This window comes from Haliotis asinina, chromosome 13, assembly GCF_037392515.1.
Source record: "Haliotis asinina isolate JCU_RB_2024 chromosome 13, JCU_Hal_asi_v2, whole genome shotgun sequence".
In the NCBI taxonomy this organism is placed as follows: Eukaryota; Metazoa; Mollusca; class Gastropoda; order Lepetellida; family Haliotidae; genus Haliotis; species Haliotis asinina.
This window is the reverse complement of record NC_090292.1, coordinates 23251108-23380509: the sequence shown is the minus strand read 5'-3', so window position 1 is coordinate 23380509 and position 129402 is coordinate 23251108. Positions and strand designations below refer to the sequence as shown.

General features: G+C 38.7%; 4 protein-coding genes and 1 pseudogene across 4 annotated transcripts; 4 read left to right on the top strand and 1 right to left on the bottom strand.

Moving 5' to 3' along the window:
- The first annotated feature begins 8627 nt into the window (after positions 1–8627).
- Positions 8628–76174, top strand: LOC137259440 (ankyrin-1-like). Its single transcript, XM_067797096.1, has 3 exons — positions 8628–10594; positions 74435–74666; positions 76109–76174. Exons 1-3 carry the CDS (start codon positions 8628–8630, stop codon positions 76172–76174), a joined length of 2265 nt encoding a protein of 754 aa, XP_067653197.1.
- An 83-nt stretch (positions 76175–76257) lies between these two features.
- Positions 76258–79125, top strand: LOC137259438 (serine/threonine-protein phosphatase 6 regulatory ankyrin repeat subunit A-like). Its single transcript, XM_067797095.1, has one exon. The coding sequence runs from the start codon at positions 76258–76260 to the stop codon at positions 79123–79125; it is 2868 nt and encodes a 955-aa protein (XP_067653196.1).
- A 5007-nt stretch (positions 79126–84132) lies between these two features.
- LOC137259437 (uncharacterized) lies at positions 84133–86735 on the top strand. The gene is made up of 6 exons (XM_067797094.1): positions 84133–84383; positions 84633–84778; positions 85741–85852; positions 86114–86191; positions 86466–86672; positions 86705–86735. Exons 1-6 carry the CDS (start codon positions 84187–84189, stop codon positions 86733–86735), a joined length of 771 nt encoding a protein of 256 aa, XP_067653195.1. The 5' UTR covers positions 84133–84186.
- Positions 86736–86762: 27 nt separating this feature from the next.
- On the top strand, positions 86763–89565 carry LOC137260138 (uncharacterized; annotated as a pseudogene).
- Positions 89566–90673: 1108 nt separating this feature from the next.
- Positions 90674–93742, bottom strand: LOC137259436 (P2X purinoceptor 7-like). The gene is made up of 2 exons (XM_067797093.1): positions 93737–93742; positions 90674–91165 (listed from the first exon to the last, which is right to left on the bottom strand). Exons 1-2 carry the CDS (start codon positions 93740–93742, stop codon positions 90674–90676), a joined length of 498 nt encoding a protein of 165 aa, XP_067653194.1.
- Between the last annotated feature and the right edge of the window lie 35660 nt (positions 93743–129402).

The following is a 129402-nucleotide window of genomic DNA, read 5'->3' as shown; positions in this document are numbered from 1 at the left end:
AAGAAAAGAAAACTATTAATTTCAAATCAGTTAATGGGGAAGATTATAATGAAACTTTTTCTATTCATGAGCTCCATACTGCCCTTGATCAAGCTCATGATACAGCTACAGGAGATGATAACATACATTATCAACTCCTGAGGCACTTACCAGAATCCTGCCTAGAAACTCTTCTAAATATTTTTGATGAGATTTGGACATCGGGTAACTTTCCTCCCTCATGGCGGGACGCCATAGTAGTACCAATAACTAAATCTGGACGTGATCATACGGATCCGTCCAATTATCGACCTATTTCACTAACAAGCTGTGTTTGCAAGACCATGGAACGCATGATAAATAATCGACTTGTTCGGTACTTGGAAACAAATAACCTTATCGCAGACATACTATGTGGTTTCCGAAAGAAACAGAAGTACAGTCGATCACTTAGTGCGTTTAGAATCATTTGTGAAAAATGCGCTGATTAATCAACAACATGCTGTGTCCATCTTTTTTGATCTTGAGAAGGCATATGACACTACTTGGAAATATGGCATTTTGAGAGATTTACATGATTTCGGTTTGCGAGGTCGTTTGCCTGAATTCATAGCCAACTTTTTAAATAACAGACAATTTCAAGTCCGAGTGGGTTCTACAATGTCTGATCATTACAATCAGGATCAGGGTGTTCCACAAGGCAGTATTTTGTTCGACTCTGTGAGAGTTAGATCAAGTGCAGAATACGTTCCAGTGGCTGGATGCAAGTAAGTATTGGAATCAGCATTAAAAACACATAAATTATTATCGGAAATAAAATCTTCAATAACTTCCCCTTTATTGTTTGTAGTTGTACTACCCCATACAGGGTTGTGCCCATTTAAGTCGCCCATAATGATGCAGGGCTTTGGTAGCTGGTCATACAAACTTTGAAGGTCAGTTTGACGAAGAACAGTGAGCACAAAGTAAGAGCAATGTGCAAGGTCAGCTGGATAGCAACAGCTTGAAGATTAGTATTCAGTGGAACGGCACTATGAATCATGTCCTGTCTGACCAGGATACTAGATCCTCCTGTAGCTTTGTCCCCCATGGGGAGAAAGTGAATGGTAGCCACTATATTGTCTTACGTTAAAAACATCAGTATGTTTCAGATACGTCTCCTGTAGACACAATGCTGAAGGTTTAAAGTCCTGTAACAATAGAAGAATCTCATTATAATTCTTCCTCTTCTAATTATTTACCTAAATTCCAGCAGTATCAAAAACAACAAGAAAAGAAAACTATTAATTTCAACTCAGTTAATGGGGAAGATTATAATGAAACTTTTTCTATTCATGAGCTCCATACTGCCCTTGATCAAGCTCATGATACAGCTACAGGAGATGATAACATACATTATCAACTCCTGAGGCACTTACCAGAATCCTGCCTAGAAACTCTTCTAAATATTTTTGATGAGATTTGGACATCGGGTAACTTTCCTCCCTCATGGCGGGACGCCATAGTAGTACCAATAACTAAATCTGGACGTGATCATACGGATCCGTCCAATTATCGACCTATTTCACTAACAAGCTGTGTTTGCAAGACCATGGAACGCATGATAAATAATCGACTTGTTTGGTACTTGGAACCAAATAACCTTATCGCAGACATACTATGTGGTTTCCGAAAAAACAGAAGTACAGTCGATCACTTAGTGCGTTTAGAATCATTTGTGAAAAATGCGCTGATTAATCAACAACATGCTGTGTCCATCTTTTTTGATCTTGAGAAGGCATATGACACTACTTGGAAATATGGCATTTTGAGAGATTTACATGATTTCGGTTTGCGAGGTCGTTTGCCTGAATTCATAGCCAACTTTTTAAATAACAGACAATTTCAAGTCCGAGTGGGTTCTACAATGTCTGATCATTACAATCAGAATCAGGGTGTTCCACAAGGCAGTATTTTGTTCGACTCTGTGAGAGTTAGATCAAGTGCAGAATACGTTCCAGTGGCTGGATGCAAGTAAGTATTGGAATCAGCATTAAAAACACATAAATTATTATCGGAAATAAAATCTTCAATAACTTCCCCTTTATTGTTTGTAGTTGTACTACCCCATAGAGGGTTGTGCCCATTTAAGTCGCCCATAATGATGCAGGGCTTTGGTAGCTGGTCATACAAACTTTGAAGGTCAGTTTGACGAAGAACAGTGAGCACAAAGTAAGAGCAATGTGCAAGGTCAGCTGGATAGCAACAGCTTGAAGATTAGTATTCAGTGGAACGGCACTATGAATCATGTCCTGTCTGACCAGGATACTAGATCCTCCTGTAGCTTTGTCCCCCATGGGGAGAAAGTGAATGGTAGCCACTATATTGTCTTACGTTAAAAACATCAGTATGTTTCAGATACGTCTCCTGTAGACACAATGCTGAAGGTTTAAAGTCCTGTAACAATAGAAGAATCTCATTATAATTCTTCCTCTTCTAATTATTTACCTAAATTCCAGCAGTATCAAAAACAACAAGAAAAGAAAACTATTAATTTCAAATCAGTTAATGGGGAAGATTATAATGAAACTTTTTCTATTCATGAGCTCCATACTGCCCTTGATCAAGCTCATGATACAGCTACAGGAGATGATAACATACATTATCAACTCCTGAGGCACTTACCAGAATCCTGCCTAGAAACTCTTCTAAATATTTTTGATGAGATTTGGACATCGGGTAACTTTCCTCCCTCATGGCGGGACGCCATAGTAGTACCAATAACTAAATCTGGACGTGATCATACGGATCCGTCCAATTATCGACCTATTTCACTAACAAGCTGTGTTTGCAAGACCATGGAACGCATGATAAATAATCGACTTGTTTGGTACTTGGAAACAAATAACCTTATCGCAGACATACTATGTGATTTCCGAAAAAACAGAAGTACAGTCGATCACTTAGTGCGTTTAGAATCATTTGTGAAAAATGCGCTGATTAATCAACAACATGCTGTGTCCATCTTTTTTGATCTTGAGAAGGCATATGGCACTACTTGGAAATATGGCATTTTGAGAGATTTACATGATTTCGGTTTGCGAGGTCGTTTGCCTCAATTCATAGCCAACATTTTAAATAACAGACAATTTCAAGTCCGAGTGGGTTCTACAATGTCTGATCATTACAATCAGGATCAGGGTGTTCCACAAGGCAGTATTTTGTCAGTCACTCTTTTTAGCATCAAGATCAACAGTCTATCTAAAGTTTTAAATGATTTAATAGATGGATCGTTATTTGTGGATGATTTTAATATTTCTTGTCGTGGTAAAAATATGCATACCATTGAACGGCAATTGCAGCTGTGTCGTAAATACAAACCCCATAAAGACCCAGAACTATATCTCAGTGGTACGCCAATCAAAGTGGTCAAGGAGGCCAAGTTCTTGGGAATTATTTTCGACTCACATTTGACCTTTATGCCGCATATTAAATCCCTTAAAGCCAAATGCCTGAAGGCACTCGATTTATTAAAGGTTGTTTCAAATTCAAAATGGGGAGGGGATGAAACTACCCTCCTTCACTTATATACATCACTGATCAGATCTAAACTTCATTACGGTTCCATTGTATTTGGTGGCACTTGTCAAAGCAACCTAAAACTACTTGATCCTGTGCTCCACCGAGGCCTAAGACTTTGTCTCGGTTCTTTTAGAACCTCTCCTATCGACAGTCTATACGTCGAAGCTGATGAGCCTTCTCTCAACTTACGTTGTATCACACTATCTTTACAATACATAACAAAATTAGCTTCTAATGAGTCTAACCCCGCATCTAATTGTGTTTTTAATCCTCTCTATGAGGATTTGTATAACAAAAAGTCTTCCCTGAGCCTCTTTGGCTCAGAATTAAGCAATTTCTTGCTGCTTCTAGCATTGAGCTGGAAAGTATAGCTCCTTCCCGTCTTCTTTCTTCTCCTCGTTGGCAGTTGGTTAGGCCACAAGTTGATCTAACATTAAGTACATTTAAAAAATCAGAAACCAATCAATTACAGTATAAAGATGAATATAACCAATTCAAAACATAAATATAGCAATTATAAATCCTTATTTATAGATGGGTCCAAGGACCATGGCGCAGTTGCTTGTGCCACTGTCATTGGATCCAGAACAGTATCTTCTAGATTACCCGATAATAGTTCTATTTTTACAGCTGAAGCTAACGCCATATTAACAGCTCTTAAATATGTTCAAAGACACCCTAAACGTAAACAATATATAATTTATTCAGACTCTCTTTCTTGTCTTCAGACTATTAAAAATATTTCTTGTAAACATCCACTTTTAATAGAAATTATTGAATTGTATAATGTTCTTGCTACTGGCCAATACGACATCGTCTTCTGTTGGTTACCCAGCTATGTAGGCATTTCTGGTAACACACTGGCTGACCTTGCTGCTAAAGCAGCACTCAACAATTCTGTGACGTCTCTTCTTATTCCATACACTGTTTACAAAGCTGCATTAGAACGTATATCCGTGATCAGATACAGAAGAAGTGGAACACCCAAGTAGGTATAAATAAATTACATGAAATAAAACCGTACATTGGTTACACCTACTTGGGTTTTCAGTCCAGATTTGAGGAGGTCATCATGCGACGATATCGCATTGGCCACACAAGATATACACATGGATATCTGCTTAAAGGTGAGGATCCTCCTTTTTGTGTCCCTTGTGATGAAAGAATCACGGTCAAGCATGTCTTGCTTGACTGTGTTGAATATTCCATCACAAGGGACACACATTTCAAATCCCGAACTATGAAGGATCTTTTTAATAATGTCAGTTATCATTTAATTATTGCGTTTTTAAAAGAAATAGATTTATTAAGTGACTAAATAAATAATTAGTAAATAATTATATATTTTATTATTGATAGTGTAGATTAGTAACTGATATTGTTAGTGGCAGTACCCTCAAAGGGGGTTGAAGTATTGCAAAATTATTCTCCTCCTAAGAGGGTACGTAAGTCCGAAACATTCAAAGTGAATTTAAGGTTACCAGGAGTTTTAAATGTACATTCTGTTTCTTTATTAGCCAAAACTAAAATTTCTGTTATTTTAGTTTTGGCTAAGATTTCCTACAATCGTCAGCAGCTGAAGGGGTGGTGTAAATCCAGCTAGGGTCCATGCAGGTAGCAAAGGCACTGTAAGTTCCCATGGTCCCTAGTGTGGTGATCTACCTTCAGCAGTTGGCGATCTATAGCCTGTTTTATACTGTGTTGTCCCTTCTGGGTAAACTGTTTTATATATAATTACTACTTTTGCATGTGTATCTGTTATATTCTAGTTATTTTACTGTCCTTTGACGACAGATTCTTTAACATATGCATATATTCCATTTAAATGTGAAATGTTCCCGTCACGATATGGCTGAGATATTGCCGATATGACGTTAAATATTAACTCACTCACTCCGACATATCATCAAGCAATCGGTCTCGATCTCGAACGATACCTTTGCTTGACTTCAAGGTTTTGTGTGGAGAGACCATGACCGGAATGCCAACGAAAGATTTGATGTTCAGCAAATTAGCTGCTTGCTGCTTCTTCCCGCACTAGCAGGGCACCCGAACGTAAGCGTCTTATGTTCTTCACATCCCCAGCAATACCTGGAATACTATTGGATACAGCAAAGGGGTTCAGTTTTAACGGTGTCTTGTCTCAATCACAATGAAACGCTGCCAATATTCAATCGATGCAGACGGTGTATGGTCAGTATCAACAGGATCAGTATCAAGTGGACGTTTTGGGTTTTCTTCGTTGGGTTTTCATAAGCCATAGTTAGTGTAAATTGTTCATCATCCGAGCTCCCCACCCACCACGGAGTATCACAAGGACAATGCTAAAGGAAGCGGGCCTCCAGCTTGCAGCACCCAGGATACCCGGATGATATACTCCAGCAGAAGAGTTATAAATAATTAATCTAACAGATTGGCCCATGAGCCACCACGCTCTGGGCATAAGACTGTAGGTAAAAGTTCAGAACTTCACCAATGCAATCTAAAATCAGAAAAAGCTCAATGAACAAACAGACCTATAAAATTTGTGCAATGACATATATATATATATATACTCCCTTGGCATGACCAACCGATTGCTCGAACCGGGCCCATTCAACCACCCGTCTGGGCGAAGTCAGGGCCAAAGTGGTGTATTGAGCAACAGGAACACAGAACACCACCAGGATCCCCTCCTCCACCCACACAGGGCCGCAACCCACGGCAAACGGGTTGTTGAACCAAATATCCCCCCGAGTTCACTACGGGGGTGTTGGCGAGCTCTTAGCATTACCCAGCACCCACCACAAGGAGGTGGTTCGGTTTCCGATGGTTAGTGGAGTTGAGCACCTCTGAAGATTAAACCTTTTGTTGTGTCCAAGGCTGATGAAAGGGTTCGTGGAGATGTCAAGAATGTAACGCGTCTCAGAAATGGATCTCTGCTTGTCGACTGTTCACTACATCAACAGCCAATTAATCTCCACAAAGCAGATCATTTTGAAACTACTGAAATCGGAGTCTCTGTTCACAAATATCTAACTTCGTGTAAGGGTGTCATCCGTGATCGTGCGTTTGTACTTCCCAAAGTACCATCATCAATTAAGGCTAGTTATTTCAACATCGGAGTGGATGTATATACACCAAATCCACTATGATGTTATAATTCTAAAAAGTTTGGGCATGGGGCCAGGTCGTGTACTAAGTCCCCAACTTGCTCCCGTTGCAGTAAAGATCACGAAGGCACTACCTGTACAGATGCCATTAGGTCTGCTAACTGCCACGGCGAGTACTTCTCCTCATCAAAATCCTGTCCTGTCTATCAGAAACAATCACGAATACAGAAACTCATGTATACCAATAATATTTTTTACACAGGAAGCGAACGCCCTAAACATAAACAATGTATAATCTATTCTAGACATCAATAAATTACATGCTATAAAACCCTATATTGGCTACACCTACTTGGGTTGTCAGACAAGATTTGAAGAGATCATCATGCAACGATGTCGCATTTGCCACTGAAGATATACACATAAATATGTGCTTAAAGGAGAGGATTATCCGTTTTGTACCCCTTGTGATGAAAGAATCACAGTCAAGCATATCCTGCTTGACTGTGTTGAATATTCCATCACAAGATATCAATATTCACGAACGATGAAGGATCTTTTTAGCAATATTAGTCCTCTTTTAATTTTTGTATTTTGAAAGGAATTAGATTTGTTAACTGAACTGTAAATAGATAAATATTTTAAAATTGGAATATTTTATCAGTAAGTCAAATCGTTAGTGGCTGTACCCTCAAAGAGGGTTGAAGTACCGTAAAATAATTGTCCTCCTGAGAGGGTACATAAGTCCAAAAACATTTGATGTAAATTTAAGTTTTACATCAGTTGATGGGATAATGTAAATCCAGCTAGGGTCCATGCAGGAAGTAAATGTTCCGTAAGTCCCAATGGTTCTTAGTATGGTGATCTGCCTTCCGTTCTGGCAAAGTATAGCTCATTTTTATATTGTATTGTCCTTTATACATACACTGATTTAGGTCTAATCACTAGTTTTACACTACATTACTCAGTGATGTTCTAGTTAGTTTTCTGTCCTTCGTTGACAGTTTTTAGGTGCTATTAATTTATTTGCAATTTTTATAATGAATAGTTCTCGTCACGATATGGCTGCAATATTCTCGGTATGACGTTGAATATTAACTTACTCACTCACTCACTCAAATAACTATTGAATCCCTGTATACCTCTGTTTCAGCTCTGTAGATGTACAGCATTTTGGGGTGCGTGGAGCGTAATGGGTTAAATTAACATGGGTCTAAAACTGAAAACTGTGTCATGTTTTCATCGTTTCTTTCAGATGAACATCATCAAACACATAACCGGGCCTTCGTTAACACTACTCTTATTGATGCCTGCAGAATAGGAGACTTGCATCAAGTTAAATACTTATTGTCTCATGATCCTGCCAACGTCAACTCGAGAGGACAAGCTGGTAGGACGCCAGCAATGATAGCGGCAGTAGCAGGACACAGGACATTGCTGGAATTACTTGTGGAGAAAGGCGCAAATTTGACCGTATTAGATGATGCGAATAATAATATCTTACACGTCGCCTGTATGGAGGGAAATCTGGGGATAGTGAAGTACATCCACTCACTGAAGATCATAGACATTGAAAGTAGGGGAGGAAACGGGACAACGGCTTTGATGTCAGCAGCACTGTTTGGGAAGAAGGACGTGTTTTGTTTCCTTATGAAAATAGGAGCTGATATATCAAAAGAGAACGATCATTGTGAAAATATCCTCCATGTATCCTGTCAGGGAGGAAATGTAGATATAGTGAAATATGTCCTAAAACATAACGTTCTGTATATAAACAGTACAGATGACAAGGGCATTGCACCATTGTTGTTGGCAGCTGGTTATGGGATTAAAGTTGTGTTTCACTTTCTGATAGAGAGAGGAGCTGACACCTTAACAAAGGATAGTACAAACAGAAATATTCTTCACTGGGCCTGTCAAGGAGGAAGTGTGAATATTGTGAAATATATCCTGACACAAAACATTGTTGACATTAACGGCAACGATGAAAATAACATGACTCCATTGTTGTTAGCCGCATATCATGGGAAAAAAGATGTGTTTGGGTTATTGATAGAAAAAGGTGCGAATACTTTAGCAGTGAACCAGAAAAGTAGAAACAGTCTCCATCTTGCCTGCATTGGAGGACATGTGGACACAGTGAAGTATGTTCTGAACCAAACCAGTGTGGACATAAATAGTAAAGATTGTGAAGAAATGACTCCAGTGCTACTTGCAGCATATCATGGGAAAAGAGAACTATTTGATATTCTTGTCAAAAAGGGAGCTGATCTGTCAGTAACTGACGAGGATGGCGACAACATCCTTCATTGGGCTTGTCGAGGAGGAAATCTAAAGATAGTGACTTACATCCTGATGCAAAACATTGTGGAAATAAATGGTAAAGGGGATGAAGAAATGACACCAGTGATGCTTGCAGCATATCATGGGAAAACCGAAGCATTTGATATCCTTGTCCAAAAAGGAGCTGATCTGTCAGAAATTAACGACGATGGTGACAACATCCTTCATTCGGCTTGTCGAGGAGGAAATGTTAAGATAGTGACTTATATCCTGATGCAAAACATTGTGGATATAAACTCTAAAGGGGATGAAGAAATGACACCAGTAATGATTGCGGCATGTCTTGCAAAAAACGAAGCATTTGATATTCTCGTGAAAAAAGAAGCTGATCTGTCAGTAATTGACGGGGATGGAGACAATATCCTTCATTTGGCTTCTCGAGGAGGACATGTTAAGATAGTCAATTATATCCTGATGCAAAATATTGTGGATATAAATGCAAAAAACAATGATGGAGTGACACCAGTGATGATTGCAGCATGGTGTGCGAAAAGAGAAGTATTTGATAATCTGGTGAGGAAAGGAGCTGATCTGTCAGGATTTGAAAATGATGGTAAGAACATCCTTCATTTGGCCTGTGAGGGAGAAGATGTGGAGATAGTCAAGCGTATCCTCAGGTTACACATTGTGGATATAAACTGTAGATTTAATGATATGACACCACTACTGTTAGCGGTAAAATATCAGTCACGCAATGTGTTTCAGTTGCTACTGGAAAGCGGAGCGGATCCTTCTTTAGTAAATAGAGATGGTGACAACGCCCTTCATTTGGCCTGTATGCGAGGGGATGAGGAGATAGTGAAGCATGTCCTGAAGCTACACACTCTGGACATAAACTGTAGAGGATCGAAAGGGAGGACACCACTGCTGTTAGCAGCAAAGTGCAGCACATATGGCGTGTTTAAATTGCTACTAGAGGGTGGAGCGAATCTTTCAGCAGTAGATAATGATGGTAACAGCATCCTTCATTTCGCCTCTATGGGAGAAAATGAGGAAATAGTGAAGCATATCCTCAAGCTACACACTCTGGACACAAACTGTAGAGGATTTAAAGGGAAAACACCACTGCTGGTAGCAGCAGAGTACAGTACATATGGCGTGTTTAAATTGCTACTAGAGGGTGGAGCGAATTTTTCAGCAGTAGATAATGATGGTAACAGCATCCTTCATTTCGCCTGTATGGGAGAAGATGAGGAGATAGTGAAGCATATCCTCAAGTTACAGGTTGTTGATATAAACTGTAGAGGGTCGAAAGGGATGACACCACTGCTTTTAGCAGCAAGACAAAGTACATTCGGTGTGTTTGAATTGCTACTAGAGAGTGGAGCGAATCTTTCAGTAGTAGATAGTGATGGTAACAGCATCCTTCATTTCGCCTGTATGGGAGAAGATGAGGAGATAGTGAAGCATATCCTCAAGTTACAGGTTGTTGATATAAACTGTAGAGGGTCGAAAGGGATGACACCACTGCTGTTAGCAGCAAGACAAAGTACATTCAGTGTGTTTGAATTGCTACTAGAAGGTGAAGCGAATCTTTCAGTAGTAGATAGTGATGGTAACAGCATCCTTCATTTCGCCTGTATGGGGGAAGATGAGGAGATAGTGGAGCATATCCTCAAGTTACACGTTGTTGATATAAACTGTAGAGGGTCGAAAGGGATGACACCACTGCTTTTAGCAGCAAGACAAAGTACATTCGGTGTGTTTGAATTGCTACTAGAGAGTAGAGCCGATCCTTCAGTAGTGAATAGTGATGGTGAAAATGTCCTTCATATCGCCTGTACACACGGAGATGAAGACATGGTGAATTATGTACTGTCAAAGCGAATTGTAGATTTAACCACGAGGAATAATCATGGCTTAAATGCTAGCGAGGTAGCGAGTAAATGTGGGTACGTGTCTATAACAAAGCTACTATTACAAGCCTGCCAGTCAGAGCGTGAGTGAGGGACTACGAATGCCATATCAGTCATATCGTGCATATAAAAGCTATATAAAAACGCATAAAATGTTTGCCTGCATCAAGAACTTTTAGAAAAAAACATCGAAATGGATAGAATATCATAGGTGTATATTTAAACTTGTCCAGTAAAAAAAACAACTGATAGTTATTACAGTGGGAGTCAACCAGTGACGCAGAACGATATATTCTGCCGTGATGCATAAAAGAATGTTTCCGATAACAGGCAACAATACGTTCTATAAAAAAGTTGATGATTGCCAACAGTCTTCATATCACATTTAATACCGAAACTTCTTTCAAAACAGTGTGCCCAACAGTGTGTCTGTATAAGAAGAGCTTTGTTCAGTGTTTATGTCCAAATAACCAAGAACTGATTTCAGTCACCGAAATATTACACATGAACAGGTGAACAATTTGAAATCTATACAGGTAAATATAGTTTAAGGTAAATGGCAATAATTTAGGCGTCTTTCATTCTTCGATAGTTATTTGGTTCATGACAGCTTCCTTTGTTAGAGTAGAATGCCAACAGTAAAACTGCCAGGGAAAATGCCGCAATCTAGAATAGCTTTAAACAAGTTTACTATGAGCACGTTTGTATAAATCGGGTGGTGTTCCATCAATATATATGGATTTATCAGATTTCAACATTTTGATTGTATTTTCTATGTCCGTTCTTGAAACTGACGCAGACAAAAAGTCAGTATTGTCACAGTCCGTAATGTGTTTCCACTCCATGACTCAAGAAGCAGCAACAGCCTATTCTTCCCTTCGTGTTTGGCTATAGTAAACTTTTTGCATACGTAGACTCCTTCCAGGACGTCGGCAGCTTTTCGATGTTCACTGCATGGTGGTGCTGCTACTTCCAACCCCTTTGGCCCACCGTAGTTCCGTAATTGGCGCGGTATAATTTCCAAATTAAACCCTTGAGCGGGTTCTGATTCTCCTGATAGTAGCCGGTAAATACATTGATCATTCCTACACATGCTGTTCTTTGCTAAATTTCTAACGAGTTTTGTATATCGTAGGGCCCATCCAACACAGGCCTGATCATATAAATTTCCAATATTTTGGAGAAACTCGTGTATGATTAGGCATTCTGCAACCTCAAGTGGGAGGCGGCCCTGATGTTTGTAGTCTACGTCTATATTTTTTAATAAAACACATTGCTTTCTTCCAACGGGGTGATCAGTTGCACTAACATGTTAAGTTGTCTCAGGCTCCGAGCAGTTTGAGAGCATAACTAGCAGTTTTCCATTAAATGCGTGAAATTGGTTTTTTGGAAGAGGTGAACGAAATCAATTGTTTTGAAATTTGGTATCGTTCGTAGAATATGTATCCTGATCGCTCAAGGATTTGCTTCTCGCGGTCAGAGAGAAATACATGTGAAACACCTACATTTTTTCCACTTTAGAAGCGGCCCTTATTGGGGGTAGTGAGTGAGTGAGTTAATATTTAACGTCACATCGGCAGTATTGCAGCCATATCGTGACGAGAGCATTCTTAAAAAAGAATCTATGTATATGATAAAAAGCTGTCGACGAAGGACAGTAAAACAACTAGAATATCACAATACAAAATAAAACTCAGCGTGAAAAGTTAAAACTAATGTCCCTATTCAGACAATATAATATAAAAATAGGCTATATAGATCACCATCAACTGAAGGTAGATCACCATACTAGGGGCGATGGGGGCTTACAGCACTTCTACTACCTTTCATGGTCCTTAGCTGGATTTACACCATCCCCTCAGCTGCTGGTGATTGTATGTAAGATTAGCCACACATTGAAATGACAGAAATACTACGAATAAAAGAAATGGCAGATCAAATTTGACTTCAAATGTTTTTGGACTTACGTACCCTCTGAGGAGGACAATAATTATACAGTCTTTTAACCTCCCTCAAGGATACAGCCACTAACATACTAAGTTCCTAATTCAAACTTCCAAGCATAAAATATTTATCTATTTACAATTCATTCAGCAAATCTAATTCTTTTAAAACTGCAATAATTAAATGAGAGTTAACATTATGGCATGCTTGACTGTGGTTCTTTCATCACAAGGGATACAAAACGGAGGATCTTTTAATAGATAATCGTGAGTATACCTCGTATGGTCAATGCGATATCGTCGCATATTGACCTCCTCAAATCTGGACTGACAACCCAAGTAAGTATAACCGATATAATGTTTTACTGCATGTAATTTATTTATACCTACCTGGGTGTCCCACTTCTTCTGCATCAGATCACGGATAGAAGATCTTACTGTAGCTTTATAATCTGAGTATGGAAAAAGAAGTGGTGTCATAGATTGTTGAGTGCTGCCTTGGCAGCAAGATCGGCCGTTGTGTTACCAGACATGCCAACGTGACTATGTAACCAACAAAGGACGATGTCGCACTGACCAGTAGCAAGATTATTGCACAATTCAATAATTTCAATTAAAAGCGGATGTTTACAAGAAATATTTCTAATAGTCTGAAGGCAAGAGTGAGTGAGTTAATATTTAACGTCACATCGGCAATATCTCAGCCATATTGTGACGAGAACATTCAACAATGAAAAAGAGCATATATACATTATAAAAACCCGTCAACGAAGGATAGTAAAAAAACTAGAATATCACAATTTCAATTAAAACTAGCATGGAAAGTTAAAACTAACATCACTATTCGGACAATACAACATAAAATCAGGCGAGCGATTGACAACAACTGAAGGTAGATGACCATACTAGGGGCCATGGGGACTTACAGTACCTTTGCTACCTGCATGGACCCTAGATGGATTTACATCATCCACTCAGCTGTTAGCAATTTAGTCACATCTAGCCAAGAATTAAAAATACACATATACTACCATTAAAAACAGTTGAAGACTAAACCTACAGGAAATGTTTTGGGACTTACGTACCCTCTCAGGAGTACAATTATTGAACAATATTTTAACCCCCTTTGACTGTACAGCCACTAACAATTCACGTTACTAATCTAAACTACCATGAATTAAAATGCAACTACCTACAGAACATAATAATCAAAACTCAATGATGAAGTCAATTTCTTTTAAAAATCCAAGAATTAAATGAGAACGAACGGTGTTAGAAAAGCCCTTAATTGTCTTGACATTGAAATATTTATCCCTTGTGATGGATGATTCAACACAGTCAAGCAGAATATACTTGTCCGTGGTTCTCTCATCACAAGGGATGCAAAACGGAGGATCCTCACCTTTCAATAGGTATGAATGAGTATATCTAGTAAGGCCAATACGACATCGCCGTATGATCACCTCTTCAAATCTGGACTGACAACCCAAGTAGGAATAACCAATATACGATTTTATTACATGTAATTTATTGATGCCTACCTGGGTGTCCCACTTCTTCGGCATCAGATCACGGATATGAGATCTAATGTTAGCTTTATAATCAGTGTATGGAATAAGAAGTGGTGTTACAGATTTGTTGAGTGCTGCTTTGGCAGCAAGATCGGCCATTGCGTTACCAGAAATGCCCACATGGCTTGATAACCAACAAAAGACGATATCATATTGGCCTGTAGATTATTGTATAATTCAATAATTTCAATTAAAAGTGGATGTTTTCAAGAAATATGTTTAATAACCTGAAGGGAAGAAAGAGATTCGGAATATATTATATACTGTTTATGTGTAGGGTTTCTTTATATGTATTTGAGAGACGTTAGTGTGGCGTTAGCTTCTGCTGTAAAAGTAGAACTATAATCTGGTAATCTAGAAGATATTGTTCTGGATCCAATGACAGTGGCACAAGCCACTGCGCCCCATCCTTGGACCCATCTGTAAATAAGGATTTATGATTGCTATATTTCAATTAATGCTATGTTTCAATTAATGATATTCTTGTTACACTGTAATTCATCCGTTTCTGATTTTTTAAAATGTAGTTAATGTAGTTAATGTAAGGTCTACTTGGGGCCTAACCAACTGCCAAGGAGGAGAAAAAAGAACACGGGATGGAGCTATGTTTTGCAACTCAATGCCGGGCGAAGAAAAAAAGGGTTTCATTCTGCGCCCTAGAGGTGGTACAAGAGAAGACTTCTTGTCGTACAAATCCTCATACAGTGGATTGAACACACAGTTATATGCAGGGTTAGATTCATTAGAGTATAATTTAAAAATGTAGTGTAAGGATAATTTAATACGACGTTGTGTAAGAGATAGTTCAACATAGAGACTGTCAACAGGTGAAGTTCTGAAGGAACCAAGACAAAGTCTTAGACCTTGGTGATGGACAGAATCTAATAGTTTCAGGCTCCTTTTGCATATACGATGGAGCCATAATCAAGTTTAGAGGGGACCAGTGATCTATATAAGTGAAGGAGGATAGTCTGATAACCTCACCGCTTTGAATTAGAAATATCCTTTAATAAATCGAGTGTGTTCAAGCATTTGATTTTAGGGATTTAATACGGGGCAAAGAGGTCAAATGTGAATCGAAAATAAGTCCCAGGAACTTGGCCTTCTTGACCACTTTGATTGGAGTATCACGTAGAAATAGTTCTGGGTCTTTATGGGCTTTGTATTTACAACAGAAGTGTATGCAATTGGTTTTTGAGTTAGAAAATCTGAAGCCGTTTTCAAGACACCATTTATCTATTTTATCTAAACACAACTCAAGTCTTTGAAGGGCATTTAGAAGTGAAATGCATAAGAATGAAGATTTTATGGATATCAACTTCTTTATATGAGAACACAACGTTTCGGAGTTAATGCTTACTCCTTCATCGCTAAGGCATTTCAAAATCAAATTTAACACAAATATATTTTAAAAACTAAATTGATTGTTTATTTCTTTGTAAATGTTTGTAACGTTCTCAGGCAAGATATTCTTATACGATGCTGTATTAGCAGTATTCGACTTTATTGAAGACTTTAGTTGTAATACCTGCTAGTCATGTTTTTAGGTTAGGTTTTTCAAAATGCTAATTGCATTTTTCCCATGAATTTACTTTCACATACAACTGTGAGGCAGACTCTACGGAATGATGAGTCTGTAAGAGGAATGACCCTAAATCCACAACAGACGTAAGAATATGCTTTAATATGATTTAAATACAGTAACTGCAAGAGTTTCAATGCATTAAACCATTCAACAAGTAAAACTTCAGGTGTTTCTACAATAACCTCGACATGAATTTTTCTTCATTGTGCTGACAATAGTTTAGAATTGTATTTTTTCTGGTTGGAAACAGGACAGAATATGAGGACGCTAAGGCAGCTCTCCCTGTTATTCCGCACGCTGAGTTTCAAGGTATTGCAGTTCTGCTTAATGCTCTGTCGTATACGCATCAGTGTACAACAAAAAATGAGCACAACCCACTGTCATTTAATTAAGAATGCTCATTTCTTGAGCTCCAAACGTGACTTTTGTTGCACAGAAAAATTATGCACCTAAATGTGATGTTCATAGGCGATTTTGTTCAACCGCTTGAATCGTGTGCATGTGTTTGGTAACGACTTCTTGTTATAATTTTGTAATCACCCTATAATATACGTCAGTTTTGTTGAAACATAAAGTTTCTGTCAGGGTATTGTATTTTGTTTGTTGCAGTGGCTACGACAAGATTTTTCCAGACAAAAAAGGAAACCGTCTCAAGAAAGTGAGTGAGTGAGTTAACATTTAATGTCACATCGGCAGTATTGCAGCCATATCGTGACGAGAGCATTCTTAAAAAGGAATCTATGTATATCATAAAAACCTGTCAACGAAGGACAGTAAAACAACTAGAATATCACAATAAGAAATAAAACTAATATTCCTGTTGAGACAAAACAATATAAAAACAGGCTATATAGATCACCAGCAACTGAAGGTAGATCATACTAGGGGCCAGGGGGACTTACAGTACTTCTGCTACCTGCATGGTCCGTAGCTGGATCCCCTCATCCCCTCAGCTGCTGGTGATTGTATGCAAGATTAGCCACAAAATAAAACGACACATATTCTACGGCTAAGACAAAATGGAAGATCAAATTTGACTTCAAATGTTTTGGGACTTACGTACCCTCTCAGGAGGACAATAATGTTACAGTGCTTTAACCCCCCTCGAGGATACAGCCACTAACACTCTAAGTTACTAATTCAAACTTCCAAGCATAAAATATTTTTCTATTTACAATTCATTTAGCAAATCTAATTCTTTTAAAAATGCAATAATTAAATGAGAGCTAACAGAATTAAAAATATCGTTCAAAGGTCGTGAATTAAAATATTTATCCCTTGTGATGGAATATTCAACACAGTCAAGCAGGACATGCTTGACTGTGATTCTTTCATCACAAGGGATACAAAACGGAGGATCTTCACCTTTTAATAGTATACCTCGTATGGCCAATGCGACATCGTCGCATAATGACCTCCTCAAATCTGGACTGACAACCCAAGTAAGTATAACCGATATAAGGTTTTATTTCATGTAATTTATTTATACCTACACTTGAGTGTCCCACCTCTTCTGCATCAGATCACGGATATACGTTCTAATGCAAGCTTTGTAATCTGAATATGGAATAAGAAGTGGTGTTACAGATTTGTTGAGTGCTGCCTTGGCAGCAAGATCGGCCATCACATTCCCAGAAATACCTACGTGACTGGGTAACCAACAAAAGACGATGTCGTATTGGCCAGTAGCAAGAGTATTATACAGGTCCATAATTTCTATTAAAAGTGGATGTTTACCGGAAATATTTTTAATAGCTTGAAGGCAAGAAAGAGAGTCTGCATATATTATATACTATTTACCTTTCGGGTGTCTATATTTGTGGCCATTGTGTTCCCTGAAATGCCTACATGGCTGGGTAACCAACAGAAGACGATGTCGTATTGGCCAGTAGCAAGATTATTATACAATTCAATAATGTCAATTAAAAGTGGATGTGTACATGATAAATTTTTAATCACCTGAAGACAAGAAAGAGAGTCTGAATAGATTATATATTGTTTACGTTTTGGTGCCTTTGAATATATTTTAGAGCTGTTAATATGGCGTTAGCTTCTGCTGTAAAAATAGAACTATTATCTGGTAATCTAGAAGATATTGTTCTGGATCCAATGACAGTAGCACAAGCAACTGCACCACCGTCTTTGGACCCATCTGTAAATAAGGATTTGTAATTGTTATATTTATGTTTCAATTGATTATATTCTTGTTTATACTGTAATTCATTGGTTTCTGATTTTTTAAATGTAGTTAATGTTAGGTCAACCTGTGGCCTGACCAACTGCCAAGGGGGAGAGGAAAGAAGACGGAAAGGAGCTATATTGTTCAGCTCACTGCCAGCAGCAGCAATAAACGGCTTTATTCTGAGCCCAAGAGATGGAACAAGAGAAGACTTTTTGCTATACAATTCCTCATAAAGAGGATTGAAGACACAGTTATATGCAGGGTTAGATTCGTTAGAGTATAGTTTTGTGATATCTTGTAAAAATAATTTGACACGGCGTTGTGCAAGAGATGCTTCATCGGCCTCAACGCAAAGACTGTCAATAGGTGAAGTTCTGAAGGACCCAAGACAAAGTCTTAGACCTTGGTGATGGACAGGATCAAGAAGTTTAAGATTGCTTTTGCAGGCTCCACCATATACGATGGAGCCATAATCAAGTTTAGAACGAACGAGTGATCGATACAGGTGGAGAAGAGTAGCTTGATCCCCTCCCCATTTTGAATTTGAAACTACGTTCAACAAGTCAAGAGCTTTGAGGCATTCAGTTTTAAGTGATTTAATATGTTATAAAAACGTTAACTGTGAATCAAAGATTAGACCCAAGAATTTGGCTGCCTTCACAACTTTAATGGGCATCCCATCTAGAGACAGTTCAGGGTCTTTATGTGGTTTGTATTTACGACAAAAATGTATGCAGTTAGTTTTCGATTTAGAAAATTTAAAACCGTTTTCAAGACACCATTTATTAATCTTCTTTAAACACAACTACAATTGCCGTTCAATAGTATGCATATTTTTACCACGAGAAGAAATATCAAAATCATCCAGAAATAAGGATCCATCAATTGAATCGTTTAAAACTTTTGATAAACTGTTGATCTTGATGCTAAAAAGTGTGACTGACAAAATACTGCCTTGTGGAACACCCTGATCCTGACTGTAATGATCAGACAGGGTAGAACCCACACGGACCTGGAATTGTCTGTTATTTAAAAACTTGGCAATAAATTGAGGCAAACGACCTCGTAAACCGAAGTCATGTAAATCTCGTAAAATGCCATATTTCCAAGTAGTGTCATATGCTTTTTCAACATCAAAAAAGATAGACACAGCGTGTTGTTTGTTAATTAGTGCGTTTTTTACAAATAATTCTAAACGCACTAAGTCATCGACAGGACTTCTATTTTTCCGGAAACCACATTGTATCTCTGTGATAAGGTTATTAGTTTCCAAATACCAAACAAGTCGATTATTTATCATGCGTTCCATGGTCTTGCAAACACAGCTAGTTAACGAAATCGGCCGATAATTGGACGGATCCGTATGATCACGTCCAGGTTTAGGTATTGGTACTACTATGGCATCACGCCATGAAGAAGGAAATTTCCCGGAAGTGCAAATGTCATCAAATATATACAAGAGCGTCTCTAAACAGGATTCTGGTAAGTGCTTCAGGAGTTGATAATGTATGTTATCATCTCCTGTAGCGGTATCATGAGCTTGATCAAGAGCAGTATGGAGCTCATAAATAGAAAAAGTTTCATTGTAATCTTCCCCATTATCTGAGTTGAAATTAATAGTTTCCTTTTCTTGTTGTTTTTGATATTGCTGGAATTTAGGTAAATAATTTGAAGAGGAAGAGTGTTTAGCGAGGGTGTCGCCCAGTTTATTTGCGATATCTGATATATCAGTAAGTAACTGATCTCCATGTTTAAGATGATGGACAGTAGACTTAGTACCTTTGCCTTTAATTTTTTGGACCATGTTCCATACCTTGGACATGGGTGTCCGAGAATTTATTTTGGATACATAATTTTGCCAAGATTGGAGTTTGTTCTGTTTAAAGGTACGCCGTGCTTTAGCATTTAAAATTTTAGATTTATTTGAATTATGCACCATAGGATGGCGACGGAAGTAATGTTCTGCTTTTTTCCTTGCCTTCCTAGCTTGTTTACACTCATCGTTGAACCATGGTTTTCTTATGTGTGGAACTGCAGCGGACTTTGGTATACACTCATCAGCTATGGAATTCAGTTGATCAGAAAAGCATTTAATAGCATCGGGAACGTCAATAAAACCTCCAGGTTTAAGTTTTTCAGCACACAGTGTTTCATATAAAATCCAGTTAGCTTTTTTTAATTTTCGTCTTGATGATGGAGGAACATCGGATGGTGTTACAGCTTTTAATACAGTAGGAAAATGGTCACTTCCACAGAGGCCATCATGGACTGACCATTCGAATTCATTAAGTAGTTCTGAATTTGTCAATGGCAAGTCAAGAGCAGAATAGGTCCCTGCCCCAGGATGTAAATATGTGCTGGAACCATCATTATAAATACATAAATCATTGTCAGAACAAAAGTCCTCCAACAACTTACCTTTAGTGTTTGTAGTTACACTACCCCAGAGTGGGTTGTGCCCATTTAAATCTCCCATTATAATACAGGGCTTCGGGAGCTAATCATATAGAGCTTGAAGATCAGTTCTGGCAAACGTCGAAGACGGAGAAATATAAAGAGAGCATAGCGTAAACGCTACATGTAACGTAATTCTCACGGCAACAGCCTGCATATTAGTATTAAGTGAAACAAGGCTTTGAATAAAGTTTTGTTTGACTAGAATGGATGATCCTCCAGTGGCCCGATCACCCGGAGGTGAAAAACAATGATATGCATTAAACTGACGAAGTTTAAATGTATCTGTTTGTTTTAAATATGTCTCTTGGAGACATATCGCTGAAGGTATAAAATCTTGGACTAATAGCTGTAATTCATGTAAATTAGTCCTTAATCCTCTGCAGTTCCACTGTACAATATTACTGGAATAAACTATCTTTTGGGGGGATTTATTGGGGATCTACCCCGCACTCTTTTGGAGGGCGACAAGCCATGTGCCCTAGAATGGACGTTTTCAGAAACGTCCATGTCTTCAAGAGACCCGTATTTATTGAACATTTGAATTTTGTTCTGTGACCCTTTAGGAGCTCTGCCACTTTGTTGTTTTGAAGCATCGATTTTGGCTTCGATTTATTTTTCACCGTTTGTTGACTATGAGCTGTGGATTGAGACTTTGAGTGTGACTGAGATGATGATTTGTGATCAGAAGAAGACTGTGAGGTACTAGGAAGTGATTCATCAGTCTGTGATGATATAGCTGGTTACAAAAGCTGTGGAGAATCGCAATTTACCCAAGTCAAGGTAGTTTGGCAGCCTGTGGTTGATGTAGTGTTAGATTTAGATCCCGATGATGTTTTTGCTACTGTAGCATAAGTTTGTGGAAGATCAGATCTCTTTTTATCATTTTTTTGGCCTCGGAAAAAGAGATATTTTGAGTAAATTTGATTTTATTGATTTCCATTTGCTCTTTCTAAATAGGACATTGCTTACAAAATGAAGAATGGTCGCCTGAGCAATTGGTGCATTTTTTATAATCACTGTCACAATCTTCTGTTGTGTGTGTCTTCTCGCCACAGTGAGCACACACAACAGACAATGTGCAAGTATTCACGCCATGTCCATATTTCTGGCATTTAAAACACCTGAGCAGGTTGGGGATGTAGGTATCAACTTGTATGTTACAATAGCCTGCCTTCACTGATTTAGGAGCATTTGGACATGAAAAAGTGAGTGAGTGAGTGAGTTAATACTTAACGTCACATTGGCAATATTTCAGCCATATCGTGACGAGAACATTTTGATACTGAAATGAAATATGTATACATTATAAAATCCTGTCGTCAAAGGACAGTAAAACTACTAGAGCATCACATTTACAATTAAAACTAGTTTGGAGAGTTAAAACAATTACCACTATTCGGACAATACAACATAAAATACGGGCTGCAGATCGCCAACGACTGAAGGTAGATCACCATACTAGGGGCTATGGGGACTTACAGTACCTTTGCTACCTGCGTGGACCCCAGATGGATTTACACCATCCCCTCAGCCGTTGGCGATTATACTGAAAGTTAGCCATTATTAAAAACAACAAATATACTACGATTAAAAGTTTGGTCGTACTAAATTTACATAGAATGTTTTGGACTTACGTACCCTCTCAGGAGGACAATAATTTTACAATACTTCAACCCCCCCCCCCCCCCCCCTCGAGGGCACAGCCACTAACAATCTCAGTTATTAATCTAGACTACCAATAATAATTTTTTTTATCTATTTACAATTCTGATAACAAATCTAATTCTTTTAAGAAGGCAATAATTAAATGAGAGCTGGTATGAGTAAAAATATCCTGCATAGTTCGTGAGTTAAAATACTGATCCCTTGTGATGGAATACTCTACACAGTCAAGCAGGATATGCTTGACTGTGATTCTTTCATCACAAGGGATGCAGAACGGAGGATCCTCACCTTTCAAAAGGTATTCATGAGTATATCGTGTATGGCCAATACGACATCGCCTCATAATGACCTCCTCAAATCTGGACTGACAACTCAAGTGGGTATAACCAATATAAGGTTTTATTGCATGTAATTTATTCATACCCACTTGGGTGTCCCACCTCTTTTGCATCAGGTCTCGGATGTACGATCTGATTGTAGCTTTATAATCAGAGTATGGGATAAGAAGTGGAGTCACGGGTTTCTTGAGTGCTGCCTTGGCAGCAAGATCAGCCATTGTATTGCCAGAAATGCCTACATGGCTTGGTAACCAACAAATGACGATGTCGTATTGGCCAGTAGCAAGATTATTAATTAATTCAATTATTTCTATTAAAAGTGGATGTTTACAAGAAATATTTTTGATGGCCTGAAGGCAAGAAAGAGAGTCGGAAAAGATAATATATTGGTTATGTTTAGGGTGTCTTTGAATATATTTGAGAGCTGTTAATATGGCGTTCGCTTCTGCAGTAAAAATAGAGCTGTTATTTGGAATTCGAGAAGATATTGTTCTTGATCCAATGACAGTGGCACAAGCTACTGCACCACCGTCTTTGGAACCATCTGTAAATAAGGGTTTGTAATTGCTATAATTAATTTTTAATTGATTATATTCTTGTTTATATTGTAATTCATTAGTTTCTGATTTTTTAAATGAAGTTAATGTTAGGTCGACTTGAGGTCTAACCAACTGCCAAGGAGGAGAAGAAAGAAGACGGGATGGAGCTATGTTTTCCAGCTCAATGCCGGCCGAAGAAAGAAATGGTTTAATTCTATGTCCTAGGGGCGGGACAAGAAAAGACTTTTTGTTGTATAAATCCTCATAAAGGGGATTGAAAACACAGTTATAGGCAGGGTTAGATTCGTTAGAGTATAATTTAGTAATGTACTGTAAAGCTAACTTTATACGGCGCTGCTCAAGAGATGGTTCATCAGGCTCAACGTAGAGACTTTCAACGGGAGAAGTTCTAAAGGACCCAAGACAAAGTCTTAGACCTTGGTGGTGGATAGAGTCTAGAAGTGTTAAGTTGCTTTCACAAGCTCCACCTTATATGATGGATCCGTAATCTAGTTTCGAACGGATAAGTGATCTATATAAGTTAAGCAGGGTAGTTTGATCTCCTCTCCATTTAGAATTTGAAACAACCTTTAACAAATCTAGTGCCTCCAGACAGTTGGCCTTAAGGGATTTAATATGCGTCAAAAACGTCAAGTGGGAGTCGAAAATAAGACCCAAAAACTTGGCCTCCTTTACAACTTTGATAAGTGTATTGTTTAAATACAGTTCAGGGTCTTTATGCGGTTTGTATTTGCGGCAAAAATGTATGCAGTTAGTTTTGGACTTTGAAAATTTAAAGCCATTTTCTAAACACCATTTATTTATTTTGTTTAAACATAACTGCAGTTGCCGTTCAATGGTATGCATATTTTTACCACGACAAGAAATATTAAAATCATCCACAAAAAGTGATCCATCAACTGAATCGTTTAAAACCTTGGATAAACTATTGATCTTAATGCTAAACAATGTGACAGACAATATACTACCCTGCGGAACACCTTGATCCTGACTATAATGGTCAGACAGGGTAGAACCCACTCGAACTTGAAACTGTCTGTCATTTAAAAAGTTCGATATAAACTGAGGCAAACGGCCTCGTAATCCAAAATCATGTAAATCTTTTAAAATCCCATGTTTCCATGTTGTGTCATATGCTTTTTCTAAATCGAAAAAGATTGACACTGCGTGTTGTTTATTAATTATGGCATTCTTAACAAAAGACTCCAAACGCACCAAATGATCGATAGTACTTCTGTTTTTACGGAAACCACACTGTATATCTGTTATTAGGTTATTGGTTTCCAAGTACCAAACAAGTCGATTATTTATCATGTGCTCCATGGTCTTGCAAACGCAGCTAGTTAGTGAAATGGGCCTATAATTGGAAGGATCAGTATGATCACGTCCAGGTTTGGGAATGGGAACAAATATAGCATCTCGCCAAGACGAGGGAAAGTTTCCAGACGTCCAAATATCATCAAAAATGTTTAAGAGCGTTTCTAAACATGATTCTGGTAAGTGCTTCAGGAGTTGATAATGCACGTTATCAGCTCCTGTAGCAGTATCATGAGCCTGGTCAAGAGCAGTACGAAGCTCATGGATCGAAAATACTTCATTGTAATCTTCCCCATTATCTGAAGTGAAATTGATAGGTGTCCTTTCTTGTTGGTTTTTATACTTTTGAAACCGGGGTACATAATTCGACGAGGAAGAGTGTCTGGCCAAAGTTTCTCCAAGTTTATTTGCAATGTCAGATTTACTAGTTAATATTTGGTCTCCGTCTTTAAGATGTTTAATGCTAGATTGTGAGCCCTTGCCCTTGATTCTCTGGATCATGTTCCATACTTTTGATATCGGCGTACGCGAATTGATTTTCAACACATAGTTTCGCCAAGATTGACGTTTATTTTGTTTGAAGATACCTCGTGCTTTTGCATTTAATATTTTGAATTTGTTCAAATTATGGACCATAGGGTGGCGACGGAAATAATGCTCAGCCTTTTTCCGTGCCTTCCTAGCCTGTTTGCAGTCGTTGTTGAACCATGGTTTTCGTATGTGTGGAATCGTAGAGGACTTTGGAATGCAGTCATCGGCTAATTTGTTCAGTTCATCAGAAAAGAGTTGGACGGGGTCAGGAACTCCCATAAACAGTTCAGGCTTCAATCTGTTGGATGAAAGTGATTCAAACAAAAGCCAGTCAGCTTTGGTAAAGTTCCTTCGTGACAAAGGAGGGACGTCAGATGGACATATAGCTTTAAGAATAGTTGGAAAATGGTCACTTCCACACAAGTCATCATGGACTGACCATTCAAACTCACCCAGCAGAGTAGAGTCAGTAATTGATAAGTCAAGGGAAGAATATGTTCCTGTACCAGGATGTAAATAAGTGTTGGAATCATCATTAAAGAGACAGATATTGTTGGCAGAAAGAAAATGTTCTAGTATGTTACCTTTGCTGTTTGTATGTGTACCTCCCCACAAGGGATTGTGTCCATTCATATCGCCCATGATGATACAGGGCTTAGGAAGTTGGTCATAAAGTGCCTGCAGATCGCCAGGCTGCACAGAAAAGGAAGGAGGAAGATAGAGAGAGCACAATGTAAAAACAATGTGCATCGTTACACGGACAGCAACGGCTTGAAGATGGGTATTTAGAGGAACAGGACTGTGAATGGTGGCCTGTCTCACTAATATTGAAGAACCTCCAGTTGCTTTCGGCCCAGGAGGAGAAAAGCAGTGATATGGAGTATACTGTCGTATATCGATGTGATCGTTTTCTTTAAAATATGTTTCTTGTAAACAAAATGCCGATGGCTTAAAATCTTGTATAAGTAAATGTATATCATTAAAATTGTTCTTCAGTCCCCTACAATTCCATTGAATAATAGTATTGGAAGTGTTCATGGAGGCTTAACTGGAGATCGTGATTGGGAGGAGTGTTCACTCCTATGAATTGGTTGTGAAGGAGGAACGTCTATCTCCAGAGGTTCATTCGAGTTATGAACCTCAACAGATGCAAGAACTTGAGTGGGCGTCTCCACGTTAGTGAGCGCCTTTCGTCTTTTCTGTACTTTCTTTTTCTCTTTTCTAGTTAAAGTTGCATCATCGGTATGTGTACTTTCCATGGAGTGAGATGGTACATCACGAGTAGGATTGTCTGTTTGTGAAGTGGTTGATTTCATATTACTTTTCTGAGATATGTCAGAGGGTTGGTGCAGTACAGTCTGGTCATCCTTGACCCAGGAGATGTCGGTCTGACATGACACGGAGACTGTCTTACAAACTCGAGTGGAGGATGCAATTGCTGCGGAATATGTTTTTACATATGTTTGAGCAGGAGATGGTACTAGTTTTTTTTTTTGCTTCTTGGTAGGTTATGTTGTTTGTGTGCTTAATTCTTAAGATTTGGGCTTCAAATTCAAACGATGGACAGGATTTAGAAGACGCCATGTGATCACCATTGCAGTTAGCACATTTGAGGTCATTTGTGCACTCAGAGCTATCATGGGCTCCAGTGCAACGGCAGCATACTACCATCTTGCTACGGCAGAACTTAGCACCATGACCACACTTTTGACACTTAAAACATCGGAGTGGATTTGGTACATAAACCTCCAACCCGATGTTGAAATATCCAGCCTTTAGTGATTTAGGTATTACAGGTTGAGAAAAAGTGAAAAGATAGGTGTTGGTTCTAACAAAGACACCATCTTGTGCTTTTCTGGAAAAACGTTTTACATGTGTGACTCCTTGAGATTTTAATTCAACAGCAATTTCCTCCTCGCTCATATCAGAAAGACAGCGAGCAACATCTCTCGCAATGCCTCTGCTCGTGTTCAGTGTCTTGTGCACTGAAACAACAACGGGAGTATTAACAAATTGTTGTAAACCCAACAGATTGACTGATTGTTGTTTCCTCAAACACTCCACTAGTAAGGCACCAGTCCGTAGTCGTGTGACATTCTTAACATCTCCACAGACACCTCTAATGCCCAGTGAGATAGCAAACGGGTTTAGTTTTAAAGGACTTCTGTCAACTGATGCAATTGTGATAAACCGTGGCCAAGAATCAGAAATATCTGGAGCTACCTCCTCATCAGACGAGAGCACATCTACATGTCTGCGTTTAGTTGCTTTGCAGGAACCAGGTGAATTGTATTGAGACATGGTATAACATACGAATTCAGCACCCCTGCTCCCCACCCACCATGGAGTGTCAACAAGGACGGTGTCAATTTGCACCGGATCTCCAGGATGCTAACACCAGGGATACAGGGGTGGTATACTCCAGTAAATATGACATGAATAGCTATATTTGTCCAAAAGATTAGTTGTCAGGCTGGTTCGGCCCATAACAATAATCCAAAGACATATAGAATTCAGCAGTCAACATCACCAGATTGGCCCATGAGCCACCGCCTTCTGGCATAAAATCTGACTTTGAACAAGACCCAAGACCCAACAGTACAGTGAAAATGTGCAAAAATAATCCCCATGCACAGGGCCTGGCGTGACCAGCCAATTGATAGAACCGGGCCCATTCTACCACCCGTCTAGGTGAAGTCAGGGCCAAAGTGGTGTGTTGAGCAATAGGAACACTGGTCCTGCTCCTATGCCCTCAACCACCAGGATCCCCTTCTCCACCGACACAGGGCCGCAACCCACGGCAAACGGGTTGGTGGACCAAATATGCCCCGGGTCCACAACGGGGGGTTGGCGAGCACTTAGCGTTACCCAGCACCCACCACAAGGAGGTGGCTCGCCACGGGTGCCGACATGAAAAAGTAAACAGATAGGTATTAGTTTGAAATGTTTCATTGTTTTTTTCGGGTTGAAAAGCGCTTCATATACAGTACACCTTGATCTTTCATTTCTGATCCTATGTCAATTTCGGACATATCAGCAAACAATCGATCACGATCTCTGATGATACCTTTACTAGTATTCAAGGTCTTGTGAGCAGAGACCGTGACCGGAATGCCCACGAAAGATTTCATGTTCATCAGGTTCGTTGCTTATTGCTTTTTCCCGCATTCGACTAGCAGGGCACCCGAACGCAAGCGTCTAATGTTTTTCACCTCTCCAGCAACACCTTGAATACCCTTGGATACAGCAAAGGGGTTCAACTTTAACGGTGTCTTGTCAGGAGTCTCAATAACAACGAAACGCGGCCAATATTCAATCGATGCAGACGGTCTATGGTCAGTATCAACAGGGTCAATATCAAGTGGACGTTTTGTTTTTTTGGTTGGGGTTTCATACGCCATAGTTAGTGTAATATGGTTCATCATCCGAGCTCCCCACCCACCACGGAGTATCACAAGGACAATGCTAAAGCAAGCTTGCCTCCAGCTTGCAGCACCAAGGATACCCGGATGATATACTCCAGTAGAAGAATTACGAAGAATTAATCCACCAGATTGGCCCATGAGCCACCGCCTTCTGGGATAAGACTCTAGGCAAAATTCAGAACTTCAAATACATTCCAAAACCCGAAAAGTCGATGAATAATTCGGCCAAGACCGAAATTAAAAGTACAAATAAAATTTGTGCAACGACATACATATATAATCCATACACAGGGCTTGGCATGACCAGCCAATTGGTTGAATCGGGCCAATTCAACCACCCGTCTAGGTGAAGTAAGGGCCAAAGTGGTGTGTCGGGCAAATGGAAAGCAGTTAAAAAGCCCAAATGCCCTCAACCACCAGGTTCCCGTCCACCACCGACACGGGACGCAACCCACGGCAAACAGGTTGCCCAATTAAGTCGCCTAGCAATGCGGTGCTGTGGACACATTCTGTCCCGGGTCCACACGGGAGAAGAGCACTTAGCATTACCCAGCACCCACCACCAGGAGGTGGCTCTTCATGGGTGCCTCTCAAGAAAGAACAAACAACCAAAACAAACACAATGATGTCATGAGAAAATAGTCCAGAAAAACTACAGTAAGTAAGCATGAAAACCAATTTAACTAGCTTTCGGGAATCAAGAATTAGATGAAACTAAGACAACACCTGTGTTCTAATGCACTAAATACACAAGTATCAATTGTATTTTGTTTGTAGCAGTGGCTATGACAAGATGTTTGCAGACAAAAAAGGAAACCGTCTCAAGAAAGAAAAACAACCAAAACATGAGAAAATGTTCCAGAAAAACTGCAGTAAGTAAACATGAAAACCAATTTAACTAGCTTTCGGGAATCAAGAATTCGATGAATCTGTTTTAAGAGGATGCATTATGTAACTTGGTTTACCACCAACAAGGAAGAAGGCATGTTAATTGATGAATCTTAACTGAGATTAGGCCTTTAGTGAATCACTCACGTTTTTTTTCTTTATAGGTTGAATTGGCATTTCTATTTTTTATGTGTGTTCTAATTCAAGCTTTGTAATCTGAATATGGAATAAGAAGTGGTGTCACAGATTTGTTGAGTGCTGCTTTTGCAGCAAGATCGGCCATCACATTTCCAGAAATACCTGGACACCCGTGGCGAGCCACCTCCTCGTGATGGGTGCTGGGTAATGCTAAGAGCTCGCCAACACCCCCGTTGTGGACCCGGGGGGATATTTGGTCCACCAACCCGTTTGCCGTGGGTTGCGGCCCTGTGTCGGTGGGGGACGGGAGTCTGGGGGTTGAGGGCACTGGGGGCCTGTAATTGTGTTCCCTTTGCTCAACACACCCCTTCGACCCTTACTTCACCTAGACGGGAGGTTGAATGGGCCCGGTTCAACCAACCGGCTGGTCATGCCAAGCCCTGTGCATAGACTATAAGTTTATTTATCATTGCACAAGTATGATTTGGAACTGATTTTGATTGATTTTGGTCTTGGCTTTAATATCTAAAACATGTTTGATGTTGAATTATGTTGCTTTGAACTTTGCCTAGAGTCTTATGCCAGAAGGCGATTGCTCATGGGCCAATCTGCTAGACTAATTATTTCTAATTCTTCTACTGGAATATATCATCCGGGTATCCTTGGTGCTGCAAGTTGGAGACACACTTGTTTATAGCATTGTCCTTGTGATACTCCGTGGTGGATGGGGAGCTCGGATGATGAACCTTCTACACTAACTATGGAATACAAAACCCCCCAAAAACGAAGCAAACGTCAACTGGACAGTGATGATGATGACCAACGACCTTCTAACTCAACTGAATACTGGTCACGATTTTTAGTTCTTGAGACACTTGACAAGTCATCTTTAAAATTAAACCCGTTTGCAGTGTCAAAAGGTATACACGGTATTGCAGGTGAAGTCCCAAACATCAAACGACTGCGATCAGGCTCTTTGCTCATCGAATGCAGCAGGAAACAACAAACAACAAATTTGATGTAAACACAGCTTTTGGTTGGAATACCGATTTCGGTATCTCCACATAGAACTTTGAACACTAGCAAAGGAATTGTCAGAGACCGGGATCAACTATTTGCCGATATGAGTGAATTAGATATAGCCACAGAAATGAAAGAACAAGGAGTGATTTTTGTGAAACGATTCACAACCCGAAAAAACTCAGAAACTAAACCAACAAACACCTACCTATTCCATTTTTCTTCTCCAACTGCTCCAAAAGCAATTAAAGCAGGATATTGTCATCTCAATGTCGATACTTATATTCCTAACCCGTTGAGATGTTTCAAATGCCAAAGGTATGGTCATGGTGTTACGAACTGCACAAATGCTATTACATGCGCTCACTGCAGCGAAAAAACTCATGTTACTGAAGACTGTGACAGCAACTTTTAAAAATGCACCAACTGCTCTGGAACACATTCATCTTTTTCAAAAGAATGTCCGATCTGGAAACAACAAATGGAAATTAATAAAATCAAATTCACAAGGAATCTTAGTTTTGCTGATGCAAAGAAAATTGTTGTTCACACATCAGAACCAAACGAGTCCTATGCTTCAGTTGCGGGAACATCAACAAATCAAACTGTAACTTTAACAGTGTCCACTTCATCAACGAAATGCCAAACTGATTTCACATGGGTTGACACTGTTGCACCCGAAATCTACAGTCCTGACCTGTCAACGCAAACTGTTGTATCTACATCAACAACTGTTAGAGAAGAAGTTCAGTCTCGGCCATCTTCCCAGGAACAATCATCATCACAGTCCATTTCCAAGCCTTCAACTGGGAATAATGGGAAGCAACTACCAAAACAAAAAATCAAACCAATAAATGAGTACCATTAGGTCAGAACCTCAAACCGGCAGAAGATACAATCCAAATGTGTAATAAGTTTGGATCTCTTGAAGATATGGATGTTTCTGACAACATCCTGTGTAGAGCTCGTAGCTTGTCACCCACAAAAAGAGAAGGGGTAGATCCCCAATCACTCCCCCATAGAAACAGTTTCTCCATGTATTGTCCAGTGGAATTGTAGAGGACTAAAAACCAACTTGAATGAATTACAGCTGTTGACTCAGGATTTACAGCCATCAGCTTTCTGCTTAGAGGAAACTTACCTGAAGCAGGCAGACAATTTTAACTTACGTCAGTTCATTGGGTATCATTCTCTTTCTCCTCCAGGTGATAGGGCCACAGGAGGATCTTCAATCCTTGTAAATCAGAATGTTATACCTTTTTCAACACTTCAACTGTCTGATTTGCAAGCTCTCTATGACCAACTTCCAAAACCCTGTATAATAATGGGTGATCTCAATGGTCATAATCCACTGTGGGGTGGTACAAATATAAACACTAAAGGTAAAACACTGGAAGATTTTATTTTCAATACTGATTTGTGTATATGTAATGATGATTCGATCACATATCTGCATCCTGCAACCGGCACCTACTCTTCTCTGGATCTGTCTCTTGCAGACTCTAATCTATTTAATGAATCTGAATGGTCAGTCCACGATGACCTTTATGTGACCATTGTCCTACTATACTAAAATCTGTCACTCCATCTGCTGTTCCTTCATCATCAAGGCGCAATTTTAAGAAAGCTAACTGGGCTTTATATGAAACACTGTGTGATGAAAAACTTAAACCTGAACGTTTTATTGACGTTCCCGATGTTATTAAGTGCTTTTCTGTTGAATTGAACTCCGTAGCTGATGAGTGTATTCCAAAGTCCTCTGCAGTTCCACATATTCGAAAACCATGGTTCAACGATGAATGCAAACAAGCTAGGAAGGCAAGGAAAAAAACAGAACATTATTTCCGTCGCCATCCTATGGTGCATAATTTAAATAAATTTAAACTTTTACTTTTACTTTTAAACAGAACAAACGCCAATCTTGGCAAAATTATGTATCTAAAATAAATTCTCGGACACCCATGTCCAAGGTATGGAATATGGTCCAGAAAATTAAAGGTAAAGGTACTAAATCTACTATCCATCATCTTAAACATGGAGATCAATTATTTACTGATAAATCAGATATTGCAATACACTGGGCGAAACTCTCGCTATACATTCTTCCTCTTCTAATTATATACCGAAAATTTCAGCAGTATCAAAAGCAACAAGTAAACAAAACTATTAATTTCAATTCAGATAATGGGGAAGATTATAATGAAACGTTTTCCATTCATGAACTCCATACTGCTCTTGATCAAGCTCATGACACTGCTACTGGAGCTGATAACATACATCATCAACTCCTGAAGCATTTACCAGAATCCTGTTTAGAGACGTTCTTGTCAATTTTTGATGATATTTGGACTTCCGGGAAATTTCATAGTAGTACCAATACCTAAACCTGGACCTGATCACACGGATCCGTCCAATTATCGTCCGATTTCACTAACTAGCTGTGTTTGCAAGACCATGGAACGCATGATAAATAATCGACTTGTTTGGTACTTGGAAACAAATAACCTTATCACAGATATACAATGTGGTTTCCGTAAAAATAGAAGTACTGTCGATGACTTAGTGCGTTTAGAATCATTTGTTAAAAACGCACTAATTATTAAACAACATGCTGTGTCTATTTTTTTTTATCTTGTAAAGGCTTATGAAACAACCTGGAAGTATGGCATTTTGAGAGATTTACATGATTTCGGTTTGCGAGGTCGTTTGCCGCAATTCATAGCCAACTGACAGACAATTTCAAGTCCGCGTGGGTTCTACCCTGTCTGATCATTACAATCAGGATCAGGGTGTTCCACAAGGCAGTATTTTGTCAGTCACACTTTTTAGTATCAAGATAAATAGTTTGTCAAAAGTTTTAAGCGATTCATTTGATGGATCTTTATTTGTGGATGATTTTAATATTTCTTGTCGTGGTAAAAATATGCATACTATTGAACGGCAACTTTTTGACTTGCATTTAACGTTTCTACCACACATCAAATCCCTCAAAACTAAATGCCTGAAGGCACTTGACTTGTTGAAAGTCGTTTCGAATTCTAAGTGGGGAGGGGATCAAGTTGCCCTCCTGCAGCTCTATCGATCACTGATCCGGTCAAAACGTGATTATGGCTCCATTGTATATGGTGGAGCCTGTAAAAGCAACCTAAAACTTTTAGATTCTGTTCACCACCAAGGTCTAAGACTTTGTCTTGGCTCATTTCGAACTGCACCTGTTGACAGCCTGTACGTTGAGGCTGATGAGCCATCTCTTGAGCAGCGACGTGTAAAACTAGCTTTACAGTATGTAACAAAATTATATTCCAGTGAGTCAAACCCTGCATATTACTGTGTTTTCAGTTCTCTGTATGAGGATGTATACAAGAAGAAATCTTCTCTTGTTCCGCCTCTTGGTTTAAGAATTAAACCCTTTCTTTCTTCAGCCGGCATTGAGCTGGAATATATAGCTCATTCCCGTCTTCTTTCTTCTCCTCCTTGGCAATTGGTTCGACCACAGGTTGACCTAACATTAAGTACATTTAGAAAATCAGAAACGAATGAATTACAGTATAAACAAGAATAGAATCAATTGAAACATAAATATAACAACTATAAATCCTTATTTACAGATGGGTCCAAGGACGGTGGCACAGTTGCTTGTGCTACTGTCATTGGATCCAGAGCAATATCGTCTAGATTACCAGATAACAGTTCTATTTTTACAGCAGAAGCTAACGCCATATTAACAGCTCTAAAATATATTCAAAGGCACCAAAACGTAAACAATATATAATCTATTCAGACTCTCTTTCTTGTCTTCAGGTGATTAAAAATTTATCATCCACTTTTAATTGACATTATTGAATTGTATAATAATCTTGCTACTGGCCAATACGACATCGTCTTCTGTTGGTTACCCAGCCATGCAGGCATTTCAGGGAACACAACGGCCGATCTTGCTGCCAAGGCAGCACTCAACAAATCTGTGACACCACTTCTTATTCCATACTCAGATTACAAAGCGAACATTAGAACTTATATACGTGATCTCATGCAAAAGAAGTGGGACACCCAAGTAGGTATCAATAAATTACATGAAATAAAACCGTATATTGGTTACACCTACTTGGGCTGTCAGTCCAGATTTGAAGAGGTCATTATGCGACGATGTCGTATTGGTCACACCAGATATACGCATAAATACCTTTTGAAAGGTGAGGATCCTCCGTTTTGTATCCCTTCTGATGAAAGAATCACGGTCAAGCATGTCTTGCTTGACTGCGTGGAATATTCCATCACAAGGGATACCTATTTTAAATCACGTAGTATGAAGGACCTTTTTACTAATATCAGTTCTCATTTAATTATTAGATTTTTAAAAGAATTAGATTTATTAAATGAATTGTAAATAGATAAGTTTTTATTATCGGAAGTTTAAATTGGTAACTGTGCTCAAAGGGGATTGAAGTACTGTAAAACTATTGTCCTCCTGAGAGGGTACGTAAGTCCACAAACATTCAAAGTAGATTCAAAATTTCCATGTTTTTAATCGTAGAATAAGTGTCTTTTTACTGAATGGCTAGATTTCCCGAATTGCTGACGCCTGAGGGGATGATGTAAATCCAGCTAGGGTCCATGCAGGTAGCCACGGTACTGTAAGTCCCCATGGTCCCTAGTATGGTGATCTACCTTCAGTTGTTAGCAATCTATAGCCCATTTTTATCTTGTATTGTCCTCTATAGATAAATTGTTTTAGGTATAGGTACTAGTTTTATATTTTACTCTGTGATATTCTAGTTGTTTTACCGTCCTTCGTTGACAGGTTTTATAATACGCATATATTTCGTTTGAGAATTAAATGTTCTTGTCACGATATGGCTGAGATACTGCCGATGTGACGTTAAATGTTAACTCACTCACTCACTCACCAGAAATACCTACGTGACTGGGTAACCAACAAAAGACGATGTCGTATTGGCCAGTCGCAAGATAGTTATAAAGTTCAATAATTTCTATTAAAAGTGGATGTTTACATGTTATGTTTTTAATAGATTGAAGGCAAGAAAGAGAGTCTGAATAGATTATGTATTGTTTATGTTTAGGATGTCTTTGGATATATTTAAGAGCTGTTAATATGGCGTTAGCTTCTGCTGTAAAAATAGAACTATTATCTGGTAGTCTAGAAGATATTGTTCTGGATCCAATGACAGTGGCACAAGCCACTGCGCCACCATCCTTAGACCCATCTGTAAATAAGGATTTATAATTGCTATATTTATGTTTCAATTGATTATATTCTTGTTTGTATTGTAATTCATTAGTTTCTGATTTTTTAAATGTAGTTAATGTTAGGTCGACTTGTGGCCTAACCAACTGCCAAGGAGGAGAAGAAAGAAGACGGGAAGGAGCTATGTTTTCCAGCTCAATGCCAGCCGAAGAAAGAAAGGGTTTAATTCTGTGCCCGAGAGGGGGAACAAGAGAAGACTTTTTGTTGTACAAGTCCTCGTAGAGAGGATTGAAAACACAGTTATACGCAGGGTTAGATTCGTTAGAGTATAGCTTTGTTATATATTGTAAAGATAATTTTATACAGCGTTGTGTAAGAGATGGTTCATCGGCTTCAACATACAGACTGTCAACAAGAGAGGTTCTAAAGGACCCAAGACAAAGTCTTAGACCTTGATGATGAACAGAATCTAATAATTTTAAGTTGCTGTTGCAGGCTCCACCATATACGATGGAGCCATAATCAAGTTTAGAACGGAGAAGTGATCGATATAGATGGAGGAGGGTAGCTTGATCACCTCCCCATTTAGAATTTGATACCACTTTCAACAAATCAAGTGCTTTCAGGCATTTAGTTTTCAGAGATTTAATATGAGGCAGAAACGTTAGGTGTGAGTCAAAAATTAATCCCAAGAACTTGACCTCCTTGACAACTTTAATGGGAGTGCCATCTAGAGATAGTTCAGGGTCTTTGTGTGGTTTATATTTACAACAAAAATGTATGCAATTAGTTTTGGATTTAGAAAATTTAAAGCCGTTTTCAAGACACCATTTATTTATCTTGTTTAAACACAACTGCAACTGCCGCTCTATGGTATTCATGTTTTTACCACGACAAGAAATATTAAAATCATCCAGAAATAAGGATCCATCAATTGAATCGTTTAAAACTTTTGATAAACTGTTGATCTTAATGCTAAAAAGTGTGACTGACAAAATACTTACTTGTGGAACACCCTGATCCTGATTGTAATGATCAGACAGGGTAGAACCTAAGCGCACTTGGAATTGTCTGTCATTTAAAAAGTTGGCTATGAATTGCGGCAAATGACCTCGCAAACCGAAGTCATGTAAGTCTCTTAAAATACCATATTTGCAGGTTGTGTCATATGCTTTTTCTAAATCAAAAAATATAGACACAGCGTGTTGTTTTTTAATGAGTGCGTTTTTAACAAATGATTCTAAACGCACTAGGTGATCGACAGTACTTCTATTTTTGCGGAAACCACATTGTATATCAGTGATAAGGTTATTAGTTTCCAAGTACCAAACAAGTCGATTATTTATCATACGTTCCATGGTCTTGCAAACACAGCTAGTTAGTGAAATAGGTCGATAATTGGACGGATCAGTATGATCACGTCCAGGTTTAGGTATTGGTACCACTATAGCGTCACACCATGAAGACGGAAATTTACCTGAGGTCCAAATATCATCAAAAATAGATAAGAGTGCCTCCAAACAGGACACTGGTAAGTGCTTCAGGAGCTGATAATGGATGCTATCAGCTCCAGTAGCAGTGTCATGAGCTTGATCAAGAGCAGTATGGAGTTCATGAATAGAAAAAGTTTCATTGTAATCTTCCTCATTATCTGAGTTGAAATTAATACTTGTTTTTTCTTGTTGTCTTTGATACTGTTGGAATTTAGGTACATAATTAGAAGAGGAAGAGTGTTTAGCGAGGGTTTCACCCGGTTTAATAGGAATATCTGATTTATCAGTAAGCAATTTTGTTTCCATGTCTAAGATGATGGACACTAGATTTAGTACCTTTACCCTTAATTTTCTGGACCATGTTCCATAACTTGGACATGGGTGTCCGAGAATTTATATTGGATACATAATTTTGCCAAGATTGGCATTTGTTCTGTTTAATAGTACGCCGTGCTTTTGCATTTAAAATTTTAAATTTATTTAAGTTATGAACCATAGGATGACGACGGAAATAATGTTCTGCTTTTTCCCTTGCCTTCCTAGCTTGTTTGCATTCATCACTGAACCATGGTTTCCGGATACGTGGAACTGCTGAAGACTTTGGTATATATTCATCAGCTATGGAGTTCAGGTCATCAGAAAACCATGTAATAGCATCGGGAACGTCAATAAAAAGTTCAGGTTTAAGTTTTTCAGGACACAGTGTTTCATATAAAAAACCCAGTTAGCCTTCTAAAACAAATTCCGCCTTGATGATGGATGAACATCAGATGGAGTTACAGATTTTAGTATAGTAGGGAAATGGTCACTTCCACAGAGGTCAACGTGGGGGACTGACCATTCGAATTCATTTAGTAGTTCTGATTTTGTGACTGACAAGTCGAGAGCAGAATAAGTTCCTGTACCAGGATGTAAATATGTATTGGAGCCATCATTATAAATACATAAATCACTATCTGAACAAAATTCCTCCAGTACTTTACCTTTACCATTTATTGTTGCACTACCCCAGAGTGGGTTGTGTCCATTTAAATCTCCCATAATAATGCGGGGGTTTGGGAGTTGATCATATAAAGTTTGAAGATCGAGTTTGTGAAAAGTTGAAGACGGAGAAACATACAGAGAACATAATGTAAACGCAACGTGCAAAGTTAGTCGCACTGCAACAGCCTGAAGATTAGTAGTAAGTGTAACTGGGCTATGGATAACCATCCGTTTTACTAGAATGGAAGACCCTCCAGTGGCCCTGTCACCCATAGGCGAAAAACAATGGTATGCACTGAACGAACGTAGGTTAAGAACATCTGTCTCTTTCAAATATGTCTCCTGCAGACAGAACGCTGAGGGTGATAAATCTTGGATTAAAAGTTGTAATTCATGGAAATTTTTCCTTAGTCCCCTACCGTTCCATTGTATAATAGGATTATGATAATCTGTCGTTTGGAAGGATTTCTTGGGGATCTTCCCCGTACCTTTTTGGATGGCGACAAGCTGTGTGCCCTGGAGCGGACGTTTTCAGTCACGTCCATGTCCTCAAGGGATCCATATTTTTTGAATAAATTGATTTTATTGTCTGACCCTTTGGGGGCTCTACCACTAAGTTTTTTCAAAGAATCTGGCTTTGCCTTTAGAGAGTTGTTTAGACTTTGTAGGCTGAGATGATGCGTTAAGATCAGAGGATGTTTCACATAGGCTTTGAGATGTACTAGGAACTGATTCTGTTGTTTGGGTAGATATTGCAGGTGAGAATATCAGAGGAGATTCCGTTTTAACCCAGGTCAGGTTTGTCTGACAGCATACAGATGTCGTTGTTGTTTTAGCGGTTACTGCTTCTGACCGTGTTCTGGTGATAGAAACATAGGTCTCCTTATGTTCTGAGCTTTGAAATAGCTTTTTAGCTTCCGCAAAACTAACGTTTTGAGTGAATTTTATCCTATTTATATCGATTTGATGTTTCCAAACAGGACAACTTTTAGAGTAGGAGGAGTGGTCACCCGCACAGTTTGTACATTTTTTAACATTACTGTCACAATCTTCTGTTGTATGTGTCTTTTCGCCACAGTGAGCACATACAACAGACAATGTGCAAGTATTGACGCCATGACCGAACTTTTGACATTTAAAACACTGCAAAGGGTTTGGAATGTACGGTTCCACATTGATGTTTCAATAATCTGCTTTAAGAGATTTTGGAGCAGTTGGTGAGGAAAAGGAGAACAGGTAAGTATTGGTGTTAGTTACAACATCATTCTTCCGGATTGTGAAACGTTTTACATTGAGTACACCCTGATCTTTCATCTCAGTGATAATGTCAAGCTCTGTCATATCCGCAAACAATCGTTCACGATCTCTGATGATTCCCTTGCTCGTATTGAGTGTTTTATGAGCCGTAACCGTGACTGGAACGCCGACAAACAATTCTGTGCTCATAAGGTTTGTGGCTTCTTGCCTTTTCCCACATTCAACCAACAAAGCACCGGAACGCAAACGTCTAATATTCTTGACATCACCTGCAAGGCCCTGTATACCCTTGGATATGGCAAAAGGGTTCAACTTTAATGGAGTCTTGTCAGCAGTTTCAATTACAAGAAATCGTGGCCAGTATTCAATTGACGTGGGCAGTCTTTGATCAGTATCAATTGCATCAGTGTCTAGTTGTCGTTTGTTTTTGTTTTTTTTCAAAAGCCATGGTTAATTTCCAATAGTTCGTCATCCGAGCTCCCCACCCACCACTGAGTATCACAAGGACACACAATGCTAAAAAGAAGTGGGTCTTCAACTTGCAGCCCCCATTATACTAGGATGATATACTCCAGCAGAAGAGTTATTAATAACACATCTACCAGATTGGCCCATGAGCCACCGCCTTCTGGCATAAGACTCTAGGCAAAGTGCAAAACATCAAACATCAAAATCATAACCATGTTTAGAGAACAATTCTGCCAAGACCACAAGTAACACATTTTCCAAACAGATTAGTGTATTGAGAAAAATTGAAGTCCATACACAGGGCTTGGCGTGACCAGCCGATTGATAGAATCGAGCCAATTCTACCACCCGTCTAGGTGAAGTAAGGGCCAAAGTGGTGTGTTTGGCAAATGGACGCAGTTTAAAGCCCATCTGCCCTCAACCACCAGGATCCCGTCCTCCACCGACACGGGACGGAACCCACGGCAAACAGGTTGCCCAATTTAGTCGCCTCTTACGACAAGCAATGGGGTGCTGTGGCCACATTCTGTCCCGGGTCCACACGGGAATCGTTCCATGAGATAACCTATCAAAATACTACAACATATCAATAATGCCCTTTGTTCCAGGGTGGGCAGTTCTCTCTGGAGGTCTTGATATTTCTTTTTCTTTGGGAGCAGTGTCTGGCCAGCACTATGTTGCACCATGTTCAGTTTATTAATTTGCGTCTCCAGTCCAACATGAAATTTATCATCTCGAAAACGTTGGGATGGGCTTTTCCAACAAGTTACTTTAACCTCCCATGCCAACCTCCAACCTGTTATTTGTCCAGGGCACATTTCTGTCATGGGGTTCCATTACTGAAGGTTATTGTTTAGTTATGTTAAATATAGCAGTATGTGGTAACTGCAACTAGCCCGTGTACAAAAGGTGTAGTCCCACGAAGCCTAAAATTATTCAGTTAGGTACAGTTCATTCGGCTTATGGAACTTCATGCCTCAATGATTTTATGGGATTATGGTGGAGTGAGTGAGTTAATATTTAACGTCACATCGGACCCGTGAAGGTCCCGGGGTAGAATAGGCCTTCAGCAACCCATGCTTGCCATAAAAGGCGACTCAGCTTGTCGTAAGAGGCGACTAACGGGATCGGGTGGTCAGGCTCGCTGACTTGGTTGACGCATGTCATCGGTTCCCAATTGCGCAGATCGATGCTCATGTTGTTGATCACTGGATTGTCTGGTCCAGACTCGATTATTTACAGACCGCCGCCATATAGCTGGAATATTGCTGAGTGCGGCGTAAAACTAAACTCACTCACTCACTCACTCACTCACTTAACGTCACATCGGCAATATCTCAGCCATATCGTGACGAGAACATTTATTACTGAAATGAAATATATGTATAGTAAAAACCAGTCAACGACGGACAGTAAAACAACTAGAAGATCACAAATGGGATTAAGACTAGTGTGGAAAGTTAAAAGTTATATCACTATTCGGACAATGCAATATACAATCAGACTATAGATTGCCAACAACTGAAGGTAGATCACCATACTAGGGACCATGGGGACTTGCAGTGCCTTTGCTACCTGCATGGACCCTAGTTGGATTTACATCGTCCTCTTAGCTGTTAGCAATTTAGACACATCTAGCCACAAATTAAAAATACACATATGCTACGACTAAAAACAGTGGAAAGTGTAAATTTAGTGTAATGTTTATGGACTTATATACCCTCTCAGGAGGACAATAATTTTACTTTACTTCAACCCCCTTCGAGGATACAGCCACTAACAAGCAGTTACGAAATTAAACTTCCAATAATTAAAATACATCTATCTACAGAAGACATCATTCAAACCTCAACCACAAAATCAACTTCTTTAAAAAAAACCAATAATTAAATAAGAACTGACGTTTGTAAAAAGATACTAAACGGTTTTGACATTGAAATATTGATTACTGATTATGGTGGATTGTTGCTTGGCTGACCACAGAAATCAACAGAAACAACAAAAATCAAATATGATTGTGAAATATTCAAAAGGTGACCTATCCCATCTGTATCACTAGTACTATTGGTAAAAGTTGGATCGACCACATGATTCATAACAACATATACTGTCATGTGTTATGTTATCACAACACAATCTGTACCATTTAGCATATTATCAGAGGTGACAAGGTGATATTGTTTGTGGATATTGTTATTCACTGTTCCCAAACACAAAATAAGTGGGACACTGAGTCGGAATTCTTTTCTAAACAGCTTGCGCATAGTGAAAGAAACACCCATCTTCACTTCACCGAACACTGTAGTAAGAGCATCAGCATCCTACCCCTAACAGAGTGATCCCTGTCCACTGAACAGTGGTCTGTCCCACTCTTATTTCACGTCCCAGTTGCCTCATTAATTATGTCGAGGGGTCAAACTGTAATTAGCCTTTGGGATTTATTAGGTGTGAATTTCAGGCCTTGCAGACCGTTTTACTATCACCCACCAGTTATTTCTCCTTGTGTATCTTTCCTAATTGTAAATGTCTTGTAAACATCATCTTTCTAAAATTGTAAATGTCTTGAAAACATCATCTTTACAAAAGATTTACAAGCTTATAAAGGTGAACTATTTTCCAGTGACCCACGCGGACTTGAAATTATCTGTTATTCAAAAAGTTGGCGATGAATTCAGGCAAACAACCTCGCAAACCGAATCATGTAAATCTCTCAGAATGCCATATTTCCAGGTTGTGTCACATGCCTTCTCCAGATCAAAAAAGATAGACACAGCGTGTTGTTTATTAATCAGCGCATTTTTCATAAATGATTCTAGGTGATGGACAGTATTTCTGTTTTTACGGAAACCACATTGTATATCTGTTATGAGGTCATTTGTTTCCAAGTACAAAACAAGTCGATTATGTATCATGCTTTCCATGGTCTTGCAAACACAGCTAGTTAATGAAATCGGACGATAATTGGATGGATCCGTATGATCACGTCCAGGTTTAGGTATGGGTACTACTACGGCTTCCCGCCATGAAGAAGGAAATTTCCCGGAAGTTCAAATATCATCAAAAATTTATTCTGGTAAGTGCTTCAGGAGTTGATAATGTATGTTATCAGCTCCAGTAGCAGTGTCATGAGCCTGATCAAGAGCAGTATGGAGTTCATGAATACAAAACGATTCATTATAGTCTTCCCCATTATCAGAATTGAAATTAATAGTTTTCTTTTCTTGTTATTTTTGATATTGCTGAAATTTAGGTTCATAATTAGAAGAGGAAGAATGTTTAGCGAGAGTTTCTCCCAGTGTATTCGCAATATCTGATTTATCAGTAAGTAATTGATCTCCATGTTTAAGATGATGGACAGTAGTTTTAGTACCTTTACCTTTAATTTTCTGGACCATGTTCCATACCTTGGACGTGGGTTTCCGAGAATTTATTTTGGATACATAATTTTGCCAAGATTGGCGTTTGTTCTGTTTAAAAGTACGCCGTGTTTTAGCATTTAAAAGTTTAAATTTATTTAAATTATGCACCATAGGATGGCGACGGAAATAATGTTCTGCTATTTTCCTTGCCTTCCTAGCTTCTTTACATTCATCGTTTAACCATGGTTTTCGAATATGTGAAACTGCAGAAGACTTTGGTATACACTCATCAGCTATGAAATTCAGTTCATCAGGAAAGCATTTAATAGCATCAGGAGCGTCAAAAAAAAGCTCAGGTTTAAGTTTTTCAGGACACAGTGTTTCATATAAAGCCCAGTTAGCCATCCGCCTTGATGATGGAGGAACATCAGATGGAGTTAGAGTTTTAATATAGTAGGAAAATGGTCACTTCCACAGAGATCATCGTGGACTGACCATTCGAATTATTTTAGTAGTTCTGAATTTGTGAGTGACAAGTCGAGAGCAGAATATGTCCCTGTACCAGTGTGTAAATATGTATTGGCACCATCATTATAAATACATAAATCATTGTCAGAACAAAAGTCCTCCAACAATTTCCCTTTAGTGTTTGTAGTTACACTACCCCAAAGTGCGTTGTGCCCATTTAAATCATTATAATACAGGGCTTCGGCAGTTGGTCATACAGGACTTGAAGATCAGTTTTGGCAAATGTCGAAGACGGTGAAATATAAATAGAGCAGAGCGTAAACGCTACATGTGAAGTAATTCTCACGGCAACAGCCTGCATGTTAGTATTAAGTGAAACAGGGCTTTGAATAACGTTTTGTCTGACTAGACTGGATGACCCGCCAGTGGCCCTATCACACGGAGATGCAAAACAATGATATGCATTAAATTGACGAAGGTCAAATGTATCTGTTTTAAATATGTCTCTTGGAAACATATCGCTGAAGGTGTAAAATCTTGGACTAACCGTTTGTTGACTATGACCTGTCGTTTGAGACTTTGAGTGTGACTGAGATGATGATTTGTAATCAGAAGAAGACTTTGAGGTACTAGGAAGTGATTCCTCAGTTTGTGGTGATATAGCAGGGTACAAAACCTGTGGAGAATCACAATTTACCCAAGTCAAGGTAGTTTGGCAGCTTGTGGTTGATGTTGTTTTAGAGCTAGACCCCGATGATGTTTTTGCCACTGAAGCATAACGTCTTTACAATCACTGTCCCAATTTTCTGTTGTGTGTGTTTTCTCACCAAAGTGAGTACACACAACAGACAATGTGCAAATATTTACACCGTGTCCATATTTCTGGAATTTAAAACACCTGAGCGGGTTGGGAATGGAGGTATCAACTGGAATGTTACAGTAGCCTGCCGTCACTGATTTCGGAGCATTTGGACACGAAAAAGTAAAAGGATACGTGCTCGTTTTGATGGTTTCATTGTTTTTGCGAGTTGAAAATCGCTTGAAGTAGAGTACGCCTTGACCCTTCATTTCAGATCCTATATCAAGTTCCGACATATCATCAAACAATCGGTCTAGATCTCTAACAATACCTTTGCTTGAGTTCAAGGTTTTGTGTGCAGAGACTGAGACCGGAATGCCCACAAAAGAATTGATGTTCAGCAAATTAGTTGCTTACTGCTTTTTCACGCACTCTACTAACAGGGCACCTGAACGTAAGCATCTTATGTTCTTCACATCCCCTGCAATTCCCTGAAAACCCTTGGGTACAGCAAAGGGGTTCAACTTCAACGGTGTCTTGTCACAATGAAACGCGGCCAATACTCAGTCGATGCAGACGGTCTATGGCCAGTATCAACAGGGTCAATATCAAGTGGACGCTTTGTGTTTTTGGTTGGGTTTTCATAATCCATGGTTAGTTTAAATGGTTCATCATCCGAGCTCCCCACCCACCGCGGAGCATCACAACGACAATGCAAAAGTAAGCGGGCCTCCAGCTTACAGCACCAAGGATACTCGGATGACATACTCCAGCAGAACAATAAAATCATTAATAATTCCACCAGATTGGCCCATGAGCCACCGCCTTCTGGGCATAGGACTCTAGGTAAAAACATGAATTAGTAAAATTTTAAATTCAGAAGATCCAAAACTCGGCCTAGACCTAATTGTATACATATTACAATTCTCAAAATTTTGTGCAACATTACACATAGTAATTCTCAGGGTTTCACGTGACCAGCCGATTGGTTGAACCGGGCCCATTCAACCTCCCGTGTAGGTAAAGTCAGGGCCAAAGTGGTGTGTCCTGCTCCAATTGCCCTCAACCACCAGGATCCCCTCCTCCACCGACACAGGGCCGCAACCCACAGTAAACTGGTTGGTGGACCAAATATCCCCCCGGGTCCACAACGGGGGTGTCGGCGAGCTCTTGGCGTTACCCAGCACCCACCACGAGGAGGTGGCTCGCCACGGGTGCCTAAAAATAAATAAAAATAAACAAATAAAATGATCTTTCCACTGGTCAATACGATATTGTCTTTTGCTGGTTACCCAGCCAAATAGGCATTTCTGGGAAAGCGATGGTCGATCCTGCTGCAAAGCAGCAGTCAAGAAATCTATGATACTATTTCTTACTCCATAAATTTGTTGTAAAGCTCTGATTAGATCATACATCTGAAGCCAAACTGGGACACTCAAATAGGTATTAATAAATTTCATGAAATAGAACGTATGATACCATTTCTTACTCCATACATTTGTTGTAAAGCTCTGATTAGATCATACATCTGAAGCCAAACTGGGACACTCAAATAGGTATTAATAAATTTCATGAAATAGAACGTATGATACCATTTCTTACTCCATACATTTGTTGTAAAGCTCTGATTAGATCATACATCTGAAGCCAAACTGGGACACTCAAATAGGTATTAATAAATTTCATGAAATAGAACGTATGATACCATTTCTTACTCCATACATTTGTTGTAAAGCTCTGATTAGATCATACATCTGAAGCCAAACTGGGACACTCAAATAGGTATTAATAAATTTCATGAAATAGAACGTAATAGTGTTCTTCGGTTGTCAGTGCTGCTTTCAAAATGTCGTCATGTGACATGTCGTACTGAGAGCGCAAGATATACTCATGAATGTCTATTGAAACAGTCCGGATCCTCCATTTTGTATTCCATGGTGATGAATGAGTCACGGTCAAGCTTTACTTGTTATCTTCTTATTCCATTACAAAGGAAAACCATTTTAAGTCATATACTATGAACAATCTTTTTAATAATATCAGGTTTCCTGTATTTATTACTTTTTAAAGGAAACAGATTAGGATGGTGAAAATTCAGCAAATGGTCCAGTAAAGAAAGTCTCCATGTACCCTAATATGGTGATGTATCTTCAATAGTTAATGCATTATCCAAAATAGTTAACTCACTAAGATACATGTTAACTAGTTTTAACTCCTCAAGTGGTAATCTAATAACTTTACTGTCCTTCATTGACAGGTTTTTACAAATATTGTGTGTTTATCCTGAACGTGTGTTTTAGACACGCTACTGATGGAAGAGAGTCGAGTGAGATATTGAAACTGCCTCAAATGGATTTTAGTGATGCACAAACCTCGTTGACGTTATATTCCTGAAATACTGCCTATGTTCTACGTGAAATTTAACTTTCTCTCCCGCTTGAAACACTTCCATCACAAGTAATAAATATTTCAATGTCAAAACTATCAAGGATCTTTTTACCAGCGTTAGTTCTCATTTAATCATTGTTTTTTTAAAAGAAATTGATTTTTTGGTTGAATTTTGAATAATATGTTCTGTATATAGATGTGTTTTAATTATTGGTAGTTTCGATTTGTAACTGGAATTGTTAGTGGCTGTACCCTCAAAGGAGGTTGAAGTATTGTAAAATTATTGTCCTTCGGAGAGGGTACGTAAGTCCAAAAACACGCATAGTAAATTTCCACTGTCCTTAATCATAGCATATTTGTTTCTTTATTTGTTTCTTTAATAACGTTTAAATTGCTAACAGGTGAAGGGATGATGTAAATCCAACTAGGGTCCATGGAGGTAGCAAAGGTACTGTAAGTCCCCATGGTTCCTTGTTTGGTCATCTACCTTCAGTTGTTGGCAATATATAACCTGTTTTTATATTGTCTTGTCCGAATAGTGCTATTAGTTTTAACTTTCCACGCTAGTTTTAATTCCATTTGTGATATTCTAGTTGTTTTATTGTCCTTCGCTGACAGGTTTTTTATAATGTGCATATGATCCTTTTTCATTGTTGAATGTTCTCGTCACGATATGGCTGAGATATTGCCGATGTGACGTAAAATATTAACTCACTCACTCTAACATTTTGAACTCTGTGTAATAGCATCAGCTGGATACTATGACAATTACTATCGGTCGTTACTGTTTCATTAATTCATTTAAACACTCTTGATAACATGCCTGCTAAAGGTGAGAGAAGACTTATCAAACTTTGGATGCAAACATGGTTCCTTTTGGTTTCTGAGAAAGATTTTATCACCAAAGATAACTCAGATCAGTGGGGTTTGGTTCACAATACACTCTATGCTCATATATAGCTTTCTTTATGTTAGGTCTGGTCGAATTTGCCTCCCGATACTGAATATACAAAAAATGTGGTCTGTCATGAATCTCATGTACACACATTGCAATGTATTTTAAGATGTGGCTCACACTCCAACACCTAACAGTCTGCTTGATATTAATAGTGTCAATATACCAACTGCAGTTTGTCGACTCTGTAAGCTTCACGAACACTGGCGTCAAACTATGCCAATACAAGTGTGTACAGTATGGCTGTAACTGTTGTGGATACACTATTGAGACTCTAACTTGCCATCTATCAGCAATGGATTCGGATCAACTCAAGGAAGGAACTGGACACTTCGTTGGACTTTTGCAACTTTCAAATGTAAGATTTCCTAGCCGTGACGGACTTTGATACAATAGGTTGATTGATTGGTTGACTGATACAAGAGGTTGATTGATACACTATCAGTATTATGTAACAACAGTATGTTGTTTCTACTCATGGACGTAGGTTGACCATGTAAGAAAGCCATCACTATAGTCAAAACTTCAATGTAAAGCAGTTAAGGGTAATTTTGGCAACATTAACTATCATTTAGTAACTGTTGTTGAACTTTTAGAGTAAATGGAACTGTTTCATACATTGTGATGCATAAGTCGTATACATGTACGTAATTTGCATTTTATTATATGCTTTACGCTAAATTATCAACGTAAATTATTAGTGTTTCCTCAAGGAAGCTGACATACCATGGAATTATTGTCAGGATGTGGAAATCGCACAACGTTTGAAGCAAAATACAAACTTACACATATTTCCTCATGCTATCATTGTTATTTTAATGTGGGCTATTTGTTTTCAATTAGCGGTTTTATATTTACATCAGTGACATTCTTACCGTTTTACTGTCCTAACTGACAAGTGTTTATAATTTGCCTTTAATTATCATGACATAGTAACTTGGTTTCGTCACGATACGGCTGAAATACTGTCGATGTGACTTAATATTGTTTCCTCAGTCACTATCTACTCACTATTCATCAGCACATTCAAATAAAGGTAACAGGATATCTTTATCCAGGATTGGCATTTATCTATTTCTGCCTCACGTTTTCTGTCGTTATACTCGAGATTTAAAACTGATTTTAACACAGAAAGATATATCACTTGTCTTCAAGACAAGTTTTTGCTATGTGTATTTTGTAAATTTAGAATAGCATTGAACAATCCGATGGTAAATACATAAAGGAAGGAGAAACATCTGCTGCTATAACATCTGTTGTGAATATTGTGCGAATCTCTATATCGAAGATGAAGTCCACATACTATTTAGCTGTCCAAAATTTTCTGCACTCCGAACGAAATATTTACCATGGTTAGCTTCTTTTGTGCCAAACAAATGTAACTTAATCAAACTTATTTGTTTACTATCATTATATTTAAAGCATATAATTGAAGCATGCCGTTCTTAATTGTTAGTTTATTCTTCATATCAATTCCACGTGGCAAAATAATATGCTGTTGTGTAATTGTACCCTAGGTCACATTGCATGCAGTATTGAAAAAAACAAGTCTGTCTGTCAAAACTACATGACACCATTAGTGCACTGGCAGATTGAGGTTGTGTACTTGTATATGCACTGTTGTCATGTCAGTCAAGTTACTGAAGTTGATGAACTTATGCTGTATTGCATAATTATACTGTCTTCACCGTCAGTTTAATGTTGTATCGTGTCATCATCTTCAGTAAGCAAAAAACCTTGGATAAAGTCACAAACTCACCCATTTAGCACGACCGGGTCTGGTGGAAATCTGTGCATAGTGACACCATCACTGAGCAGCAATTGCCGGCAACACAACAATTCGGGATGTCTTTGTGTACGTCGAGAAATCAGCAAAATGACGAGCTACCTACACATTTTCTATGCAACTAAATGACAATCGTCATCATCAAATACCGTCACTGCAGGGCACGGGCGACAGAGTTAGTAAACTATCTGTTGTTTCTTTGCGGGTAAGAGTGAAGCAGACGGGTTTTTTTGGTTGCTTTTAAGCGCTTGTTATGAATTAACCCCACAAGTGTTTTATTTTTTTTTTTTAAAGAATGAGTCTGGTGTTCTGCTTAAGACTAACCACAGTGCCGCCTGACACTCCATGGTGGGTTGGGAGTCAGGAGGACGAAACACTAATCTATTACCATGGCAAATCCAAACCCCAAGAAGCAAAAACGTTATCATTGATACTGATTATGAGACCAGACTTTGTTACTTTGAACGTACCACATGGCCTGGATTCATTGTCACTGAATCAAGTGAGAAAAAGTTAACTTCTAGTTCTCCCTTTCTACTAGAGAAATCAATTCAAGGAATTACTGTGACTGTCAAGAATGTTAACAAAACTAGATCTGGTTCAATGTTCTTAGAATGTCTAAAGAGAGAGCAAGCAGCTAATCTTCGGGAAGCAAAATCATTCACAAATATTTCTGTAAAATGCAATGCACACAAGTCTTTAAATTTCACTAAAGAAATCAACCGTGACGGAACTAAGAGTCGTGCTGATCTCTCCATTGCTAAAATTTTACGTCAGGGATGTATGTAAGGAGTGGTCGAGGCTTAGCGGTTCACTTTTAAGAAGGATGGAATATATTCACCCTCGAATACTTACTTGCTTATGTTTGGTGTAGCCAGTTTACCTCACTCAATTAGAGTAGGATGCTTCTCTTTGAGAATTGACATGTATGTTGCAAATCCACTGAGGTGTTTTCACTGTCAGAAGTTTGTAAAAAAAATCATGCTTCCCGTTCTTGCTGTGCTGCCGAAGATCACGACAGCAACACATGTTCGTCTGAAATCAAACGTATAACTTGTTCTGGCTCTCACATGTCATCTTTTAAAGAGTGTCCAGTATGACATTTTGAAATGAGTGTCCAACGTAATCAAACTGAAAAAAATGCAAGCTTTCCAGAAGGAAGCTGGCAACTTCAGGTACACCCTCTGGTAACACTTTATTGAGAGGTAAGTCAGCATATGCAGAGGTGACGAGACCTTCCACTAAATCTATTGACTGCCAAATAGACTTGACCTGGCTGACAGCTCGGACACCTATGAGTATTCAGGACCCTCTTTCTGTTTCTTCCTGTTGAAAAACATCATAATTCTCTGAAACTCAAACAGCACCTACACCAGTTAACAAAAAGAAGAATGTACACAAATTACATGAATTAAAACCGTGTATTCGTTACACCTACTTGGGTTGTCAGTCCAGATTTGAAGAGGTTATTTTACGACGATATCGTATTGGCCATACACGATATACTCACGCATAACTATTGAAAGGCGAGGATCCCCCTTTTGATGAAAGAATCACAGTCAAGCATATCCTACTTGACTGTGTTGAGTATTCCATCACAAGGGATCCGTATTTTGATTCACGAACTATGAAGGATCCTTTTAATAACACAAGTTCTCATTTAATCATTCCATTTTACAGGAATTAGATTTATTAACTGAATTGTAAACAGATACATATTTTATTATTGGAAGTTTAAGTTCATATCTGTGCCTGTTTGTGGCTGTATCCTCAAGGGGGGTTGAAGTAATGTAAAACTAGTGTCCTCCTAAGAAGGTACGTAAGTTCTAAATTTCCAGGATTTTAATCGTAGAATAAGTGTATGGCTAGATTTCAAAAATTGCTGACGGCTGAGGGGACGATATAAATCCAGCTAGGGTCCATGCAGGTAGCAAAAGTACTGTAAGTCCCCATGGTCCCTAGTATGGTGATCTACCTTCAATTGTTAGTTCCCGTGTGGACTCGGGACAGAATGTGTCCGCAGCACCCCGTTGCTTGTCGTAAGAAGCGACTAATTTGGGCAACCTGTTTGCCGTTGGTTGCTTCCCGTGTCGGTTGAGGACGGGATCCTGGTGAGGGCAGTTCTTCTTTTAACTGCGTTCCATTTGCCTAACACACCACTTTGGCCCTTACTTCGCCTAGACGGGTTGTAGAATCCGCCAGTTTCTATCAATCGCCTGGTCACGCCAAGCCCTTTGTACGGACTTAAATTTTTGTCACTACACTCATCTGTTTGGAAAATGTTGTTACTTGTGGTCTTGGCCGAATTGTTCTCTGAACATGTTTATGTTTTGATGTTTGATGTTTGCACTTTGCCTAGAGTCTTATGCCAGAAGGCGGTGGCTCATGGGCCAATCTGGTAGATGTGTTATTAATAACTCTTCTGCTGGAGTATATCATCCTAGTATCCTAGGTGCTGCAAGTTGAAGACCCACTTCTTTTTAGCATTGTGTGTCCTTGTGATACTCAGTGGTGGGTGGGGAGCTCGGATGACGAACTATTGGAAATTAACCATGGCTTTTGAAAAAAAACAAAAACAAACGACAACTAGACACTGATGCAATTGATACTGATCAAAGACTGCCCACGTCAATTGAATACTGGCCACGATTTCTTGTAACTGACTCCATTAACGTTGAACCCTTTTGCCATATCCAAGGGTATACAGGGCCTTGCAGGTGATGTTATGAATAGACGTTTGCGTTCCGGTGCTTTGTTGGTTAAATGTGGGAAAAGGCAACAAGCCACAAATCGAATGAGCACAGAATTGTTTGTAGGCGTTGCAGTAAAAACACTCATAAAACACTCAATACGAGCAAGGGGATCATAAGAGATCGTGACCGATTGTTTGCGGATATGACAGAGCTTGATATCATCTCTGAGATGAAAGATCAGGGCGTATTCAACGTAAAACGTTTCACAATCTGGAAGAATGATGTTGTTACAAACACAAATACTTACCTGTTCTCCTTTTCCTAACCAACTGCTCCAAAATCTCTTAAAGCAGGCTATTGTAACATCGATGTGGAACCGTACATTCCAAACCCTCTGAGGTGTTTTAAATGTCAAAAGTTCGGTCATGGCGTCAATACTTGCACATTGTCTGTTGTATGTGCTCATTGTGGCGAAAAGACACATAAAACAGATTGTGACAGTAATGTTAAAAAATGTACAAACTGTGCTGGTGACCACTCCTCCTACTCTAAAAGTTGTTTGAAAACATCAAATGGAGATAAACAGAATACAATTCATTCAAAACGTTAGTTTTGCGGAAGCTAAAAAGCTAGTTCAAAGCTCAGAACATAAGGAGACCTATGCTTCTATCACCAGAACACGGTCAGAAGCAGTAACCGCTAAAACAACAACGTCATCTGTATGCTGTCAGACAAACCTGACCTGGGTTAAAACGGAATCTCCTCTGATATTCTCACCTGCAAATATCGACCCAAACAGCAGAATCAGTTCCTAGTACATCTCAAAGCCAATGTGAAACAACCTCTGATCTTAACGCATCATCTCAGCCTACAAAGTCTAAACAACTCTCTAAAGGCAAAGGTACAAAGCCAGATTCTTTGTAAAAACTTAGTGGCAGAGCCCCCAAAGGGTCAGACAATAAAATCAATTTATACAACAAATATGGATCCCTTGAGGACATGGACGTGACTGAAAACGTCCGCTCCAGGGCACACAGCTTGTCGCCATCCACAAAAGTACGGGGAAGATTCCCAATAAATCCTCCCAAACGATAGCTTATCATAATCCTATTGTACAGTCGAAATGTAGGGGACTAAGGACTAATTTCCATGAATTACAACTTTTAATCCAAGATTTATCACCCTCTGCGTTCTGTCTGCAGGAGACATATTTGAAAGAGACAGATGTTCTTAACTTACGTCCGTTCAGTGCATACTATTGTTTTTCGCCTATGGGTGACAGGGCCACTGGAGGGTCTTCCATTCTAGTTAAACGGATGGTTATCCACAGCCCAGTTACACTTACTACTAATCTTCAGGCTGTTGCAGTGCGACTCACTTTGCACGTTGCGTTTACATTATGTTCTCTCTATGTTTCTCCGTCTTCAACGATTCACAACTCGATCTTCAAGCTCTATATGATCAACTCCCAAAGCCCCGCATTATTATGGGAGATTTAAATGGACACAACCCGCACTGGGGTAGTACAACGAAACATAAATTAAGCTGAAATACTGGAGGAGTGAGTGAGTGAGTTAACGTCACATCGACAATATTTCAGGCATATCTTGACGAGAACATTTAATACTGAAACGGAAGATATGTATGTCATAAATAAACCTGTCGTCAAAGGACAGTAAAACAACTAGAACATCACAGTTACAATTTTATCTGGACAAAACAATATACAAACAGACCACAGATCTCCAACGACTGGAACCTTGGCTACCTGCATGGACCCTAGTTGGATTTACATCATCCCTTCAGCCGCTGGAGAGTGTATGAAATGCTAGTCAAGATTAAAATAACACGAATACTACGATTAAAAGCCTGGTAGACTTATGTTTACATCAAATGTTTGTGGACTTGCGTACCCTCTCAGGAGGACAATAATTTTACAATGTTTCAACCTCCTTTGAGGGTACAGCTACTAACAATTCAAGTTACTAATCTAAACTACCAATCATTAAAATATATCTATCTACAGAAACATATTGCTCGAAACTCGACCATGAAATCAATTTCCCTTAAAAAAACAATGATTAAATGACAACTAACAGTGGTAAATAGGTCCTTGATAGTTTTGACATTGAAAAATTTATCCCTTGTGACGGAGAATTCAACACAGTCAAGCAAGATATGCCTGACCGTGACTCCTTCATCACAAGGGATAAAGAACGGAGGATCCACACCTTTTAGTATATATTCTTGTGTGGCCAATGCGACATCGTCGCATGATGTCCTCTTCAAATCTGGACTGACAACCCAAGTAGGTATAACCAATACAGGGTTTTATCGCATGTTATTTATTTTTGCCTACTTGGGTGTCCCACTTCTTTTGCATCAGATCACGGATATAAGAGTGGGTGAGTGAGTGAGTTAGTATTTAACGTCACATCGGCAGTATTGCAGCCATATCGTGACGAGAACGATTAATTATAAAAATACAAATGAATTACTAGCACGGACATTGATAAACCCTGTCAACGAAGGACAGTAAAACTGACTAACTAGAATATCACAGAATAGAATATAAAACTAGTCAATAGACCTAAAACAATGTATCTATAGAGGACAGTACAATATAAAAATGAGCTATAGCTTGCCAACAACTGAAGGTAGATCACCATACTAAGGACCATGGGGACTTACAGTACATTTGCTTCCTGCATGGACCGTAGCTGGATTTACATCATCCCTTCAGCTCTTAGGAATTTAGACACATCTAGCCATAAAGTAAAAACACACTTATTCTACGATTAAAAAGCTGGAAAACTGAAATTTACTTCAAATGTTTTTGGACTTACGTACCCTCTCAGGAGGACAATTATTTTACGGTACTTCAACCCCCTTTGAGGGTACAGCCACTAACGATTTGAGTTACTAATTTAATCTTCCAATTTTAAAATATTTATCTATTTACAGTTCGGTTAACAAATTTAATTCCTTTAAAAATGCAATACTTAAATGAGGACTAACACTGTTAAAAAGATCCTTCATAGTATGTGAATTAAAATACTGATCCCTTGTGATGGAATACTCAACACAGTCAAGCAAGAGAGTATGTAATTTATTTATGCCCACTTGTGTGTCCCACTTCTTCTGCATCAGATCACGGATGTAAGTTCTAATGCTAGCTTTATAATCAGTGTATGGAATAAGAAGTGGTGTCACAGATTTGTTGAGTGCTGCCTTAGCAGCAAGGTCACCCAATGTGTTACCAGAGACCCCCACATGGCTGGGTAACCAACAGAAGACGATGTCGTATTGGCCAGTTGCAAGATCATGATACAATTCAATCATTTCTATTAAAAGTGGATTTTTGCTAGAAATATTTTTGATAGCCTGAAGGCAAGAAAGAGAATCGGAATAGACTATATATTGTTTACGTTTAGGGTGTCGTTAGCTTCAGCTGTAAAAATAGAACTATTATCTGGTAATCTAGAAGATATTGTTCTGGATCCAATGACAGTAGCACAAGCAACTGCGCCACCGTCCTTGGATCCATCTGTAAATAAAGGTTTGTAATTGCTATATTTATGTTTTAATTGATGATATTCTTGGTTATATTGTAAATCATTTGTTTCTGATTTTTTAAATGATGTTAATGGTAGGTCAACTTGTGGCCTAACCAATTGCCAAGGAGGTGAAGAAAGAAGACGGGAAGGCGATATACGTTCCAGCTCAATACCGGCAGAAGAAATAAATAGTTTAATTCTGTGACCAAGAGAAGCCTTTTTGTGATACAAATCCTGATAAAGCGGATTGAACACACAGTTATACGCAGGATTATATTCATCAGAATATAATTTAGTAATGTATTGTAAAGACAGTTTTATACGACGTTGTGTAAGAGTTGGTTCATCGGCCTCAAGGTATAGACTTTCAATGGGTGAAGTTCTGAAAGTCCTCAGACAAAGTCTTAGGCCTTGTACTTACTGATAAATCAGATATCGCAAATAAACTGGGCGAAACCCTCGCTAAACACTCTTCCTCTTCTAATTATTTACCTAAATTCCAGCAATATCAAAAACAACAAGAAAAGAAAACTATTAATTTCAACTCAGATAATGGGGAAGATTACAATGAAACTTTTTCTATTTATGAACTCCATACTGCTCTTGATCAAGCTCATGATACTGCTACAGGAGCTGATAACATACATTATCAACTCCTGAAGCACTTACCAGAATCCTGTTTAGAGACGCTCTTGTATATATTTGATGATATTTGGACTTCCGGGAAATTTCCTTCTTCGTGGCGTGATGCTATAGTAGTACCAATACCTAAACCTGGACGTGATCATACGGATCCGTCCAATTATCGGCCGATTTCGTTAACTAGCTGTGTTTGCAAGACCATGGAACGCATGATAAATAATCGACTTGTTTGGTATTTGGAAACAAATAACCTTATCACAGATATACAATGTGGTTTCCGGAAAAATAGAAGTACTGTCGATCACTTAGTGCGTTTAGAATCATTTGTAAAAAACGCACTAATTAACAAACAACACGCTGTGTCTATCTTTTTTGATCTTGAAAAAGCATATGACACTACCTGGAAATATGGCATTTTACGAGATTTACATGACTTCGGTTTGCGAGGTCGTTTGCCTGAATTTATTGCCAAGTTTTTAAATAACAGACAATTCCAGGTCCGTGTGGGTTCTACCCTGTCTGATCATTACAATCAGGATCAGGGTGTTCCACAAGGCAGTATTTTGTCAGTCACTCTTTTTATCATCAAGATCAACAGTTTATCAAAAGTTTTAAACGATTCAATTGATGGATCCTTATTTGTGGATGATTTTAATATTTCTTGTTGTGGTAAAAATATGCATACCATTGAACGGCAATTGCAGTTGTGTTTAAACAAGATTAATAAATGGTGTCTTGAAAACGGCTTTAAATTTTCTAAATCGAAAACTAACTGCATACATTTTTGTCGTAAATACAAACCACATAAAGACCCTGAACTGTCTCTAGATGGGACGCCCATTAAGGTTGTGAAGGAAGCCAAATTCTTGGGTCTAATCTTTGATTCACATTTAACGTTTTTACCACATATTAAATCACTTAAAACTAAATGCCTGAAAGCTCTTGACTTGTTGAAAGTAGTTTCAAATTCAAAATGGGGAGGGGATCAAGCTACTCTTCTCTACCTGTATCGATCACTCGTTCGTTCTAAACTTGATTATGGCTCCATCGTCTATGGTGGAGCCTGCAAAAGTAATCTTAAACTTCTTGATCCTGTCCATCACCAAGGTCTAAGACTATGTCTTGGGTCCTTCAGAACTTCACCTATTGACAGTCTTTACGTTGAGGCCGATGAACCATCTCTTGCACAACGCCGTATCAAATTATCTTTACAATATATCACAAAACTATACTCTAACGAATCTAACCCTGCATATAACTGTGTCTTCAATCCTCTTTATGAGGATTTGTATAGCAAAAGGTCTTCTCTTGTTCCACCTCTTGGGCTCAGAATAAAGCCGTTTATTGCTGCTGCTGGTATTGAGCTGAACAATATAGCTCCTTTCCGTCTTCTTTCCTCTCCCCCTTGGCAGTTGGTCAGGCCACAGGTTGACCTAACATTAACTACATTTAAAAAATCAGAAACCAATGAATTACAGTATAAACAAGAATATAATAAATTGAAACATACATGTAACAATTACAAATCATTATTTACAGATGGGTCCAAAGACGGTGGTGCAGCTGCTTGTGTTACTGTCATTGGATCCAGAACAATATCTTCTAGATTACCAGATAATAGTTCTATTTTTACAGCAGAAGCTAACGCCATATTAACAGCTCTTAAATATATCCAAAGACACCCGAAACGTAAACATTATATGATATATTCCGACTCTCTTTCTTGCCTTCAAGCTATTAAAAATATTTCCGGTAAACATCCACTTTTAATAGAAATCATGGAACTGTATAATACTCTTGCTACTGGCCAATACGACATCGTCTTTTGTTGGTTACCCAGTCACGTAGGTATTTCTGGGAATGTGATGGCCGATCTTGCTGCCAAGGCAGCACTCAACAAATCTGTGACACCACTTCTTCTTCCATATTCAGATTACAAAGCTTGCATTAGAACGTGTATCCGTGATCTGATGCAGAAGAGGTGGGGCACTCAAGTAGGTATAAATAAATTACATGAAATAAAACCTTATATCGGTTATACTTACCTGGGTTGTCAGTCCAGATTTGAGGAAGTCATTATACGCCGATGTCGCATTGGCCATACGAGGTATACTCACGAGTATCTATTAAAAAGTGAAGATCCTCCGTTTTGTATCCCTTGTGATGAAAGAATCACAGTCAAGCATGTCCTGCTTGACTGTGTTGAATATTCCATCACAAGGGATAAATATTTTAATTCACAAACTTTGAAGGATCTTTTTAATTCTGTTAGCTCTCATTTAATTATTGCATTTTTAAAAGAATTAGATTTGCTAAATGAATTGTAAATAGAAAAATATTTTATGCTTGGAAGTTTGAATTAGTAACTTAGAGTGTTAGTGGCTGTATCCTCGAAGGGGGTTAAAGCACCGTAAAATTATTGTCCTCTTGAGAGGGTACGTAAGTCCCAAAACATTTGAAGTCAAATTTGATCTTCCGTTTTGTCTTAGCCGTAGAATATGTGTCATTTTAATTTGTGGCTAATCTTGCATGCAATCACCAGCAGCTGAGGGGATGATGTAAATCCAGCTAGGGACCATGCAGGTAGCAGAAGTACTGTAAGTACCCATGGCCCCTAGTATGGTGATCTACCTTCAGTTGTTGGTGATCTATATAGCCTGTTTTTATATTGTTTTGTCTCAATAGGAATATTAGTTTTAACTTTTCACGCTAGTTTTATTTCTTATTGTGATATTCTAGTTGTTTTACTGTCCTTCGTTGACAGGTTTTTATGATATACATAGATTCCTTTTTAAGAATGCTCTCGTCACGATATGGCTGTAATACTGCCGATGTGACGTTAAATGTTAACTCACTCACTCACTCACTCTTAGGCCTTGATGGTGGACAGAATCAAGAAGTTTAAGGTTGTTTTTGCAGGCTGCACCATATACGATTCAGCCATAGTCGAGTTTTGAACGGACCAGTGATCGATATATGTGTAAGAGGGTAGTTTGATCCCCTCCCCACTTGGAGTTGGAAACAATTTTCAACAAATCAAGTGCCTTCAGACATTTAGCTCTGAGGGATTTAAAGTGCGGTAAGAAGGTTAAATGAGAATCGAAAATTAAACCCAAGAACTTGGCCTCCTTGACAACTTTGATGGGAGAGCCATTTATAGATAATTCGGGGTCCTTATGCGGCTTATATTTTCTACAAAAATGTATACAATTAGTTTTGGATTTAGAAAATTTAAATCCGTTTTCAAGACACCATTTGTTTATTTTATTTAGACACAACTGTAGTTGTCGTTCAATAGTATGCATATTTTTACCTCGACAAGAAATATTAAAATCATCCACAAAAAGTGATCCATCAATGGAATCGTTTAAAACCTTCGACAAACTGTTGATCTTAATACTAAATAATGTAACAGACAAAATGCTGATTATAATGATCAGACAGGGTTGAACCTACTCGGACTTGAAATTGCATGTCTTTTAAAAACTCTGATATAAAAAGAGGCAGAGGGCCTCTCAAGCCAAAGTCATGTAAATCCTTCAAAATACCATGCTTCCAGGTCGTATCATAAGCTTTTTCGAGATCAAAGAAAATCGATACTACGTGTTGTTTATTGACCATAGCATTTTTCACGAAGGATTCTAAACGGACCAAATGATCAATGGTACTTCGATTTTTTCTGAAACCACATTGAATATTTGTGATCAGGTTATTGGTTTCAAGATACCACGTTAGTCTATTATTAACCATACGTTCCATGGTTTTACAGACACAGCTAGTGAGAGATATCGGTCTATAAATTGATGGATCTGTATGATCCCTGCCAGGTATGGGTATCGGGACTACAATGGCATTACGCCATGAAGGAGGAAATTTTCCAGACGTCCATATTTTATCAAATATGTCTAAACGTGTGACCAGGCATGGCTCAGGTAAGTGTTTCAGTAACTGGTAATGTATATTATCATCACCCGTTGCAGTGTCATGAGCTTGCTCAAGAGCAGTATGTAGCTCATGTAATGAAAACACTTCATTATAATCTTCACTGTTATTTGATTCTAAATTAAGTTTTGTCTTTTTCTGTTGTTTCTGATATCTCTGAAACTGAGGAACATAATTTGCTGATGAAGAATTTTTGGCAAGAGTTTCGCCAATTTTATTTGCAATTTTACATTTATCCGTAATTAAATTTTCACCATCTTTAAGATGGTGAACAGCCGATTTTGTGCATTTGCCTTTTATTCTCTGAATCATGTTCCATACTTTGGACATAGGCTTTCGTGAATTAATTTTGGAAATATAGTTCCTCCAGGATTGCCGTTTGCTTTGCTTGAAGGTACGACGTGCCTTTGCATCTATTATTTTAAATTTATTTAAGTTATGGACAGTTGGGTGTTGACGAAAATATTTCTCTGCCTTTTTCCTTGCTTTCCTAGCATTTTTGCAGTCTGCATTAAACCATGGCTTCCGTACATGTGGAGCTGTAGAGGACCTTGGTATACACTCATCAGCAATTTTATTTAAGGCATCAGAAAACACCTGAATAGGATCAGCAATATCCAAGAAACATTCGGGTCTTAGTCTAGATGTGCATAAGGTTTGAAATAAGGACCAATCTGCTTTGGAAAAATTCCATCGTGTGTGAGATGCAGAATCAGTTGGAGAAGTTCCTGATAGTATCGTAGGAAAGTGATCACTTCCACAAAGGTCATTGTGGACTGACCATTCAAATCCATTAAGTACAGTAGAGTATGCAAGAGACAAATCCAGAGAAGAGTAGGTGCCGGTTGCAGGATGCAGGTAAGTACTCGAACCATCGTTGTATATACACAAATCGTTATTGGAGATAAAATCTTCCAGTGTTTTACCTTTAGTGTTGGTATTTGTATCACCCCAGAGTGGATTATGGCCATTAAGATCACCCATTATAATGCAGGGTTTCGGAAGTTGATCATAAAGAGCTTGAAGATCGGACAAATGAAGTGTGGAAGAAGGCGGAATATACAGTGAGCATATTGTAAAAGCAATATGAAGAGTTAGTCTCACTGCAACGGCTTGAAAGTTAGTTTTTAGTGTTACTGGGCTGTGAATAACATTCTGCTTAACAAGGATCGATGATCCACCGGTGGTTCGATCACCCGGAGGTGAGAAAGAATGATATGCATCAAACTGACGTAAAGTAAAAGTATCTGTCTGTTTGAGGTACGTCTCCTGTAGGCAGACAGCTGATGGTGCAAAGTCTTGGACTAGTAGCTGTAATTCATTAAAATTAGTCCTTAATCGTCAACAATTCCACTGTACAATATTGTTGGAAGACATTATCTTTTAGGTGGGTTGATCAGGGATCTACCCCGAACTTTTTTGAGGGCGACAAACTGTGGGCCCTAGAATGGACGTTTTCGGAGACGTCCATCACTACAAAAATGACTTGGTTTCCAGAAACCTGGAAACCATCCGTAATGTGGGTAATTGCGGAATCCAGTTCGTTTCCATTCCCTGAAACTCACTAACTGAGTTTCCAACTAGATTCCATTTTGGAAATGTGATTTTGGTATTTCTGTAAATGGAAACCAAAATGAAACTAAGTTCAGGGGTTTCATGTTGGTTTCCATACCTGCAATTTGCAACTCTCAGATCTCACTAAGTGGAAATCAACATAAAAGTAGAAAATGTAGTTTCATGTTGGTTTCCATTGCGCTGTTTTGAACTAAGTAACATAAAATGTGTAATTGTTTACCATCCTGACATCCTGACATCCTGACGTCCAGTTGGTATCCATTCAGTAAAACTGGGTGACCTAGTTTCCAAATAGAATCCATAATGTATACTCTAAGCTCCGGTGATGGAAACTGACACGAAGCTATGGTCATGTGTTGGTTTCCATTCCTGACTGAAACTTAGCTTTCACGAGGTATTATAATTCAATCTGAATGTGCCTGGGGAAGGAATAGTAGATTCGTATCATTGCTTAGATGACAAGACAACAAAAGTAAATTGTTGACGCATCATTCTGTGGATATCACAATGTTAAATGTGGCTTCAAACTGATGATACAAGAACAAACTATACACTTTTTTCCTTCACATTCTTGTTTATTCGTAATGTAATGATTAAATGCTAAAGCAAGGCGTACTTTTAAACAAAATAAACGCCAGTCATGGCAAAATTACGTTTCAAAAATAAATTCACGTACGCCAGTTTCAAAGGTATGGAACATGATCCAGAAAATAAAAGGTAAGGGCTCTAAATCTAGTATTCACCATCTTAAAGATGGGAATCAGTTATTGACTCATAAATCAGATATTGCTAATAAACTTGGTGAGACTTTGGCGAAAAATTCTTCCTCGTCAAATTATGTACCTGAATTCCAAAAATATCAAAAACAGCAGGAAAAGAAATATATTAATTTTACTTCGGAGAATGGGGAAGATTACAATGAAACCTTTTCAATACATGAACTTCATACTGCTCTTGACCAAGCTCACGATACTGCTTCTGGAGCTGATGGTATACACTATCAACTTCTGAAGCACTTGCCAGAATCCTGTTTAGAGACACTTTTACAAATGTTTGATGACATTTGGACAACTGCAAAATTTCCTCCTTCGTGGCGAGATGCCATAATTGTACCCATCCCTAAACCTGGACGTGATCATACTGATCCATCGAATTATAGACCAATTTCGCTAACCAGCTGCGTTTGCAAAACCATGGAACGCATGATAAATAATCGACTTGTTTGGTACTTGGAGACTCGTAACCTAATAACAGATATACAATGTGGTTTCCGTAAAAACAGAAGTACCATGATCATCTCGTGCGTTTAGAATCTTTTGTTAAGAATGCCATAATTAATAAACAACATATTGTGTCAATTTTTTTCGATCTAGAAAAAGCATACGATACGACATGGAAACATGGGATTTTAAAAGATTTACACGACTTTGGATTACGAGGCCGCTTGCCTCAATTTATATCCAACTTTTTAAATGACAGGCAATTTCAAGTCCGAGTGGGTTCAACCCTGTCTGACCATTATACTCAGGATCAGGGCGTCCCACAAGGCAGTATTTTGTCTGTCACTCTGTTTAGTATTAAGATCAACAGCCTATCAAAGGTTTTAACTGATTCAATCGATGGATCACTATTTGTGGATGATTTTAATATTTCTTGTCGTTGTAAAAATATGCGCACCATTGAACGGCAATTACAGTTGTGTTTAAATAAAATAAATAAATGGTGCCTTGAAAACGGCTTTAAATTTTCTCAAACAAAAACTAATTGTATACACTTTTGTAGAAAATATAAACCGCATAAGGACCCAGAGCTATCTTTAAATGGCACTCCCATCAAAGTTGTAAAGGAGGCTAAATTCTTGGGTATAATTTTCGATTCTCATTTAACCTTCTTACTACACATTAAATCTCTTAAAGTTAAATGCCTGAAGGCAACCTTCAACAGATCGAGAGCCTTCAGGCATTTAGTATTAAGGGACTTCTTATGAGGCAGAAATGTTAAATGGGAGTCAATGATTAGGCCCAAGAACTTGGTCTCCTTTACAACTTTGATGGGAGTGCCATCTAGAGATAGTTCTGGGTCCGTATGTGGCTTATATTTTCTGCAAAAATGTATACAATTAGTTTTGGATTGAGAGAATTTGAAGCCGTTTTCAAGACACCATTTATTTATTTTCTTTAAACACAACTGCAGTTGCCGTTCAATAGTATGCATATTTTTCCCACGACAAAAAATATTAAAATCATCCACAAATAACGGTCCATCGATTGAATCGTTTAAAACTTTCGATAAACTATTTATCTTGATGCTAAAAAGTGTGACAGACAAAATACTGCCTTGTGGAACACCCTGATCCTGATTGTAATGATCAGACAGGGTAGAACCCACTCGAACTTGAAACTGTCTGTTATTTAAAAAGTTGCCTATAAATTGAGGCAAACGACCTCGCAAGCCGAAGTCATGTAAGTCTCTTAAGATACCATATTTCCTGGTTGTGTCATATGCTTTTTCGAGATCAAAGAGATCACAACATGTTGTTTATTAATTAGTGCATTTTTAACAAATGATTCTAAACGCACTAAGTGATAGACACAGTACTTCTGTTTTTTTCCGGAAACCAGACTGTATATCAGTTATAAGGTTATTTGTTTCCAAGTACCAAACAAGTCGATTATTTATCATGCGTTCCATGGTCTTGCAAACACAGCTAATTAACGAAATCGGCCGATAATTGGATGAATCGGTATGATCACGTCCAGGTTTAGGTGTGGGTACTACAATGGCATCGCGCCATGATGGAGAAAAGTTACCCGATGTCCAAATATCATCAAAAATATTGAGAAGAGTTTCTAGGCAGGATTCTGTAAGTGCTTCAGGAGGTGATAATGTATGTTATCAGCTCCTGTAGCAGTATGATGAGCTTGATCAAGAGCAGTATGGAGTTCATGAATAGAAAAAATTTCATTATAATCTTCCCCGTTATCTGAGATGAAATTAATAATTTTGTTTTCTTCTTGTTTTTGATACAGCTGGAATTTAGGTAAATAATTAGAAGAGGAAGAGTATTTAGCAAGGGTTTCACCCAGTTTATTTGCGATATCTGATTTATCGGTAAGTACTTTATCTCCATGTTTAACATGATGAACACTAGATTTAGCACCTTTACCTTTAATTTTCTGGACCATATTCCATATTTTGGACATGGGTGTCCGAAAATGTATTTTAGATACATAGTTTTGCCAAGATTGGCGTTTGTTCTGTTTAAAAGGTACGCCGTGCTTTAGCATTTAAAATTTTAAATTTATTTAAATTATGCTCCATAGGATGGCGACGGAAATAATGTTCTGCTTTTTTCCTTGCCTTCCTAGCTTGCTTGCATTCATCGTTGAACCATGGTTTTCTTATGTGTGGAACTGCAGCGGACTTTGGTATACACTCGTCAGCTATGGACGTCAGTTCATCAGAAAAGCATTTAATAGCATCAGGAACGTCAATAAAACGTTCAGGTTTAAGTTTGTCAGCACACAATGTTTCATGCAAAGCCCAGTTTACCTTTTTAAAACTTTGCCTTGATGATGGAGGAACATCGGATGGAGTTACAGCTTTGAATACAGTAGGAAAATGGTCACGTCCACAGAGGGCATCGTGGACTCACCATTCAAATTCATTTAGTAGTTCTGAATTTGTCAATGACAAGTCACAGCAGAATAAGTCCTTGTACCAGGATGTGAATATGTGTTGGAACCATCATTATAAATACATAAATCATTGTCAGATCAAAAGTCCTCCAACAATTTACCTTTAGTGTTTGTAGTTACACTACCCCAGAGTGGGTTGTGCCCATTTAAATCTCCCATTATAATACAGGGCTTCGGGACTTGGTCATATAGAGCTTGAAGATCAGTTTTGGCAAACGTCGAAGACGGCGAAATATAAAGAGTGCATAGCGTAAATGCTACATGTAAAATAATTCTGACTGCAACAGCCCGCATATTAGTATTAAGTGAAACAGGGCTTTAAATAACGTTTTGTCTGACTAGAATGGATGATCCGCCCGTGGCCCTATCACACCGAGGTGAAAAACAATGATATGCATTAAACTGACGAAGGTCAAATGTATCTGTTTGCTTTAAATATGTCTCTTGGAGACATAACGCTGAAGGTGTAAAATCGTGGACTAATAGCTGTAATTCATGTAATTTAGTCCTCAATCCTCTGCAGTTCCACTGTACAATATTATTGGAATAAACTATCTTTTGGGGGAATTTATTGGGGATCTACCCCGCACTCTTTTGGAGGGCAACAAGCTTTGTGCCCTAGAATGGACGTTTTCAGAAAAGTCCATGTCTTCAAGAGACCCATATTTATTGAACAGTTGAATTTTGTTCTGTGACCCTTTAGGAGGTCTGCCACTTTGTTGTTTTGAAGCATCAGGGTTTGACTTCGGTTTACTTTTCACCGTTTGTTGACTATGAGCTGTCGATTGAGACTTCGAGTGTGACTGAGGTGAATATTTGTGATCAGAGGAAGACTTTCAGTTACTAGGTAGTGATTCCTCAGTCTGTAATGATACAGCAGAGTACAAAAGCTGTGGAGAATCGCAACTTACCCAAGTCAAGGTAGTTTGGCAGGCTGTGGTTGATGTTGTTTTGGAGTGAGATCTCGATGATGTTTTTGCTACTCTAGCATAACTGTCTGGAAGATCAGATCTCTTTACCAGTTTTTGGGTCTCGGAAAAAGAGATATTTTGAGTAAATTTGATTTATTGATCTCCATTTGCTCTTTCCAAATAGGACATTGGTTAGAAAATGAGGAATGGTCGCCTGAGCAATTGGTGCATTATTATAATCACTGTCACAATCTTCTGTTGTGCGTGTTTTCTCACCACAGTGAGCACACACAACAGACAATGTGCAAGTATTTACACCGTGTCCACATTTCTGGCATTTAAAACAGCTGAGCGGGTTGGGGATGTAGGTATCAACTTGTATGTTGCAGTAGCCTGCCTTCACTGATTTCGGAGCGTTTGGACATGAGAAAGTGAACAGATACGTATTTGTTTTGATGGTTTCGTTGTTTCTGCGAGTTGAAAAGCGCTTGACATATAGTACACCTTGATCCTTCATTTCAGATCCTATATCAATTTCCGACATGTCATCAACCAATCGATCTCAATCTCTCACGATACCTTTACTTGTATTCAAGGTTTTGTGTGCAGAAACTGTGACGGGAATGCCCACGAAAGATTTAATCATCAGATTTGTTGCTTGCTGCTTTTTCCCGCATTCGACTAGTAGGACACCCGAACGTGAGCGTCTGATGTTCTTCACATCACCAGCAATGCCTTGAATACCTTTGGATACTGCAAAGGGGTTCAACTTTTAAGGTGTCTTGTCAGGAGTCTCGACAACAAGGAAACGTGGCCAATACAATAATCGATGTAGACGGTCTATGGACAGTATCAACAAGATCAATATCAAGTGGACGTTTTTGGGTTTTTTGTTGGAGTTTCATAAGCCATGGTTAGTGTAATATGGTTCATCATCCGAGCTCACCAAACACCACTGAGTATCACAAGGACAATGCTAAAGCAACCGGGCCTCCAGCTTGCAGCACCAAGGATACCCTGATGATATACTCCAGCAGAAGAACTGCAGAGGACTGAGGACTAATTTACATGAATTACAGCTATTGGTCCAAGATTTTACACCTTCAGCGATATGTCTCCAAGAGACATATTTAAAACAAACAGATACATTTGACCTTCGTCAATTTAATACATATCATTCTTTTTCACCTCCGGGTGATAGGGCCACTGGAGGATCATCCATTCTAGTCAGACAAAACGTTATTCAAAGCCCTGTTCCACTTATTACTAATATGCAGGCTGTTGCAGTGAGAATTACTTTACATGTAGCGTTTACGCTATGCTCTCTTTATATTTCTCCGTCTTCGACATTCACTAAAACTGATCTTCAAGCTCTATATGACCAACTCCCGAAGCCCTGTATTATAATGGGAGATTTAAATGGACACAACCCACTCTGGGGTAGTGTAACTACAAACACTAAAGGTAAATTGTTGGAGGAATTTTGTTCTGACAATGATTTATGTATTTATAATGATGGTTCCAACACATATTTACACCCTGGGACAGGGACCTATTCTGCTCTTGACTTGTCATTGACAAATTCAGAACTACTAAATGAATTTGAATGGTCAGTCCACGATGACCTCTGTGGAAGTGACCATTTTCCTACTGTATTAAAATCTGTAACTCCATCCGATGTTCCTCCATCATCAAGACGAAATTTTAAAAAGGGTAACTGGGCTTTATATGAAACACTGTGTGCTGAAAAACTTAAACCTGAACGTTTTATTTACGTTCCTGATGCTATTAAATGCTTTTCTGAAGAACTTAACTCCATTGCTGATGAGTGTATACCAAAGTGCTCTGCAGTTCCACACATAAGAAAACCATGGTTCAACGATGAGTGCAAACAAGCTAGGAAGGCAAGGAAAAAAGCAGAACATTATTTCCGTCGCAATCCTATGGTGCATAATTTCAATAAATTTAAGATTTTAAATGCTAAAGCACGGCGTACTTTTAAACAGAACAAACGCCAATCTTGGCAACATTATGTATCCAAAATAAATTCTCGGACACCCATGTCCAAGGTATGGAACATGGTCCAGAAAATCAAAGGTACAGGTACTAAATCTACTGTCCATCATCTTAAACATGGAGATCAATTGCTTACTGATAAATCAGATATTGCTAATACACTAGGCGAAACTCTTGCTTAACACTCTTCCTCTTCCTCACTCTTCCTCAGCAATATCAAAAACAACAAGAAAAGAAAACTATTAATTTCAATTCTGATAATGGGGAAGATTATAATGAAACTTTTTCGATTCATGAACTCCATACTGCTCTTGATCAAGCTCATGACACTGCTACTGGAGCTTATATCATACATTATCAACTCCTGAAGCACTTACCAGAATCCTGCCTAGAAACTCTTCTCAATATTTTTCATGATATTTGGACATCGGGTAACTTTCCTCCCTCATGGCGTGACGCCATAGTAGTACCAGTACCTAAACCTGGACGTGATCATACGGATCCGTCCAATTATCGACCTATTTCACTAACTAGCTGTGTTTGCAAGACCATGGAACGCATGATAAATAATCGGCTTGTTTGGTACTTGGAAACCAATAACCTTATTGCAGATATACAATGTGGTTTCCGTAAAAACAGAAGTACTGTCGATCACTTAGTGCGACTGGAATCATTTGTTAAAAACGCACTAATTAATAAACAACATGCTGTGTCTATCTTTTTTGATCTTGAAAAAGCATATGACACAACCTGGAAACATGGTATTTTGAGGGATTTACATGACTTTGGTTTGCGATGTCGTTTGCCTCAATTTATTGCCAACTTTTTAAATGACAGACAATTCCAGGTCCGTGTCGGTTCTACCCTGTCTGATCATTACAATCAGGATCAGGGTGTTCCACAAGGCAGTATTTTATCTGTCACTCTTTTTAGCATCAAGATCAACAGTTCATCAAAAGTGTTAAACGATTCAATTGATGGATCACTTTTCGTGGATGATTTTAATATTTCTTGCCGAGGTAAAAATATGCATACTATTGAACGGCAACTGCAGTTGTGTTTAAACAAAATAAATAAATGGTGTCTGGAAAACGGCTTCAAATTTTCGAAGTCCAAAATTAATTGTATACATTTTTGCAGAACATATAAGCCACATAAGGACCCAGAACTATCTCTAGATGGCACTCCCATCAAAATTGTAAAGGAGGCCAAGTTCTTGGGATTAATTTTTGACTCACATTTAACGTTTCTACCACATATCAAATCCCTCAAAACTAAATGCCTGAAGGCACTTCACTTGTTGAAAGTCGTTTCAAATTCTAAATGGGGAGGGGACCAAGCTACCCTCCTGCAACTTTATCGATCACTGATCCGGTCAAAACTTGATTATGGCTCCATTGTATATGGTGGAGCCTGTAAAAGCAACCTTAAACTTTTAATTTCTGTTCACCATCAAGGTATAAGACTTTGTCTTGGATCATTCCGAACTTCTCCTGTTGACAGTCTATACCTTGAAGAAGACGAACCTTCTCTTGGCCACCGTCGTATTAAATTATCTTTACAGTATCTCACTAAACTGTATTCAAATAAGTCCAATCCTGCATATAACTGTGTCTTCAATCCCCCGTATGGGGATTTGTACAATAAGATGTCTTCTCTTGTTCCGACTCTTGGACTGAGAGTTAAACCTTTTCTTTCTGCTGCTGGCATTGAGCTGGATAATATAGCTCCTTCTCGCTTGTTTTCTTCTCCTCCTTGGCAACTGGTTAAACCACAAGTTGACCTTACATTAAGTAAATATAAAAAATCAGAAACTAATGACTTACAATACAAACAGGAATACAATCAATTAAAAAGTAAGTATAGTACATATAAATCCTTATTTACAGATGGGTCCAAGGATGGTGGCGCAGTTGCTTGTGCTACTGTCATTGGATCCAGAACAATATCTTCTAGATTACCAAATAGCAGTTCCATTTTTACAGCAGAAGCACATGCCATATTAACAGCTCTAAACTATATTAAAAAACACTTTAAATATAAACAATATATCATTTATTCAGACTCTCTTTCATGCCTCCAGGCTATTAAAAATGTATCTTCTCAGCATCCACTTTTAGCTGACATTGTTGAATTGTATAATGAACTTGCTACTGGCCAATATGACATCGTCTTCTGTTGGTTACCCAGCCATGTTGGAATCTCTGGTAACACAATGGCCGATCGTGCTGCCAAGGTAGCACTCAACAAATCTGTGACACCACTTCTCATACCCTATTCAGATTATTCAGATCATATATCCGTGATCTAATGCAAAAGAAGTGGGACACTCAAGTAGGTATCAATAAATTACATGAAATAAAGCCCTATATCGGTTATACCCACTTGGGTTGTCAGTCCAGATTTGAAGAGGTTGTTATACGACGATGTCGCATTGGTCATACGCGATATACTCACGAACACTTGTTAAAAGGTGAGGATCCTCCGTTTTGTATCCCTTGTGATGAGAGAATCACTGTCAAGCATATCCTGCTCGATTGTGTTGATTTTGCCATCACAAGGGATAAATATTTCAATGAGAAAACTGTAAAGGATCTTTTTTATAACGTTAATCATCATTTAATAATTGAATTTTTAAAGGAAATAGAATTGCTACATAAATTCTGAATATGTTTTGTACATAGATAATATATCTTTTACGCATGGTATTGTAAATTAGCAACTGCAATCGTTAGTGGCTGTGCCCTCGAGGGAGGTTGAAGTAGCGTAAAATTATTGTCCCAAAAACTTTCAAAGTCGATTTTGCTCAACCATACTTTTTAGTCGTAGTGTGTTTGTTGTTTTAAATTCTGGCTAAATCGTCCTATCATCGCCAGTGTCTGAAGCGCTGGTGTAAATCCAGCCAGGGTCCATGCAGGTAGGAAAGGTACTGTAAGTCCCCATGGACCCTGGCATGGTGATCTACCTTCAGCTGCTGGTGATGTGTATAGCCCGTGTTTTATCTTGTCTTGTCCAAATAGTTCTATCAGTTTTACCGTTCCACACTAGTTTTATCCGTAGCTGTGATATTCTAGTTGTTTTACTGTCCTTTAACGACAGTTTTTTTTTTATAGTATGCACATTTCCCATTTCAATTCTCAATCTGTTCTCGTCACGATATGGCTGAAATATTGCCGATGTGACGTTAAATATTAATAGAAAACGTTACGCTATACTTTTCCCCGTTATCAGAATTGACATTAATAGTTTTCTTTTCTTGTTGTTTTTGATATTGCTGAAATTTAGGTATATAATTAGAAGAGGGAGAATGTTTAGCGTGAGTTTCGCGAAGTTTCTTCGCAATATCTGATTTATCAGTAAGTAATTGATCTCTATGCTTAAGATGATGGACAGTAGATTTAGTACCTTTACCTTTAATTTTCTGGACCATGTTCCATACCTTGAACATGGTGTCCAAGTCCAAGAATTTATTTTGGAAACATAATTTTGCCAAGATTGGCGTCTGTTCTGCTTAAAAGAACGCCACGTTTTATCATTTAAAATTTTAAATTTATTTAAATTGTGCACCATAGGATGTCAACGGAATTAAGGTCCTGCTTTTTGTCTTGCCTTCCTAGCTTGTTTGCGTTCATCACTGATCCATGGTTTACGAATATGTGGAACTGCAGAGGACTTTGGTATACACTCATCAGCTATGGAATTCAGTTCATCAGAAAAACATTTAATAGCATCAGGAACGTCAATAGAACGTTCAGGTTTAAGATTTTCACCACACAGTGTTTCATATAAAGCCCAGTTAGCCTTTTTAAAATTCCACCTTGATGATAGAGGAACATCAGATGGAGTTACAGGTTTTAATATAGTAGGAAAATGCTCACTTCCATAGAGGTCATCGTGGACTGTCCATTCGAATTCATTTAGTTGTTCTGAATTTGTCAGTGGCAAGTCGAAAGCAGAATAAGTCCCTGTACCAGGATGTAAATATGTGTTGGAACCATCATTATAAATACATAACTCATTTCAGAACAAAAGTCCTCCAACAATTTACCTTTAGTGTTTGTAGTTACACTACACCAGAGAGCGTAGCGTAAACACTACATGTAAAGTAATTCTCACTGCAACAGCCTGCAGATTAGTATTCAGTGAAACAGGGCTTTGAAGAACGTCTTGTCTGACTAGAATGGATGATCGGCCAGTGGCCCAATCACCCGGGGGTGCAAGCTAATGATATGCATTAAACTGATGAAGTGTCAAATGCATCTGTTTGTTTTAAATATGTCTCTTGGAGACATATCTCCGAAGGTGTACAATCTTGGACTAATGGTTGTAATTCATGTAAATTAGTCCTCAATCCTCTGTAGTTCCACTGTACAATATTATTGGAATAAACTATCTTTTGGGGGAATTTATTGGGAATCTACCCCGCACTCTTTTGGAGGGCGACAAGCTATGTGCCCTAGAATGGGTGAGTGAGTGAGTGAGTTCATGTTTAACGTCACATCGGCAATATCTCAGCCATATCGTGACGAGAACATTTAAATTAAATATATGCATATGGAAAAATCTGTCAACGGAGGACAGTAAAACAACTAGCATATCACAATTTTAAGTAAAACTAGTATGGAAAGTTAAAACTAATAGCCCTATTTAGACAATACATAATAAAAACAGACTATAGATCGCCAACAAGTGAAGGTAGATCACCACACTAGAATGGACGTTTTCAGAAATGTCCATGTCTTCAAGAGACCCGTATTTATTGAACAATTGCATTTTGTTCTGTGACCCTTTAGGAGCTCTGCCACTTTTCACCGTTTGTTGACTGTCAGCTGTCGATTGACACTTTGACTGTGGCTGAGATGATGATTTGTGATCAGAAGAAGACTAGAAAGTGATTCCTCACTCTGTGATGATATAGCAGGACACAAAAGCTGTGGAGAATCGCAATTTACCAAATTAGTTTGGCAGCCTGTGGTTGATGTTGTTTAAGAGTTAGACCCCGATGATGTTTTTGCCACTGTAGCATAACTTTCTGAAAGTTCAGATCTCTTCACCAGTTTTTTGGTCTCGGAAAAAGAAATATTTTGAGTAAATTTTATTTTATTTATCTCCATTTGCTCTTTCCAAAATTGGAGACTGTTTCGAAAATGAAGAATGGTCGCCTGAGCAATTGGTGCATTTTTTATAATCACTGTCACAATCTTCTTTTGTATGTGTCTTCTCACCACAGTGAGCACACACAAGAGACAATGTGCAGGTATTTACACCGTGTCCATATTTCTGGCATTTAAAACACCTTAGAGGGTTGGGGATGTAGGTATCAACTGGAATGTTACAGTACCTGCCTTCACTGATTTGGGAGCATTAGGACATGAAACAGTAAACAGATACGAGTTCGTTTAGATGGTTTCACTGTTTCTCCGAGTTGAAAAGTGCTTGACACAGACTACACCTTGATCCTTCTTTTCAGATCTGATGTCAAGTTCCGACATATCATCAAGCAATCGGTCTCGATCTCGAATGATACCTTTGCTTGAGTTCAAGGTTTTGTTGTGCAGAGACCATGACCAGAATACCAACTAAGATTTGATTTTGAAAGACCTAAAAAGTTTGTGCAATGACATATATATATATATATATATATACTCCATGCACAGGGCTTGGCATGACCAGCCGATTGGTCGAACCGGGCCCATTCGACCACCCGTCTAGGCGAAGTTAGGGCCAAAGTGGTGTATTGAGCAAGAGGAACACGATTGCAGGCCCTTATTGCCCTCAACCACCAGGATCCCTTCCTTCACCGACACAGGGCTGCAACCCACGGCAAACGGGTTGGTGGACCAAATATCCCCCCGAGTTCACTACGGGGGTGATGGCGAGCTCTTGGCATTACCCAGCACCCACCACGAGGTGGTGGCTCGGTTTCCGGTGGTTAATGGAGTTGATGGAGCACCTCTGAAGATTAAACCTTTTGTTGTGTCCAAGGCTGATGAAGGGGTTCGTGGAGATGTCAAGAATGTAACGCGTCTCAGAAATGGATCTCTACTTGTAGAATGTTCACTACATCAACAGTCAATTAATCTCCACAAAGCAGATCATTTTGCATTACTGAAATACTGTCTCTGTTCACAAATATCTAACTTCGTGTAAAGGTGTCATCCGTGATCGCACGTTTATACTTCCCAAAGTACCATCATCAATTAAGGCTAGTTATTTCAACATCGGAGTGGATGTGTATACTGTCAAAGGTTTGGGCATGGAGCCAGGTCGTGTACTAAGTCCCCAACTTGCTCCCGTTGCAGTAAAGATCATGAAGGCACTACCTGTACAGATGCCATTAGGTCTGCTAACTGCCACGGCGAGTACTTCTCCTCATCAAAATTCTGTCCTGTCTATCAGAAAAAATCACGAATACAGAAACTCATGTATACCAATAATATTGTTTTACACAGGAAGAGAACGCCCTAAACATAAACAATGAATAATCTATTCTAGACATCAATAAATTACATGCTATAAAACCCTATATTGGCTAAACCTACTTGGGTTGTCAGACAAGATTTGAAGAGATCATCATGCGACGATGTCGCATTTGCCACTGAAGATATACACATAAATATTTGCTTAAAGGAGAGGATTCTCCGTTTTGCATCCCTTGAGATGAAAGAATCACAGTCAAGCATATCCTGCCTGACTGTGTTGAATATTCCATCACAAGGGATCAATATTCACGAACGATGAAGGATCTTTTTAGCAATATTAGTCCTCTTTTAATTCTTGTATTTTTTAAGGAATTACATTTGTTAACTCAACTGTAAATAGATAAATATTTTAAAATCGGAATATTTCATTAGTAACTCAATTCGTTAGTGGCTGTACCCTCAAAGAAGGCGGAAGTACCGTAAAATAATTGTTCTCCTGACAGGGTACATAAGTCCCAAAACATTTGATGTAAATATAAGTTTTACATTAGTTGAGGGGATGAGGTAAATCCAGTTAGGGTCCATGCGGGAAGTAAATGTTCTGTAAGTCCCAATGGTTCTTAGTATGGTGATCTACCTTCCGTTCTGGCAACGTATAGCTCATTTTTATATTGCATTGTCCTTTATACATCCACTGATTTAGGTCTAATCACTAGTTTTACATTACATTACTCAGTGATATTCTAGTTAGTTTTCTGTCCTTCGTTGACAGTTTTTACAATATAGGTGCTATTAATTCATTTGTATTTTTATAATGAATCGTTCTCGTCACGATATGGTTGCAATATTCCCGATATGACGTTGAATATTAACTTACTCACTCACTCACTCAAATAACTATTGAATCCCTGTATAACTCTGTTTCAGCTCAGCAAACTCTATAGATGTACAGCACTTTTGGGTGCGTGGAGGGTAATGGGTTAAATTAACATGGGTCTAAAAATGAAAACTGTGTCATGTTTTCATCGTTACTTTCAGATGAACATCATCAAACACATAACCGGGCCTACGTTAACACTACACTTATTGATGCCTGCAGAATAGGAGACTTGCATCAAGTTAAATACTTGTTGTCTCATGATCCTGCCAACGTCAACTCGAGAGGACAAGCTGGCAGGACGCCAGCGATGATAGCGGCAGTAGCAGGACACAGGGCATTGCTGGAATTACTTGTGGAGAAAGGGGCAAATTTGACCCTATTAGACGATGAGGATAACAATATCTTACACGTCGCCTGTATGGAGGGAAATCTGGGGATAGTGAAGTACATCCACTCGCAGAAAATCATAGACATTGAAAGTAGGGGAAGAACCGGGACAACACCTTTGATGTCAGCAGCGATGTTTGGGAAGAAGGACGTGTTTTCTTTCCTTATGAAAATAGGAGCTGATATATCAAAAGAGGATGATGATGGTGAAAATATCCTTCATGTATCCTGTCAGGGAGGAAATGTAGATATAGTGAAATATGTCCTAAAGCATAATGTTCTGTATATAAACAGTACAGATGACAAGGGCACTGCACCATTGTTGTTGGCAGCTGGTTATGGGAACAAACTTGTGTTTCACTTTCTGATAGAGAGAGGAGCTGACACCTTCACAAAGGATAGTACAAACAGAAATGTTCTTCATTGGGCCTGTCGAGGAGGAAGTGTGAAGATTGTGAACTATATCATCACACAAAACATTGTTGACATTAATGGCAGCGATGAAAATAACATGACACCATTGTTGTTAGCCGCATATCATGGGAAAATAGATGTGTTTCGGTTATTGATAGAAAAAGGTGCTAATACTTTAGCAGTGAATCAGAAAAGTAGAAACAGTCTCCATCTTTCCTGCATTGGAGGACATGTGGAAACAGTGAAGTATGTTCTGAACCAAACCAGTGTGGACTTAAATAGTAAAGATTGTGAAAAAATGACTCCAGTTCTACTTGCAGCATATCATGGGAAAAGAGAACTATTTGATGTTCTTGTCAAAAACGGAGCTGATCTGTCAGTAATTGACGAGGATGGTGACAACATCCTTCATTGGGCTTGTCGAGGAGGAAATGTTAATATAGTGACTTATATCCTGATGCGAAACATTGTGGATATAAATTGCAAAGGGGATGAAGAAATGACACCAGTACTGATTGCGGCAGATCATGGAAAAAAAGAAGCATTTGATATTCTCGTGAAAAGAGGAGGTGATCTGTCAGTAATTGACGAGGATGGAGACAATATCCTTCATTTGGCTTGTCGAGGAGGACATGTTAAGATAGTCAATTATATCCTGATGCAAAACATTGTGGATATAAATGCAAAAAACAGTGGTGGAGAGACACCAGTGATGCTTGCAGCAAATAGTGGGGAAAGAGAAGTATTTGACATTCTGGTGAGGAAAGGAGCTGATCTGTCAGTAATTGACAATAATGATGACAATATCCTTCATTCGGCTTGTGGAGGAGGAAATCCTAAGATAGTGACTTATATCCTGATGCAAAACATTGTGGATATAAATTGTAAAGGGGATGAAGAAATGACACCAGTACTGATTGCGGCATATTATGCAAAACACGAAGCATTTGATATTCTCGTGAAAAAAGAAGCTGATCTGTCAGTAACTGACGGAGATGGAGACAATATCCTTCATTTGGCTTGTCGAGGAGGACATGTTAAGATAGTCAATTATATCCTGATGCAAAACATTGTGGATATAAATGCAAAAAACAGTGGTGGAGAGACACCAGTGATGCTTGCAGCATGGTGTGCGAAAGGAGAAGTATTTGATGGTCTGGTGAGGAAAGGAGCTGATCTGTCAGTAATTGACGAGGATGGTGACAACATCCTTCATTGGGCTTGTCGAGGAGGAAATGTTAAGATAGTGAATTATATCCTGATGCGAAACAGTGTGAATATAAATAGAAAAGGCCGTGGTGGATTGACACCAGTGATGCTGGCAGCATGGCGTGCGAAAAGAAAAGTATTTGATAGTCTGGTGAAAAAAAGTGCTGACCTGTCAGGATTTGGAAATTGTGGTAAGAACATCCTTCATTTGGCCTGTGAGGGAACAAATGTGGAGATAGTCAAGCGTATCCTCAGGTTACACATTGTGGATATAAACTGTAGATTTAATGAGATGACACCACTACTGTTAGCAGTAAAATATCAGCCACGCAATGTGTTTCAGTTGCTACTGGAAAGCGGAGCAGATCCTTCTTTAGTAAATAGAGATGGTGACAACGCCCTTCATTTGGCCTGTATGAGAGGGGATGAGGAGATAGTGAAGCAGGTCCTGAAGCTACACTCTCTGAACATAAACTGTAGAGGATCGAAAGGGAGGACACCACTGCTGTTAGCAGCAGAATACGATTCATACAATGTGTTTGAATTGTTAATGGAGAGTGGAGCTGATCCTTCAGCAGTTAATAGAAATGGTGACAATATCCTTCATGTGGCCTGTAAGGGAGACCGTGAGGAGATAGTGAAGCATGTCCTCAAGTTACACACTCTGGACATAAACTGTAGAGGAGATAAAGGGAAAACACCACTGCTGGTATCAGTAGAGTACAGTACATATGGCGTGTTTAAATTGCTACTAGAGGGTGGAGCGAATCTTTCAGCAGTAGATAATGATGGTAACAGCATCCTTCATTTCGCCTCTATGGGAGAAAATCAGGAAATAGTGAAGCATATCCTCAAGCTACACGTTGTCGATATAAACTGTAGAGGGTCGAAAGGGATGACACCCCTGCTTTTAGCAGCAAGGCAAAGTACATTCGGTGTGTTTGAATTGCTACTAGACAGTGGAGCAGATCCTTCAGTAGTAAATAGTGATGGTGACAATGTCCTTCATTTGGCCTGTGTACAAGGAGATGAAGACATTGTGAAATATGTACTGTCACGGTGTATGGTAGATTTAACTACAAGGAATAATCAGGGCTTTGATGCAACGGAGATAGCGAGGGAACGTGATTTCTTATCAATAACAAAGTTACTGTTACAATACTGAATATAGGCCATGTCGTGCATATGACGACTATATAGTAATGGATACATTAACCTATACCAAGACCTGTTAACAAGGATATACAGAACATTACAGATGTAGATTTAAATTGATCCAGTAAAAAAACAAAACAAATGATAGTTATTATAATAGACGCAGAACAACATGTTTGTGACATTTCCTGCCGTGATGCACAAACGTGTCCTTCGGATAACAGGCAACATCAACACATTCTTTGAAAAGATGATAACATCAAAGAGACTTCGTATCGCATTCGCTAGGGTCCATGTAGGTAGCAAAAGTTATGTAAGTCCCCGTGGTCGTTAGTGTGGTGATCTACCTTCAGTTGTTGGCAATCTATAGCCCATTTTCATATTGTATTGTCCTCTATAGTTGAACTGTTTTAGATCTGAACACTAGTTTTACATTTTATGTGATATTCTAGTTGGTTTTACTGTCCTTCGTTGACAGGCTGATGGAAAGTGGACTGAAACTTAAGTTTCCACTTAGAATCCAGTGAGTTTCTGTTCGTTTACACTGAGCTTTCACAATAACGGAAACTTCCAATTACCCACTTTCTAAGGGTTTCCGTACGGTATCCGTTACCCTCTTTCCAACAGGTTTCCCTTGAGTTACAAAAGATATAGCACTAATTAACAGATCAACATGTATAACAAAAATGTTTCCAAAAACATGCGATGGCTAACATTCACTTGCATCCATTTACAGTCATCCTCACACTGACAGAGACAAACACACCAAAGTCAGTCACTACTATTGCTAACCATATAATAACACACAGCTTGCAATACAATACAATAAGAAAATGTAATAAAGAACTCTGAAAACAAATAAAAGTGTATTTCAAAATAAATATAGGTCTATTTGAAAATAAACACAAATTAAGCCCACTCAGGGGCATCGTTGGGCGGATATCCCTCTGTCATTATGGTTTGGGTGCCTCATCCTGGCCTTCATGATGGCCTTGTAAATTGTGGATGAGTCCTGTGCAGACCTGTACGTCCTCACTTTACTGGATTCCCAGGTAAATGGGATCGAGAGCAATAAATTGGTATCTTCTTCATCACTCACAAATGGTGAAGTCTATTCCAAGGTGAGTATAGTTGAAACCTGGGGTTTTCATGCTTTTTGCACGTGTCTGAAAATCTGTATGACACAAAAATCAATCAACATATAAACCTTAATGCCAAGAAGGATTATTATAATGCAAATTATTAAAAAGGAAGTTGTCATCAATTTCTTACTTGAATAATCACCCCCAACACAAATTCAGCAGTTCACACTTATCCTATTTCCTTATGAACAAGCAATCTGTTGCTCTGAAGTGACATGTAGTCACTGAAGTGTAGTAAGATGTTTATATGTTACATATCATTGACTGACATGTCTACTAATTATGGCTCACATTAATATTGTTCGCTCAATCATCTCCATCTAATTTTGTGTATAGAGACTGTAGGGATTGTGCAAATACGATGATTCTTATGTTACGATCTATGAAATAATCATCCAAATCATGCGTTACATGTCTTACAAATGTCAAAACAACAAATCCATAAATGTTTAAATGTATATGTTTGGAACATAGTATCTGTCATCAGACGTTGTGATGAGTGAGTGAGTGAGTTAATATTTAACGTCACATCGGCAATATTGCCGCCATATCGTGACGACAATGACTAATTATGAAAATACAAATGCATTGATAGCGCATATATTGCAAAACCCTATCAACGAACGACACTAAAACTAACTAGAATATCACAGAGTAGAAGGTAAAACTAGTGAAGAGACCTAAAACAATGTATCTATAGAGGAGAGTACAATATAAAAATGAGCTATAGGTTGCCAACAACTGAAGGTAGATCACCATACTAAGGACCATGGGGACTTATAGTACATTTGCTTCCTTCATGGACCCTAGTTGGATTTACATCGTCCCTTCAGCTGTTCGCAATTGAGTCAAATCTAGCCATAAAGTGAAAACACATGATTAAAAAGTTGGAAAACTGAAATTTACTTCAAATGTTTTGGGACTTATGTACCCTCTCAGGAGGACAATTATTTTACGGTGGTTCAACCCCCTTTGAGGGTACAGCCACCAACAATTCAAGTTACTAATTCAAATTTCCAGTCATTAAAATACATCTATTCACAGAAACATATTATTCAAAATTCAACCAAAAACTCAAGTTCTTTTAAAAAGCCTATAATTAAATGAGAATTAACGCTGGTAAAAAGATCCTTCATTGATTTAACTGTGAAATACTTACTCCTTGTGATGGAGAATTCAACACAGTCAAGCAGAATATGCTTGACCGTGACTCTCTCATCATAAGGGATACAAAATGGAGGATCCTCACCTTTTAACAGGTACGCATGCGTATATCTAGTGTGGCCAATACGACATCGTCGTAAAAAAACCTCTTCAAATCTGGACTGACAACCCAAGTGGGTATAACCAATATAAGGTTTGTAATTTATTGAAACCCACTTGGGTGTCCCACGTCCTTTGCATCAGATCACGGATATAAGATCTAATGGTGGCTTTGTAATCACTATAAGGAACAAGAAGTGGTGAGAGAACGTGCCAGCTATGTACTTCTAAAAACATTGGGGACGAGTATCGTTATATTTTCCATTGTAAAGTATTAGATACTTTGGGGAAGCAATATCAACCAACCCATCTAATCATTTTTCCTAATGAAATAAAGTTTTCGAAAATACTTTCTGTCAAAACTTCGCAAGATATAATGAATCTATCAGAATATAATGTAAACCTATCATCCCTTGTCAAAAAATATGTTAATGTGTTTACATGTTGTTTTCCTGCCATCTTTGATCTGAGCTGATTTTGTATTTGTATATGTGTCTAGATTATATGCTCTTGTACCACCAAGGTGGTTTTTGGAGAATAAAAAAATTGAAATTGAGATATAAACTACAGGGTCTCACCGGCGCAGATCTGGGTTAAGTTGTATGCAAGGTGATTAAGGAATGGTGTGGTCAGGTCCGCTGCTCTTAATCACTGGTGTGTCTGGTCTAGTGTTGATTATTTTACAGACCGTGTTATATAACTGGAGTAGGGCTTGGCGCGGCCGTAAACAATAACCTGGTAACAAACTAGAAGGTCACGACTTCATGTTTTGTTGGGACAGCCAGTTTCCCTTCACGGGAGACATCTATTGCGATATGCAGATTTACTGACCCGTCAAGACCTGGGTTAGAATTGATTTTGAACAGCTCAAACTTGCAGTAACCATATCGCATGTTCAAACATCAATCACCGGCTTGTTTTGTCCACACTCGGTAATTTACTCAGATCAGTGCCATTACACTAGATTATTGCCGAGCGGCGCTAAAGAGATACACAATTGATCAATAAAGGACGCGGTGAAATTTTGTAGTGCTGAGTGAGAGAGTGAGTGATCAAGTTGGTTTAAGTTTTGTTCTGTCACTCCCGTCACATTGCCTCCAATCAGAAAATGCTTACTCACAGAGTGGACATATCGGCTTTAATGGTCATTTCTTGCTTATTCCATCTTGGGGTCAAGGTGGATAAAATGCGGGAAAAATAAATGTTGAACATACATCAGCCAAACCCTGGTCAGACTGGCTGAAACTATATCACATCCCAGTTGTGTAGATCGATGCTCATGCTGTTGAACACTGGATTGTCTTGTCAATTATTTAGAGACAATTCGACTGTTGCTTACCGCGGCCTCTATAGTTTTATAAGATGGCTTAGCTCCAAAGTTTGGCAGGATTTGAGCGGATTTTGTTGAGAGCATGTTTACCTTTTTCATTCGGCCTTACTTATTTAAAGCTCAACAACAATGGGCGCTTTGAGGGGTGAAAACAGTGAGGATTCGAAGTGATTGCAAGAGTATACAATGGGGAGAGTACAATGTATGCAACTGTAGCCCTTGCAATTCTCCGACTGGGTGCGTTGTACTCAGACCACACCAGCATATATTGTAAGAATTTATCTCTCCAATGCTGTCTGCCCTAGTGAGCCGTGTCAATTTCACTCACGTGAATTTCGTCCAGCATAGTCGCTCCTACTCAGGGCGGACGAGATCCTATGTTGAGGCAACCTAAGCCAGGTTATAGAACTTGGACAGACTGTAGACAAGTGCCAGACGCTGTTAGGTTTTGATACCAATGTTGGTGTGGCCTCAGCCAGGTTATAGAACTTGGGCAGTTAGAAGCAAAACGTGAACTCACAGGTTCTCAAACAAATATATCCATAACGTCCCATGCAGGTATATAAGATGTGGCAAGTCTTGATCGCCACAGTTTCTGAAAATGAACTAAGTCACCTAGCTAGTTTTTTTTATTCCATATTATTCAATTCATACAATTAACGATAAATTCACAGACTCGCTAAAACTACATGCGCACTTAACCGAAGCTGATTAGATTTAGTAGTATCACTCCCGTGAAAACAACGGAAAGAATTGATATTTCGCAGCCTATGCGGAGGCGACAATCAGGTCGTGTGTTCTCGCTCGCTGACTTGGCTACGGCGCTAACCAACGAGCTGAAGACTGCAGCAAACGCATAATTTTCAAATCACTTTGAAGCTGACTAGCTAGGTCCTTGCTCATAATGTTGATCATTGGATTGCCTGGTACAAACTCGATTGAAGAGCACCCCCATAGAGCTGGGAACTAGGTGAGTGCCGAGTAGAATCAAAAAAATTTAATGGCCTTTGAGAAACCCCCTATATGTAACATCTCTCCATGTGATGGGACAGCAAGCAGCAAACAATCACTCTTGTTTTAGTTGTTAAAGGGGCACTGATGCGCAGGTTTTTCCGTGGACTGGTGTAAACTTTTGTTATTGTTTTCCTCCCGTGAGTGCCCGGATGATATCCCAGAATTCTTGACTGGTTCGTGACGTCCGCGGCGCCACTCGTGAACGCACTTATTTCGCGAATAGTGCAGCGCCACCTATCGCGAGTAACTCTAAGCGGGGTAACTGACGGGTATATAAACAAAGCCTGTCACTCGGCGAAATGGATTTACTTTTACTCTGGCTATGGGTCGACCACGTATTACCGAATCAGCGAACAAACGAAGAATACAGGAGGAAGGAAAGAGGAGGAATCAGTCTCGAATCTGCTTAGGAGTTCACTTTGACCGATTCAACAGCTTGAGGGAAAACACTGGATCAAGCAAGAGCGATGTCATCAAGCATCTGCTTGATATTCACGACCAATTCTGCGATTGCAGCAAGTGAGTTTTCCTACTATTAATCACACGTGAAAGAAATACATGATGTATTGATTTGCTGTATGCTATATCGAGTAACTGAATTACGTTTTGATTTTATCGTGTAGTAAGTTGTGACCAAAAGAGATTACTGGTCGTATTGTCCAGGTTTTATTTAGCCGAGAGCCGCGTCTTGACTGTATAAGACCGCATCGCGGCTCTCGGCTAGATTTTATTATGCTTATTGTTGATTTTTTTATGACATTTATTCAGTGTTCAAGCGAAGGAGGATACCGATGATCGTGAAGCGACTTGGTCCATCTCAACATCGGGAACTCCGCCGCTTCCTGTGACGCCTGGACCTGATTTCAGTACTCCAGTTTGTGGTCACGTTGATACTCCAGGAACATCTCGATTTGGTATGTAAACATTGCTACAGTGTTTGTTACTATTGCTCCCTTTAACAAAAAGAAAGAAAACCCCAAACAAATCAGAAAAACAAAACACAATCGGTTTGTAGATAAAGAAAACGAAAGAGTTGCACCTGTACCTCCCTCTCTTTACATTGAACATTTCCACCTTCCCTGGAGTAATATTGCAACACTGAAATAAGTTCACTGATTGTTTTTATGCTCGTTCATGTCATTAAATGTACATTTCTAAAACGCTTCTTGTTCAGGGTGATAGAATAGTTAGTGCCATGTGACTTTATTTGATGTTTTCATATTAATTTGGTTACAATAACAAAACAGACATGTTTTTATAAACACCTCCAAGCTTCCTCATTGTGAAGTAATAAAGATAATGTAGCTGTTTGTTTTGAAATCTAATTGTTGCATTGTCAGTAAAGCTGTCAAAGGTGACTTGTTGTCTGGTGTTTTCTTTGTCAAATACTGACAATTCCTTCAGAACTAACTGCATTTTCACAATTCCCAGACTGAATTGTTCCAACTTGAAAGGGAATGGGGGCAGTGTTTAGAAAAAAACAGACAATGCCATTGTTAACTAATTTGCATGTACTTTTGTTCTTACCTCATGTTGAGTGGTTATAGTTACATTGTAGTTACTACTTTGGTTTTGGTTCTGTCCATGTGTGACATGGGTTTGCCCTTTTGAGAAGGCATTTGTCTACTGCTGTAACATTTGTACACATTACACAAATCTCAAATCTTCTCATACTCCCCACCACCTCCTTCATGCAACTGTTACTTTTTAATGGTGAGACTGTATGTACCATAATTTGCTGTTTCAACTGTCAACACTTGCCATACTGCAGAAATCTCAGCTGCTGGTGGAAAATTATAGATATATTTGCTTATAGTTGTGCATATACATGCTGTATATATAGAAACATATGTGTACTCTGGATTTATGTTTATAGATGCCAGTGTGATTGCCAGTGACTATTGTAACAGTTTGTCACCCTTGGCAGCAAGTTTGCTCCATTCTCCCGGAGTCCCAGACCAGGCACCTTGTGAAATGTCACAATCAAGGTTCTTATGAATTCACTACATTGACTTATTATTTGAAGACTATTAAAAAACTAGTAGCAACAACTGCAAAAACTATACCTCCCTCTGTTTCACAACTATAATAATGGTTAAACAACTTCTGCTGTGTTTTATTAGTCTCATGAATGAATGAATTGTTTTCTAGCACTCTTTATTTCATGTGCATAAAAAATTATACCTTTCTGATTTGTTACTACAGTAATATGATTTACATATAATTTACACATTTATCACTAATTTCAGCTTCAGCAAAGGACAAAGAGAATTTGTGGATGAGAATGAAACTGGTGAAGATTATGACCCAAATGTCAGTGATACAAGGTATGTACAGACTTTATCTTTGTTAGAAAAACAACCAAACACTAAGAGGTATTATGCTGGTCTCACAGAATCACTATCCATGTAATAATACCATACTGTCTGTGAGCCAGACCCAGTGTCAACATATTTTGCTGCAACAATTTTCCATGACTCAGTGTCTGAATTGTATCACACTATTACGAAAGGGCCATGCTGTGACTAAATTTTACTAGCTGAAGGACAGGAATTTCTCCCCCAAAATTTGCAAATGAAATCTCATGTCTATCATTTTCAGGGCTACATTTGGAGATAACTTCGAGATGTCAACAGTTGAAGAAGATCTTCTCAATATGCCACTGCCAGATGATGACGATGATGACGATGTTGAGGAGGATGAAACTTCAGAGCCACTACTTGACCTCATCTCCTCACCAAAGTATATTTGTTACCTGGATCCCATCATGGATTTAGTAAAACAGAAAGCTGGTGACACTTGTACAAGGCCACGATGTGATGCGCCACTGACCTTCACAGACAAGACCCATGGTACAGCTTTAGTGATTAGATGGAAATGTATTCATGTGGATCGTGGGCCTCTCAACCAAGAATGAAGCAGATGTTTTGTGGCAATCTGCAGTTGGCAACTAGTATCCTCTTCAGTGGCAACTCATACAAGAAGATAGGCCTTCTAACAAAGTTCCTAAACCTTGGATGTATTAGTGAACCAACTTTCTACCAGGTATGTTTTGTTGACAACAAAACTCTGAAGATCTCACATAGCATAAACTTGTATTATTTAGTATACATGTATTATGAAAGAGCATCTCCTGAAATATCGTCTGAAATATGCAATGCTTATACATTGTATTTTAGGTCCAAAGACTGTATGCAGCACCAGCAGTGGATATGTTTTGGAATGCAATGCAGACACAGCTCCTTTCAGAGAAGGTTAGACAGCAACAGGATGTCCGGATTGCGGGTGATGGGAGGAATGATTCCCCTGGTCATTCTGCCCAGTTCTGCACCTATTCCTTTTCGGATATGGACACAGATGCAATATTACATCTCGAAGTAGTCGATGTTCGCCAGTCAACTTCCAGTGTGGCAATGGAGAAGGATGCATTTAAGCTTGGACTTGACTTCCTTATTTCAAAAGTAAAGGTCACTGAAGTTGTGACTGATCAGAGTTCAATGATAACCAAACTCATGAGTAAGTATTACAAAGATTATGCTAATCTATTTCAGATATATGCAGAGTACTGAATAATTGTTCACAGCCAGGTGGTTGTATATCAAATGGCAATATCTGATATAGGTTCAAAAAATGTTCTGGGTTTACATTTTATGACTGTTTATTACACTGTACTTTGATTTGACATATTTGTTGTGAAGTTTATTCAGGAAAAGATATGAGAAATCTCTTTTCACAAAGATAGACCAAAAACATCACCTTGTACCCCATGACACCATTTAAAGCATTTGCATTTGCATTCCCATATTTTCAATTCGCAGGAACCACCCCAGAATACCAGGCCATTGACCACCAGTATGACATCTGGCATGTGGCAAAGAATCTTGAAAAGCGTCTAATTGCTGTGAGTGGGTTACATATATTGTATTAGTTTTACTAGTAAACCAAGACACTATAAATGCCTTTAAAAAATAATTGCAAATACAATCCTGACCACACAGATCGTCCCCTGCTTATGCATTTTGTTTATTTGTACTTCAGTCTTGCAAGCCAAAATCTGTGCTGAGACAATGGATTGCACCCATCAAGAACCACTTCTGGTGGAGTGCTCAGGTCTGCAAAGGACACACCATCAAAATGAAGGTAATAATCTATTAAATATATGTCAAATGTACCCTATAATATAAACCTACAGGGTGATTGTCACCATATGTTAGATATAGCTGCTTTTCCTGGAATGATCACATTTAAGTGCTCCCATGTTTTACTTTCTGTTAGTAAGCCGTTGACCATTGCTCTCGGTATTACTTCTCTCCACCCAAGGGTATCAGGTCTTACGTTCCCAACCATAACATTAGAGTAGTGCTTTATGCTATATGTAAATGTCCTTAAAATACATCTGTCATGGATCATGAGATAATAAATTAATCTATAAAATGGCAATTTTGTCCCCAGGAAATCTGGATTAGAGTACTGTCCCATGTGTGCAACATACATGAATGGCACATTGCAGGACACACAGAAGGCAAGTGTTCCCATGCCCCTATCAACCAGACAGAGGATACAGAACGGCCATGGTTAGACAAAAAGAGTCCTGAAATGGACACCCTTCGACAGATTGTCACAGACCCAAAGTTTCTGGCCAAATTCCATTACTTCTGCAAATTCAGGTATACCTAAATTTGACACCCAGTAATCCCTGTCTGTACATATTCTTAATGCCATTGTCATCAGTCATTTTAGAGATCACTGCCTTTTTCAGGACTTTCCAAGGTAGCCTAATGTTAGGTAAATGTTTTCATGTTTCAGACATACCGGTGCACTGGAATCCTTCAACAGTCACATTTTGATGTACTCACCAAAACGTCACTCTTACCAGTAAGTACATCAGCTGTGTATTTTGTTTTCATGAAATGAATAGGCTTTTGTTTCATGTTTTAATGTAAACAATTATTTCAGTTTTTGATGACCCTGTCCAAAAGTCTCTTATCATATTTATCTTTCAGGTTTACAGGCTATCGTGCAAGGAACCAGTTGGCAGCAATTGATCACAACCACCATCTCCATCGACCTGATCAGAGAACTAGTGATGGGGAAACAATGTAAGCATGCTACGACGATTGACTACATATCAGACAAGCATATTTTATAATAGTCATATATGGCAGGGCAGTTTCATTTCACCCTCAGTGAGTGAGCGAGCGAGAGCCACCGGGGTTTTGCCATGGAATGTGTTAGACATTATCCAATATCACTAACATATTGCCCTACTTCTATTATTATTACATTGTAGATACACTGGTGTGTACAGTAAGAGGACCCAGCGCTGGAGACCAAAGACTGCCAAAGTCGAGAAAAACTATTCCTACAGATGGGACCTACAGATGTTGGCCTTCAACAAACGACAACATGAGCAGAGTGGTGGTCTGAAAAGAAGAACACCAATGGCCGATGACGATCCCAGGCATATATCATCGACAATTGCAAAGAGACCCTGTCCCCCAATGCCAGAACTACTGAATCAGTGTGTCACACGATTCCAGAAGTGAAGAGTTCTCCACCCAGATAGATATGTACAAAAAGGTCTGGGGACCACCTTGTATTATTTCATTGGAAATGGTTGGCCTTTGTCTCTTGTAAAGTAAATTACATGGTCAAATATATACCCTTGGAAAATGTATTGGCACTCACTTGTAAGCTCATCATGTAACTAGCAAGCAGTGATTTCATAGACTGTTATCGTTCAAGGAGTGCGTTGAGAGATGACCAAATTTTGCTTGGCCAGGGGGTGAATTTTCATGATTTGTAGTATCTTTTCAACTCAGTTTTTCCAATCTTAGTGAAGTTTGGTGTAAATCTTCTTTATAAAAATGCAGATCTCTACCTAAGAAATGCTCCTTTCCTTTCACAATCAATGTATCTAAAACTTGTGCTATTCAGTAGTGTTTTTAATATTTTTTTCTCTTGATATCTTTGGAAAGTATATTTGTAAGTATTTTTTGCCTCCATAGTGTCTTTTTTTCCATGCACACTTTCATCCAATCCAAGTCTACTATTTCAAGTTTTTCTGTGTAATTAATTATCAACTATTGTGTCAAAGTCTACATCAGAATTACTGTCCAAAGTTTCAGTTGCAATTATGGTTGTCATATGGATCCTAACAACCATTTGTTATCTCCTATTGTGGAATGTATTTACATATACAAAATCATTGGTGTAAGATTATCATTACTGATATAACGCTTAGCATTTACTTTCACACACATTTTGAGAGTACATCCATAAAGGTGATATTGTCTGTGTAACTTACCTAATGAATATGGGTGTGACATGACAATGTGTGAATGTGTTGTGCAATGTATACTGAAAATATATCCATCTCTACCCATGTAACTGTGTTGTCTTGTGTTTTTACTATCATCCCATGTTTTGACACTACACCCATAAAGATGACACGGTATATGCAGCATTCTTAATGAATATACACAGGTGTGTAAGATTTATGAGACTACCTTCATTGTCAGTCATTGCTCATGAGGTATATGTGGCATGAATACACACAGGTGTGTCACATCCTGTTTATTGTCAGTCACTTGTGTGTCTGTTGTTTGCTAATCAGCTTGTTGTATCATTATCGGTTTTCACGCTAGTCAAGGATAAACAAACAAATAACTTTCAACGAAATAATTTTTCAGACATCGATTCATAAAACAAATAAAGACAGCATATTAAATATATACAAAATATAAAACAATTTCCAAATATATACAAACTATACACAAAACATTTTACAATATACAAAACTGTTTTTTTTACATTTCTTTGTAACCTGTGTAGATACCTGTAGGATCTGGGTACCTCCTACGTATTGCTAGGACAACACATGATGGCACCACTCGCCGGTTTCCCTGACCCAGCCGGCCAAATCTTTGGAGAGTAAATTGTCTGTATGCCTGGTGTCTGTATGCTGCATTGTTCCTTTCTTGGTCATGGACAAAGAAGTCATTATAATGTGCCATGGCAATGTCTAGGACTGCTGGTGAGATGACAGTAAAAAAATTTGGGCCATCGACTGCACACTTGGAAGAGCCAGTCTGCCAGCAGCACTTATTTTCTTGTGCTGATGGCATGGGCCTGCAGTTCCCACACCTACACCATGTTGGTTGGTCGCCAGGCTGTGGCTGTCTTGGGGGATCACGCGGTCTGTAACCCAAGCAGTAGTCTTCAAACGCCCCCTGATCTCGAACCAGCAATTCTGTTACTATAGTCTTAAGCTCGGAAACATCTAAAGACGCAGCAAATTCCTGGAATAGAATCAATAAGCTGTTCTGCGATTGAAACTTTTGATGTCAAATGCTCAGTTTATACTTTTTGATCTCTTCGCTTATCGGACATGGGGTTCAGTGTATTCCACCTCAAGCAACGTTTGACCGTTTTCTTTTCTCTAGCCATGCAGGCACCCATGAAGAGCCACCTCCTCGTGGTGGGTGCTGGGTAACGCTAAGTGCTCTTCTCCCGTGTGGACCCGGGGCAGAATGTGTCCACAGCACCCTATTGCTGGTCGTAAGAGGCGACTAAATTGGGCAACCTGTTTGCCGTGGGTTGCGTCCCGTGTCGGTGGAGGACGGGAACCTGGTGGTTGAGGGCATTTGGGCTTTTAACTGCTTTCCATTTGCCCAACACACCACTTTGGCCCTTACTTCACCTAGACGGGTGGTAGAACTGGCCCAGTTCTATCAATCGGCTGGTCACGCCAAGCCCTGAGCTGCAACTGTGTATGCTCACAATTTATGAAATTGTTAATTTTATGTTTCATGCTTAGTCCTATCTTGAGACTGTTATTTCAAATGTATCATGTTATGTATGTTTTTGCCTAGAGTCGTAAGCCCAGAAGGCGGTGGCTCATGGGCCAATCAGGTGGAATAATTACTTTTACATTATTCTGCTTGAGTATATCACCTGGGTATCCTTGGTGCTGCAAGCTGGAGATCCGCTTGTTTTTAGCATTGTCCTTGTGATACTCCGTGGTGGGTGGGGAGCTCGGATGATGAAATCTAAACCCTAAACATGGCTTATGAAATCCCCACCAAAAAAACTAAACGTCCTCTTGAAAATGATGTTGATGATGATGACCTTCGACCGTCCAGAGCAATTGACTTTTGGCCACGCTTTCTTGTGATTGAAACTGTTGACAAAACACCTCTAAAACTGAACCCGTTTGCAGTTGCCAAAGGTATACAAGGTATTGCCGGGGAAGTTAAGAGCATTAAACGGTTACGTTCAGGTGCACTGCAGGTTGAGTGCGGGAAACGGCAGCAATCAGTCAATTTGTTGAGTACAGAATCGTTTGTTGGCATTCCCGTTACTGTTTCTGCTCACAAGACGTTAAACACGAGCAAAGGTATCATCAGAGACCGTGATCGGTTATTTTCTGACATGACAGAACTTGACATCGCGACTGAAATGAAAGACCAAGGTGTACTCTATGTAAAACGCTTTTCAACACGTAAAAACAATGAAACTGTTCAAACAAATACCTACCTGTTTTCCTTTTCGTCACCAACTACTCCCAAGTTCTTGAAGGCAGGTTACTGTAATATCACTGTTGACACCTACATTCCCAATCCGCTGAGATGCTTTAAATGTCAGAAGTATGGCCATGGTGTGAATACATGTACATTGTCTGTTGTGTGTGCTCACTGTGGTGAAAAGACACACACAACTGAAGATTGTACAAGTACTTTTAAGAAATGCACCAACTGTTCAGGTGATCATTCCTCTTTCTCTAAAGAATGTCCAATTTGGAAAGAACAAATGCAGATCAACAAGATCAAATTTACCCAGAACATTAGTTTTTCTGATGCCAAGAAACTTGTACAGAGATCTGAGCTGACAGAGAGTTATGCTTCAGTAACCAAAACACCAATCGAGCTAAGCCCTAAAGTATCTAAATCAACCACAAGCTGCCAAACAAACTTGACTTGGATAAAAGGCAACTCTCCACAGAATCTATATCCTGCTACATCATCTCAAACTGCGGAATCAATACCTAGTACGTCAGAGGAAGTTTCACAACCGTCATCTAATCATACGTCGTCTTCTCAATCAAGGTCACAGTCTCAGTCATCATCTGATAGTCAGCAAGCTGTGAAAAGCAAAACTAAACTGAAGCACGATGCTCCCAAAAAGCAAAGTGGCAGAGCCCCAAAAGGCTCGGAAAATAGAATTCAGCTATATAACAAATATGGATCTCTCGAGGACATGGACGTCTCCGAAAACGTCCATTCTAGGGCCCACAGTTTGTCGCCCTCAAAAAAAGTTCGGGGTAGATCCCCAATCAACCCACCTAAAAGATAATGTCTTCCAACAATATAGTACAGTGGAATTGTAGAGGATTAAGGACTAATTTTAATTAATTACAGCTATTAGTCCAAGACTTTGCACCATCAGCTGTCTGTCTACAGGAGACGCACCTCAAACAGACAGATACTTTTACTTTACGTCAGTTTGATGCATATCATTCTTTCTCACCTCCGGGTGATCGAGCCACCGGTGGATCATCTATCCTTGTTAAGCAGAATGTTATTCACAGCCCAGTAACACTACAAACTAACCTTCAAGCCGTTGCAGTGAGACTAACTCTTCATATTGCTTTTACAATATGCTCACTGTATATTCCGCCTTCTTCCACACTTCATTTGTCTGATCTTCAAGCTCTTTATGATCAACTTCCGAAACCCTGCATTATAATGGGTGATCTTAATGGCCATAATCCACTCTGGGGTGGTACAAATACCAACACTAAAGGTAAAACACTGGAAGATTTTATCTCCAATAACGATTTGTGTATATACAACGATGGTTCGAGTACTTACCTGCATCCTGCAACCGGCACCTACTCTTCTCTGGATTTGTCTCTTGCAGACTCTACTGTACTTAATGGATTTGAATGGTCAGTCCACAATGACCTTTGTGGAAGTGATCACTTTCCTACGATACTATCAGGAACTTCTCCAACTGATTCTGCATCTTTCACACGATGGAATTTTTCCAAAGCAGATTGGTCCTTATTTCAAACCTTATGCACATCTAGACTAAGACCCGAATGTTTCTTGGATATTGTTGATCCTATTCAGGTGTTTTCTGATGCCTTAAATAAAATTGCTGATGAGTGTATACCAAGGTCCTCTACAGCTCCACATGTACGGAAGCCATGGTTTAATGCTGACTGCAAAAATGCTAGGAAAGCAAGGAAAAAGGCAGAGAAATATTTTCGTCAACACCCAACTGTCCATAACTTAAATAAATTTAAAATACTAAATGCGAAGGCACGTCGTACCTTCAAGCAAAACAAACGGCAATCCTGGAGGAACTATATTTCCAAAATTAATTCACGAACGCCTATGTCCAAAGTATGGAATATGATTCAGAGAATAAAAGGCAAATGCACAAAATCGGCTGTTCACCATCTTAAAGATGGTGAGAATTTAATTACGGATAAATGTAAAATTGCAAATAAAATTGGCGAAACTCTTGCCAAAAATTCTTCATCAACAAATTATGTTCCTGAGTTTCAGAGATATCAGAAACAACAGGAAAAGACAAAACTTAATTTTGAATCAAATAACGGTGAAGATTATAATGAAGTGTTTTCATTACATGAGCTACATACTGCTCTTGAGCAAGTTCATGACACTGCAACTGGTAATGATAATATACATTACCAGTTACTGAAACACTTACCTGAGCCATGCCTGGTCACACTTTTAGACATATTTGATAAAATATGGACGTCTGGAATATTTCCTCCTTCATGGCGTAATGCCATTGTAGTCCCAATACCAAAACCTGGCAGGGATCATACAGATCCATCAAATTATAGACCGATATCTCTCACTAGCTGTGTCTGTAAAACCATGGAACGTATGGTTAATAATAGACTAACTTGGTATCTTGAAACCAATAACCTGATCACAAATATTCAATGTGGTTTCAGAAAAAATCATTGATCATTTGGTACGTTTAGAATCCTTCGTGAAAAATGCTATGGTCAATAAACAACATGCAGTATCGATTTTCTTTGATCTCGAAAAAGCTTATGATACGACCTGGAAGCATGGTATTTTGAAGGATTTACATGACTTTGGGTTGAGAGGCCGTCTGCCTCTTTTTATATCAGAGTTTTTAAAAGACAGGCAATTTCAAGTACGAGTAGGTTCAACCCTGTCTGATCATTATAATCAGGATCAGGGTGTTCCACAAGGCAGCATTTTGTCTGTTACATTATTTAGTATTAAGATCAACAGTTTGTCGAAGGTTTTAAACGATTCAATTGATGGATCACTTTTTGTGGATGATTTTAATATTTCTTGTCGAGGTAAAAGTATGCATACTATTGAACGCCAACTACAGTTGTGTCTAAATAAAATAAACAAATGGTGTCTTGAAAACGGCTTTAAATTTTCTAAATCCAAAACTAATTGTATACATTTTTGTAGAAAATATAAGCCGCATAAGGACCCTGAATTATCTTTAAATGGCTCTCCCATCAAAGTTGTCAAGGAGGCCAAGTTCTTGGGTTTAATTTTCGATTCTCATTTAACCTTCTTACCGCACATTAAATCCCTCAAAGCTAAATGCCTGAAGGCACTAGATTTGTTGAAAGTTGTTTCCAACTCCAAGTGGGGAGGGGATCAAACTACCCTCTTACACCTATATCGATCACTGGTCCGTTCAAAACTCGACTATGGCTCAATCGTATATGGTGGAGCCTGCAAAAACAACCTTAAACTTCTTGATTCTGTCCACCATCAAGGCTTAAGACTTTGTCTTGGGTCTTTCAGAACTTCACCCATTGAAAGTCTATACGTTGAGGCCGATGAACCATCTCTTACACAACGTCGCATAAAACTGTCTTTACAATACATTACTAAATTATATTCTGATGAATCTAATCCTGCGTATAACTGTGTGTTCAATCCGCTTTATCAGGATTTGTATAACAAAAAGTCTTCTCTTGTTCCGTCTCTTGGGCACAGAATTAAACCATTTATTTCTTCTGCCGGTATTGAGCTGGAACGTATATCGCCTTCCCGTCTTCTTTCTTCTCCTCCTTGGCAATTGGTTAGGCCACAAGTTGACCTAACATTAACATTATTTAAAAAATCAGAAACAAATGCATTACAATATAAACAAGAATATCATCAATTAAAACATAAATATAGCAATTACAAACCCTTATTTACAGATGGATCCAAGGACGGTGGCGCAGTTGCTTGTGCTACGGTCATTGGATCCAGAACAATATCTTCTAGATTACCAGATAATAGTTCTATTTTTACAGCAGAAGCTAACGCCATATTAACAGCTCTCAAATATATTCAAAGACACCCTAAACGTAAACAATATATAGTCTATTCCGATTCTCTTTCTTGCCTTCAGGCTATCAAAAATATTTCGTGTAAACATCCACTTTTAATAGAAATTATTGAATTATATAATGATCTTGCAACTGGCCAATACGACATCGTCTTCTGTTGGTTACCCAGCCATGTAGGGATCTCTGGTAACACATTGGCTGACCTTGCTGCTAAGGCAGCACTCAACAAATCTGTGACACCACTTCTTATTCCATACTCTGATTATAAAGCTACCATTAGAACTTACATCCGTGATCTGATGCAGAAGACGTGGGACACCCAAGTAGGTATAAATAAATTACATGAAATAAAACCTTATATTGGCTAAATCCACTTGGGCTGTCAGTCCAGATTTGAAGAGGTAATCATGCGGCGATGTCGTATTGGTCATACAAGATATACTCATTCATACCTATTGAAAGGTGAGGATCCTCCGTTTTGCATCCCTTGTGATGAGAGAACCACGGTCAAGCATATCCTGCTTGACTGTGTTGAATTCTCCATCACAAGGGATAAATATTTCAATGTAAAAACAATTAAGGATCTTTTTAACACCGTAAGTTCTCATTTAATTCTTGGATTTTTAAAAGAAATTGATTTCATCTTTGAATTTTGATTAATATGTTCTGTAGATAGCTGCATTTTAATTCATGGTAGTTTAGATTAGTAACTTGAATTGTTAGTGGCTGTACCCTCAAAGGGGGTTGAAGTACCGTAAAATTATTGTCCTCCTGAGAGGGTACATAAGTCCCAAAACATTTCCTGTACGTTTAGACTTCCACTGTTTTTAATCGTAGTATATGTGTATTTTTAATTTTTGGCTAGATGTGACTAAATTGCTAACAGCTGAGGGGATGATGTAAATCCAACTAGGGTCCATGCAGGTAGCAAAGGTACTGTAAGTCCCCATGGTCCCTAGTATGGTGATCTACCTTCGGTTGTTGGCAATCTATAGCCTGATTTTATGTTGTATTGTCCGAATAGTGATATTATTTTTAACTTTCCACACTAGTTTTAATCATACTTGTGATATTCTAGGTGCTTTACTGTCCCTCGTTGACAGGTTTTTATAGTATCCATATATTTCACTTCAGTATAAACGTTCTCGTCACGATATGGCTGAGATATTGCCGATGTGACGTTAAATACTAACTCACTCACTCACTCTAGCCATGCATATCGTAGACGAATGCTTGTTTGTACTGATAGTTTGTTTTCTAAATTTCAGAAGCTGGAAAGGAGGAAGGCTGTGAAACGATTGACTGGCCGGAGGAGAAGAAGCACACAGTTCTTCCTCTCTTGGGGAAAGAGCTAACATTTTTCAAACTAGGACGCTAAGTGATATGGGCTGGTCTACAGTGTGTTTAAAAAAAATATTCTGTACTCACTGCTAATTATTCCCTTGCTTTTATTTCATTTACTAACTTGAATAGTCCCCATATTATTTGTTTACAAACATATTGTTGAATATAATAAACTTTTAATGAATTTATGTTTTATTCTGTTGTTTGTCATCCTGAAGCCTTTTACCATTATGCAATTGTATAAAATACCTGATTTGCTACATGTGAGACATGAAACAACATCTTTTCCGGAAGACCGAGTAAAGGGCCGACACGAGCAAGTTTCAGTTCATGGAAACTAGGTATTAAACTAGGTTGGAAACTACAACATGGAAACCAGGTTGAAACCTACAATAAACTCATACCTGGAAACCAGGTTGAAACCTGCAATAAACTCATACATGGAAACCAGGTTGAAACCTACAATAAACTCATACATGGAAACCAGGTTGAAACCTGCAATAAACTCATACCTGGAAACCAGGTTGAAACCTACAATAAACTCATACATGGAAACCAGGTTGAAACCTACAATAAACTCATACATGGAAACCAACTGGATCCCGCTTGGAGGAGTGGGTAATGAAACGAACTGGAAACCATTCTGAAATGGTGCAGTTTCAGTTGCATGGAAACCACAATGAAACTATAGGAAACTCCCTGGAAACCAACTAGAAATGTTGGTTTCCATGACGTTTCCTCTCGGTTTCAGTGTTCCGGAAACCAGCTTATTTTTCCTGTGACAGATTTCGCTTACGTTAAATTATCAGTAACTGTTTCTTTTTCTGCATTTTTGACGCATGACGTTGTACGACGTCGTCAGATATCTTTTTCTATCGCTACATGTGATGTGGGCCGTTATTCTCGAAATGTTCGTAGCCCTAAGAATTCTCAACTTTGATCGTAGTCTGTGCGTTAAGAATGGACCTATGAAGTTCGTAGGGCTACGAACGTTTCAAGAATAGCTAGCCTGTTCGTATGACGGAGCCCGTTGTATGGGTTTCAAGGGGCAACTGTGCTAAAAATAATCCGGGAAATTCCAATTTTCAGTTTTGACCATGTGCTTCGAACTCTCTAATGGCGTATGTATTTCTGAAATTTCACGTTATGAGTGAGTGAGTGAGTGAGTTAATATATACCGTCACATCGGCAGTATCTCAGCCATATCGTGACGAGAACATTAAATTCTGAAATGAAATATATGCGTATTATAAAACCTGTCAACGAAGGACAGTAAAACAACTAGAATATCACAGAGGAGAATATAAAACTAGTAACTATACCTAAAACAATTTATCTATAGAGGACAATACAACACAAAAATGGGCTATAGATTGCTAACAACTGAAGGTAGATCACCATACTAGGGACCATGGGGACTTACAGTACCTTTGCTACCTGCATGGACCCTAGCTGGATTTACATCATCCCCTCAGCCGTCAGCAATTCGGGAAATCTAGCCATTCAGTAAAAAGACACTTATTCTACGATTAAAACATGGAAAGTTTGAATTTACTTTGAATGTTTGTGGACTTACGTACCCTCTCAGGAGGACAATAGTTTTACGGTACCTCAACCCCCTTTGAGGATACAGCCACTAACAAGCACAGTTACCAATTTAAGCTTCCAATGATAAACAATTATCTATGTACAATTCATTTAATAAATCTAATTCTTTTAAAAATCCAATAATTAAATGAGAACTGATATTAGTAAAAAGGTCCTTCATACTACGTGATTTAAAATAGGTATCCCTTGTGATGGAATATTCCACGCAGTCAAGCAAGACATGCTTGACCGTGAGTCTTTCATCACAAGGGATACAAAATGGAGGATCCTCACCTTTCAAAAGGTATTTATGCGTATATCTGGTGTGACCAATACGACATCGTCTCATAATGACCTCTTCAAATCTGGACTGACAGCCCAAGTAGGTGTAACCAATATACGGTTTTTATTTCATGTAATTTATTGATACCTACTTGAGTGTCCTACTTCTTCTGCATCAGATCACGGATATACCTTCTAGTGCAAACTTTGTAATCAGTGTATGGAATAAGAAGTGGTGTCACAGATTTGTTGAGTGCTGCCTTGGCAGCCAGATCGGCCATTGCGTTACCGGAAATGCCAACGCGGCTGGGTAACCAACAGAATACGATGCCGTATTGGCCAGTAGCAAGAGTATTATACAATTTAATAAAAAGTGGATGTTTACAAGAAATATTTTTAATAGCCTGAAGGCAAGAAAGAGAGTCAGAATAGATTATGTACTGGTTGTGTTTATGGTGTCTTTGAATATAGCGTCACAGATTTGTTGAGTGCTGCTGTAGCAGCAAGGTCAGCCAGTCTGTTACCAGAAATGCCAACGTGGCTGGGTAACCAACAAAAGACAATGTCGTATTGGCCAGTAGCAAGATCATTGTACAATTCAATAATTTCTATTAAAAGTGGATGTTTACAAGAAATATGTTTAATCGCCTGAAGACGAGAGAGAGAGTCTGAATAAATTATATATTGTTTACGTTTAGGATGTCTTTGAATATATTTAAGAGCTGTTAATATGGCGTTTGCGTCTGCAGTGAAAATAGAGCTGTTACCTGGAATTCTAGAAGATATTGTTCTGGATCCAATGACAGTGTCAGGAACAAACTACTGCACCACCGTCCTTAGAACCATCTGTAAATAAGGGTTTATGATTGCTATATTTAGTTTTTAATTGATTATTTTCTTGTTTATATCGTAATTCATTCGTTTCTGATTTTTTAAATGAAGTTAATGTTAGGTCGACTTGTGGTCTTACCAGTTGCCAAGGAGGAGAAGAAAGAAGACGGGAAAGCGATATACTTTCCAGCTTAATGCCGGCAGAAGAAAGAATGGGTTTAATTCTGTGCTCTAAAGCGGATTGAACACACAGTTATAGGCAGGGTTAGATTCATTAGAATATAATTTAGTAATGTGTTGTAAGGATAATTTTATAGACGTTGTGGAAGGGATGGTTCATCAGCCTGAACGTAGAGACTACCAATAGGTGAAGTTCTAAAAGACCCAAGGCAAAGTCTTAAGAAGTTTAAAGTTGCTTTGGCAGGCTCCAGCATATACGATGGAGCCATAATCGAGTTTTGAGCATTTAACTTCAAGAGATTTAATGTGCGGTAAAAAGGGTAAATGAGAATTGAAAATTAAAGCCAAGAACTTGGCCTCCTTTACAACTTTGATGGGAGTGCTATTTAAAGATAGTTCAAGGTCCTTATGCGGCTTATAATTTCTACAGAGGTATATACAATTAGTTTCGGATTTAGAAAATTTAAAGCCGTTTTCAAGACACCATGTATTTTTTTTATTTAAGCACAACTGTAGTTGGCGTTCAATAGTATGCATATTTTTACCACGACAAGAAATATTAAAATCATCCACAAACAGTGATCCGTAAATGGAATCGTTTAAAACTTTGGATAAACTGTTGATCTTAATACTAAATAATGGGACAGACAAAATACTGCCTTTTGGAACACCCTGATCCTGATTGTAATGATCAGACAGGGTAGAACCCAAGCGGACTTGAAATTGTCTGTCATTTAAAAAGTTGGCTATAAATTGAGGCAAACGGCCTCGCAAACTGAAGCCATGCAATTCTTTTAAAATGCCATATTTCCAGGTTGTGTCATATGCATTTTCAAGATAAAAAAAGATATACAGAACATGTTGTTTATTACTCAGCGCGTTTTTTACAAAGGATTGTAAACGCACTTCTGTTTTTACGGAAACAACACTGTATATCTGTTATGAGTTCATTGGTTTCCAAGTACGAAACAAGTCGATTATTTATTATACGTTCCATGATCTTGGAAACGCAGCTAGTTAGTGATATTGGTCTATAATTGGAGGGATCCGTATGATCACGACCTGGCTTTGGTATGGGAGCAATAATAGCATCATTCCATTAATGGAGATGTTCCAGATGTCCAAATGTCATCAAAAATATGTAAGAGCGTCTCTAATCAATACTCAGGTAAGTGCCTTAGGAGCTGATAATGTATACCATCACTGCCTGAAGGAGGATCGTGAGCCTGGTCAAGCGCACTATGAAGCTCATGCATCGAAAATGTTTCATTGTAATCTTGACCATTATCTGAATTGACATTAATAGTTTTCTTTTTTTCCATTTTTTTATATTTTTCAAATTCGGATATATGATTGGATGAGGAAGAATTGTTTGGCTAGCGTTTCACCTAATTTATTAGTAATATCTGATTTATTGGTTAATAATTGATTCCCATCTTTGAGATTTAGAGCCCTTACCTTTGAGTTTCTGGATCATATTCCATACCTTTGATACTGGTGTGCGCGAAATAATTTTTCATGCATAGTTCCTCCTAGAGTGGCGTTTATTTTGCTTGAACATTTGAAATTTTAAACTTGCCCAAATTATGGACCATGGGATATCGACGGAAAAAACATTTCAGCTTTCCTCCGTGCCTTCCTAGCCTTTTTGCATTTATTGTTAAACCATGGTTTATACACATGTGGAATTGCAGAGGACTTCAGGATACACTCATCAGCTATGTTATTTAGTTCATCTGAAAATACATTGTATGGCATCAGGTATATCAGGATCAGTTCAGGTTTGAGTTTGTCAGTACATAGACTTTTAGCCTTTTCAAAATTCCACCTTGATGATGGAGGAGCATCTGACGGAGCAATAACTTTGAGAATGGTTGGAAAATGATCACTGCCACACAGGGTATTGTGGACTGACCATTCAAACTGATTCAGAAGATCCGGGTCTATCATTGACAGATCAAGGGATGAGTAAGTACCTGTACCGGGATGTAAATACGTGTTGGAAGTATCATTAAAGAGGCATATGTCATTGTTGGAAAGAAAATCTTCAAGTACTTTCCCCTTATTATTAGTGTGTGCACTTCCCCAAAGAGGGGTGTGTCCATTCAAATCACCCATGATGATACAGGGCTTGGGAAGTTGATCATACAACACCTGAAGATCAGCATGCTGAAGAGATGAAGAGGGAAGAACATAAAGTGAACATGATGTACGAACAGTGTGCAAAGTTACTCGGACAGCAACAGCTTGGTGGGGGTATTCAGAGAAACAGGGCTGTGAATAGTACCTTGTCTCACCAGAATCGAAGAACCTCCTGTTGCTTTAACACCCGGGGGTGAGAAGAAATTGTATGAACTGTACTGTCTTAAGTTTCTCAGTATTTGGTAAATATGTCTCCTGTAAACATAACGCTGAAGGTTTTTAAATCCTGTATAAGCTATGGTAAATCATTTAAATTATTCCGCAGTCCTCTGCAATTCCACTGAGTGATATGTGAGTCATTCATGGGGGCTTAATTTGAGATCGGGATTAAGGTGTGCTATCCCTCACAATGTGCGAGGGACCATCTCCATGTCAAGAGGTTCAAACGAATTATGAACCTCAACAGTATTAGGAAGTGAAGAAGGTACCTCCAAGTGCTGGAGGGACCTTGTTTTTCTTCCCATTTGTGTCTTTCCTTTTCTGGATAACTGCGCTGTGCCCTGAACTGCTTTGTTGGATGTATTTTCTGGCATAATATCAGTTTGAGATGCTGATGTTGAAGTTTTAGCATCAAGCTGAGGATTTGGAGCTACAGTGTCCAGTGGAACCTGTTGTTTGAACCAGGAAAGTGTTGTTTGGCAAGCTACAGATACTGTCACTGGAGCTGGTGTAGATTGTTGAGTTGAACTGCTGAACAAGTTTTAGTTGACAAAGAAGATACAGATGATTGTGACATCAATAACTTTTTAGCCTCATGATATGAAATGTTGTGTTTGCACTTAAGTTGAAGAATTTTTTATTTATCTGCACATCATTTGGAATAGGCCAGATAGTTTACAGTTTGCGCACTTAAATGTTTCTGTAGCGCATGTGGAACTGTCATGAGTATATCTGCAACGAGAGCACACAGCGTTGTGATTGCAGTTCTTTGCTCCATGGCCAAACTTTTGACACCTGTAACATCTGAGACGCTTTCATACTTGTTGGCAATTTTGGAAGGGAAAAGACCCGTGAAGGTCCCGGGGTAGAATAGGCCTTCAGCAACCCATGCTTGCCATAAAATGTGACTATGCTTGTCGTAAGAGGCGACTAACTGGATCGAGTGGTCAGACTAGCTGACTTGGTTGACACATGTCATCGGTTCCCCATCGATGCCAGATCGATGCTCATGTTATTGATCACTGGATTGTCTATTGCTAAGTGCGACGTAAAACTAAACTCACTCACTCATTGGAAGGGAAAACATGAAGAGATAGGTGTTAGTCAGGATAATATTGTCATTTCGCTTTTTAGTGAAACGTTTCACATCAGTCACTCATTGACTCTTCATTTCAGCAACAATGTCCTTTTCACTCATGTCAGATAGACATTGAGCACGATCTCGTACGATTCCTTTAAATGAATTCAGTGCTTTGTGTTCTGAAACGAAAACCTCAATGGTGGCAAACTGTTTAATAGACAAAAGGTTCAAATATTGCTGTTTACGTAAACTGTCTACTAGCGAAGAGCCGGAGAGAAGGCGAGTAACATTTTTCACTTCAGTATTTGTATACCAAAGTGCATGCCAGGGAGGATCAGTCCAGTGACAAGAAATTGGAAACATAACGAATTTGGAAGTCAGCTTCACCAGATTGGCCCATGAGCCACAGCCTTCTGGCATAGGACTATAGGCAGTTAACCATATTAATAATTTGAACAATGGAAGAGGCAAACACCGAAAACGACGAAAATGTGCACAGAGTATTAGCTATGCACATGGCATTGTGTGACCAGCCGATTGGTTGAACCGGGCCAGTTCTACCACCTGGGCACCCATGAAGAGCAACCTCCTCGTGGTGGGTGCTAGGTAAAGCTAAGTGATCTTCTCCTGTGTGGACCCGGGACAGAATGTGTCCACATTACCCCATTGCTTGTCGTAAGAGGCGACTAAATTGGGCAACCTGTTGGCCGTGGGTTGCGTCCCGTGTCGGTGGAGGACGCCCATTGCCCAATACACCACTTTGGCCCTTACTTCACCTAGATGGGTGGTTGAATGGGCCCGATTCAACCAATCGGCTGGTCATGCCAAGCCCTGTGCATGGACTGTATATGTGTTATTGCACAAATTTGATTTGGAATTGTTTTAAATTTTGGCCTTGGCACTACTGCTTATCTGTAACTTTTTGATTGTGAATTCTAATATGAACTTTGCCTAGAGACTTATGCCAGAAGGCGATGGCTCATGGGCCAATCTGGTAGTTTAATTATTTATAGTTCTTCTACTGGAGTATATCATCCGGGTATCCTTGGTGCTGCAAGTTGGAGGCCCGCTTGCTTTAGCATTGTCCTTGTGATACTCCGTTGTGGGTGGGGAGCTCGGATGATGAACCATATGACACCAACCATGGCTTATGAAGTACCCAACAAAAAAGCAAAACGTCCACTTGAAATTGATCCTGTTGATACTGACCACAGGCCATATCTATCGAATGAGTATTGGTCACGTTTCCTTGTTATTGAGACTCCCGACAAGACAACATTAAAGCTGAACCCTTTCGCAGTATCCAAGGGTATTCAAGGTATTGCTGGGGATGTTACATTTGATGCTTACGTTTGGGTGCGCTACTAGTTGAGTGGGACAAGAAACAACAAGCATCCAATCTGATGAGTATTGAATCTTTTGTGGGCATTCCGGTCATAGTCTCTACCTTGAACACTAGTAAAGATATCATCAGACATCGTGATCGATTGTTTGCTGATATGTCCGAATTTGACATTGCATCAGAAATGAAAAATCAAGGTGTGCTGTATATAAAGCGCTTTTCAAACCGAAAAAAACAATGAAACATTCCAAACCAATACGTTTCTGTTTTCTTTTTTTATGTCCAAATGCTCCTAAATCAGTGAAGGCAGGTTACTGTAACATACACGTTGATACCTACATCCCCAACCCGCTCAGGTGTTTTAAATGCCAGGAATGTGGACACTGTGTGAATACTTGCACATTGTCTGTTCTCTGTGCTCACTGTGGTGAGAAAACACACACAACTGAAGAATGTGACAGTGATTTTAAAAAAAATGTGCTAACTGCTCAGAGGACCCTTCTTCGAAACTGTCCTATTCGGAAAGAGCATATGGAGATAAACAGAATAAAGTTTACTCAAAATATCTCCTTTCTGAGGCAAAAAAATACTGGTAAAGAGGTCTGATCCTCCAGAAAGTTATGCAACAGTAGCAAAAACATCATCGGAGTCTACCTCTAAAAAAACAAAATCATCAACAGGCTGCCAGACTACCTTGACTTACCTTGGTAAATTGCGATTATCCACAGCTTGTGTACCCTCCCATATCATCTCAGACTGAGGAATCACTTCCTAGTACATCAAAGTCTTCTTCTGATCACAAATCATCGTCATCTCAGTCACACTCAAAGAACGGCCACTTCCTCGTGGTGGGTGCTGGGTAAAGCCAAGAGCTGCTGAAATCCCCGTGTGGACCCGCGTCAACTAGGTTCATAGCACCCCATTGCTGGTCGCAAGGAGCGGCCGAATGGGGCAACCCGTTTGCCGTTGGTTGCGTCCCGTGTCGGTGGAGGACGGTAGTCTGGTGGTTGAGGGCAATAGGAGCCTGAACCGTGTTCTTGTTGCCCAACACACCACTTTGGCCCTTACTTCACCAAGACGGGTGGAAGAATCGGCCCGATTCTATCAATCGGCTGGTCACGCGAAGCCTTGTGTATGCACAATGTCATTACACAAATGTAATTTGAAAAAGGTTTACTTTTGGACTTTTGAACTTTGCCTAGAGTCTTATGTCCAGAAGGCGGTGGCTCATGGGTCAATCTGGTAGAATTGTTAATCTTTTTAATGTCTCTGCTTCAGTAAATCATCCGGGTATCCTTGGTGCTGCAAGTTGGAGGCCCGCTTGCTTTAGCATTGTCCTTGTGATACTCCGTGGTGGGTGGGGAGCTCGGATGATGAACCATATAACCAACAAACACGGAATACGAAACCCCTTCCAAAAAAACCCAAACGTCCACTGGATAATGAAGATAAGCAAAGACCATTAAAGTCTGTAGAACATTGGCTAGGATTTTTTGTGCTTGACACAGTTGCTCAAACTTAACCCTTTTGCCATATCTAAGGGTATTGAAGGCATAGCTGCTGAAGTAAAAAACGTCCGAAGATTACGATCAGGTTCTTTGCTGATAGAATGCAACAGGAAACAGCAATCTACCAACCTTATGTCAACAGTTTCATTTGTCGGCGTTCCTGTTTCAGTTACAGCACATAGAACGCTCAAGACCAGTAAAGGAATTGTACGAGACAGGGATCAGTTGTTTGCTGATATGACGGAAGCTGACATAGTGTTTGAGATGAAGATATCAAGACGTTATGTTTGTTAAACGGTTCTCAACACGAAAGAACTCACAGACACAACCAACTAACACGTACCTTTTTTTCATTTTCAACGCCGACTGCTCCGACATCAATCAAAGCAGGTTACAACAATATCAAAGTTGACACCTTTATTCCAAACCCATTAAGGTGTTTCAAATGTCAAAGATTTGGCCATGACGTCAATACATGCACAAGACCTGTCACATGTGCTCATTGCGGTGAACAAACTCATACAACGGAAGACTGTCACAATGATGCTAAAAAATGTACCAACTGTTCAGGGAGTCACCCATCATACTCCAAAGACTGTCCTGTCTGGAAACACCACATGAAAATAAATAGATTTAAATTTTCCAGAAACATCAGTTTTTCTGAAGCAAAGAAACTTGTTCAGTCTGAGGAAGGCAGGAAACTCATGCGTCTGTCCTCCAGACAACCCCTGAAATAACCACCAAAGTCACAACATTATCTGGTGACTGCCAGACAGACTTGGCATGGTTGAACTCTGAAGCGCCTCAAATATATATTTAAATGAACAGTCAACTCACACATCTGATTCACGCTCTGACATACAGACTCTTTCTCAAGGTCAATCATCATCTCCCACTCAGAAGAAGTCTCAAGCACAAAGACCACAAATATCTCAAAGAAATGTGAAACAAAGCAAATCAAGAACTGAATCTTCGAAAGGACATCAAAGTGATAGGATTTCAAAGGGGTCTGATAATTCGATCCAACTATTTAATAGGTTTGGATCTCTTGAAAGAATGGATGTGGCTGAAACCATCCAGCCACGGGCGCATAGCGTATCGCCCTCTAAAAAGGTACGGGGTAGATCCCCAGTCATACCTCCCAAAAGATAGATTCTCAAAACAATATTATACAGTGGAATTGCCGAGGACTGAAGACCAACTTTAACGACTTAATGATATTGGTCCAGGACATTAGTCCATCAGCATTCTGTCTTCAAGAAACATATTTAAAGCAGACAGATAATTTCAGCTTGCGTCACTTCAATGCATACCATTCGTTTTCTCCTCCGGGTGATAGGGCCACGGGAGGATCATCCATCCTTGTGAGACATAATGTACTCCAAAGCCCTGTTATCCTTAAAACTAATCTTCAAGCTGTTGCAGTACGACTTACTTTGCATGTTACTTTTACTCAGCTCTTCAGCAGGCTGATATTCAAACCCTTTACAATCAACTCCCGAAACCCTGTATTAATATGGGTGATTTTAATGGCCACAACCCACTCTGGGGTGGTACAACTATTAATACTAAAGGGAAAGTACTGGAAGAGTTTATAACAAGCAATGATTTATGCATATATAATGATTGTTCAAATACATATTTACACCCTGGCACAGGAACCTATTCAGCTGTTGATTTGTCACTTACTGATTCTGGTCTATTGAGTGAGTTTGAATGGTTGGTCCACGACGATCTTTGTGGAAGTGACCATTTCCCAACAATCTTAAAACCCCTGAACCCATCTGTTGTCCCTCCATCATCTAGATGGAATTATAAAAAGGCCAACTGGAGTTTATGTGAAACTCTCTGCATTGACAAACTTAAACCTCAACTTCTCATTGATGTTCCTGATGCTATTAAATGATTTTTTCTGATAAACTGAACGACATAGCTGATCCGTGTATCCCAAAGTCCACAGTAATTCCGCACATACGAAAACCATGGTTTAATGTTGAATACAAACAGGCCCGCAAGGCACAGAAAAAAGCCGAACATTATTTCCATCGTCATCCTATGGCCCATCACTTCAACAAATATAAAATCTTAAACGCTAAAGCGCGGCGTACTTTAAACAAAATAAACGTCAGTCTTGGCAAAACTATGTATCTAAAATAAATTCACGCACGCCGATTTCTAAAGTATGGAATATGATCCGAAAAAACAAAGGTAAGGGCTCTAGATCTAGCATTCACCGTCTCAAAGATGGAGACCGGTTATTAACTAATACATCTGATATTGCGAATACACTTGGTGAAAAACTGGCACAACACTCTTCTTCCACACATTATGTACCTGAGTACAACAACAGCAAAAAAAGAAAACTATAAATTTCACTTCAGATAACGGGAAGATTATAACGAGGTATTTTCAATTCATGAACACCATACTGCTCTTGACCAGGCCCACGATACTGCTTCAGGAGCTGATAACATACATTATCAACTTCTGAAGCACTTACAAGAATCTTGTTTAGAAACCCTTTTAAATATTTTTGATGATATTTGGACGTCGGGGAAATTTCCGTCATCATGGCGAGATGCTATAGTAGTCCTAATACCTAAACCTGGACGTGACCATAGGCATCCTTCAAATGATCGCCCAATTTCTCTCACAAGCTGCGTTTGCAAGACCATGGAACGCATGTTAAACAAAAGACTACTTTGGTACTTAGAATCTAATAACCTCATAACAGATATTCACTGTGGCTTTCGTAAAAACAGAAGTACCATTGATCACTTAGTGCGTTGAAAATCTTTTGTCAAAAAAACGCTATAATTAATAAACAACATGCAGTGTCTATCTTTTTTTATTTATAAAACGTGTATGACACTGCATGGAAATACGGCATTTTAAATGATTTACATGACTTTGGATTGCGAGACCGACTGCCTCTATTTTTATCCAACTTTTTGAATGACAGGCAATTTTAAGTCCGGGTGGGTTCTACCCTGTCTGATCATTATAATCAGGATCAAGGTGTTCCACAAGAGAGCATTTTGGCTGTTACTTTATTTAGCGTTAAAATCAACAGTTTTATGCAAAGTTTTAAATGATTCGATTGACGGATCACATTTTGTGGATGATTTTAATATCTCTTGCCGTGGTAAAAATATGCATACTATTGAGAGGCAACTGCAGTTGTATTTAAACAAAATTAAGAAATGGTGTCTTGAGAACGGTTTCAGATTTTCTCAATCAAAAACTACTTGTATACATTTCTGTAGACGATATAAACCACATAAAGAGCCTGAACTGTTTCCAAATGGCACTGCTATTAAAGTGGTAAAAGAGGCCAAGTTCTTGGGATTCATTTTTGACTCGCAGTGAACGTTTCTCCCCCATATCAAATCCCTTAAAGCTGAATGCCTGAAGGCACTTGACCTGTTGAAAGTCATTTCTAATTGTAAGTGGGGAGGGGATCAAGCTACCCTCCTACAACTTTCTCAATCATTGGTCCGTTCGAAACTTGATTACAGTTGCATCGTATACGGTGGAGCCTGCAAAAGCAACCTTAAACTCCTTCATTCTGTGTACCACCAAGGTTTAAGACTTTGTCTTGGGTCTTTCCGAACTTCACCTATTGACAGTCTTTACGTTAAAGCCGATGAACCATCTCTTACATAACGTCGTATAAAATTATCCTTACAATACATTACTAAATTATACTCTAATGCTTCTAATCCTGCATATAACTGTGTCTTCAACCCACCTTATGAAGATTTGTATGACAAGAGGTCTTCTCTTCTTCCACCTTTAGGGCACAACCCTTTCTTTCTTCAGCCAGCATTGAACTGGAAAACATAGCTCCCTCCCGTCTCCTTTCTTCTCCTTCTTGGTAATTGGTTAGGCAACAAGTCGACCTAACAGGAACTTCTTTTAAAAAATCAGAAACTAATGAATTACAACATAAACAAGAATATAATCAATTAAAAACTAAATACAGCAATTACAAACCTTTATTTACAGATGGATCCAAGGACGGTGGCGCAGTGGCTTCTGCAACTGTCATTGGATCCAGAACAATGTCTTCTAGAATTCCAGATAACAGCTCTATTTTTACAGCAGAAGGTAACGCCATACTAACAGCTCTCAGGTATACTCACAGACACCCTAAACGTAAACAATACTTAGTCTATTCCGACTCTCTTTATTGCCTTCAGGCTATTAAAAATATTTCTTGTAAACATCCACTTTTAATTGAAATTATTGAATTGTATAATGATCTTGCTACTGGCCAATACCACATCGTCTTCTGTTGGTTACCCCGCCACGTAGGCATTTCAGGGAATACACTGGCTGATCTTGCTACCGAGGCAGCACTCAACAAATCTGTGAATCCATATTATTCTGTATTCAGACTACAAAGATACAATTAGATCTTATATCCGTGATCTAATGCAGAAGAAGTGGGACACTCAAGTAGGTATCAATAAATTACATGAAATAAAACCGTATATTGGTTACACCTACTTGGGTTGTCAGTCCATATTTGAGGAGGTCATTATGCGACGATGTTGCATTGCCCATACGCGGTATACACATGAGTACTTAAAAGGTGAGGATCCTCCGTTTTGCATCCCTTGTGATGAAAGAATTACAGTCAAGCATGGTTTGGTTGACTGTGTTGAATATTCCATCACAAGGGATAACTATTTTACATCACGAAGTATGAAGGATCTTTTTAGTAATGTTAGTTGTCATTTAATCATTGCGTTTTTAAAAGAATTAGATCTGTTCCAGGACTTGTAAATAGATAAACATTTTGTGGCTAATCTTGCATACAGTCGCCAGCTGCTGAGGGATGATGTAAATACAGCTAGGGACCATGCAGGTAGCAGAGGTAGTCCCCATGTCCCTTAGTATGGTGATCTACCCTCTGTTGTTGGCGATCTATGGCCAAATAGTGTACTGTCCAAATAATGATACTATTACTTTTTTGAGTTTCCACACTAGTCTTTATAATAGCTGTGATAGTCTAGTGGTTTTACTGTCCTTCGTCGACAGGTTCTTCATAATATACATATATATTCTTTTTGTTACGTATGTTCTCGTCACGATATGGCTGCAATATTGCCGATGTGACGTTAAATATTAAGTCACTCACTCAAAGTCTCAATCGACAGCTGATAGTCAGCAAACTGTTCACAGTAAACCGAAGCCTAAACCTAATGTTTCAAAACAACGTAGCAGACCTCCTAAAGGATCACAAAATAAAATCAACTGTTTAATAAACATGGGTCTCTTGAAGACATGGACGTTCCTGAAAACGTCCATTCTAGGGCACATAGCTTGTCGCCCTCCAAAAGAGTGCGGTATAGATCCCCAATAAATCCCCCCGAAAGATAGTTTGTTTCAATAATATTGTACACTGGAACTGCGGAGGATTGAGGACTAATTTACATGAATTACAGTGATAAGTCCACGATTTTCCAAATTCAGCGTTATGTGTCCAAGAGACATATTTAAAACAAACAGTTACATTTGACCTTCGTCATTTTAATGCATATCATTGTTTTTTCCCTCCGGGTGATAGGGCCACTGGTGGATCATCCATTTTATTCAGACGAAACGTTATTCAAAGACCTGTTTCACTTATTACAAGTATGTAGGCTGTTGCAATGAGAATTACTTTACATGTAGCGGATACGCTATGCTCTCTTTATACTAGTGGGCACCCGTGGCGAGCCACCTCCTCGTGGTGGGTGCTGGGTAACGCCAAGAGCTCGCCGACACCCCCGTTGTGGACCCGGGGGGATATTTGGTCCACCAACCCGTTTGCCGTGGGTTGCGGCCCTGTGTCGGCGGAGGAGGGGATCCTGTTGGTTGAGGGCAATAGGGACCTGTAACCGTGTTCCTCTTGCTCAATATACCACTTTGGCCCTGACTTCGCCTAGACGGGTGGTCGAATGGGCCCGGTTCGACCAATCGGCTGGTCATGCCAAGCCCTGTGCATGGACTGTGTATGTGTCATTGCACAAATATTATTTTGAATTGTTCGAATTTTCTTGGCACTACTATTGATCTCTAACGTTTTGGATTGTGAAATATGATAATATGAATTTTGCCTAGAGTCTTATGCCCGAAGGCGGTGGCTCATGGGCCAATCTGGTAGATCAATTATTTATAATTCTTCTGCTGGAGTATATCATCTGAGTATCCTTGGTGCTGCAAGTCGGAGGCCCACTTGTTTTTTAGCATTGTCCTTGTGATACTCCGTGGTGGGTGGGGAGCTCAGATGATGAACCATATTAAAGTAACTATGGCTTACACAACCCCCATTAAAAGAAACAAGCGTCAACTTGACAATGATGATGATGAACTACGACCGTCTATTCCGTCCGTTGAATACTGGCCACGATTTCTAGTGATCGAGACTCTTGACAAATCACCTTTCAAATTAAACCCATTTGCGGTATCTAAAGGTATACATGGCATAGCAGGTGAGGTACGAAATATCAGACGACTGCGTTCAGGTTCCCTACTTGTAGAATGTAGCAGGAAACAGCAATCAACCAACCTGTTGTCAACTGAGCTCTTTGTTGGAGTCCCGGTTTCAGTTACTCCACACAAGACTCTGAACACGAGCAAAGGCATTGTTAGAGACCGAGATCAATTGTTTGCAGATATGACTGAGTTTGACATCGTATCAGAAATGAAAGATCAAGGGGTGACTTTTGTTAAAAGATTTACAACTCGGATAAACTCAGAAACAAAACCTACTAACACATATCTCTTCCACTTCTCTTCTCCAAGTATTCCAAAATCAGTAAGAGCAGGATATTGTAATATCAGTGTTGACACTTACATCCCCAACCCGCTTAGGTGTTTTAAGTGTCAGAAATATGGACACGGTGTAAATACTTGCACATTGTCTGTTGTGTGTGCGCACTGTGGTGAGAAAACACACACAACAGAAGATTGTGACAGTGACTATAAAAAATGCACCAACTGCTCAGGCGATCATTCGTCATTTTCTAAACAGTGTCCAATTTGGAAAGAGCAAATGGAGATAAATAGAATAAAGTTTACTCAAAATATCTCCTTTTCCGAGGCAAACAAACTGGTAAAGAGATCTGATCTTCCAGAAAGTTATGCTACAGTAGCAAAAACATCATCTGAGTCAAGCTCAAAAAGAACAAAATCATCCACAGGCTGCCAAACTACCTTGACATGGGTGAATTGCGATACTCCACAACTTTTGTACCCTGCTATATCATCTCAGACTGAGGATTCACTTCCTAGTACCTCAAAGTCGTCTTCTGATCACAAACCATCATCATCTCAGTCACACTCGAAGTCTAAATCGACAGCTGACAATCAGCAAACTGTTAAAAGTAAATCTAAGCCTAAGTCTGATGCCTCAAAACAACAAAGTGGCAGACCTCCTAAAGGGTCACAAAATAGAATTCAATTGTTCAACAAATATGGGTCTCTTGAAGACATGGACGTTTCTGAAAACGTCCATTCTAGGGCACATAGCTTGTCGCCCTCCAAAAGAGTGCGGGGTAGATCCCCAATAAATCCACCCAAAAGATAGTTTATTCTAATAATATTGTACAGTGGAACTGCAGAGGACTGAGGACTAATTTACATGAATTACAGCTATTAGTCCAAGATTTCACACCTTCAGCCATATGTCTCCAAGAGACATATTTAAAACAAACAGATACATTTGACCTTCGTCATTTTAATGCATATCATTCTTTTTCACCTCCGGGTGATAGAGCCACTGGTGGGTCATCCTTTCTAGTCAGACAAAACGTTATTCAAAGCCCTGTTTCACTAAATACTAATATGCAGGCTGCTGCTGTGAGAATTACTTTACATGTAGCGTTTACACTATGCTCGCTCTATATTTCGCCGTCTTCGACGTTTGCCAAAACTGATCTGCAAGCTCTCTATGACCAACTCCCAAAACCCTGTATTATAATGGGAGATTTAAATGGGCACAACCCACTCTGGGGTAGTGTAAATATAAACACTAAAGGGAAATTGTTGGAGGACTTTTGTTCTGACAATGATTTATGTATTTATAATGATGGTTCCAGCACATATTTACATCCTGGTACAGGGACTTATTCTGCTCTCGACTTGTCATTGACAAATTCTGAACTACTAAATGAATTTGAATGGTCAGTCCACGATGACCTCTGTGGAAGTGACCATTTTCCTACTATATTAAAAGCTATAACTCCATTCGATGTTCCTCCATCATCAAGACGAAATTTTAAAAAGGCTAACTGGGCTTTATATGAAACACTGTGTGCTGAAAAACTTAAACCCGAACGTTTTATTGACGTTCCTGATGCTATTAAATGCTTTTCTGATGAATTGAACTCCATAGCTGATGAGTGTATACCAAATTCCTCTGCAGTTCCCCATATTCGAAAACCATGGTTCAACGATGAGTGCAAACAAGCTAGGAAGGCAAGGAAAAAGGCAGAACATTATTTCCGTCGCCATCCTATGGTGCATAATTTAAATAAATTTAAAATTTTAAATGCTAAAGCACGGCGTACTTTTAAACAGAACAAACGCCAATCTTGGCAAAATTATGTATCTAAAATAAATTCTCGGACACCCATGTCCAAGGTGTGGAACATGGTCCAGAAAATTAAAGGTAAAGGTACTAAATCTACAGTCCATCATCTTAAACATGGAGATCAATTGCTTACTGATAAATCAGATATTGAGAATAAACTGGGTGAAACCCTTGCTAAACATTCTTCCTCTTCAAATTATGTACCAAAATTCCAGCAATATCAAAAACAAGAAGAAAAGAAAACTATTAATTTCAATTCCGATAATGGGGAAGATTATAATGAAACGTTTTCTATTCATGAACTCCATACTGCACTTGATCAAGCTCATGATACTGCTACAGGAGCTGATAACATACATTATCAACTCCTGAAACATTTACCAGAATCCTGTCAGGAAACTCTCCTAAATATTTTTGATGGTATTTGGACATCGGGTAACTTTCCTCCTTCATGGCGTGACGCCATAGTAGTACCAATACCTAAACCTGGACGTGATCATACCGATCCATCCAATTATCGTCCGATTTCATTAACAAGCTGTGTTTGCAAGACCATGGAACGCCTGATAAATAATCGACTTGTTTGGTACTTGGAAACTAATAGTCTTATAACTGATATACAGTGTGGTTTCCGGAAAAACAGAAGTACTGTTGATCACTTAGTGCGTTTAGAATCATTTGTTAAAAATGCACTAATTAATAAACAACATGCTGTGTCTATCTGTTTTGATCTCGAAAAAGCATATGACACAACCTGGAAATATGGTATTTTAAGAGATTTACATGACTTTGGCTTGCGAGGTCGTTTACCTCAATTTATAGCCAACTTTTTAAATGATAGACAGTTTCAAGTTCGAGTGGGTTCTACCCTGTCTGATCATTACAATCAGGATCAGGGTGTTCCACAAGGCAGTATTCTGTCTGTCACACTTTTTAGCATAAAGATAAATAGTTTATCAAAAGTTTTAAACGATTCAATAGATGGATCGTTATTTGTGGATGATTTCAATATTTCTTGTCGTGGGAAAAACATGCATACTATTGAACGGCAACTGCAGTTGTGTTTAAACAAAATAAATAAATGGTGTCTTGAAAACGGCTTTAAATTTTCTAAATCCAAAACTAATTGTATACATTTTTGCAGAAAATATAAGCCACATAAAGACCCTAAACTATCTCTAGATGGCACTCCCATCAAAGTTGTAAAAGAGGCCAAGTTCTTGGGCCTAATCTTTGACTCCCACTTAACATTTCTGCCTCATATTAAGTCCCTTAAAACTAAATGCCTGAAGGCTCTTGACTTGTTGAAAGTTGTTTCCAACTCAAAGTGGGGAGGGGATCAAGCAACCCTCTTACATCTATATCGATCACTCGTGCGTTCGAAACTTGATTATGGCTCCATCGTATATGGTGGAGCCTGCAAAAGCAATCTTAAACTTCTTGACTCCGTCCACCATCAAGGCTTAAGACTTTGTCTTGGGTCTTTCAGAACGTCACCTATTGATAGTCTCTACGTTGAGGCCGATGAACCATCTCTTACTCAACGTCGTATAAAACTGACTTTACAATATATTACTAAATTATATTCTAATGAATCTAACCCTGCCTTTAACTGTGTCTTCAATCCCCTTTATGAGGATTTGTATAACAAAAAATGTTCTCTTGTTCCACCTCTTGGGCACAGAATTAAACCATTTATTTCTTCTGCCGGTATTGAGCTGGAAGGTATATCACCTTCCCGTCTTCTTTCTTCTCCTCCTTGGCAATTGGTTAGGCCACAAGTTGACCTAACATTAACGACATTTAAAAAATCAGAAACTAATGACTTACAATATAAACAAGAATATCATCAATTAAAACATAAATATAGCAATTACAAACCCTTATTTACAGATGGATCCAAGGACGGTGGCGCAGTGGCTTGTGCCACTGTCATTGGATCCAGAACAATATCTTCTAGATTACCAGAGAATAGTTCTATTTTTACAGCAGAAGCTAACGCCATATTAACAGCTCTTAAATATATTCAAAGACACCCTAAACGTAAACAATATATAATCTATTCCGATTCTCTTTCTTGCCTTCAGGCTATTAAAAATAATTCTTGTAAACATCCACTTTTAATTGAAATTATTGAACTGTATAATACTCTTCCTACTGGCCAATACGACATCGTCTTCTGTTGGTTACCCAGCCACGTGGGCATTTCTGGTAACGCAATGGCCGATCTTGCTGCGAAGGCGGCACTCAACAAATCTGTGACGCCACTTCTTATTCCATACACTGATTATAAAGCTAACATTAGATCTTATATCCTTGATCTGATGCAGAAGAAGTGGGACACCCAATTGGGTATAAATAAATTACATGAGATAAAACCTTACATTGGTTATACCCACTTGGGTTGTCAGTCCAGATTTGAAGAGGTTATTTTAAGACGATGTCGTATTGGCCACACTAGATATACCCATTCATACCTGTTGAAAGGTGAGGATCCTCCGTTTTGCATCCCTTGTGATGAGAGAACCACGGTCAAGCATATCCTGCTTGACTGTGTTGAATTCTCCACCACAAGGGATAAGTATTTTACAGTTAAAACAATGAAGGATCTTTTTACTAGCGTTAATTCATATTTAGTTATTGGTTTTTTAAAAGAGATTGATTTTTTGGTGGAATTTTGAATGTTATGTTGTGTAAATAGATGTATTTTAATTACTGGAAGTTTGGATTAGTAACTTGAATTGTTGGTGGCTGTACCCTCGAAGGGGGTTGAAGTATTGTAAAATTATTGTCCTCCTGAGAGGGTACGTAAGTCCAAAAGCATTCACAGTAAATTTAAACTTTCCACTGTTCTTAATCGTAGTATATGTGTATTTTTAATTTTTGGCTAGATGTGACTCAATTGCTGACAGCTGAGGGGATGATGTAAATCCAACTAGGGTCCATGCAGGCAGCAAAGGTACTGTAAGTCCCCATGGCCCCTAGTATGGTGATCTACCTTCAGTTGTTGGCAATCTATAGCCTGATTTTATGTTGTATTGTCCGAATAGTGATATTAGTTTTAACATTCCACACTAGTTTTAATCCCAGCTGTGATATTCTAGTTGTTTTACTGTCCGTCGTTGACAGGTTTTTATAGTATCCATATATTTCACTTCAGTATTTAACGTTCTCGTCACGATATGGCTGAGATATTGCCGATGTGACGTTAAATATTAACTCACTCACTCACTTATACTAGTGTTACTACAAACACTAAAGGTAAGTTGTTGGAGGGCTTTTCATCTGACAATGATTTATGTATTTATAATGATGGTTCCAACACATATTTACACCCTGGTGCAGGGACCTATTCTGCTCTCGATCTGTCACTCACAAATTCTGAGCTACTAAATGAATTTGAATGGTCAGTCCACGATGACCTATGTGGAAGTGACCATTTTCCGACTATGCTAAAATATGTAATTCCATCTGATGTTCCTCCATCGTCAAGGCGAAATTTTAAAAAGGCTAACTGGGCTTTATATGAAACACTGTGTGTGGAGAAAGTTAAACCTCAACGTTTTGTTGACGTTCCTGATGCTATTAAATGTTTTTCTGATGAACTGAATTCCATAGTTGATGAGTGTATACCAAAAAAGTTGAACATTATTTCCGTCGCCATCCTGTGGTGCATAATTTAAATAAATTTAAGATTTTAAATGCTAAAGCACGGCGTACTTTTAAACAGAAGAACCGCCAAACTGGGCAATATTATGTATCCAAAATAAATTCTCGGACACTCATGTCCAAGGTAGGAACATGGTCCAGAAAATTTAAGGTAAAGGTACTAAATCTACTGTCCATCATCTTTAACATGGAGATCAATTACTTACTGATAAATCAGATATTGAGAATAAACTGGGCGAAACTCTCGCTAAACATTCTTTCCTCTTCTAATTTTATACCTATATTTCACCAATATCAAAAACAACAAAAAAAGAAAACTATTAATTTCAATTCTGATAATGGGGAAGATTATAATGAAACGTTTTCTATTCATGAACTCCATACTGCTCTTGATCAAGCTCATGACACTGCTCCAGGAGCTGATAACATACACTATCAACTCCTGAAACATTTACCAGAATCCTGTCTGGAAACTCTCCTAAATATTTTTGATGATATTTGGACATCGGGTAACGTTCCTCCTTCATGCGGTGACGCCATATTAGTACCAATACCTAAACCTGGATGTGATCATACGGATCCATCCAATTATCGTCCGATTTCATTAACCAGCTGTGTTTGCAAGACCATGGAACGCATGATAAATAATCGACTTGTTTGCTATGTCGAAACAAATAACCTCATAACAGATATACGATGTGGTTTCCGTAAAAACAGAAGTACTGTTGACCACTTAGTGCGTTTAGAATCATTTGTTAAAAATGCACTAATTACTAAACAACATCCTGTGTCTATCTTTTTTGATCTAGAGTGAGTGAGTTAACATTTAACGTCACATCGGCAGTATTGCAGCCATATCTTGACGAGAGCATTCTTAAAAAAGGAATCTTTGTATATGATAAAAACCTGTTGACGACAGACAGTAAAACAACTAGAATATCACAATGAGAAATAAAACCAGCGTGAAAAGTTAAAACTAATATTCCTATTCAGACAATACAATATAAAAACAGGCTATATAGATCACCAACAACTGAAGGTAGATACATACTAGGGACCATGGGGACTTACGGTACTTCTGCTACCTGCACGGTCCCTAGCTGGATTTACATCATGCCCTCAGCTGATGGTGATTGTATGCAAGATTAGCAGTAATTAAAATGACACATATTCTACGGCTAAGACAAAATGGAAGATCAAATTTGACTTGAAATGTTTTGGGACTTACGTACCCTCTCAGGAGGACAATAATGTTACAGTGCTTTAACCCCCCTCGAGGATACAGTCACTAACACTCTAAGTTACTAATTCAAACTTCCAAGCATAAAATATTTATCTATTTACAATTCATTTAGCAAACCTAATTCTTTTAAAAATGCAATAATTAAATGAGAACTAACAGAATTAAAAAGATCCTTCAAAGTTTTTGAATTAAAATATTTATCCCTTGTGATGGAATATTCAACACAGTCAAGCAGGACATTCTTGACTGTGATTCTTTCATCACAAGGGATACAAAACGGAGGATTTTCACCTTTTAATAAATACTCGTGAGTATACCTCGTATGGCCAATGCGACATCGTCGCATAATGACCTCCTCAAATCTGGACTGACAACCCAAGTAAGTATAACCGATATAAGGTTTTTTTTCATGTAATTTATTTATACCTACCTGGGTGTCCCACTTCTTCTGCATCAGATCACGGATATATGATCTTATTGCAGCTTTATAATCTGAGTATGGAAGAAGAAGTGGTGTCACAGATTTGTTGAGCAGCAAGATCGGCCATTGTGTTACCAGAAATGCCAACGTGACTAGGTAACCAACAAAGATTAATGTCGCACTGGCCAGTAGCAAGATTATTGTACAAAAATCAATAATTTCTATTAAAAGTGGATGTTTACAAGAAATATTTTTAATAGCCTGAAGGCAAGAGAGAGAGTCTGAATAGATTATATACTGTTTATGTTTAGGGTGTCTTTCAACATCATTATCAGTAGTATCAAGAGGACGTTTTGTTTTCTTGAGGGGAATTTCGTAAGCCATGGTAAGTTTATATTGTTTCATCATCCGAGCTCCCCACCCGCCACGGAATATCACAATGACAATGCTGAAAGCAGTCGGGTTTCCTGCCTGCAGCACCAGGGACACCCGGATGATATACTCAAGCAGAATAATACAAAAGTAATTATTCCACTTGATTGGCCCATGAGCCACTGCCTTCTGGACATAGGATTCTAGGCAAGTTACGAAATTGGAATTGTACAATCGAAATACAAAAAATTAAATATTTTCTCAAATTTGTGAACAACATTTACATGTACAGGGCTTAGCATGACCAGCCGATTGGTTGAACCGGGCCCATTCAACCACCCGTCTAGGTGAAGTCAGGGCCAAAATGGTGTGTTGAGCAATAGTCCTGCTCCCATGCTCTCAACCACCAGGATCCCTGCCTCCACCGACACAGGGCCGCAACCCACGGCAAACGGGTTGGTGGACCAAATATCCCCCCGGGTCCACTACGGGGGCGTCGACGAGCTCTTGGCGTTACCCAGCACCCACCACGAGGAGGTGGCTCACCACGGGTGCCTTTTTTATCTAGAAAAAGCATATGACAGAACCTGGAAATATGGCATTTTAAGAGACTTACATGACTTCGGCTTGCGAGGTCGTTTACAGTTTCAAGTTGGAGTGGGTTCTACCCTGTCTGATCATTACAATCAGGATCAGGGTGTTCCACAGGGCAGTATTCTGTCTGTCACTCTTTTTAGCATCAAGATCAACTGTTTATCAAAAGTTTTAAACGATTCAATTGATGGATCTTTATTTGTGGATGATTTTAATATTTCTTGTCGTGGTAAAAATATGCTTACCATTGAACGGCATATGCAGTTGTGTTTAAACAAGATTAATAAATGGTGTCTTGAAAATGGCTTTAAATTTTCAAAATCGAAAACTAACTGCATACATTTTTGTCGTAAATACAAATCTCATAAAGACCCTGAACTATCTCTAGATGGGACGACCATTAAAGTTGTGAAGGAAGCCAAATTCTTGGGTCTAATCTTTGATTCACACTTAACGTTTTTACCACATATTAAATCACTTAGAAGTAAATGCCTGAAGGCTCTTGACTTGTTGAAAGTGGTTTCAAATTCAAAATGGGGAGGGGATCAAGCTACCCTTCTCCATTTATATCGATCACTCGTTCGTTCTAGACTTGATTATGGCTCCATTGTCTATGGTGGAGCCTGCAAAAGCAGTCTTAAACTTCTTGATCCTGTCCATCACCAAGGTCTAAGACTTTGTCTTGGGTCCTTCAGAACTTCACCTATTGACAGTCTTTACGTTGAGGCCGATGAACCATCTCTTGCACAACGCCGTATCAAATTATCTTTACAATATATCATAAAACTATACTCTAACGAATCTAACCCTGCATATAACTGTGTCTTCAATCCCCTTTATGAGGATTTGTATAGCAAAAAGGCTTCTCTTGTTCCACCTCTTGGGCTCAGAATAAAGCCGTTTATTGCTGGTGGTGGTATTGAGCTGAACAATATAGCTCCTTCCCGTCTTCTTTCCTCTCCCCCATGGCAGTTGGTTAGGCCACAGGTTGACCTAACATTAACTGCATTTATAAACTCAGAAACTAATGAATTACAGTATAAACAAGAATATAATAAATTGAAACATACATATAACAATTACAAATCCTTATTTACAGATGGGTCCAAGGACGGTGGTGCAGTTGCTTGTGCTACTGTCATTGGATCCAGAACAATATCTTCTAGATTACCAGATAATAGTTCTATTTTTACAGCAGAAGCTAACGCCATATTAACAGCTCTTAAATATATTCAAAGACACCCTAAACGTAAACAGTATATAATATATTCCGACTCTCTTTCTTGTCTTCAGGCTATTAAAAACATTTCTTGTAAACATCCGCTTTTAATTGAAATTATTGAATTGTATAACACTCTTGCTACTGGCCAATACGACATCGTCTTTTGTTGGTTACCCAGTCACGTAGGTATTTCTGGAAATGTTATGGCGGATCTTGCTGCCAAGGCGACACTCAACAAATCTGTGACACCACTTTTTCTTCCATATTCAGATTACAAAGCTTGCATTAGAACGTATATCCGCGATCTGATGCAGAAGAAGTGGGACACTCAAGTAGGTATCAATAAATTACATGAAATAAAACCGTATATTGGTTACACCTACTTGGGTTGTCAGTCCAGATTTGAGGAGGTCATCATGCGACGATGTCGTATTGGCCACACAAGATATACACATAAATATTTGCTTAAAGGTGAGGATCCTCCGTTTTGTATCCCTTGTGATGGAAGAATCACAGTCAAGCATATCCTGCTTGACTGTGTCGAGTATTCCATCACAAGGGATCAGTATTTTAATTCACGAACTCTGAAGGATCTTTTTAATAACACAAGCTCTCATTTAATCATTGCATTTTTAAAAGAATTAGATTTATTGTCTGAATTCTAAATAGATAAATATTTTATGATTGGAAGTTTAAATTCAGAACTGTGCTTGTTAGTGGCTGTATCCTCAAAGGGGGTTGAAGTACTGTAAAACTATTGTACCCCTGAGAGGGTACGTAAGTCCACAAACATTCAAAGTAAATTCAAACTTTCCATGTTTTTAATCGTAGCATAAGTGTTTTTTTTATTGCATGGCTAGGTTTCCCAAATTGCTGCCAGCTGAGGGGATGATGTAAATCCAGCTAGGGTCCATGCAGGTGGCAAAGGTACTGTAAGTCCCCATGGTCCCTAGTATGGTGATCTACCTTCAGTTGTTAGCAATCTATAGCCCATTTTTATCTTGTATTGTCCTGTATTGATACATTGTTTTAGGTATAGTTACTAGTTTTATATTCTCATCTGTGATATTCTAGTTGTTTTACTGTCTCTTGTTGACAGGTTTTATAATAGATATATATATTTCATTTCAGTGTTAAATGTTCTCGTCACGATATGGCTGAGATATTGCCGATGTGACGATAAATATTAACTCACTCACTCACTCACTAAATGCCTGAAAACACTTGACTTGTTGAAAGTTGTTTCCAATTCAAAATGGGGAGGGGATCAAGCTATCCTTCTCCATCTATATCGATCACTCGTTCGTTCTAAACTTGATTATGGCTCCATCGTCTATGGTGGAGCCTGCAAAAGCACTCTTAAACTTCTTCATCCTGTCCATCACCAAGGTCTAAGGCTTTGTCTTGGGTCCTTCAAAACCTCATCTATTGACAGTCTTTACGCTGAAGCTGATGAACCATCAATTGCACAACGCTGTATCAAATTATCTTTAAAACATATCACAAAACTATACTCTATCGAATCTAACCATGCATATAACTGTGTTTTCAATCCTCTTTATGAGGATTTATATAGCAAAAAGGCTTCTCTTGTTCCACCTCTTGGGCTCAGAATAAAGCCGTTTATTGCTGCTGGTGGTATTCAGCTGGACAATATAGCTCCTTCCCGTCTTCTTATCTTTTCCCCTTGGCAGTTGGTTAGGCCACAGATTGACCTAACATTAACTACATTTAAAAAATCAGACATGAATGAATTACAGTATAAACAAGAATATGATCAATTGAAACATAAATATCACAATTATAAATCCTTATTTACAGATGGGTCCAAGGACGGTGGAGCAGTGGCTTGTGCCACTGTCATTGGATCCAGGACAATTTTTTTCTAGTTTACCAGATAATAGTTCTATTTTTACAGCAGAAGCTAATGCCATAAAAGCTCTTAAATATATTCAAAGACACCCAAAACGTAAACAATATATAATATATTTCGACTCTCTTTCTTGCCTTCAGGCTATTAAAAATATTTCTTGTAAACATCCACTTCTAATTGAACTTATTGAACTGTATAATACTCTTGCTACTGGCCAATACGACATCGTCTTTTGTTCGTTTTCCTCCGTTTTGTATCCCTTGTGATGGAAGAATAACAGCCAAGCATTTTAATTCATGAACTCTGAAGGATCTTTTTAATAACACAAGCTCTCATTTAATCATTGCATTTTTAAAAGAATTAGATTTGTTGACAGAATTGTAAATAGATACATATTTTATTATTGGAAGTTTAAATTCAGAACTGTGCTTGTTAGTGGCTGTATCCTCAAAGGGGGTTGAAGTACTGTAAAACTATTATCCTCCTGAGAGGGTACGTAAGTCCACAAACATCCAAAGTAAATTCAAAAGTTCAACGTTTTTAATCGTAGCATAAGTGTCGTTTTATTTGCATGGCTAGATTTCCCAAATTCCTAACAGCTGAGGGGATGATGTAAATCAAGCTAGGGTCCATGCAGGTAGCAAAAGTACTGTAAGTCCCCATGGTCCCTAGTATGGTGATCTGCCTTCAGTTGTTAGCAATCTATAGCCCATTTTTATCTTTTATTGTCCTCTATAGATAAATTGTTTTAGGTATAGTTACTAGTTTTATATTCTAATCCTTGATATTCTAGTTATTTTACTGTCCTCCGTTGACAAGTTTTATAATAGATACATGTTTCATTTCAGTGTTAAATGATCTCGTCACGATATGGCTGAGACATTGCCGATGTGATGTTAAATATTAACTTACTCACTGACTCTGAATAGATCATACATCTGAAGCCAAAGTGGGACATCCAAACAGGTATGAATAAATTGCATGAAATAGAACGTAATAGTGTTTGTACCTATTTAGGTTGTCAGTGCAGATTTCAAGAGGTCGTCATGCGACATGTGTACTGAGCGCGCAAGATATACTCATGAATGTCTATTGAAACAGTCAGGATCCTCCATTTTGTATCCCATGGTGATGAGTGAGTCACGATCAAGCTTTTCTTGTTTGACTGTGTTGCGAACTCCATTACAAAGGAAAACCATTTTAAGTCATATACTATAAACAATCTGTTTAATAATATCAGGTTTCATGTATTTATTACTTGTTAAAGGAAACAGATTTGTGAAATGATTTGTAAATAACTAAATATTTTATTATTTGCAGTTTAAATTAGCAACTTAGATTGTAACTGGCTGTATCCTCGATGAGGGTTAAGTAAGTCCTGAAGCTTTCTAAGTAAATGTAAGTGTACCTTGCTTTTAATGATATTCATGTTTGTCATTTTAATATATGGTTAATACTGAGCAAATGCTGTTCATGCCTCAGTGAGGGAGCGGGTGAGTTGATATTTTAACGTGACATTGGCAGTATCTCAGCTATTTCGTGACGAAAACAATTTATGTAAGAACAATGAGAATATTTCGAAGAATAAAACCTGTCACGATGGACAGTAAAAAATAATAGGTTATCACAGATATGGATATAAAACTAGCACGGAAAAGTAAAACAGTGTAGTAATTGAAGTAGACGTAAAACATGGAATAGAGATCGCCAACAATGGACGCCTACTTGGGTTGTCAGTCAGGTTGTCTATTTCGCTTATATACACATCAATATTTGCTTAAAAGTGATGATCCTTCTTTTTGATATCCCTTGCAATGACTTTGCTCATGGCTGAAGGGATGGTGTAAATCCAGCAAATGGTCAGTAAAGAAAGTCTCCGTGGACCCTAATATGGTGATGTATCTTCAATAGTTAATGCATCATCCAAAATAGTTAACTCTCTAAGATACATGTTAACTAGTGTTAACTCCTTAAGTGGTAATGTAATAACTTTATTGTTCTTCATTCACAGTTTTTTTTAATGATGTGTTTATCCTGAACAAAAAAGTGTTTTAGACATGCTATTGCTGAACAGACACGATGTGACTTCAAATCTTAATTCAATCAGGTGAGATATTGAAACTGCCTCAAATGGATTTTAGTACAACACAAACCTCGTTGACGTTATATTCCTTAAATACTGCCTATGTTCTATGCGAATTTGAACTTACTTCCTCGCTTGTAACACTTCCATCACAAGGGATAAATATTTCAATGTCAAAACTATCAAGGATCTTTTTTTACCAGGGTTAGTTCTCATTTAATCATTGTTTTTTTAAAAGAAATTGATTTTGGGTTGAATTTTGAATAATATGTTCTGTAAATAGATGTATTTTAATTATTGGTAATTTAAATTTTTAACTAGAATTGTTAGTAGCTGTACCCTCAAAAGGGGTTGAAGTATTGTAAAAATATTGTCCTCCTGAGAGGGTACGTAAGTCGAAAAACATTCACAGTAAATTTAAACTTTCCACTGTTCTTAATTATAGCATATTTGTATTTTTATTTTTTGGCTAGATATGTCTAAATTCCTAACAGCTGAGGGGATGATGTAAATCCAGCTAGCCTCCATGCAGGTAGCAAAGGTACTGTAAGTCCCCATGGTCCCTTGTTTGGTGATCTGCCTTCAGTTGTTGGCAATCTATAGCCTGTTTTTATATTGTCTTGTCCGAATAGTACCATTAGTTTTAACTTTCCACGCTAGTTTTAATCCCATTTGTGACATTCTAGTTGTTTTATTGTCCTTCGTTGACAGCTTTTTATAATGTACATATGATCTTTTCCATTGTTGAATGCTCTCGTCACGATATGGCTGAGATATTGCCGATGTAATGTTAAATATTCACTCACTCACTCACTCTAACATTTTGAACTCTGTGTAATAGCATCAGCTGGATACTATTACAATTACTATCGGTCGTTACTGTTTCATTAATTTATTTAAATAACCGTGATAGCATGCCTGCTAAAGGTGAGAGAAGACTTATCAAACTTTGGATGCACACATGGTTCATTTTGGTTTCTGACAAAGATTTATCACAAAAGATAACGCACAGCATTAAGGTTAATTTACTCTATGCTGATTTATAGCTTTCTTTATGTTAGGTCTGGTCGCATTTGCCTCCCGATGCTGAATATACAAAACTGCAGTCTGTCGGGAATCTCATGTACACCCACTGCAATGTATTTTAAGATGTGGCTCACACTCCAACACCTAACAGTCTGCTTGATATTAATAGTGTCAATAGACCAACTGCAGCTTCTCGACTCTGTAAGCTTCACGAACACTGGCATCAAATTATGCCAATACAAGTGTGTACAGTATGGCTGTAACTGTTGTCGATACACTATTGAGACTCTAACTTGTCATCTATCAGCAATTAATTCGGATCATCTCAAGGAAGAAAGTGGACACTTCGTTGGACTTTTGCAACTTTCAAATGTAAGATTTCCGAGCCGTGAAGGATTGATTGCTTGGTTGATTGATACAAGAGGTTGATTGATACAATATCTGCATTATGTAAAAACAGTATGTTGTTTCTACTCATGCATGTAGGTTGACCATCTAAGAAAGCCATCACGAGATATTTCAATGTTAAGCAGTTAAGGGTAATTTTGGCAACATTAACCATCTGTTGTTGAAACTTTAGGGTAAATGGAACTGTTTCATACATTTTGATGCATACGTCGTATACGTAATTTGCATTTTATTATTGGTTGTTAAATTATCAACGTAAATTATTAGTATTTCCTCAAGGGAGTTTGACATACCATGGAATTATTGTCAGGATGTGGAAATCGCAAAACGTTTGAAGCAAAATACAAACTTACACATATTTCCTCATACTATTATTGTTATTTTAATGTGGGCTATTTGTTTTCAATTAGCGGTTTTATATTTACATCGGTGACATTCTAACCGTTTTACTGTCTTAACTGACAAGTGTTTATAATTTGCCTTTAATTATCATGACATAATAACTTGGTTTCGTCACGATACGGCTGAAATACTGTCGATGTGACTTAATATTCTTACCTCAGTCACTATCTACTCACTATTCATCAGCACATTCAAATAAAGGTTACAGGATATCTTTATCCAGGATTGGCATTTATCTATTTCTGCCTCACGTTTTTTGTCGTTATACTCGAGATTTAAAACTGATTTTAACACAGAAAGTTATATCACTTGTCTTGAAGACAAGTCTTTGGTACGTGCATTTTGTAAATTTAGAAAAGCATTAAACAATCTGATGGTAAATACAAAAAGAAAGGAGAAACGACATTGCGACTATAACATCTGCTGTGAATATTGTACGGATCTCTATATCGAAGATGAAGTCCACATACTATTTAGCTATTTTTCTGCACTCCGAACGAAATATTTACCATGGTTAGCCTCTTTTGTGCCAAACAAATGTAACTTAATCAAACTTATTTGTTCACAAAATCCACAAACAATCAAATTACTATCATTATATTCAAAGCATATATTTGAAGCATACCGTTCTTAATTATTAGTTTATCCTTCATATCAATTCCACGTGGCAAAATAATATGTTGTGGTGTAATTGTACCCTAGGTCACATTGCATGCAGTATTGAAAAAATCAGTCTGTCTGTCAAAACT

Excerpts from the sequence above, each read along its gene's own strand:
- LOC137259440 (XM_067797096.1), top strand. The coding sequence starts at position 8,628 with ATGACTCCATTGTTGTTAGCCGCATATCATGGGAAAAAAGATGTGTTT. Across the intron at positions 10,595-74,434 it reads ATAGTGGAGCATATCCTCAA|GATCCCTTCCTTCACCGACA; the intron begins GTTACACGTTGT and ends CTCAACCACCAG. Across the intron at positions 74,667-76,108 it reads TTCGTGGAGATGTCAAGAAT|ATGAACATCATCAAACACAT; the intron begins GTAACGCGTCTC and ends CGTTACTTTCAG.
- LOC137259438 (XM_067797095.1), top strand. The coding sequence starts at position 76,258 with ATGATAGCGGCAGTAGCAGGACACAGGGCATTGCTGGAATTACTTGTG.
- LOC137259437 (XM_067797094.1), top strand. The coding sequence starts at position 84,187 with ATGGGTCGACCACGTATTACCGAATCAGCGAACAAACGAAGAATACAG. Across the intron at positions 85,853-86,113 it reads TGTGAAATGTCACAATCAAG|CTTCAGCAAAGGACAAAGAG; the intron begins GTTCTTATGAAT and ends CACTAATTTCAG. Across the intron at positions 86,192-86,465 it reads CCAAATGTCAGTGATACAAG|GGCTACATTTGGAGATAACT; the intron begins GTATGTACAGAC and ends TATCATTTTCAG.